This window comes from Rousettus aegyptiacus, unplaced genomic scaffold (genome assembly GCF_014176215.1).
Source record: "Rousettus aegyptiacus isolate mRouAeg1 unplaced genomic scaffold, mRouAeg1.p scaffold_m13_p_6, whole genome shotgun sequence".
Lineage (NCBI taxonomy): Eukaryota > Metazoa > Chordata > Mammalia > Chiroptera > Pteropodidae > Rousettus > Rousettus aegyptiacus.
In genome coordinates this window covers 95,917,330-96,039,225 of record NW_023416309.1, presented here as the reverse complement: position 1 = coordinate 96,039,225, position 121,896 = coordinate 95,917,330, and the positions used below count along the sequence as shown (strand labels likewise).

Here is a 121,896-nt window from a genome sequence, read left to right as displayed (position 1 = left end):
CAAAAATTTAATTAAACACTAAACTTAAAAGATCTGGGAAGGGGAGAAAAATAGGGAACCAAGTCTTTTCTTGTTTTCTAAGAGAGGAATCTGACATAAGGAACAGCTCAGCACATGACTACTGCAAAAGACATAAGAGCAAGAGTTTTATGTACTGATTAAATTAAATTCAAACCTAAGATCCTGCTTCCCTCACCCCCCAGAGATTTATACAAGAGAACTGAAGGAAAAGAAAGAGTAAAGCAAAATTAGCTTTCAAATTTTCCTAGTTTCCTATATCCCCTTAACTTAGGAATAATAAAGAGACAGAAGAGAGGCCCATATCTACTGCAGATGAACCTTCTTACTCAAAAAGAAAAAATTTTTAAACAGATTTTTCCCTAGTGAAACAGAAGGAGTTTTTCATAAAGGGAGGATTTTGAAAGATATTGAGATTATTTTTGATAGATTTCTTTAATACACATTTGAAAGAGTTTGAAATTTTAAAAAATAACTTAAGATGTTGAAGAACTCACTGTTAGGATTGGTATTGGATGCAAACGAGATGCTCTCTTTAAAAATGTTTGTATCTGTCTCTGTTCTACATTATTAAATTCTAGCGATACATACAAGCTCTTTTCCTTTTTTCCTACTCAAGGCAGGAAGATTCAGCTAAAATCTACTAAACTCTGGGTCTAAACACCCAAATGAAAACCAGGGAGAGGTGGGGACCGCTTTCCAGACTTTTGGTATTCTGTGAAGAAAATGTAGGAAATTAGTCATGTTTGAAATTGTTTGTTTGTTTTGCTTGGTCTTAATTTTTGCTTTCCGTGCGAGTGTTTGGCCACACACCACTGCTTATGGAGAGCTGACTAATTTCTCACCTCTTTTCCTTTCCATTACATTCTGGAAATTCTGTAGAAATAGAATTCGATTGAGAGATTTTTAGCAAAAAGCCCTCTTCCTTTTCGTGTCAATGCCAAGAATTCTTCTCTTTTTATTTCACAAGTCTCAGAAGTTTCATTTTGCACCACTTACAGTCAAAATATAAAACTCCAAAGAGTGGAAGAGAAAGATAACTTTTTCACCCAGGTAACAATGCTTGTATCCCTAGCTAGCTTTCTCTGGCTGTTGTAGCCACATCCTCAAAGCTGTGTTTCTGGTCAGAGGCACAAGTAACAATGCTCGTTTATAGATAAGTCCGCGAAGGTGTGAAGGAGGCCACAGTGTCTGTCTGCAGGAACGTGTCAAGTGTGGATTTCAATGGGTTTTGAAATGTTTGCGCTGTAGGTGGGAGCCTGCAGGCACATAGACCCTTTGAAAGGCATCTTTGCAATTCCCCATTTCCAATATGCATCCAAATTACTGAATTTAAACTTCTGAATAGAGACCTCATGCTGGATTTGGGACTTGCCCCTCCTCACCCCACCTCACTCATCTTCCAGAAAAGATGTTGGCTTCCTGCCTTCCTCTGACTCTTTCTAGCTTCAACTCCCCAAGCAGGGTCTTTCCTGTCAAGCCCCGAAGGTCAGGATTGAAAAATTGAGTTTGTGAAAATGACTGAATGTAAATAAGACAGTGAAGGAAATAAAGATGGTGGACAGGAGAAAGGAAGTTCAGGGCTGGAGAAGGGTAGCTCTTCCCACCACCTGCTAGCCTGTGTTTCTTTACATATACCTTAAAGGCTTTTCTCCTGCACAGGTTGTTGTCCAGATTTTGCTTCTTCAGACTCCCCATCTGGAAAAACGGCAGCACTGCGGAGACGGCCGGATAGATATGAGGAATCAGACAACTCTGGCCAAAATTATTAAAGCCATGCCCAAGACCCTGGAACCTTTGCTTTCCTTCAGGCCACTGCTGAAGAAATCCCTCCCCAACCCAACCTTGTTCTTGTGGGAGCAAGGGGGGGGCGGGGTGCTGATCAAGAGTGCTAAGCCCCCAGGGTGAAGGGTAGAGGAGGTGGGGGAATGTGACTTTTCCTTTTTCTTGACAATTTTTCTTTTCCTTTTTCTGTCTTAAGTTAGGTTCCTGCTTCCATGATCAGACTCCACTGTATAGATCTGTAATAAGCAACAAGATGTCATCAACTCCTAATCATTTCCCCTGACCGGGACAAACTGGGCAATCTTCCTCAGGTCTCTGAAACTTCCAACAGGTGGCCTTCCTGGCCCTCTCGTTCCATGAACATTGGAAGTAATGCTTCTCACCGTCCCCTTTCAGACCCAAACAAACTGAAACACTACCCTATGTGAATGTATTGGCCCTAGAAGGGGAAGACATCCCAAACATTTTTAGAAACAATAAAAGGAAACCTTGGTTCGTTGGTGTATAAAGGAGAGTAGACCTTGGGGGCCGGGAGAGGGGTGAGCAGGGAATGGAGAGGAGAAAGGAAGGCTTGTCTGTGCCTGGAACAACTTGCCAGACTCTCCCTGCAGGAAGAGGACTTCTCTGTCTCTTTTCTACCAACATTTCCACCGATCTGAACATCCAGCTGGGCCTTCAAATCCTATACGTTTCCAAATTTGAAAAATTGTTACAGTTTATACTTGCTAAAGTAAACAAAGCCTAAACAAAACAAAGAAAAACTCAGTAAGCAAACTTTAGAAGCAGACTTGCCCTGAAGCAATAAAGTGAATTCAGCTTAAGACAGATACCTTTAACTAAGGGAAGGTAAGGGAAAAAGAAAAGGCCTCCCAAATCCATCTCTATCCCCACTTTCTTGATCTTCCTGTTAATGCATTGATTAGGATAATACTCCTAGGCTAATCAAACATCTGAAAAATGTCATCATTTCCAAATACCATTTTGGGAGTGCCCGCCCTCTAGATAGGAGAATTCTGCTATAGTATTCACTTATCCAGCAAATATTTACTGACAACCTGTGATGTGATGGGCATTGTTCGAGGCACTAGAAATGGAACAATGAACAAAACAGACAAAATTCTCAGTCTTCATGGCCCCTTACACTCTAGAAAGTTAGGAGATGAGGCATTGTTTTCATAGATGGTTGTTGGGAACATGGATGTTACTTCCTTATTGTACTAGCTTTTTTAATGCCTTTGGAAAGAGTTCAAACTGTTACAAGTTTACTAACTTTCTCTACCATTAAAAATAGTCTATAATACAAATTACATGCAGACGGATACCGGCCTTTTGCAGTCCTGGATCATCTCCCCAATCCAACATCCATTTTAGCCAATCTCCGTGCACCTCTTCCTCAAAAAGGCAATCATTTGCTGAGTTGTCTCTCCTCTGAGAGGCCCAGGCTGCTGGTCTGGCAAGAGTGGAGAGACCAGGGCATGACCCCACAACCAGACCCTTCCCCCTCCCCTCTGGCCTCAACAATCCTCTGGACAGGCATCTCCGCCAAGGCTGGGAGGTGGGGGGCTGCAAGCCATTGCAGGGCTGAACTCTCCATGAACCAGGAAAGGAAAGGGGTGGGAAGACAGAGCAGAGCCAGCAAGAACAGGCTAGGGAGGAGGCAAGGCTTCTGGGCAAACCTCTCTGGCTGAGTAAATATTGAGCCGCCTCATCTCCAAGGTGGGGGTTGAAATGGAGCTGTCAGGCCAGAGTAAACTGAAGGGAGCTTTGGGCCTCTGAGGAGCACAGAGCGCATGCTTTGTGTGCCTCCCTCCCTCCTAGGTTTCCCTCCAGGCAGAAAGGGCTGCAGAACTCAGGAATGCCTGGACCCAGGCCAGTGATCTTGAAAGCTTGAAGAAAATGGACTGGTGGGGTTGGGGGCATCGGGCGGGGGGGGGAGAAGGTTGGAGGAATTATTTTAATTTTGGGGGTGGGGAAGCATCATGTTGGATATACTCTAACTAGCCCAATAGAGTATATCCAACATGATGCTTCCCCACCCCCATCATATTGGGTGGATGAAGTTTAACATTCCTTCTTACCTATGTCTTCTTTTATCAACTCAGAGGATAGGATGAGTCAAGTTGCAGTGGGATAATTGAACTTGTATTAAAACCTGGGAAAACAGGTCCAGAGAGGTTATGTGACTTATGGAAGACACACAAGAGATCTTTGGTAGAGGAAACTCTGGTCTCCCAACCTTCTTCTCTAAAGTATTCATTTCTTTCCCAGTGAAGAGAATGACAATGAACAAGGGCCTAGAGGTCTGTCTTTGAGCTAAACTTGACAGCTGCTTCAGCCTCTCAGTTCTCCCAGATATGAACATTAAATAGTTTGTATTTCTAACTCCTGTCCCACCCAGGATTCACTCTGATTACATAAAACATTTAGAGAGCCAGAGTAATAGCAAAAGCTGAAGCACCTGAAATACTGTGGTTGAGTCATTCAAAGAGGGTCATGCGAGGAAATCCTTAAAGCCAGGACTGAATCATCAGGAAAAAATCTGGCACAACTGCAGGGGGTGCCATTCTCAAGGACTACATGAGAATATGCTACAGAGTTATGCAGTGAGGCTGTCTTGTCAAGAGCATGTCTCATTGCGATACTGTACTTACCATAAACCAGTATTCTATGGAACTACCCTGAACCCTTTCATTCGTAATTATTTTATTTCCTAGCAACGGGTTCCATGGTTACGGTACCAGGTGGGTCTGTAGGTGCAGCGCAGGAGGACCAAGGCTGGACAATGTCTGGTTCCATCATACCAAGACCAAGAACAACAGCTCAGTATAAAAAAATTAATAGAAAAATGTCTTATGTGAATACATAAAACAGAAAATCTTTGCTGAACACTGCCAAGCAGTGTTCTCAGTATTTCTCATATATCTCATTTATTCTTCAATATCTTCCATTTTATATCTGAGAAGCAGAAGCACAGGGAAATTGAATAACTGACATAAGCTCACTCAGGTAATAAGAGAGGGTCACATTGAAAACTAAGTTATACTTCAGAACCCTTGCTCTCCATCGCTCTAAACCAAGACTTCTTATCCATGCTCCCAATGGAGAAGGGAGGGGAGTAGTATAGGAAGTCCAGAATAACTCTTCCACAGGTAAGCTGCTGAGACCTGAAGGTAAGAAAGGGGGTCTCAACCAGACCCATTCGAGGTGTTCTTAGCTGCTAAGAAAGGAATCCCTTCTACTTGTCCTTAGCCCCATAACCTGTCGCTGGTCCCATAAACCAATTAGGAGTCAAACAAGATACAAAACATGAGTGTGAGAAGTGAGAATGTGCACATACCTCAAAGGGTCAAGATGTGCCCCGGAATAGATTAGGAACTATAGAAAAGGGAGCGGACATGTCCCTCTTGATAATGATAATTATTATGTAGCTCACATTTATTTATTAGGGACTACCCCAAGCATTTTACACATATTATTTAATCGCAAACATCAACTCTATGAAATAAGTAGTTATGATCCCCATTTTGTAGATAATGAAACTGGGCGCAGGTAATTAGGGAACCTACTTGCCCAAGGCCACAAGGCTGTGAGAAACAGGGCTGGAAGGATACGAACCCAGGCATTCTGGACATCTCCCCAATTCCTCATCCTTCCTCTCAGGCTCATCTGGATGTCCCTCATCGAAGTCATTTAGAGGTGCCCCTGGCCTCCCCATCTGAATCCTCTTCCACTACCCATCCCACCAACTCCTTTCCAGCAGCCCAGTGGTATTGGTGCAAGGAATGTTCATAACAAAGAAACCCACTTTAAAAGTAAGGAGATCTCTCTTGTCCAGGAGATCAAAGGACCTCACATTGGGAGAACAAACGCTAAAGGAAAAAGCAAATGAAAGAGGAAAAGTTCACACTTGGGGCTGAGAAACAGATGGTGCAGAAGATTGGGTGGAGTGGAGGCTTGACTGCCACCCCGCCCCCAGGCCTTGGGGGAGGGGTCAGGAGATGCTCCTCAGAAACCCTGACAAACTTTCAACCAGCCCTGAGAAGATTTCTACCTCCCATGAAGAATCAGGAAAAGAAATTTCTCTTAAGATTTTTACTTTCAAACGCAGGAGATTTTCTAGAGATCTAGTATATCAAGGTATAGGAGTAGCAGGCTTTCAAATTTTGCAGAAAATGTACTTTCAGATCCCCCGGCAAAATCCCTCTCACTGCCTCAAGGGCTGGAAGAGTCTGTGAGTGCAGCAGCCGGCATCTATTCTGCAAAGTTTAACAAAGACCATCATCTACTTAGTTCAATCGCAGCAAATTGTTTTCGTTTGGTTGGTTGGTTGTTTAACCATCTTCTCCTTTGTTGTTTATGATAAAGAAATACATAGTGATCTTTTTTTTCTCCAAATAAATGCTTTCTGGGTAGACCAATCCGGGGCCTCAGATTCAAAGTGGAATTTTAGGAGAGAACAAAGTAGGAAAAGGGTCAGTAGCTTCACATCTGAAGTGGCAAGAGGCTCAGATTTATTGTTGATTATTTTGAGTATACTTCTCTGTTAACAGAGAATTGATTTGCCCCTCACCATTCCCTGGGGGAGTCTGATGGTTCCTTTTGCTATGACCAAAAATCAAATGGGCAGCCTTCCCCTTTTCTCCTGTTTCTTCTGTCATGTCTCCCTCCACCGGGACCCGTCAGCCCCAGTACGAGGCCCAGCTCCACCATCCTTGTGGTCCTCCGATAACCACTGCTCCTCCCTGCTTTCTTGACCCTGGTCCAAAGTTGCTGGGTCCACAAATGCTCCAACCAGAAGGCTCTACCGGTCGGCTTACATCGAATTACTCCAAGCAAGGGAGTTTCCACAGACACTTGCTCTGTCCCCTCTTGTCAAGGTGACCCTTTTGGGGAAGTCAACGTTGGTGGCAATTTCAATTAAATACAGAAAAGCAGTTAATAGATTTTTTTTTTTTTTTTTTAAGACAGAGGGCAAGACAGCAGCCTCTGGAAAAGCTAGGCTTCCTCTTGCAACACACTTTTCTTCTCCAGCTGGACTGTGCAATTATTGATAACGTTGCCTCTCCTATAATGGCACCAATTTCATTAGGAAGAAAATGCTCAGCATTTCCTACACGCACTCTTAGTCCTTTTCGCCGCCTCTCTTTCTTTGAAAGGTCAAGAATTAAATAGATGGGATGGATAAGCGCCCCCCTTGGTCCTGCTGCCCCCCCCCCCACCAGCTGTCTTGGCTCAGGGGCATTTGGGCTCCCCGGTAACCGGAATCAATAAAGCAGGGGCCGAGAGCCTGCAGGCCCATGTCATCTCGAGGGCTCTGAGGGGTGAGTGAGCGGGGTGAGTGAGCGATGGAGGTTTGTTGGCCATGGCGGAGCTTCCTAAGCTCTGGTCCCCTGCCTCCGCTGACCAAAGGTTTGTCAGTGGGATAGTCAGAGGACAATAGCTGCCCCTGCGGGTGTGCTGTTGGGTTGTTTGGAAAACCCAAGGGCACTGTGAGGTAAAAAGGTCAGCACAGGATTAGGATCTACCTCTGCCTTCTCTGCCCACCCCATAGACCCTCCCCCAACTGATCCTTCCCCCAACCAATCTATCCTCCAATTTCCCCTCCCTAGGGCCACCTTCTTCTTCTCCGCATCCACCCCTATGCTGCTCTCCCCTTTTGGGGCTGAGGTCCAGCACCTGAGGCCTGGGATGTTCACCTTGAGCCTGGGTGGATGTCACTGAGCCAGGTAGATGGCATTTTGGAGGTGGGCCGGCTGTGGCCTAGTGTCTCAGGCTCTCTGGCTTCCAACCTTTCTACATTCCAGGTGGGTGCAAGGGTGCCGTGTTATGAGTGACTCATCCTCTGACTTCCTCTGAACAAGAACTGGTTGGGACAGGGACATTTACACAGCCTCCCCACTCGCTTCACCCCTTCAGCAAATATTTACTGAGGGCCCACTTTATGCCAGGCCCTGCACTGGGTGGGGTGGGGAGGAGCTGGGGAAATGGCGTAGAGAATCCCTCACCTTCTTCCACACTTCCTACTCCTTTTACACCTTTTTCTGTTTCTTCCCAACAGATCCGTTTGTCTCCTTTCCTGCCTTCCTTTCAGGGCTCTCTCCCAATTGTTTCTTCCCCACCGCCTTTTTCCTCCAGTTCTGTCCTGGTTCCTCCAATGAGGGGAAAACTGACATCAGTCACACTTGGAGGCTTAGGGCCCAGTTCTGCTTTGGATCCACTCTCTTCTTTCCAGCCCAACCAGCCTTGGCCAACTCTGTCCTCACCTCTCCCCTGGGCTCTTAGAGTATGAAGCCTCCTCTACCCTGAGGTGGAGGAGCAGAAGCAGGCGGGAAGAAAAGAAAACACAGATTTTATTGAAATGAGGTAGTTGAAGGTACAGAAAAAAATCCCGGCTTGCTTGGGGTTCAGGTTTCCAGAAACTTGGGTGGTGCTTCCACCATCTCCAAGGTTCAGAGAAATGCTTACTGCTGTTCGGAGCATTCACAGAACCTGGCCCTCCCTGCCCTTCCCCCTCTCCCCTCCCCCCAGGGTAGAGATGGGAGGAGGGTCCCAGATTTTCCAAGAGCAATAAATAGGGGAGGAACTGGTGGGGACATGCCTGCACCTTCCTGGTAGAGGCTTTCTGGGGACAAGCCTCAGAGGACATTCCAGAAGTCTTTGTAGTACCAAGTTCCAAAACACTTTGGTGGCTTAGAAGTGAGGTCGCTGGTAGGAAGAGGCAGGTTTCGGAAAACAACCTCTGCTGGTGGTGATAGTGCAATACAAATGTGCGAGAAGGGATTAATAAGGTTAGATTGCGGAGGGAGCTTTTTGGTCTGTCACAAGGCACCTGGTGCTATTGTAAGGTCTGTGGTGACTGGAGAAATTAAGCATTGGTGATATGGCTGCACCCAAATACTTCCCACACAAGAAACTTCTTTCTAGTCCTTCTCTGTCACGGGCACACAAGCGGGGAGATAGGATACAAGTGAGTGCATGAGGAGCGTCCTCGCAGTTCAAAGGCACTGAACTGAACAAACCAAAGCTGAGAAGGGCAAGCAGAATCTAGGGGGATGCAGCTTGCGCACCCCTCCTCCCCGCCCCCGTGCTAATCCCCAGATCAAAGGCGGAAGGAAGCTCTTCCCTCCACATTTGACAGGTTCCCTGTCGCCCACACCTCTGGTGCGATAGGGTGCCCGGCCATCAGCACCTTGCCCGGACCGGAGAAAAGTGTTTCCCCATTTCTCCCCAAAGCAGCTAAACTGGCGTACCCAGCCGCGGTGAAGCAGTAAAAGCCCAGGCCGGGGATAGGAAGAGCGGAGGAGAGGGCTGGACTGAGGCGCTGCGGAGCCCAGGAGCCCAGTCGGTTGGGAGGTTGAGTTCAGGAGGTGACGGAGCTGGGCGAGGCCTCCGGGGAGGTGCCTGTCGAATGATCGGAGGTGTTTCCAGCCGCCTCTTTGGGACAGCCTGGAGGGGCTGCGGGCACCAGGCCTCCCTCCCGCTCACGCTTCTTCTGCTTCATGCGCCGGTTCTGGAACCAAATCTTGACCTGCGTCTCGTTGAGCTCCAGGGTGGCGGCGATCTCCACCCTCCGGGCCCGACTCAGGTACTTGTTGAAATGGAACTCCTTCTCCAGCTCGGTCAGCTGCCGGGTGGTGAAATTGGTGCGGAGGCCGCCGGGCGCCCCTAAGCCCAGTTCCGACACCTTCGCTAGGGGCGGGGCAGAGAAGGGCCACGTCAGTTCTCTCAGCTCTTTCTCCTTCTCCTCCCCTCCTCCCGGGCCAGCTCTGCAGCCCCATTCACCATTCTGTCCAACTTCAGCAATCAAAAGTTCCCATAGATCACCAGGCGCCCACCCCCACCCCCGCCCAGGTGATCTCCAAATCTAGAGCAACATCCCGCCCCGCAGGCACTTCGGGTCCTGGGCCTGTGGTGGGCACACAGATCAGGAAGTGGGGGATCAGTGTGGAGACTTACCCTTAAGGATAACTCAGCACTCACTGGGAGACCCCACCCAGCCTGAAACGGGGCAGAATGCTCTTCCCTGCCTCTACCAGGGCGTCTCAGAGAGAGGAAGCTAGCTTGGGCTCAGAACACCTCAGTGCAGGCGAAGCACATCCGCTTTGGGCCCCCGGAGAGGGGGTGGCCACGCCTGAGCCCTACCTGTCTTGGGCGGGTTCCTCTTAACCTTCATCCAGTCGAAGGTCCGGGCTGTGGGAGTGCTGGGTTCAGACGGGCAGGGCGATTCCTTATCCTCGGAGAGGAGATCAGCATAGGCCGGTGCAAAGCTTGCGGTCTGCTCGTTCCCGTAAGGGGGCTGCGGCGGAGGGTACGGCCCCGGGCCCGCTCCACCCGTTCCATAGCCGTCGGACAAGCCCCCTAGCTGAGCCCCATAACTCGAAGGAGGAAAATAGCCTCCATCTCCTTCTGATTGACCCAGAGGGTAGTACTGAGAAGGCCCATAGCTGGGGCTGCAGGCTGCCGGGGCGTACCCCGAAGTCGCAGAGCCGGGGAAGGGCATTCCCAGTGCGGAAGGCGGCTGCTGGACGGGATAGCCTGAGTTCTGCTGGAGCGCGGGGCTGGGTAGTCCCCCGCCATAGCGGGTCTCGCCTGCGTAGCTGTCAACAGCCGGAGCCGAGGTGGGGGAGAAGGAAGTAGGGGCGTTGTGGGCGCTGTGGGCGCTGTGGGCGCTGTAGGCGCTGGGTCCCCGGTTACAGAGTGGGTACTCTAGGAAAGAGTTCATCCTATTATAGTCCATGCGTGGAGGCCGCAGGAAGGTCGGCCCGTTTTGGGGAGACACCCTCTTGCCCTACAACCTTTCGGTAGTATGTCACAGCGCTGAAGCTTGCGTCCATGGCCTGGCCCAGATCGCCTGGGCCAGCGCTCCCCCAGGAAAGAGGTAGGGAGTAGGGGTGGAGGGGCGCATGTGATCTCTCCCAGGCCAATGGGCGCTGCGGGCCAGAGTTTGGCAGCCCTAGCGCCCATCCATCACCCCCCAAGCATTAGCATGACAAAGACACTTCAATCACCGGCAGCCCATCCATCTGAGAGCGACGTGGAAGCGTCAAAAACATCTTTCTTCAAAGACTTTTGCAAAGAAGGGACCAGAGAGGGGGGAAGTTAGAGGAATATTCAAGACTTTCCTCCCTTCCCAACCCCCAAGGCCTTCAATAGGCTCCTGGGTTATTAGATTTGGACAAATTCAACCCAGCTGCCCCTTCACTCTTCCCACCCCCCCAAAGGAGCCTTCCCCCCAAGGCTGTAGACAGGGATGTAGGAAATTCAGCCTCCTTGCTTTGCCCCAAACTCTCACTCTCAGTTTCTTTCTCCCAGTTTGTCTTGGGGTGATGGGTTAGGACAGCCTGGTGAGGTATGTTATCCTCCGCCAAATGGATGACTGTGAAGGTAGAGGGTGCAAAAACACCTAAGGGTGTGAGGCAGGGTCTAGAATTTAAAGGGTGAATTCATTAAATGAGTGGTGGGAAACTGGCATGTCAGAGAGAAAGACAGGACAGAAATGTGGAGGGAGGATGAGAAACGCCCCATTTCTCTCTCCAGCTATCCGCATAAACGCTCTCTTCTCATTCACACATCCATTTCTCTCCCTCAGCCTCTCTTTATATTCCCTCTGTCTCAATCCATCTCTCCATTCGTCCATCTCTCTATATATTTATATTTGTTCCCTACCTATCCATCAACTCATCTCTCTAGATGTATTTATCCTCTCTCTAGCCATCCATAGCTGTAGCCGGCTCGCTCACTCAGACTCAAATAACTCCCTGTATCTCTCCAGAGAGCCATAATGAGCACCGAGCTAGGAGATGTTTACAAGTGAAGAGGAGGGAATTTTTATTCCTTTCCTGAAGTGTTTAAAACTTGTGTAGATCCTGCATTCTTTAGTCCTCGCCTAGCCCTCTCTGCCTCACCACCCTTCATCTCTTCCTCCATCCTCCAAAAGAATTCCAAGCCTCAAATCCATAAACTCAATACCAATTACATCTTAAAGATTACACAAATTTTCGATTAATTTTCTAGAATAGATCAAGAGAGCTTGCTCAAAGAATGTGATATTCAGTGTGGAGGTCCTGAAGCTCAGGAGTGAATTCTCACCCCTTTCCTCTCTTGTGTGTTTGTTGGGTCAGGGTTAGAGGAGAAGAAAACAGGCGTGCCTCCGTCACTCTCTTCAGACTGGGATGGAACTGGGAGAGAGTAGAGCCCATTGATTCTCCTCCTCTAGACTCTGAGGACAAGAGCTTGGCGCAATCCAACACCCACACTCATTTGTAACCTGTCAGGGTGTCTGTCTGGCTGGAGGCCTGGGGCCGGGGCTAGGGCAAGTCCAGGAGGGCAAGAGTTCAGGAAGGGATCTCTGTAAACAGCTGAGCTCAGGAGAGGAAGAGAAGCAGGTGGGACAGGTTCAGAGGGAAACCTCAAAACTTCTCAGATTTCCCTACCCCAAAAAAAGCAGTGCGAATACTCATTCCTCTGCGAGGAATTCCAAAATTGTCTCTTAGTCTCTTGTGTCTTTCCATCTCTCTGTTTCCCATTCCTCCTCATTCTGCCTGTCTACTATAGTCACTAGTCACCTCTCTTGATTTCTGTCTTTAGCACCAAAATCACTCTGCCTTTCTCTTCTCTCAATTACTGTGAGCCTCACTTAGCCCCCAACGGAAAAAGAGCTCAGAGCATTTCACAGGGCCCCTGCCTGCCCTTTCCTCTTCTCAGATGTTACTCTGCTTCAGACCAGGACAGGGAGGAGGACCAACTGGTAACTTCTTTAAGAGAGATACAGTGGAGGAGGGTGAGAGAATGTTCACTGCCAAAGGAACAAGGGCAGACAAAGGAAAAAAGCTGAGATGGGAGGCAGAGGTGGCCTGCAGAGGGATTGGAGGAAAGAGTGTTGAGGTGAGAGCCAGCATATTTTTCTTTTGGACCTTTTGGGGTCTGTAGATGCCTCTCACTTTATGATTTTCTCCACAGAGGACTTCGGAAAAGAATAGTATAGGGAACTAGGACTTCTCTTGTAACCCCAAATCTGAGCTCGGCCTAAATCTGAGCTATGCCTGGCCGCCTGCTTCTGAGAGACCTGAGACTTCACTTTTCACCTTTCCCTCAACCCAGAGAGAACCTGTTCACCTCATCCCTTGCCCTCTTAATTATGAGAACACCTGAGGTCTAAAGGAGAAGGAAACTTCAAATTAGTTTAATGAAAGAGCAGAAATCTGTCTGAGAGTTGGAGAAATGCAGTCTCCCTAATAACAGTTGAAGTTACCAGTAATCCATTATTAATGACAAGAAGAAAAGGAGTAGGCAAAAGAGCTTCAAGTTATACTTTCAGTGTTTACTTTGACCTCAGCTCTCCAAAAGCACTATAATCTCCAATTCATCTGAGTCTTGTTACCTTTCCTTGTGTAGAGAAAGATTAAAACTTTTTCCAACAGAAACTTTTTCCAGCAGAAAGGTCCAGGAGAAAAAGCAACTTGGCTCCCTAGGTTCCCAAGTCTCTTCCTCCTTGAAAGAAGCTTCACCAGCCTCTGGCCTGAAGAGAAAGTTAATGGAGGCTGGATTCCTTGCTAAACCTACAGCCCAGTGCAAAACAAAGCAAAGGGAAGTAATCCACTTCTGGAGTAATCTATGGAATATAAAATTTTCTGGTCCACCAACTTAAATTCACCAGAGAAGGTCTAAATAGACCCAGTATCACAATGAAATAAAGTTGATTTCTTCTTTTATATAATCTACTTAGACATATAAGAGAACAAGAAGAACATAGGAATGTTTAGAACTGAAATTATCTTTGAGAGATACTAGTCCTTATCACACTGAGAATGTAGGCAGGGAAACCATTCTAATCAGAATGCAGATATGCTAGAAGTTTACACCTGATTCTGGCCTTTTCTGTGGAGGAATCTGCTTTAGGTGGGGGTTGGTAGTAGCAATCTGAACAGTTCTTTCCTTAGGCCTTAAAGTGTCTCTCTGCCTGTTCTCCCAGCCCAGATCTTGGAGGCCAGGCCCAAGATCAAAGATTGAAATTAAAAGGATATTCAAGGTTATAAATTATTTCTCTATAAGAGATAGTTACTTGTTGCTGTTTGTGAGGAGGGTAGAATTTGAATTTAGTGGTGTTTCTTTTAATGCAAGCTAATTAAATTGTCACAAATTTGTTTGAGAACCACAAACTGTGTTGTGGGTGGTGCATTTTGTAATGGGAAGACTACTAGTTGGGCAACCAAGACACCTGGGTTCAAATCCTTGCTTGACCATTTTTTTAGCATTATGACCTTGGATAAGTTTCCTGGTTTCTCTGAGGCTGAGACTCAGAGAAGAATGGGTTTCATACTACTGACTTCACTGCACTGTTAGTAGGATTAAAGGAAGCAAGAAAATATAAACCAAAGAGAATTCTATAAACGTTTAATATTAACATTACATGTACATTCTGAAATAGTATGAGTCAGTCTTCGGTTTTTTAATATAACTAGCATATTAAAATGTGGAAATATGTGATAGGAAAATAGCACATGTGCTATATTTTAATGTAATGTATCACCATATATTATACAATATGTACTTTATCATATGTAAATTTCACTGAGGTTGGCTTTGTTTAGGCAAAGGATTTTCTTCTAAGCTAAAGAATTTTTTGAAAACTAAAGCCTAATATTGCATAATCTATAAAGGACCCAAATGATTAAAATTGCACCAGAAAGTTTTGAGGTTGGATATTAGCATGAACTTCCTGGCCTTTTAAATATTTAGGAAAAGTTTTCTAGGAAAGATGTTGTCTCTCGTCCCATGAGGGATTTAACCTAGAAACTGTCCTTCCTGGGGAATTGGGGTTGAACCTGACTTCTATGATCTAGATAAAGCAACAGGATGTAAACCTTCATCTGGAGTTGGGATTCTTCTAAAAAGAAAGATTAGAATGACATAAAGAATGGAAATAGTTTCCTACTGAATTGGGTTTATCCAAGAGTGGTGGTTGTGGCCAAAATATCCACTCTGGAAACCTTGTATAACACCGATCAAGCTGAATTTGTATCTGAATAACTGTCCAGACTGTGATTTTTCTGTGGTGGTTGGAAATTAGAGATTTTAGTAGGATTCTTTCACTGTTGACCCGTCCTTTAGAGGAGGAAGCAGTTTGTTAGATCTCCTTTAGGCACTAAATACCTGCATCACCACAGTATGGAGAGAGGGTGTGTGTTTGTTTGTGTGTGGAGGGATATAGGACAGGACAGAAGAGCAGGACTGGTCTGGAGAGGTCAGTGGAGGACTGGGGTCACACCAGGCATGGCAGGTGGAGGGGGTGATGTGGGGCCCCAGAGGCCACTTTCTGCAAACTGATGACATGTATTTGACTAGAGCGTATTTCAGGAAGATGTACAAAGGGGCCATTTAGTGCTTGTTAGAGACTTGGGGAAAAGGTAAGCTGGGGAATTTAGCAGAGCTATTTAGGGAGACCCAGAATTTATATTAATGCTCTGATGCCCCATCAACCAGATAAAACTTGACTAAAGGGGACTTTTAAAGTCTAGTATGTCATGTCAAAGAAGTAGTTTGGTGCCTGGTTTGTATAAAATATCTTACTCTTTTTCAAACAAGAGTAAACATAATCAAATGTTGGGGGAAGTGGCAGAGGATAAAAGCCAGCGGAAAACGTGGCTAGGATACTTCTTAATCTTCATATTTATTGAATACCTGGCACCTGGCACACAGCATTGTATCTAATTACCTGGCTGTTGAAAAGATTTCTCTCCCTACTCATTTAAATAATGACTAAGGACACAATTTTGGTGTAAGGATACAAATTAAAACTTGTTGAAATGATTCTACCAGATACTTAGGAGGTGGGCAATTGTCAAACATCAAAAGTCACCACCTCTATTAAAAAGCACATGGTACCAGCCACAATAAATATTTAATACATTATTTGTGAAGACTAATGAATATACTTTTGACATTTCTTGATGCAGAGGACATTACAGACATATAGTTCTTCCATTTATTTTACAAATGGAGAAACTTAGGTTTGGAGAGGAGAAGAGACTTGCTTAGGCATGTTACATTTTTTTTAACGACTCAAGGTTATTGTGATTGCAAATAATTCTTCAATCTAATGGTCCTTTGCTTTCACCATAATATTAATGAGTCATTCTTCTTAAAAGAATGACTCACCAAGAGCAGGGCAGATTGACCAGCAGCTTTTGGGATGGCACTGAAATCTTCCCACTCCAACCACAGTCAATTTGTATCCATTCTGTGCTACAGACCACGTACAGTTGATCCTGACCCAATTGAGATGAGATAAGTGAGTCCTGCCACCGGGCACTGCCCTCTGATCTCCTTCCTTCTTCTCCTTCCTTCTCCATAGCCAGCCAGAAAAATCAGGCTAAAGAGGATGACCCCAGAGATGAAACAAGGAAAAAGAACTAATTTGGAACACAGGCATCCTGAATCCCAACTTTTTATGAATCCCAAATGGTGAGACATTCCTTTGAATTTGAAATTGGGTAAGGAGATTGAAAGCAGAAGTTATTTCCTTATGGAAATGCATTGCCTCTTTGTTCTGCTGTAGTAGCATCAGAGGTGGTGAGTTTTGTGAGTATAAGAAAGGAGAGTAAGTCTTGTGTGGTGTCTGTAAAGATTTTCAACTCCTCTCTAATAATCAACCAAGGGAAATGCTCAAACTCCTGATTCCATTGGATTAGTTGCTTCTCATCCCCAGGACACACAGAGTACCTAATATCTAAACAGGTAGCTTGAGCCTTTGGCTGGACTCTCCTGGCTCCCTACTCACTTTGGCAGGAAGGAATCAGAACTGATGCAGCCTCAGGCAGGAGCTGAGAATCCCTCCCTGCCCTTTGGGCCACTGATTAGTTTGGGGAGGATTCTTAAGCCTGGGAGGAAGGCAGGGAGCAAGGTGCACTATGATCTAGCCCGTACTTCTGAAACTTTAATGTGCATATAAATTACTTGGGGATCTAATAAATTGAAATTTTGATTTAGTTTGAGGTGGGGCCTAAGATGCTGCATTTCTAACTTGCTCACGGTAAGTGCTGATGCTACTGGGCCATAGAGCAGCAAAGCTTTTAGAGAACTGGAGCCTCAGAGGCCCTTCAGTATAGCAGACCAAGCTGTGATCCCAGGATGTGAATTCTCTCCAGCAGAGCAGATACTGCATTTTTGGCATTGATGAAGGGTGCTCTCCTTTTGACCAAAGAAAGCTGTAAGGTGGGCAATTAGCAAGATCCTTCTGGTATTCTTGATCTTTGTAACAACCTGCTATAGCTGAAAGAGCATTTTTAATTAGATCAAATTATCCAGTTTGGCTGTCCATAGAAATCAAAGCCCCAGTTGAAATGTCTTTTTCATTTTGTTAGTGTAAAGATGGCTATGTGCTGTGATTTTTAAGATGCTAAACACTGCCTATGGGCATATTTTATGGAGAAATAAACACACAGACCAATGAGATGTATAGTGTGATTTTAATGTATTGTACATCCACTAATTTATGGGGAAAATAAACACACAAGCCAATAAGCTGTGTATTATTACTTTAATATATTGAATTTATTTCATACCTATATATTTTGAGGAAAAATAAACTAATAAGAAACACAATATTATTATAACACATCTAATTGTTCTATATTAATTTATGAAAGAAATAAGTGCAATTTAACATGACATAAAATAATTTAATGCAGGAGATGAATTCTATATTAAGACAGTTTAAGGGATTAAATTTCAGCTGAATACGATGCCTGTATTTCTCACGCTGAGAGATCAGTTTAAAAAAATATGTGAAAGCCTATCTAGTCCTTTATGTCACAACCTATGTGGGCTCCTGGCTTTTCTTGACAGTTGTTGCCTTTCCGTGCTTGGTACTCCAAATCCCCGTCAGGCTGGTCCAGGAGAAAGTCTGGGAGGCCCAGGAAATAAACTACTTTTAGAGAACGGCAGCATCTGCTAGGGAGGTAGCCCTGCAGTGTCTGTTTCTGAGCCAGAGAAATATTAAATAAACCTAAAGAGGATGGATGGCTTTCCGGAGCCCCTTAAATCTCCACGTTCCCCGGAAGAAACCAGAAGGCAGATGGGGAAGATCGATCCTTGCTTCCCGCTTACCGGGTTTGCAAGTCGCCAGGCAGGGTGCACTGTGGGCGATAGGAGATAGTGTTGAGATGGCAGATGAAGTTGTTGGCAAAGACAGGTAGGTCTGCATTTGGAGAAAGCTCTGGCCGGGCTTCAGATCCCAGAGCGAAGGATCAAAAGCCTGAGTCGCCCAGGCCATCCGGGGCCTGCAGAGCCGCCGCGCCCCCTCCCCTTCCCACCCCCACGTGGAATCTCCGTCCATCTAGCGTCCTCAACATCTGCTGGGCGCATGTTTAAAATAAAACAAAAACTGAAAGGAGGCTCCCTGGCTCCCTTTCTTCACTGGCGTCTGGGCGCCCCGGAAAGGAGAAGGTGGGCTGCGGGACGGATGCCCTGCCAGGGACCCCGCACCTCCCGAAGCGGCTGTCATGGCGGCCACCGGCTCTTCCCTCGCGCTCCCTGCCGCCGGGTCCAGCGCCATTTTGAGCATCTTCCTTGCTCCCCTGTATCCCTCCCGCTCTCCTCGCTCCTCCTTTCCTCCCTGCAGGCCAAACGCCTGCCCACGCTGCCCGGGCCTCCCTGGGCGGTTCGCCTCGCGGCTCTCCGGATGCTCTACCGACCCCGGAGGTCCTAGAGTGACTGCGGGGACCGAAGAGCATTGACGTTCAGCCCCGCTGCATTTTTCACCCGGCCTCCTTTCTTGCCCACTTGCAGGCTCGTTACCATCCCGGGGGTCGGGGTCTTGCTTCCCTAGAAAAGTCCCGTCCCCGTTCCACTCCTTGGACCGGCCACGTCCCCAGGCCTCGCGTCCCCAGCTTTCCCGCGCTCCGGGGAAAAGATCCTCCACCCCACTTGGGGCACTGAAAGAAGCCTGGGAAACCCTAGGGACCCTCTCCCAATTCGGCTAAACCTCTGGGCCCCCGCCACGACTCCAAATCCTGTCCCGAAGACCTCTCCTCGCACGCTCTTCTGTGGGCAGCACACCCTCTCCCTGAACCCACCCGCCTTTATGTCTAAGCAGAAGCCCGGGAACACCCGCGCGGGGCCAAAGGCCATCTGTTAGAGGTTGGCGAGGTGACAGAGCGCCCAGCAAACCCCGACTTTTTGGAGCTGCAGGCAGGCGGAGAAGCGATGGCCAAATGGGGCCACTTTTGTAGCATCCGGGCTTAGCCGGCCTAGAGCCACAGAAACTCCCATCGGGACCTAACGGAGTGAAGCTGGCCTAGGGACTGTAGGGAAAAGGGCTGCGTCCCAACACAAACACTCATTTTCGTATTATAAAGACATTTATTTAATCTATGAAAATAATGTACAATAAATACTTTCCCCTTTTCCTATTATTAAAGAATTTTAATAAATAATCTAGTCTAAAACTTAAAAAAAGAAAACGAGGAAAATAGGTTCCTCTAGTTATTTTTTAAGAAAGCCCCTCTTAGAGTTTAATTATTCCTGAGATTTCGCTGGAAGGAGTTTAAGAAACGGAATTTTTTCTGTGTGATTTTAAAAAGACGCTCGAGTGCCCAATATTTTAGAGAAGAAAGGAAGTGAATTAAACACTAAATGAATAATACCTGAATTTTAGCAAAACAAAGAAGTATAAATGACTTGGGGGTGGAAGGTCCTGGGGGTTTCCATCAGACAACCGAGGGGGGCGGAAGGGCTGGGCGGAGGGGACAGGTTAGGGGAACTGCAGGTCGATGGCACAGAGGGTGCTGGTGAAGAAGTCCAGCTCTTCCTCAGAAAAGGGAACCGGGCTGTCCAGCGAGCCCTGCAGGCTTGGGGAGAGGCCTCCGGACAGCTGAAAACAGGAGTCGGCAGCGAAGAAGTTGAGGTCGGGCAGGAAAGGCGAATCCTGCCGCTCCGGGAAGGCGTCTTCGGGCAACGGCTCCGGCTCTAGCCTATCCGACCCTCTCAGGGCGCAGCCAGGGCTCAGCGCCCGCGCGCCGTTACCGCGAGCGGCCAGAGGCAGAGAGCCAGAGGCGCCCAGGGGGCCCGGCGCGACCTCAGGAGGGTAAGAGCAGGCTTCCCGCGCCGCCTGCGAGGCGGCGGGGCTGGCCATGGGCTCCAGAGCCGGCTCGCCGGTGTCCTCCAGGGCGCCTGGGCAGGCTGGCTCTCCGTCGTGCGGCTCTCGGTGCTGTGTCTGCCGTTTGTGTTTCATGCGCCGGTTCTGGAACCAGACTTTGACCTGCCTCTCGGTGAGGTCCAGCAAGGCCGCGATCTCGACGCGGCGCGGCCGGCACAGGTACTTATTAAAGTGGAATTCCTTCTCCAGCTCCAGCAGCTGTGTGTTGGTGTAAGCCGTGCGCAGCCTGCGCGCGCCGCCGCCGGCCGCCTCCGCCAGCCCCGAGCCATCTGTAGGGGAAAAGCAGCCTAGGCATCAGAGCGGGCCGTGTCCTCCTCCCAGCCACAGTTCCGCTGAAATAAAGACTACCCCATCCGCCAAAAACAGTTTTAGCAGTCCTCCCTCCCTCTTCTTTCCCTCTCACCAAAGCAAGCCGCTTTCACTGGTTTCCCCCCTTTTCCCCGACCCTCTCGCCCACACAGCCAGCCCAGGTTAGAACAAAGCATTCAGAGAGCCACCCACGGGCCACGCAGTGGGTAGCGAGTGGCTCCCCTTTGTCCCCAGAAGCTCAGAGTCCCCTCCCCAAGTCCTCCGAGTGGACCCCTCAGTTCGGCACTTTCCAAGTCCACTTGGGGAGAGGGTTCATAAATATTGTTCCTCACCCTCCTTCCTCCCTAGCTATGAGATTTCCCCGCTTGACTAAGAGCTGGGACCGAATCTTTTCCTGCCCCCAGATTCAACCCCAGCAACAACAACACAATCATTCCTCCACACAGATAAGGGTCAAGCAAATTCTTTTCTCCTAGCAGAGAAAAATCTCTTCCCCATTAGCTTCCAAATGTGCTGTAGAAAAAAAAGAAAAAAAAAAAGTCTGGCAACGGCCAGGCCTGCGCCCCAGCGGTCTATTTTGCTTCCTCGTCCCTGGAATCGACGGAGTCAGGAACCCCAACAGGCTCGCCACCTTTTCTACCTCCCCCATCGCTCTGTCCCCCCTCTCTTCTAGCTGCCCCTCACCCCACCCCTACCCCGCTTACCAACCTGCGGGCAAGCCGACCCCGGAGGCTGAGACCGAGGAGGCGGCCGGAGGAGACGTGGCGGATTGGCTGGGTTTCTTGGCGGATTTCTTCTCTTTCATCCAGGGGAACTCGGGGGCCAGGGGGGCGGCGGGTAGCGGCGGCGGCGGCGGCGGCAGAACGGGCCCATCTTCGGCTTGCTTTTGGCTCCCGGGTCTCTGAAGGGTGGAGGCGCCGGGCTGGAGGTTGGGGAAGGTTTGCTCGAAAGGAGGAGGAGGAGGAATTAATGTCGACTCCTTGATTGATGAAGTTTGAAATGTCTCCAAGACAGCGGGGAAGGAAGTCAGACACTCGGCGAGCGATGGCTGGCTGTTTATAAACCCAATCTCCCTCTCAAATTCAAAATTCATGGCTTTCAATGGTGGGGGAGGGGGCTTGTTGGGGGGGCGTCAGGAGGGAGGATCGGAAGGGACCCCCCCTCCTGCCCCCCCCAGGTTTATGTGATGGAATGATTTTGGGAGGGGGAGATTTCGCTCTTGATTTTTTTTTTTTAATTTTGGGCCTTTATAATTGTATATTGCTGATAAATACAAGCGTATGGGGACTCTCTCTATTAAACCCAGGACTCCGGCGAAATTGCAGGGAATTCGTGGTCACGGGACTGGCCTCGGCCAATCGCTCGTCTGGGCCTGGTGGAAAACAGAGCATTATTTGCTTTAATTGATTCAAAAACTCTAGAGGACCCCGACCTGGCTGCCATGAGCTCCCCAGTCCTTCACCCCCTCTCCCCAATACCTCCTTTTCTCCAGAAAAGCTAGAAAAGCTTTCTCTCATCCCCTTGAGAGGATGGAAGGTTCTGGAAGCCACAGAAACAACAGAATCTAAGGGAGACATTTTCCTTTTGAAATATTTTTAATAGAGTAAATCAATGCTTTTTTTTTTTTTTTTTTTTTGCATGGCCAGCAGCATTCCCCTCCCCGCACTAAAAAAAAAAAAAAAAAAAAAAAAAAAAAAAAAAAAAAAGATTGAATGAGGATCTCAGTGTGGGAGCAAGAGGTAGAAGCAGGAGCATCTCCCTTTGGGAAAGGTCAGTGTTAAGGTGCAATAAGGAAGAGAAGAGATTTACAATCATCAGCACCACTATCCCCATCTCACCCTCCAAAAGCAACAGATAAATCTTGGAAAATCGACAGGCACTCCCAGGCTGACACAGAAGAGTGAGATAGATGGTGAGGGGCCCTTTTGGGCCTCTGGCCTCCATAGCTGTGTGGTCTCAGTTTCCTTCTCTGCCCAGTGTTTGCAGCACTGCCCCTGCCCATATGTCCACCTACGTTCCTCACCTGGAGGCATCTGTACTCCTCTGACCACCCCCCCCCCCAAAAAAAATCAGGGTCTAAGATGCATTGCACCAACTCAAGCCTCAAGTCTGTATCTGTTTTTATATCTAGGGACATGAGCAAGAACCAAAGTAGCCAGAGGTTTAACTCAAAGCTCAGGTTCATTTTTCTGAGGGAGAGCAGCACCCCCCACACACACACACACATACACACACACGCAGGACAAACAGACCCCTCTCCCATTTTTGTTATTGTGCTAATAATGAAAAAAAAAAATCTCTTGCAGGAAAGAATTCCCTGAATATGGAGGGGGTAGAAATAATGACCACTGAGATGATATTCCACTTCTGACCCCTGGGGAAATATTTTTTTGTTTTGTTTTTTATTTATTTAAGGGGATTAAGATAGTCTGAACTTTAAGGAGTGCTGTAATTTACTGGAGGGAGGGGTCACAATACTCAGGGACCCAAGCAATTGGTGAGAAACTAGATCTCAAAGCAGAAAATGAAAAGTCGATCTAGGGGAAGATTTTTAAATAAGTGGGTCAGAGGGATGGAGAGGAGATGAGGCGATCAATCTTAGCCCCCTGACAGCTCCTCCGATGGCATCAAAGAATTTGGCTCTTTGGGAAAGCAGAAGGAACAGCCGAAATTCCGCATCCCTTTAAAAGGCCTGAGGGTGGGGGGTATTAGCACAAGGGAAAGGTGATTCTGCGAGAGCGGAGAAACAGATGGGAAATAGGGACAGAGGGAAGGGCGCTGAGTTGAGTGGAAAGTTTGGAGAACTCCCACGGCACTGGCCTCCCCTCCCCCTCCTTGCCCTGCTGCCCAGCGAGGAGAAGGCTGGTTAGCAGAGAAATCGGGACTCAGCCAGGAGCTGGAACTAGAAACTTTTTGTCAATGTAACGGCTGCGTGGGTGGTGGTAAGTATTCATCCGCGTGGGTGGTGGTGAGCGTTCAAAAAGGACAGAGAAGTCTGAGGAGAAGGGTGGGGCTGGAGGAGAGCCAGTTGGAGGCGGGGGCTGCAGGGACAAGGGGTAGTAGACTCTGGAGGACTCAGAGAGAACTACTCAAAACGAGGAAAACTGGCCAGAGATGGTTATGTCCAACGCAGCTCTAAAGAAAGAAGTTTTTCCCATTTGGAGGTGTGGGTGGCAGTCAGGCGGGAGTGGGGGTGGGCTCAGAAGGATCCGAGTAGTAGTTAGTTATCTGGAAGTTGCACATTAAGGCCTGAGAGTGGGTTCTCCCTCTGACCACCCCCTTGAGAAGCCCTGGAAGTTTTTTCACAGGCTCTCCAGCTGGCTGCGGGATCGAGCGCTTCCCTGGGTAACAGCCAGTAGGACTGTCCCTGCAGGAAATACAGCTCTCCCTAGCCAGCTGATAGATTGTACTGCCAGATTAGAGAAGAGCAGAAAAGTTGGGTGTGAAAAAGAGTCCAAGAGAGCCCTCTTTCCCAGAGACACCTCTTTCTGCCCCCCCCCCCCCCGTTGTGCTGTGAATCTTAGCACAGATATATTCCCCATGACTTTGGCTGCTGAGCTAGTGCCTGGAATCTCACAGAGAGAAGGGTGGGGGACACCAAGCCAAGTAGGCCCTTATTTTTATTCGCAGTTCTAGCCTCAAGCCAAAACTGTTTTTCAAACTCGAGCAAAATTCTCTCTATTGGCCTGCTTCTCTCCTGCTAGATAATCAATCCGCTGCACCCCAAGAGCCAAACATGGCGCTTCATCTAGTTACATCATTCAGAAAATGTTATTCAGGGAAGAGGAAAAGAGAAAGAAAAACCCTTGAGCGTTATTTGATACCAATCAAACTTTGCACGCTCTTATGCCTTTAAATTATAGCCTGACCCAATGCTAAATTGCTTGCTGCTTGGATGAGCCGAGTCCAGTTAAAATTGTATGGGGGGGGTTAGAATTCAGGTTGCTTTTTTATTGTTATTTATTGTTGCATAAAGACTGTAATTACTAACCTTGGACTGCCAGGATGCAACATAAAAATGAAAATCAACCCTCACTTTAAGGCTGAGGGCCTGCAACCATTCTCACCCACACTACCCCCCCCCATCACTTCCACCAAATATATGCTCCTAATTAAGCAATGCGGGAGCATCGCTTACAATTAGAATTATGCAACTCTTCAGCAAGCAGCCATCGCTTCTCTTTCAATGAATTAGCTCCATATTTCAGCCGCCCTGTCTCCTCGCTCTTATCGACTCCAGCGACGCGGTGGTGACATTTCATCTTTGACAGACCCTCTCTATCCTCGCTCCAGTGTGATAAAACTTTTATGGAAGCACGACTAAGAAATGAAGTTTTCCCAAGAATCGTACAAACAGCGGCACATTAGCCTGGGGACCATTTTATTTAAGCTTGGCTATAACAGCTTCTCCCACCCTCCTCCTTTCCCCTTTCCCTGGCAGGGGAAATCAAATGCGCCTCCTCTCCCTCCGCCCCCAGCTTTATTTAGTGATTTAATTTCACTTTAGGTTTTAAGACTTGACCTGAGTTGAGGCCTCAGATTTTTTTTTTTTTAGATTAATCATTTTCCTTTGTTTTCATTTTAGACCCAATGGTGGTTGGGCTTCAGGTCACGTGACCACTTCTTTGTAGCTCCGGAAGAAAACTGAAGTTTAGGTTGCGTGGAAGAAGCAGTAATCAGCCAGATTTTTGTTGTTGGTGGTGGTGGTGGTGGTGGGCAGGGGCGGGGCAAGGAAGTTGTGGCGGAAGGAGAGAAGACAAAAGGTTAATGAATGAGAAAAATAGAGAGGCTAAGAAGCCAAACTGAAAGACCTAGAGAGGGTACCTAAGAATCTTCCTTCCCCCTAACTTGTTATTCAGATTTTAGCTAAAGAATTTCGCAGGATGGTCCAGGCTCATTTGAGTAAAACTGTATAAACCTGAGACAGGCAAGAGGAGGTAGGGGCCTGAGCAGTGGATGAAAAGGCCAGGACAGGGGCTTCAATGTCCTTCCTCCCTTGGGGGGAATTTGGCAGTCAGCAGCCTTGCTCTGCTATCTAAATTGGACCACTAGGACAAGATAAAATTGATAACAGAAAGTTTATTCAAGAATTGTTTGACAGACAACCCTTTTAAGTAAGGAAAAAAGTAACTACTGAAGAACAAAGAAAGTTCCAATTAACTCTAATTCTACAAATTCAGGACTATACAGTGACAATTAGGAGCTGAGTTCATGCCTTTTAGAACTAATTACAATTGCTTATAAGTACGAGTTTAACATAAATCTACAGCTCTTTTCTAGAGTACAATAACTAAAATAGCTGGTTTTACATGACAGGAAACACATCCTTTATAACAAGTAAATACTAAAAAAGTACAGTTTTTTTCCTTTTTTTCTCATATAAATACATAATGTAAGGGGATAAATAATACAAAAAAGAAAATATTTTAACAGGCTATAACCAATAAATATATATGAAAATGTTCACTAGAACACACACTTTTTGAGCGATACTGGACTCTTGCAGGCCCAGACATCTCTCACAGTTGTTTTTATATCCATTAAAATGTAAACTCTAAGTGCAACAAAAGTGTCCTGTCAGGGGGTTGAGCAAGGCGCACAGACCTGGCTGCAGCCCCTGTCTGGGACAAACAGTTTGTTAAAATATACCCTGTTTTCACGTTAAGTCAAGAGAGCAACAGAAGAAAAGAAAAGTGTAGAACCACGTGTCACCGATTGCTTTCTGTGGAGAGAGGGGGATGTACTTGGAGCTGAGATGGGAGGCAGCAGAATGGGCAAACCTTGAGTCCTGACAACTTGCTTGTCCTCACCTCCCAGCTTTTCCATAAATGAAAAAAATATATATTTATAATATAGACAGCTCTCACTTTCAGGATCTCTTACCATCCCTGAGCCCTCTGAAAACTGTAATTGATGGGGGTGGGGTATAGATATTAATGGCCTAGAACAGAAAAATATGGGGCTAGAAAGGGAGTGCCCAATTAACCTCAAGTAGATGGGAGGAAATTTGAGGCTTCAGAGAAGGGGGAAGGGAGCGTGCTCTGTGCCTTGGTTTTGAAATGTGTTTTATAATTTCTTAAAAGGAGAATTGCAAGGAAAAAAAAAATCAAGATTTGGGGGAGTTACCCAGAGATGGAAGGTAAGTTGGTTGGTGATGGCCGAGCCATCCCATTTTTTAAATGTGCTTCTTCTCTGCCTTGTTTCCCTATCTCCTCTTCCTCTACCCCACACCCGAGAGCGGAGTTCCAACTGGATATTGCTGAAGGCCTCGGGTTGATGGGGTCATCTCCAGTCGGCTGTGGATTCCTTTCCAACGCGTTGGCAGGCAGATGGAAACAGGGCCAGAGGACTTAAAAAAGCAACCTCTCAGGCCAGGGGGAGGGGAAAGAGCTCCAGGCCCGTTCTTCCCAGGAAGGTTCACTACCACCTCCCTCCCGGGTTCCTTTCTCAGAACTCCAGGCTGCCTCTCCTGGCTCTTTCCTCCCCCATGACCTCGCTCCTCCGCCCTCCCTTTCCCATCACAGGTGTGTTAATTTGGGCGCTTCTTGGATTCTACCCTGAGGAGGAGGCGCATGATGAGAGAGGTCTGTGTAGGTGGGGTGGGGGTCGCAGGGTCCGTGGTGCTGGCTGGGAGCCATAGGGGGCGCCCCGTTGTAGTCCAGGTTCCCCGAGGGGTGGTGGGAAAGGTGGTTGAGGCCGTAGAGGGAGGGGCCGGCAGGGGGCGGCAGCGGATCCGCGTAGCCACCCCCGCCGACATACACCGGGCTGCCCTGCATGGTGGGCGTTCCGTAGGCGCCCCCGTTGGCTTGGAGGACGTGGGGCTCGTAATCGGGCGCCGGGGTCGGAGGATACTTCTGCGGGGCGCCGCAGCCTTTGAGTGGGGGCTGGTAGTTGGAGGACAGCGCGTAGGCGTTCTGGTGGGCTTTGCCGAAGGCGGGCGGGGACGGGCTCTCGTAGCTGGGGGTCATAGAATGTAAGGCGTTCATGAAGCCGGCAGTGGACTGCATGGGCTGCGGGGGGCTGCCGGCGGGGGAGGGGCCCCCTGATGATGAGGCCAAGCCCTTGGCCTTCTGGTCCTTCTTGTACTTCATGCGCCGGTTCTGGAACCAGATCTTGATCTGCCGCTCGCTGAGGTTCAGCAAGTTGGCCATCTCCACGCGGCGCGGCCGGCACAGGTAGCGATTGAAGTGGAACTCCTTCTCCAGCTCCACCAGCTGTGCGCTTGTGTACGCCGTCCGCGCCCGCTTGGACGCCGTTGACCCCGGGGGGCTCTTGTCCCCTCCCCCGCCGCCGCCCCCGCTGCCGCCGCCGCCACCGCTGCCTCCTCCGCCTCCTCCTCCTCCGCCGCCGCCGCCACAGCCCTCCGCTGGATCCAAAGGGGAGGGGTGGGAAGGGGAGAAAATGAAATAAAAGATAATTACTGAACACGCCGAAATTGAATGCATCGTTTCTTAATAAATCCAGGCCTGGACTCAGAGCCCCCGCCGCCTCCCCTTCCGTCCCCGCCTCCTCCTCGCCCCCCCCCCCACCGCCCGTCGCATTAGCGGACACTCTATAATAGTGGCATTTATTAAGAGACCTGTTCTCCTCTCGCTGCCCCAGCTTATGAAAATTTGATCATGTCACGCAGACAGAGCCGCATGGCCATTTATTTAGGTCTGAATTTTATCGCGCATCCTTTCACCCCCATGCCCAATTCCAGGTCTGGAAAGACACTCCCCCCACCTTCCTGCCAGGTCCGTGGACAGGGTGGGTGGCTGAGGAAGACCCTTGAGGGAATCTGCACATCCGTGTGCAAGGCACAAAAGTGTGACGCGAAGAGGCTGCCATGCCTGGAGGCCGGGACCCCGGGCCGCCGGAGCAATTGTGATTAATACCCACAGTAATCATACTTAATAATAATCAATCGTTGACGACTCTGCGTCTCCTGGCTCGGCGGCCTCGCAAAGGGCCGAGGCTGAGCGCGCGGCCTTACAGAACTCCCCGGGTGTTTGGGTGGAGGGTGGCTGGCAGGAGAGGGTGTTGGAGGGGTCAGGGGTCATTAGGTGGTAAGAGGAAGGTAAGGGAACTCCGCCGGTGCCGCCGCCACCTGGGCGCCTAGGGCCTGGGTGCTAGAATAACAGTGACATTCCTGGCCCGGACAAAAGCAGACGATGAGGAAGGCAGAGAGCTAGTACCTGCGCCGGGGGAGCTGTTTTTCAGCTTGGACGTTTGCCTCGACTCTTTCATCCAGGGGAATATCTGTTTGGTGAGGGCGGAGTTGGAGCCGGGACCACACTTGGGAGGGCCGCTTTTGCCCGGCCCGCCCCCATTGCTGCTGTTGCTAGTTGTACTGGTAGGTGCGGCGCTGGGCGGGGGTGAGCCGGGTGGGGCAGACAGGGGCTCGGGGGCCAGGCCAGGCCTCATGCAGCTGCCATTGAGCTCCTTGCTCTTGGCGTGCGGGGCGGCGTTGCCCAGGGACTGAAGCGAGCACGCTGAGCGCTGGTAGTCGCCCTCCAGGTGCGTGGCGGCCTGGAAGGCGGGTTGGGGAGCACTGTCGTAGCCGAAGCCATTGCTGCCAGGGTACGAGGAGTAGCCTCCGAAGAGTGCAGCAGCGGCGTTGTCGTAGTAGGTGGCTTTCTGCATCGCTGGGCGAAGCCCGGGCAGTGGATGGCAACTTGCAAGGGCCTGATACCCTCACAACCGGACATTGGCACCCCTGGGGGTCACGTGAGGCTCCGGACCCCCCCTCCCAGTTCTGCCCCCCTCCTCCCGGGGTCTTTTCGGAGCGGCTGACCTGCGGGGTGAGAGAAGAGACACAAGGGGGAGAAGAAGACTGGGGCTCGAATCCATCTTAGGAACTGAAAAGGGAACTGACATCAATAGGGTTTTTTCTTCTCCCCCACCCCAACATCTTCACAGCAGATGCTGAGGCCACTTCCTGACCTGAAATGGATTTCTCTTATTTCAACACTTTAATTTTAAAGAAAAAGCCCACTGGTTTTCATTTCCACTTAAAAATGAAGACTGTATTCCTTTAGGGACTGGTTAGGTATAGAAACGTACTCCTGCAAGAATCATTGCTTTCTCTCCTGCATGCACACTAGCCCCTGACCTCTCTCCTCTATCTCCCTACCTCCCCCTCCCAACTCTGGGATAGGGTGGCTCAAGAGGGGGGAGACTGGGAGACTCCAAAATAAAAGCGTCATCGACACCCTCCTCTGAGCTGAGAGTCCTCCTGCCTCTGCCTACCTCCATGTCCATTTAGGTCTCTCTCACCCAAGCACAGACTAGCCTGGAAGAAAAAACGAAGATCTCCAAAAGAGACAAAATGAAGAAATAAGTTGAGCAGAAAAGCTTATAGTGTAAAGGATAATCTCCCCTCCCATCTCTCGAAGACAACCACCAACAACGGCTTGACCTAGAAACTTCCTGAAGATTTTTAATCTCCAGAGCCAGCGGAACCGAGCCTCCCCCGTGTCCCTGCTTCAGGTACCACCACCTCTAGCCTGAGTCTACTAAGCAAAGTGGGACCTGGCAACTGGCAGTCCCGCAGGGGTCTCCAGTGGAGTAGAATTGTTTCCATTTCCCTGGCCAGGCTGGTTGATGCTGTGACCATTTGGCACATGTCTACCCCCTCCTTTATTTTTTTTCATCAGACTTAATTTTTTTCCCACCCTTTTCTTGAGTTTGTTTCCTTTGATTTCTTGAAAAGAAGAAAAAAAGAAAGTAGGTAACTGCTGAACTTTTTACCAAGAGATGGGAAAGTACTTTCTAAAAGAGAAATTTTTTTCCTTAGGGAAGAAGAAAGTAAACAAAGCAATCTGAACAATATTCTCTGGGTTGGAAACAGGGTACCCTGCTTACTGAAGTTCTCTGAGGCTTAAAAAATACATAGTCATTATTTTCATGCAGCCTCTTAAAAGTGTGCCAGAAAAATAAAGGTTCAAGCTGTAATAGGATTTTGTGTATTTCTTCTGAAACTTCTGACTTCATTTCTCCCCCAGTCCCCCATCTATCTTCCCCAATACCTCACCATCACTTTTCATAAAACCTCCAGACTGACCCTCTCTTCTAACATGTGCGTTTGGAACACTTAAATTTCATTCAGTCCAGTTGGCCAACTCCAAAGAAAAATAAAAATAGGAAAATAAAAGAAAAAGTGTGTAGGTGAAGGAAGTCCCTCCCACACATAAATCCCCTTCTTAGTGGCACAGATTTATACTCGAAAGCTGGGGTGGCCCTGAGTTCCGATTGGTTTCCAGGAAGAATTTGTTTCTGGGAAATACACATGGGTTTGCAAAGCAGCAGGTCCTTTCAGAAAGGAGAACTGGAGTTCGATTGACCAGGCTGACCCAATCCCTTTATTATTACTACCACTAGCCTCTGATGCTTTAACCAAAATTAACTTCGGAGAAGTCCTAGCTGAAGGGGAAATTAATTAACAGGCATCAGTTTAGTTTGTTATTAATAGAGAGGAGAATAAAATAAAAATGTTGGAGGGGTTGGCTGGCTGGGACCTGGCTTTATTTAGTCTAAATGATTGTTAAAGCAATAATGATGAGGAGGAGGATGAGGATGAGGATGAGGATGATGATAAAATGATAATTTGACTAGGTGCCTGGGGTCGAAATTTCTGTTGCTCCCCCTGCAATAAACCTGCAAACCATCTCAGCACCAAGGCCAGGCGAGTGTGGGAAGCAGAGGGGCCAGAGACGTGATAGGAAAGAATGGAGACTCTGCCGGCGGCAGCGAGGAAGGACCCAGAAGGTTTGCCGGCAGGCTTAGTCCCTGGCTGCCGCTGCCGGGTTCTCTCAGCCGCTCCTGCCGCGGTGGCTGGCGACTAGCTATGCTAGCCCAAGGAGGCGAAAAGAAAGCATTCAGGATGCCGTAATGGTTAGCAGTGGCAGGTTCCAAGAGCACAGGGCTGAGGGCCGAGCCATACGAGCAGCAGCAAGTTTGGGCGCTGGAGGTAACCGAATTAAAAGGCGCTTAAGCAACTCTGCTCCGATACTTTGCCGGGCTGGGCTGGAGGGCGCAGAGGCCTGGCTGACAGGACAGTGAGAAGGGAAAGGTGCCGAAGGGATCTGAGATCTGGGGATCCAGGAGAAGAGGGGGTGGGGAGCAGCTCTATCAAGCCAAACATGTCTATTTTCCTTGCCTCCATGTTGGAAAAATCCAGGCTCCATATGGTTTCTCAGGAGAGAGAGAGGGAGGGAGACAGTGGTTCTGGGCTTCCCCCTAGAATCTCACTGGAGTGAGCCACCCCAAGAGCCCCACCTTGTCAGACACACCGCCCCCCCCCCCAGAAGAGCCAGGGAGAGTAACAATAGCTGGAGAACCCCCGGGAGAGGAGACAGGCCACCTTCCAGCACTTAAAAATATATATCATAATAATGGAAGGAAGATAAAGAACAGGGAAGGAAGAGAAAGGTTAAGCTCTTCTTAGCAGCCGGGGGAGAATTCAACCCTGGATCTGGCTGCTGAAAGAAAAGAGGAGAAAAGGAGAGAAACAGGAAGAGAAAAGAGAGAGGGAGAGGGAGAGAGGGAGGGAGGGGGGAAGAGAGAGGGGGAGAGAGAGAGAGAGAGAGAGAGAGAGAGAGAGAGAGAGAGAGAGAGAGAGTCAGTCGCTGCGTGGAAGGAAGCTTAAAGCTTGTGAACTCTTCTTGAACCGAGATTGGAGTCATATGGGCCATAAATCATTGAGACATACTCTCCGCCATTCACAAACTGATAGCCTATTTCAGTCCAGCTTACCTTAGCCACCGACGAGGGGAGAACAGGCAGACATAATATATATTCACATCGAGCCCCAGCGCGAGCGGCAGGCGAGAAATCTCCCCTCCTTGAAGGCAAAGGAAAAAAAGACCACTGTTTAAAGCTGCGTCGCCCCCCCCCCCACCCCAATAGCCACCCCGGCTGGGGAGCCCGAGGGGCAGACCGGCCGGAGGAGCCGCGCGGCGTCCGCTTCAATTCACTCGGCTTAGGAGCGGGGGTGCGCAGGAGGGAGGGGTGGGGGAGCGGGGAAAAAAATAGAAGACCGAAAGGTGCTCGGGTGGCTGGGCTCGCCGAGAATCCAGCTCCAGGCTCGAGCGCGGCCAAGCCGCCACAGTGTGGTTGCCCTATAAGACTGGTACGCCCTACTCTCTGTAACAATGGCCTCTGCTTTTGCACAGGGAAAAAAAAACCACACCACACACACACACACACACACACACACTCACTCACAGACACTCACACACAAGCTCACACACACCCCCACCTCTCCCCCTTTAGCAAGCCTAGATGCCTGATAAGGAAGGAAGGCGATGGTGTTATTGGGGGAGGGGGAAATTTTTACAGCCCCCCCCCCAAAAAAAGGGTGAGAAAGGAAAGTAGAGAGGTGTTTGTTTGTTTGTTTGTTATTTTTTTAAAGAACAGGTAAATTTTTAAATAGAGATTTTGGCAGGGGAGACAGGAGGAGCGAATGCAAGGCAAAGCCAGTTGGAGTCCCCGGCTCCCCCCTTTCCACTAGTAAACCATTATGCTAATTGGAGAAGTCGCTTTTGGGAGGCCTAGTCAAAGGCGGTGGCTTCCCTGGGGGTGGGGGTGCTGGGTGCCCCTCTGCACTCATTTGCTGCAGAACACTAGGACTTTTTTTTTTTTTTTTTTTTTAAGTAGTTTCACTCCTCCAGGGACTGGTGGTGGCTGAGTCTTCCGCCCTCTCACTCTGGCTCCCTCCTTCTCAGTCTCCCAGTCTCTGTTTCTTCTCTCCCCCACACCCTCTCTATTCTTCTCTCCGCACAAATTTCCAGGCCCACTTTCCAACCGGTAGAGGGGAAAGCCAGACCTTTTTTTTTTTTTTAAACAGCCCCCCCACTTTGAGAACAGACAACAAGCGGTGAGTGATTATTTTAAAAATCCAGACCATCTTGCAGGGGGAGGGGAGATTGAGGAGAGGGTGACAAAAGGAGGACCTTGTGTTTAGCTTGAGCTTCAGACCGGCTGGCAATGGAGAGGCTGTAAGAACTTCATGGAGAAGTTTCTGTTACAGTTCTCACCTCTAGATAGACAGAATGGGCTAAGAGGTGATAAGGGCATTTGTACTTCTAAGAAGATGAGAAGAACTAGCAAAATGGCTTAATTTTAAATGCATTGGCAGAAGAGACATAAGATAGTTGTTATTGTTATTATTCGGAACAAATCTGTTCTCTTAACTGCAAGATGTATGATTCTTGGCACAGTGAGGAAAACTACAAAAGCTAAACTTTTCTCAGGGTGTGTTTGAGAAGGACGGGGAAAGGCAGGCAGTCCTGTAGGAGGAAGACAGGAGCCAGGAATGTAGGTATCTGCAGATTTGGATTGGGGGTGGGAAAGAGCCATTCTTGGTGTAGGAAAAAGACAAAAAGAGCACCAGGACATTTCCAAAAGCAGGAGAGTTTGCAACTCTGCCTAACTGCTGACTAGGGGTTTACGGGATAAAACAGAAGGCAGACAGCCTCTTTTCTACAAAGGCAGCTTGGAAAATTTGTTCTCTTAACTTCTCGTAGACAGAGCCAGCCATTACTCCGTGACCTCCTAGTTAGAGTATTTCTCCCATCTGGATGCACCAGGAGCAATGGGACTGGGAGAACAAAGGTGAGAGGTGATATCCAGCTATTGCCTCCCTCTCGGGAGAGGGTGATTGTGTCTGGCAAAACTTCCCTCATACTCTTTTGCTCCCCACTCACAGGCTCTGCTTTGGGCTGAGAAAGGGTCCTACTCTCACGGGAAGTGGTCCCCAGCCTCCTGTGTCCCCCATTTCTTCCAGGCCCTCTAAGTCAAGCTTCATGGGCTGGAGCAGCCAATTTCCTGGGGCCCTGCTGAATGGGAGGCAGGGATACCCATGGCCTCCCAACCCTCCAGCAACAGGAACTGTACTCAGAGTTCCCCACTGTGATGCCCTAAGGATCCTATGGCCTGCCTAGAGTTGGTGGCTGAGGGAAAGGAGGGGGGCGATGAGGATGGAGGGTGGGACCCATTTTTTCTGTTTGTTGGTACTATCAAGAAAAGAAAATGTCCAAAACAGACCCAGTGTTGAGGCTCAAGCCAGAACTCTCAAAGAGAGCCATTAGGGCTGCCTGAGCACGTAGCTGCAAGGAGTCTGTCCTGAGGTCTCTAGGCCCTGGTTAGAGACCTATGGAGTTGGACTCTTTGAGGCCGGTGGGCCAGGGACTGAGCCCAGAGAGGCTTCCAGAAGTTTAAGGAAACCAGCACCTTTGTGTCTTTTCTGTCACTCTTCAAAATTAAAAAGGGAAAAATGTACCTCAGATCCTCCAGCTCTCCTAGCTGTTGTTGCCACTGGCTAGAGAAGGTCAATTGTGAAATTGAAAGAGAAGAAAAGAAACTGGTCGCTTGTGGGGCTACACAGTTTTGCCTCAAGGAATGAAAAGACAGCCCAGAGGGCACCCAGCCAGTTGTGGGCCTGAAAGCCCGGGCTACAGGAGGATCCCACCTGGAGCTGAGCTGAGGGTGGAGGAGTCGTCCAGAGACAGCAGTGGACCCCTCCCCTCCCAGAGCCTCCTCAACTCCTTGTGGTCCCTTCTGGCTACATAAAGAAGTGGGGTGCAGTGGGGTGGAAGCATAAAGAAGAACTGGGGAGCAAGAAAGCCTACCTGGAGAAAATTTCAGAGGACATGCACCACCCCCCCCCCAAATGCAGTAGGAGATGGAGAGGGAACTTCTTAATTAATTCTAGAGAGCACAGCCCATTCGAAATGCTTGGGAGGCAATTAGATCCAAGTTTGGTTTATTTCTTGCCCTTTCCTTCCTTTCTCAGAGATTTCTGACGGGCTGGTTGCCCCTGTTTGAGGCTGGGAGCGTGGGGGTTGGAGGTAGAACAGGCAGGCCCGAGAGCATTTCGTTTGAGGTGTTGATGCAGTCTAGGGACCTTTCAAACTTCAGGGGACAAAGGTGGGGCAGTGAGGAGCTTGGGGCGGGAACTTGGCTTGGGCGGCAGCAGAAGGGTCTGAGGGAAGACTTTGGGGTCTTGAACAAGAGGAGTGGAGATGGCTTCACCCCTGTAGTGAAGTCATGATTTAGGAACAGACTAGAGAAAGGAGAGAGAACAATTTCTTCCTAGACTCAAGGAGGGAAACTTGGGTAACTGCGTGTGTGTGTGTGTGTGTGTGTGTGTGTGTGTGTGTGTGAGAGAGAGAGAGAGATTGAAAAAGAAAAAATGGAGAAAAAGATTAAAACACAGTGACCTAGTGTAATCTAATAAAGCAAAAATTAATAATAAAGGTAAGAATTAGAGAAAATGTTCCCCTTTATAGACATTCTTTTCTCTCTGATTCAGTTTCTGAAAAGCCGGAGCACTCCATCCGGCACTAGCTCTCCGCTCTCCCATCCTAATCCCTACCTAGTACCAGGGGACAAGGAGCACTTTAAATTCCCTTGAGAGATCACTGGCCACACAGCCTTGCAGGCCTTTGGGAGATCATATCTGTCCCCCCTCCTCCTTACCACCCTTCCTCCGCAAAAAAAAAAAAAAAAAAATCCATCAAAGAGCAAATGAAAATTCTCAATAAGCACAAATTGGCTAACTACTTTAAAATAGTAGTCGAATTGGCTGACTACTTCTGATTTCTGATATAAGCCTTGGGGCAACCAAGCTGCCCCTCCGCTTTGCCAGCCCCAAATCCAAAGCCTGCCCGGCTCTTGGAGAAGATGGGACCTGAGCCGGGTGGGGCATCTAATGATCTGTTTCTTTCTGGTCTTCTCTGGGTTCCCGGTCCTACACTCTGTTCCAGTTTTACTGCCTAACTTTGTGGCAGCGGCAGTCATGTAAAGTTCACACATGCACCCGAATCTCCATCTCTTCTTAAATATTAATAAAGATTTCAAAGCTGGGAGTTGTAAAATGAGAATTGTTACCGAAGACAGCTCTTGGTATTTAGATCCCCATCCCCCATCCTCTAAGATACGGGAGCAGGAGGGAACAAAGGGGCAGCGGCAAGAAGATTCGGCGCCTCGCGGAGGCTGATGCAGACCCGGATCAGCAGAAGCGGAGATCGAAAGAACGAAAAGGCTACGAAGGTTGGGGAAGAAAAACCCAAGCTATACTTTCCCCCATTCCAGGCAGCAGGGCGAGAGGGAGGCAGGGAAAAATAGACAGCCTCGAGGGTTTGCAAAGGCTACCCAGTGATCGTGGAGGCCGCCTGAACTTGCTGACCAGCGGCTGCTGGTGCCGAGAGCCAAGCTGAGAGTTACCTGCAGGCCGGCCTTTCCGAATCAAGGGTCCCCTCTCATCTAGAAGCTCAGTCCTAGCCTGACAAACTCCATCCCAGTGGATGTCAAGACAAAGGTGGGCAGAGTGGAGGCTTGAGGGAAAGGGGCAACTCTAGGACTGCTGGGTGAGGGGTGCTGGGGAAGGGAAGGAGAAGCAGGCAAGAGAGGGACAGGGGCCCAGCGGCTGCAAGTGACTGCGCAGGTCTTTCCTGACAGATTGGATGTTTCTCTCCCAGTGACCTCTGTTTAGCAGACAATAACTCACCGGATTAATGACCAATCAGCAGAAGGCCTTCTGAATTGCCTCCAAATATAAAACTCCAAAGTCAGAATGGGATAGGGCCAGAGACTGGACCTGTCAGACCTTTCTCTCTCTCCCTTTCTCTCTCCCTCCCTCCTTTCTCCCTCCTTCTCTCTCCTTCCCTCTCTCTCTCTCTCCTTTCTCCCTCCTTCTCTCTCCTTCTCTCTCTCTCTCTCTCTCTCTCTCTCTCTCTCTCTCTCTCTCTCTCTCCCCTCAAAATAGAGTTTGGGATGAGGCTTTAGGAAGTGAAGTTATCTGGCCAGAGACTCTGATTTCCAGAATCCCAAAGATAAAGTTGTTTGCCATCTCTTCCCACTTCCTCCAGCACGACTCCCTGACCACACCTCCTAAGGCAGTCTGGAAACCTGCCCCTCCTCTGCTGGCCTCTTCATAGCCCTGATCCTATAAGTAATCCTTCTTCTTACAACCCAGCAACTTCTGAGAAACATCCACCTCTTTGAATTTTATTTTCTCCTACTTTGGAGAAGAGATGGAAAATAACAAGAATTGGGGCGGGGGTGGGGAGGGTTATCAACCACCTCGCAGGCCCCCTGTCCTGGCTGCCCTGGGAAGAAACGTTGTATAGTGCCATGGCACACTGTGTGTGTGCCCTCTCCCAGGAAGAGAGGATCCAAAGGCCCAAGGGTCAGGGTGAGGGTGGGTGGGGAGCCTGTGGCCTGCCATCATGGAATCAAATTCTGAAATCACCATTCAGTCCCTGGCTAGAGTAGGAGGAACTTCAAGAATTACATTCTAAACAGCTCCAGCGTAGGCCCCAGCGCCTGGCAGGGAGAGTGCCTTGCTCTGTGCCACCGAGCCCTCCTTCCTTAACTCCCTCCAAATGCTCAATCACAGCCCAATCTAGCTAGCAAGCCCCTCTCTAGTGCCTTCTCTCTCCATTGCTCTTGGACGCCTGGGCTTCTCCTCCAACCTTCAGAGGGAGGAATGCCAGATTCCAGTGGATTTCCTAGAGCCAGTCTGTCACCATCCACTGCTCTGGGCAGGTACGAACTCCCTGTACATTGCAGATAAGCATGCAGTAACTTCTGTACCCAGATGCCCACAGAAGCCCAGGATATGCAAGAGAGCTGCATCCAAGCACTAGAAAGTTATTAAAGATTAGAACTCAGAGAACTCAGGGATTATCCTGTTGACCCCTGCCACTGTTATGGAAAGAGAAACTGAGGGCCAGAGCGGGAGAGTGATATGTTTAAAGTCATCCCTTGGATAGGCTTCGAAGTCAAGAAGGAGGCTTGGATTCTAGGAAGTCCAGACTTGCCATGTGAGCAGAGAACTGCTTGGTCCTCAGTGTCCACTTCTGTAAAGCCAGAGCATGTGTGTGGAGGTGAGGGGTTGGGTGATCTGAGGTCCCTTTTTGGACTGAGAGTCTGTGGTTCTCTATATGCTGATGTAAAAGGGGTGACACTAAGCGGTAATAATAAACTGAGTTCAGACAATAACTGGCACCAACGCAGCCACACGCAGGATATTTCCTTTTGAGATTTAAATGCTTATACCCCCACTACTGACCCTATTCCTGGTCCTTTTTGCCCCACAGAGGCTCTGTGGGGCAAAAAGGACCAGGCTTTTACTGCTCTTCTGTGTGTAGGGGTATGGGTGGGTAGGGGTTGTTCTCTACCTTCATCACCAAGTCAAAGTGCTGTTTTTGGATACAGAAACTGGGGCAGTAAATAATTAATTTGTATAATTAAAGGATGAAGGCTTCAACCTGACAATTTTTAACCAAGAGTCAATGCACCCATTGTACCAGCCTGGCCTTCTTACCCGACCCCCAGCTCTGCCCACACACCACCAGCTTCCTGGCTGCCTCCCCCCAGTTGGAGACCAGCATTCCCAAGATGGCCAGCAGGGTTCAGAGAGTCAGACTGCTCCCTCCCCGCAAAGTTTCCTTCTGTGCCTGCCTCCCCCCAACCAGAAGTCAGTCTGCCTGCAGCTGCCCCTCACAGCTTGCTTTCCCTAGCCCCTAAAGCTGTGCCAGGCTCCAGGTCCAGGCTCCCTGCTCTTAGGACACACGTAATCCACCTCCCCAGCTCAAGATGCCCCAACAATACAGCGAGTTTGCATTTCAAGAAACTCCCATTAATATCAATTTACTTCACTGAAACCTCGGGTTCTTCATCAAGTTGATGATTTATGATAAAATCAATTAAATTATGGCCACTTAGGGCCCAGCCGCTTCCTCTCAGATTTCATTGGTGTGGGGCCCAAGTGTCTGGTGGAAAAATGCAAGTTTAGCTGGAGGCGAGGAAAGATAATTCTGCGGCTGAGAAAATTTAATGCAAAACAATTTCCAGGCAACGCCAGGCGTCTGGACAGAAAGGCAAGAGTCACCAGTTGGCCTGAGGAAATAACTATCTGGGGGTCAAAATATTTTTCTCCTCAACCCATCATCCTGCATGGCTTCCTTGCTCTGTTCCTCTTTGTGCTCCCTTGCCCCCTCCCCCAAGCAAGGACATCAGGGGAATTTGAGCGGTAATGGTGGAACCCATGCCTGCCAAGGCCCAGCCTCAAACCGCCAATCTCCCCTACTATCCCAGGCCTTTTTCTCCTCTCTCACTCCCCCTCCCACACAGCTATGCTCACTAGTTCTTTACTTTCCCATAGTAAAGTTAAAGGTTCAAAGTGAAGATCAGGTGGCGTGGGTAGATGGAACAGAGGGGCCCAGGCTAAGCCAAGTGGACTCTACTGCATGTGGCCGTGGGAGGAAAGAAAATGCAGGCGGCGAGACAGAGCAGTACCCTGTTTCAAGAGCACAGGGCAGTGAAGTGTACCCAGAACTACCCCGACCCAGAGTACCAGGACCAGAGAACACCTAGTCTCCCTCCAGGGTCCCGTGCGCCCACTCACAAAGTCATGCTGCACCGGACGAACTTCGACCCAAGCACTTACGCCATACACAAACACACCTACACATGTGCTTACTTGAACACTCTTCTTATACCTCACACAGACCCACCACAGCCTGTGCCTGCAAAGAGACAGTTCCCACCATCTCCCCACATCTGGGAAAATAAATCCCGGCAAATCAACCTGGCATTGCCACTCAGTCCAAAGAAAGGAGCTTCTCCCACCTCTACTCTGTTTGGTTTTTGGTTTCCAGAGCAGGCAAGGAGTAAACACGGCTTCTCTGAAGCCATAAATCACCCCCTCTCCTACCTTCTCAGTTTAACACCCGGCCTCAGCGCAGCCCCTTGTACTTCTAGCTTCAAATAACCCGCCAGGTGCTAAAAAAAAAAAAAAAAAAAAAAAAAAAACTCGGCCATGGTGGCAGCTGGACTGTGGGAGCAGGGCCGGGCCCTGCGTGCCCCAATCCCAGCAGATCCCCCTCACAACCCGCAGCTCCTAACTCTCCTGGAAAATCCTCCATAACCTCCAACACCCTTCCTGAGGGAGAGAGCTCCCCCAGCCCCTAACCGTTCCTGTCCACACACCACACGCACGGCCCCACATTCCTCCACACTGTCCTGCATACCAGGATCCCTCTACTGCCTGCAGTCCGAACCGGCCTCTTAAGTTGCCCTCATCTTTATCTTCCATGAATCGGACGTAGCCTTTTTGCTGACCCAAAAGACAAGCCTGATGGCAGGGGTCTCAGCCACCCCGCTCTCCACCCCAAGCCTGTCCTCCGGGATTCCTGGATGAGCACCCACACTTACCTGTGCGTCTCCCGCTAGGGCGCAAGCCGCAGCGGGCGCGCGCGGGAGTCAACGGCCAGGCCCGGGTCCCTCAGCCGTAGCTGGGGCTTGGCCGGCCGCATCCCGGTGGTTATTCAGACCCAGGCAGCCCAGGGCGGCGGGCCAGCGCGGGGAGAGGCCGGGAAGGGCTGCCCGCACCCCGCCCCCGCCCCCGGCTTTGTTCGGCCTTCGAGGCCGCGGGGCTTTCGGGTGCGAGGGGGCTTCACTCAGGGCGCCCCTCTCCGGAGAAGCTGGGGATCCCCATCCGCTGGGCCAGCCAGGAACAGAGCTGGAGTCGGGGCTCTGAGAGATGGCCAAGTTGCCAGGCGAGGGAAGCCGCGACTGACGCGGGGCACAGAGAGGCGCGGGAGCGCCGGGGCGCCATGGCGGAAGGCGGGCGCACGGGCGGCTCTTCAATGTCACCAGCAAAATGGGTTCCATATGTCCGGCCCGGCGGAGAAGGGAGGGGAAAGGAGAGAGTTCTGGGCAGGACAGGACGGGAGGATGGGGGTTGGGGGTGCTCAGTGAAGGGAGCAGAGCAGTGGCGAGGGGGTAAGGAAGAGACTGGAGAGGCCAGAGAGGTTTGCATTTTTCAATTTTCCTGGAGTTTTTGTTTTTGTTTTTGTTTTTTAAAGCTCCTTAGGCTGGTAGGAACTTTCTTTCCCTTTTTCCTTTCTCCTTTTCTTTCCTGAAAGATGGGGGAGGGAGACGATTAGTGAGGGTCGCATCCATTTGTCCAGACCAGGAATTCAAGGGAAAGGTTGTAGATTGGAGGTGAAAGGAAAAGTTCTTGGGGGGCTAGAAGATCAACTTATCCCAGTCCCTAAAGAAGGAAGAAAGAGACTAAACCCACTAGAGGGAAGAGAGGCCAAAGAAAGGTCCCAGGATCCAGGTGTGAGAAACTGACCTCAACCCACTCGCCCACAGGCATTGTGGAGTTCTGTTTTGGGACAGTTCAACCATTAAATTACTACTTACTGCTGGTGGTAAGAGAGGAGATTCAAGTGCCGGAGACTCTTAACCGTTCCCTGGTTCCCTGACACTTGGTTCCCGCCCCAGCTCCCTCACACCTGATTTAGCAACCCCAGGGGCTACCCTAGAGGCAGTTGCTTCTGGGATGGCCCCAGATTTAGGCAGCTGCTTGTAAAGAAAGCATGGCCTCTGGAGGAGCTTCCAGACCCTGAAGCCCTCTCCCCACTATGCCTGCCCCCCACCCAAGGGCTTGGACTCTCTGTGTTTCTGTCTCTCTCGCTCTTTCTCTCCCTCTCTCTCTCCTAACCATCTCTGTTGTCTGTCCCTTTCTACAGCCCCTTTGTCTTCTCAGTACTACCTCACCCTGTGTCTTAAGTGACTTTGAATTGAATCTTTCCAAGGACTTAGGAGTGTCTCCAGAAGTCATTTCTGGGTTCCTTTACTAGGCTGTCCTGCTCCTTGGGACAATGTAGAGCCCTTGGCCTCAGGGCCCTCTGTGGGGAAGACTCACCCTTCTCTCATGGAGATATTTTCTTCTACAGAGAAGAAGGCAAAATGAGTGGTTTCCTTTCCACTTTTTCCACTTTCCTTCTTCTCACTTAACGTGTGTGTGTGTGTGTGTGTGTACATGCGTCCAAGTTGTGGGGTTCATTCTTCCAGGACAGCCTCCCTGCCTCTCTGGTTTTTGTCTCCACTCTCCCTGTCATCCTCTCCTTGGGTTCTGCCTTGACTCGCCACCTCAGGAAGGGTTCCTGCTGCTTGTTCTCCCTCTGGGGCCCTCTCTTTTTCCTTCATCCCCTCTCTCCTCATCTTTCTATCCAACTCCTCTGGTCATTAAAGCAGTGGCAGCCCAGCTTCTCAAAGGCACAAGGAAAACACTATAATTATATAGAGAAAGTGGACACCAGCAGAGTCTCGGGAGAAGACAGAGTCAGCAGTTTTCCTAGAGCCCCTTCCATAAAATGCTTTCTACCCCATCCCCTGAACAGCACGAAAGCAAATGGGGTGTGTGTGTGCAGAACTGGTAAGAGGCAGAGTGCTTCATGGTTAAATGAACAAAATATATCTATTTTTTTTTTAAGTCTTTTCAAACTTGCTGATTTGGGAGGTAGGCCTATATTCTGGATGGAGGGCATCAGGCCTCACATAGGAAGATTTAGTGAGGGGCCAGCGACTAAAAGATAATGGTGGAAAGGGATGGTCTCCCTGCTTTTGTCTCCTGGGGAAGAGTCTGTGTGTGAGTTGGGGAAAGGGAAGGAGGAGGGGGTAGCCCCAGGGCCAGAAGAGACAAAGACCTGAAGGGGGCTGAGAGAATAGACAGGAAAAGAGGGGATCAGACCTCCACGTCACAGCCACAGAAGAAGGCAGCAGTAGGAGGGGAGAAAGGGGAGGAGTTGGGAATACAGGGGCAAGGGGCTGTGGGACTGAATCCCAGCTCTCCCCATTAGCTATGGCCTGTCCCAAAGAGCAGATCCTTTAGACTTCACCTTTTGTTCCCTATCCTCCAAAACAGGCTGAATTCTAAAGCTAATAAACTCCATTCTACCTCTTCCTTCTTCATGTTCCTCCTCCTCTCCAAGGGAGAGGTAACCCTTCCACACTCTCAGGGACTCCAAGACTGGCCTAAATTCTGGAGCTCTAGATTGGGAGTGAAATCACCCTCTCTACATTTACACCCCCACTTCTCAGGTGAGGGTGAAGGCAATACTCACCTCCCATACTGTGTGTGAGGTGAGGGGTGAGGGGAGATGATCTAATACTGAAGGATGGAGGCCCTGAAGGGCTTGGAGCCCCCATCCCTCAGGTCTCTTTGCTGCCTCACCCAGCCTTTCACCCCTCCCCGAGATCTCTAGCCCTGTCAAAGCTGCCTGTGAATCCAGACTCCACCCAGTTCCTTTTTTCCAGTCCAGGTAATGCCCCCACCCATCCCAGCCTAAGATCTTATCCTTCTCTCTCTTTTTCCCTAAATTCTTTTCAACCCTGACTCCTCAATTGGAAGGCTTCACCCACCACCCACCCAACTCAGCGCCCACTTGGAGCAGAGCATGGGAGCCAGCTCCTGGGTGCTCCACCACTGGGGCCTAAGCTGCCACTCCATACCGTGACTAATTAACACCTGAGCACAGCGTCACTCTAATCTTCTTACTCAAAGGTTTACATTAGCAGGCAGAGTTAAATATCACAGATAATAGTGACTATAAAGTCATTTGGCCCAGCTCCAGCGAGGGAAGAAAAAGCCAACAGTTCGGATAGGATTTAGCAAAGGCTCTGGCCCTTTGGCCTTTATCCACCACAACTTTGGGTTTGCATTGTAACATGTCCCCAAAAGCCACCTCTGGCTTTGCTTTTGACCAGCAGACTTTTTCTTGATGGGGATAGACTGAGACTGCCATGGGAAACCCTGGGAGAAAGTTTCCAGCTCTCCCCCTCTCCATCTGCATCTTGTTTTCTTCATCTTTGGATGGGAGCTCAGAAAGAAGCATAATACTCCATGTCCTGGAATACTGTCCAACTTTCTGGGACCACCTGATTCCTAAAACATTTCTTTTCTAGAAAAACTTAGAGAACTTCTCCCAGCTTTCGCCCCAAACACACATAGTCCCCCACTGCTGAGGAAACTTTCTTTGTTTCAGGAGGTCGAAGGAAGGCTACTGGGGTGTGAATTCATTTCCGTGTTTTGTTAGCCAGGAGGGTGGGAAGCCAAGGCTTCCAGCTTCTCTCCCTGGCTTTTACCCTCTGCCTTCATTGTCTCCCCCAATTTGAGCAGCTCCTTCTCTATCCTAAAAACCCCGCCGTACACATCAGTCCTATAGGTTAAGCTTTAACGCTATAGCTGAATCTTTCCGGCCCCCTTCCAATTGCATAGGACTTCGATTCGATTATAAAATCTCTACCTTCACCTCCCGTAATTTCTTCCTCTGCCTCTACCTCTCTTGCCCTCAGACTCCTTCTGCCTTCAGAGTCAAGCTCTTTCCCCACAGGCTGGAGTCAGAGCAGCCAAACTCCTGGAGGGAAACCGCTGAAAAATGAAGCTGCTGCAGGAATGTTGGCTCTATCAGGCTCGCAAATATAATTTTTATATTAGGTCGTGGTCCTTGACTGGGTTTATATGCGAATGAGGCATTTCTGGTTTACCAAATTTATACAAATCTCGCCTTAATTGATAATCACGGATGCCATAATTTAAGACCTCCAGCTATAGAGCTTTCATATTAACTGCTGATATATTACTGTAAATCGTCTGAAATAACCAACTCCTGGGAGCAGAGCAGAGAGGGAGGAAGTGCCTCCGAGAGCCACTCTCTCCCGGCTGCAGAAATAGCCCAGCTTCCACATCATTTTCCATGAGAAATGATTTATCGAAGACATGGCCATAAACAACACAACTCACTCACAAACACACGCAGACGTGCGCACACACGCGCACGCACACACACACACACACAATGGCTGGCATGCTGGTCGAGAAGCTGACACCCATATTGCTATAAATCAAGAAAAAGGTTGGAGGAGAGGGAGAGGGAGAGAGAGAGAGAGAGAAGAGGAATATTCCTAAAATCTCTATGCAATGCCTCAATGGGTATAAACACACAGAGCACCGTGTGAAGAGAAATGGCAGGAAATGAAGATGGCTATTTGTCACAGTTTACGACAATAACATTAATAACAAACAATAAATTTACATGGACATATAAGACGCGGTAGGTAGTGAGAAATCCCTTCTACTTACAATACCCCAGCCCGCGGTGTGGCTCCGGCTGCGGGGCTGTTTTATTGCTGCCTCCCTCTCTTTTTCTCTCTCTCTCCCTCTCTCTCCCCCTCTCTCTTTTTTTTCTCGGGGTACAGGCTTGTTTTTCAAAGGACAGTTGAATTGCACGTCAGAAACAGGGAGACCGAGCCTGCGATTTTCCTGACGAATACATATCTATTCTGCAACCTCGGCATTAATTATTTAATGAATCACGTGACCAGGAGGGGGAAGGGGGTCTTTCGATTTCAGGCTCAAAGGACCACTATGACCTTCCCCTTCAGGAGGAGAAATTTTCTTGCAAAATAGTCCCCCCCCAACCCACCAACGAAATAGTAGTGAGTTGTCCTTCTTTCTCCCAGATTCATATCTATACCTACTATATCGACAGCTCCCTAAACACCCCACCACACGCACTTACCCACAGCCCACCTCTCCTCTCTCCCTTCTCCTCCTGCTTCTGCTTAGTTCGTGAAGGTGCAGAAATAGTCTGCAGGGGCGTCTGGGGGTGGGGGTGGGGTGGGCGCAAGCCCTTCTCCAAGCCCTTGGATTTCTCAGCTTCCAGTTCTCTCTGCATCCTTTAAGATTAAGATTTCCCCCCAACTCCATTCTCTCCCTCACTCCTAGGATACTGATTTTAGTGGGATCCACTCTCCCTTTTTGTAATAATAATCAACAAAATTTCTAAAGGGACCAGGTTTTTTTTAAAAAAAAAAAAAAAACACTTCATAAGTCCATGTTATGTGTATAAAGAATGGGGTTTCGGGCTTTCATTCTCTTTTTGATCTTTTGTGATACCTTTTAAAGAGGCAGAAAAGGGACAGAGCGAAGAAGCAACTCTGGGACTTTCAGAGTTGAGAATAACCGCAAGGGGGACTTTTCTCATTTTTTGGTGTTACTATTATAGGAAACCAGATTCTACTGACTCACTGAGAATACGCTCCAGAGACAAAGACCCAGACTACGGTTTCTACACAAAAGAAGTGGACACTCAGCCTCTCTCTACCTATGTTATGCCCTGATTCAGTCCTCCCACCCCCAGCTCCAGCGAAGACAGCTGGAGATTTGAACTGAGGGTAAAAGGAAGAAAGAGGCTTTGAAGTCGGCCTGGCAGCCCCGGGTCCCTATTTCCCAGGTGTTAGTACCCCGAGCTTCCAATCGACAGACAATGGAGACTGATCAATGGAAAAAAAGATGGGGGGAGGATGGGAATTAAAGGGTTGAACACAGGGATGACAGGAAAAATCCATTCCCTAGGCCTAGAGGGAGAAACATACACAGATGCCTTCATCTCAGATATAAACAAAATAAAACATCCCCCAAACCTTCACAGACAGCCCAGCCCCAGAAAGAGCAGCTCAGTTAAAATCAGAATCGGAGTTCTTGGCCATGTAGTGGGGTGGGGGTGCTAAGGGGAGCGGAAAAGACATTCCTGAAGAAGCCCCTCGCAGAACATTCCCAGTCTTATCTTCAGCAGCTCGGGGCAGCTTGGTCACAGCCGCTGGGGCAGGCAGGACGCGGGAACAACAAATACAGTTTAAGGTAGGGGAGCTTGGGTCTTAGGGCTGCTCTGTTGGTTTGTTTGGAGGGGTCTGAACCAAAATCAGCTCAATGAGTAAGAGACTGAGGACCCAGAGGCTTTCACAATTTCCAAGAAACAGCCACCCTTATGTCAGCCTCGGTAAAGTCCAGCTGTGGCGGCATCGCAGCCCCTGCCGAAGGCACTGGGCAGGCCTGGCCTCCTCAGAACCCTGCTCCTGACACATGGGTGGGGCTCCGGCAGGGCCCAGACCCTGTAGAGGGGTGGTCAGTTTTGATTGTCTAGATACAAAACACAGCTTGATGTCGAATTCAGCCTGTTCTCAACATGGGCCCCGCGCCTGGCTCCAGCAGCTCCCTCCAACTCCCTGCGAGGTCCTGACCACAAATCCATTAAAATGGTCTCCCAAAGAAAACTCTCCACTAAAGTCTAAAAGAAAAACATGAGAAAAGACATGATACGCTGGAGCATGAGGAGGCAGCAATCTCTAAAACCAAGAAATTATTTTGAAGGACAAGAAAAAGAACAGCAAAATGACTCGGAGGCGCGCCGGGCAGGTTCTGTTAAAATGCCCACACTCTTTTCAGAACCTGGGAATGTCTATGTTCAAATAAACAAGCGCCAAGCGCGAGCCGAGCACTTTCTTGCTGCCGATAAAGCGAACGTTTATACTATGAGAAAGGCCAGATTGATTTACGAATCCAAACGCGCCGGTTTTATGGCTGATCACAAATCCGTCAGCGCTCAACTCACACTGGGAAACTTCTCCACTCCGTTTTCCAACCAGACCCCCCTCCCTGGCTGCTTCCAAGGGAGACCCACCACAGGCAGGCGCTGGGGCTACCCCAGTCTGCCCAGGCAGGTGGAAGTAGGAGAGCTGGATGGAGAGAGCTGGGGACCTGGAGGGAAGAGAGGTCAAAGATGAGGAGGACTAAAGGTGGCTGCTGAAATTGTACGAGGTGAGCCCAATGGGCTGTGGAGCCTTAGGCAGAGCTCAACTCTGCGAAGGTTGGGGTCTAGGAGAGAAGGAAAGGAGAGATCTTGAAGTTTCCACTGAGGGGCTAAAATCCATGAGTGAACCCCAACCTTCCCTTTCCATTTTCCTCCTCTTTCCCACTGTCGAACCCCTAATTCTCATATTGCAGAAAGAAGCTTGTAAAGTCCCAGGTGACTAGATCTTTGTCATCGGGGTTTACAGAGAGCCCACAATTGGTTACCTGCCCTTATGAGTAATAGGTGCACATCTCCCCTGAGCCCCAAATATTTTCAGTCCAGGAGCAGCCCAGCTCACCTTTCCACTCACTTCCTTTCCTTCCTGAGGCCTCTAACCCCTGCATTTATTATGCCATCGAGGGACAAAAGAGAAGATACCAACCAGGGCCAGTTATTTCTTGCCTAAGACAGAGTTCCTAAGTTACAAGAGACAATTTACAAAATGCAAACCAACACCCCAAACATATTCTAGCAAGGTTCTGTCTCTCCTAGTCTTAAGTTCCTAGTCAAAGTTCCTCTCCCAACTAAACAGGCTCTCACTCGCGTTCTCTCTCTTTCTCTCTCTTTCTCTCTCTCTCTCTCTCTCTCTCTCTCTCTCTCTCTCTCTCTCTCTCTCCTCTCTCCTCATAGAGGATGGCTGCTAGTGTGGAATTTTAAAATACAGCAAACAGAATACAGATTTGGAAAGGCTCTATGTTTGGAGTTCACTTCTCCACAAAACCTCCACCCATCTCTGAAAATTAAAAGTTGCTGGAAACTCTGGTTGATGTGGCAGAGCTGTCCCTGGAAATGGTCAGAATAGCCTTCGCTGACCCTTCTCCCATTTTTCTCGCTTCTCTGGTAAGGAGGTACTCCATGAGCTCCGTGAGTAGCTTTGGTGGGATGGGGATTGGGGGAAGGAGGTGAAAGTGATTATAGGAATAGCTTCTCAAACAAAGGAACTCCAGAAAAATGGGTTGGGAGGCTTTGAATTTGGATATCAGACTCTGAGACATAGTAATCTCTAAGAGACCATTCATGGGGGGAGCTCTCTCTCTCCTCAGGACTGAGGGGCTTGTTTCCCTAGCCCTCTGAAGCCTGTGGACCTCTCCTATCATCTCTCTTTGTCTTTTTCCCTCAGCTCCCTCCAAGCGAAACAAGAAAGAAGGAGGGATAAACTGGACATGGTGGGGGATGGGGCTGGGGCCCGGCTGATGGACAGAGCTCTGTGCAGAGACAGACCAGTACCTTCTTCCCTCCCTTAGCCGTATCCAAGCTAAAAATACTAAAATGCCTCCCCAAGGTACAGTAATAGAAAAACAATCAAGAAATTCCAAAATAGCAAAAAAAAAAAAAAAAAAAGGTTGGGGGGCTACAGGGGGATGCAGAAGATGGGCACACAACAGCCCAAGGACCCCTCCCAGCGGAGGTGTGACTTTCCCTCCCAGGCAGTACTCAAGAGCCAGCATAATGTCCAGTCTCAGAGAGGTCAAGGGGCTTCCGAGGTCATTTTGTGGTTCTAATACTGAGCTAATCGCCTAGAAAACGTGGCCTCTCCATGAACTCTCTCTCCTGCCAGCCTTCTACCTCCAAACTCTCAGTGAGCCCCAGGGAAAAAGGGCCAGCACATTCAGATCTGAGGCAGAGTCCCCTGTCTCGCTTACCCTCAAGAGCAGGGCCACGGGGTCGGGGGAGGTCAGAGCCCCCAAACTGAGAGAGCAAAAGGAAACCAAACTGTACACTGAGCCTCCAGGAAGAAGGGAGGAGGGCAGAGTCAAAGAGAAAGATTCCTGTGTCAAGAAATGTTGCCTGTGAACGGAGCACTTTCCTGCTCTAGAGAATTATGAATATTTGTCTAGAATCACAAGCTAGACACAAAAAGAAACAACGAAAGACATCTACCTACACCCCGCTCCAAATCCAGGGCATTCCATCCAAGAACTTCATTCCATTTTTCTAGGAGGCATCTCACCAGTAAACAGACATATGGGACACAAGCCCCCAATATAGACAAACAGCGTCAGGAAACACATTGGCCACATGTGCACGTCTATACACACACACATGCTGGGGCTCCCAAGGCCCACCTGCATTTTCTACAACCGGGAAAGCACTTCGGAGCTGCCTCACAAACAACCTTCTCTGGGGTTCTTCAGGGGCCCTGACACCTCAGTCCCCAGCAGTTCAAACATTCTCCAGGTGTCCAGGCCTCTCTCTCTCCCTCTGACCTAAGCATCAGTCATCATAAAAGGCAGCAAATCTGACCAAGCTTCCACCATAAAAACCCCACGAAGATAGTTGAAAAAGAAAAAGGAAGCGAGAGAATGTTTCTTCTTTCCCTTGCATAAGAGCTCATAAAACGATTAAAAAAAAAATGCCAGCCCAGGCAGGGACTTTGTTACCTTTGCGCCTCTCGCCTCCTCTTGCCCGAACTCCTTGCATCCCATTCATGATGAAGGGCTTCTTCCAAACTGAGAGGAAAAAAGTTTTCAACTTTATGGTTCCAAATTTTTTCCCCCTCGCAGATCTGGAAGAGACGGCTAACACTTTTTTCCCCCAACAGCCGGTCTGCGGAGATTTGCTGTTGAATAATAACAAAGGAGAGAGGATACGTATTTAAAGAAAAGAAGTGATTAATGGTTTTCTGTATAATTCTCACATTTTTCTTAGCTCTTGTCTACACAGAATGGCTGTGAACTTTAAGCTCCATAGAAATCTTGTTTTATTCTATTCATACCTTCCAAGGAGAAGCTTTGATTTAGTTCTATAGGAGCATTCCTGGGGCAGGGGAGGGGGGCATATGCTTTTTAAGAAGTATTTTCCCCCTCTGCTAAGGGCGGCCACATCCCCTGGCAGTTAAACATCACATCGAGATTGACCAAAACAAAGCTGGCTGCTCTCATCCTCCAGGTCCGGGTGATTTTTTTATGAGTCTCCCAGCAGCATTTAAACGGGCATTTCATTGCCCTTTCCCGAGCTGTGGACAGCAGACCCGTCTGTTCCCGGGACCTGCCCAGCCTCAAACTCCTGGGCACTGCAAACTGGAAGAATACAAAAGAAGTAACAACAAAACATGAGGGTAGAATTAGCTATTTTTATTTTCTGAAGGGAAATGGAATTAAAAAAAACTTTTAATTGCATATGCACTCCTGAGTCCTGAGCTTTTTGGAGGCAGGTGGCTGTACCCTGGGCCATCACAGGACCAGAGACCCCAGGCTAGAGCCCCCAGACCTAGAACTTCTCTTGGGTACTGCACAAAAGCAGCCCAAGCCTGACAGAGCTTCTGAGAGTCACTTGCACCCCCTTCTCATTCCCCCACTTCATTCTAGGGGTGACTGGGACCTCTGAGACAGAAAGCTATTTGGTCCCCAGTCGTACTTTCGATACTTTCTATGAGAAAGAAAATGAAAATTAATACAGGAGCAGAGCTTCACAAAAGAGGCCATTTGTCTTCTTGATTATCTATTTGCTTGTCAGAGTTTGAGCTATGGCACTGGCTAGCTCCTTTGTAATATAAAAATACTCTGAAAACCAGCAAACACCCAGAAACATCTGTGCAAAAAATTAGACTCATTAAAGCCTTAAACACCTCAGAGGAAAACGATACCTTCTTACGCGGGAGGAAAGAGGCCGGCCTCTCGGAATCCTCTCTCGGAACTTTAATAAGCAAAGAGCCGTCTGTCTAGAAGGAGACAGCTTAACCGCATTTTATTTGCTTATGACAAATAAATCATGATATGAAAGGCTTTGCCATACTTAAGCCTCTTGTGTCCTACAATGAAACATTTTCCCCCCATTAGGGATTGGAGTCAACCCTTCTAGTCCTTTCAATCCATTTTTGGACTGGAGGAAACAAATTTAAAGCCCCAAACAGAACACACCCACCCCAAAAGGAAAACAAGCCAGCTACTACAATTTGGAATCCTCAGAGACAGAAATTCCCACTGGACCCTTTGAAAAAAAATCCTCTACCACATACAATGTGAGGCAGAATGAACTGGGGCGCTTAAAATAGAGACTTGGGTGGCCTTTATAGCTTTAGATCGAGGCTTCAACAAAAACACGCTGTGCTGGTCACAAGAAACCAAACATTTATTTCTATTGTCACTGTACAGGACACAAATTTTCACGCCAAGGAAGAATTCTAGACTCAGGCAGCCCCAGAACTAGGAAGGGGCCTGGTTTGGAATGTTAGGAAGAGAATAGGAGAGAGGACACACATGACATAAAATAATAATAATAATAATAATTAATAATAATAATAATAATCAATGCAACAATGATAAACTATGGGAGAGGTCTCTGTAACATCATCTCCCAAACCGGAGGGGCACAACATTTTATTTCCTAGTTTCACATTCAATTTCAGTCAAGGCGAGCAGGTCCCCACTGTACAAGTCTAGATTGGTGAAAGGGTTGTGCCCAGCTCTCAGAACTGAAGGCCCCTCACCCTGCCAGGAATGGCTTGACCTTCCAGAGGAAGGCCCTCCCAGGTCTCTGGGTCTTTCTTTTTTCTTGGACTCAATTTCCCTGCCCATTCCTGCGTTGTCAAGGCCGCCCGTGCCTCCACTTGTCCCCTTCCTGCTGTCCCCCACCCCAGTCCCACGGTTGAAGTGGGTGAGCAGTCAGTGTCCCCGCGAAGGGCACCGGAGGGGGAAGAGGTTGTATGTGCGTGTTTGTTACCGTGGCCCAAATATTGCGCTATCTGGCAGTCAGAGGGTGCTTTCGCTGGGTGTCAGGAATGGGGGACAAAGAAAGAAAATCCAGGCTGTCTTCCAGCAGCGGCAGCAGCAGAGGCGGTGGCGGCCCAGCCGGGCCTCATTTGTTAGCTGGGTGTCGAGGTAATGGTCGCCACCGAGGCCCGTCCTCTCCTCGGCAGAGTAAACAAGACAGATGGGCCTAGGCCTGGCGTGATTAAAGATGAAACGTGGATCCATCTTCGCCAAAGCTGAAAACGAGGAGTGCAGCCTCCTCCTATTTCTCTTTCTGTCTTTCCAATTCTTTCTTCTTCGTCTTTTTTTTTTCTTCTTTTTTTTTTAAGGAAGAAAGCAAGAGACTTGAGCCTTGCTTCTGGGGGGGGGGGGCTCGCCCAACTCCCTATTGTCATTTCTATAAATAAAGCTTCCCCTTCTCCCTTCTTTGCGTTTATTCGTGTAAAAGGACAAAGCGGGGGAGGGCAGGTGGGCTTTTCCCGGCCCAGGCCCCAGTGTCCCCTCCCGCATCTTTCCCCTATTCCCCTTCACTTGCCACCCACCCCGCCCCCAGGTTCACGGCTCCCACGCGGGGTGGGGGGCACTAGAGCGCTGGGGGCCCTCCGTTGGGCCGGCCTGGGGGCCCTCCAGGCGTGCCTGCGGTGCCACTCGAACGGATCTTGGTGTTGGGCAACTTGTGGTCTTTTTTCCACTTCATGCGCCGGTTTTGGAACCAGATCTTGATCTGGCGTTCTGAGAGGCAGAGCGCGTGGGCAATCTCCACCCTCCGGCGTCGCGTCAGGTAGCGGTTGTAGTGAAATTCCTTCTCCAGCTCCAAGACCTGCTGGCGGGTGTAGGCGGTCCGAGAGCGCTTGGGTTCCCCACCGGCGTAATTGGGGTTTACTGGACACACACAGAGAGAAGGAGAAAGAGAAAGTTTTATTGCCCCGAAAGGGAGGAGGGAGAGCCCTTTCTTCCAGCTAACACAGTATCTCCCTCCCTCCCTCTCTCTCCCGCCACCTCTTCTTTCTCTGGAGTGGGGCGGGGGGGGGGGGGACAAAAAGGGAAGAAAGAGGAACCCTAGGAAGATAAAGAGACCTCAAAGTTTTGGAGGGTTGTGTTATTTCAATGTTGTTGTTTGGGTGTCTAGAGGGGAGTGGGGAGAGGAGAGGGATTATCACAAGGTTTTAATCACTCCTCTACCCCCACCCTTGGCTTGGGGCCCGGGATGGAAGAACGAGGGGTGAAAGGGGAGGAGGGCTTCCCTAAACCTTTCTTCTGTTAGTTCCCACCCTCTCTGCTCAGATTCAAAGCAGCGCCTGCCCCCAGTAAAAACTTATGCCCACTTCTTGAGTCAAGCAGCCAGGCTAGAGGAAAGAAAGAGAAAAATAAATAGTGGGAGTTGACTCAACCCTCTGCTTAAATACAGATTACCTCCTCCTTCTCTCCCACCTCCCACCCCCTCCCCAACTTTCAATTTCACTGAGACTGCATCTCCCTGGCGAAAAAGTCGCTAGTGAGGATGGCAAAGAGGATGGGGAACCGACTTCAAAGGCGCGGGGCCCACTAGGCCATAAAAATTTATGGGGGATGTAATTATGTGGCTCTGAAAACAGGCAACCGTAAATCTCGGCAATGGCGAGTTTATAGCGGGGACAATTGGCTTCCCCAAGCTTCCCTCCCTCCACCCCCATGACTCCGAGGTCCCTTCAGTGTAAAGCGCCGGGGGTGGGAGGGGGAAGGGGTGCCCACGCACTCACCCGTGCTCACGTGAACTTTGCGCATCCAGGGGTAGACGACGGGCTCTTTGCACGAGGAGTGGGACGGGCTGGGGTGCAGGGGGTTCTGGGCGCAGGGAGGCGGCGGGGGGCTGCTGCTGACCGCCTCGCAGCGCTGGCCGGGCTCCGGGAGTAGGGCCCCCGAGGGTGGCGGCGCAGGAGCCCGAGGGGACAGCCCGGGCTGTGGCGGGGGCGGCGGGGGTGGTGGCGGAGGCGGCGGGGGCCCGGGGTCCCGGCAGGCCGCGTAGCGCTGCACGGTGCACGCCGCGCGCCGCCCGAAGCCCGCCTCCGGCTGGAAGCTGCTCTCTCGCCTCTGGCCGCCGGCGTAGTACCCCGGCGAGTGGTCGCTGGGTAGGTAATCGCTCTGTGAATATTCCTCGCACGGAGGGAACTTGGGGTCGACATAGTTTGAGTTGATCAAAAAAGAACTCATAGCCATTAATTTCTGGGAATTGCCCACAAAATATACTAAAATTTATTCCGACCCCTGACTCGTTTTCCTGTTTCCGAAAGCCCTCCTACTTACTGTCAAGTGAACAAAGTTAGGGCCCCACGTGATCCTGGGAGCCAATGGCCGCCCCGCCTGCGATTCCCGGATAAGGAAATCTGCTCACCCGGACCCTACTCCAGCCAAAGAGGTTTATTTCCCCTTCTTCTCTTCCCCCTCCCCACCCACCCATCCAATACCAGGATTTACATAGGGCTCCTGCGGGGCGACCGCCTCCTCGCCTTGCTCTCTCCAAGATCCGAGGGAGAGGAAAGAGAGCGAGCGAGAGAGCGAGCAGGTTGCCACTGTTGGGGCTCTGGGACGAGCACAATCCTGGATCCCCTCCGAAACTGGGGATCCCGGCGTAGCCCCTTCTCTATTGCCTCACTTCTGTCCAGCATTCTATGCCGTAGGCCCCTATCCCCTCCTCCCGACGGGAGGAAGCCCGTGCGCCCTACGTCTGCGTGGGGAGTGAAGAGAGGACGGACTGGGGGGCTCCGCCTAGAGAGGGGACCCTACTTCGGGGCGAGAGGCGCTGAACGTGGGGCTTTTCTCTGCAGCCGCATGGGGAGGGGTAGGGAGTGAGAGAGGAGGCGTATGGAGCAAGCAGGCGGGTGCACGGAGAGACTTGTCAGAGATGAATGGAACGGCGGGCGGATCGATAGGAAATTCATGCACTAATTCGGGGAGACCTCGCCTTCCAAATCGCATTTAGTTGCGCTATTAGTTTGGCTGTGTCAGTCAGTCCGTCTGTTCCCTTCTCCTATCCACCCTACATGGCCCAAGTCGGTAGAGACGACTTGGTTTCCCACACTGAATATGAACACTAGAGTAAAATACCTGCAACTTTTGAGAGCACATTGAATAGCAATTTGCTAATTCCAGAACTATCGGAGCAATACTAACCACGGGGTGGAGATGTTCTAATTGCCGCTAATGCCGCCGCCTCCGCAGCAAACAGAAATCTCACGTCCTTGTGATGCTGAGGATAGGAGCCCTGGAGGTGACCCTCCCCCCCCCCCCCCGCCGCCACACACACACAATAATACCCTTGGTAATCACGTATTTCCAGGGCATCTTGTTCTGAACCCAAACGGAAAGGCAACCTCAGCATCCGTTTGAAAGCGCATTTCCTTTGCCTTTGCACACTGAAAACAACAGTCATTTTTTCCAGATTTTCAGGAAAGTGGCCCCCTCCCAAACCCACCCCAGAATAAAGAATAAATAGGTAGGTTTGCAGGAGAGGATAAAGTAAAAACACAACCACAACCATTAACCTATTAAGAGAAGTGAAAAGGGACCAGGGCTCCCAGGGGGCAGTCATGGGGAGATTTCAGGTAGATGATTCCTCTATCTCTAACCAGTTGCAGGAGGAAAAGAAAGAGGAAGAAAGAAGGAAGAGGTCTTCGCTGGGTCAGTCACAGGATGGTCCTTATTTAGAAAAAAAAAAATTCTTCGGGGGAAAAAAACGAGCGGAGTGTTTATGTCAACTACATATTCCCCTAGATACGAATTTGTGACCACAAAATTCCTTACACAAATTCGGATCTACAGGGTATATACAGAAGACAGACAGATCTTCTTGGCCCAGAAAATTTCCGGTTCTCCTACTTTCCGCGTGTTCTTCGTTTGGGGTGTGGTTTGAATGCTTTGGTTTTATTTCGTTTTATTCTGATTTTGAGCTCTGGGTGCAGGAAAGGCACAGCGGGTCCATCTTTGGGATTAGAAGGTTTTCAATTCTCTTTCTCTTCTATTATAGAGAACTAGAAGCAGCCGGTCCCGCAAAGAGACACGAACCTTGCGGCCTCAGCGCAACTCTCGGCGGTGGCGCGTGAATTATGAGATGTAAACATTAGCTAAACAAAAGGAGGAAGGGTCATCTTGAGGCTGCAGCAAGTCAGAATCTGGCCCTTCTGGGTGCCCTCGCGCCCCTCCCCTCCCCACAGGACTTTTTTTTTTTTTTTAAAGAAAAACAAAACCCCAATCGGCTCCTCTAGTGCCCCTTGCAGCCTTTAGTTTGCGATCAAACGAATATCTAGATATTTTCCAAGGCGCCTCTCAGCAAAGGGAGGAGGTAGAGGCAGCTGGGTGTGAAGGGGGTATCATAAAAGTCCTTTTGGAAAAATCCAATGGTAAAAAGGAGAAACAGCTGTAAAGAAAAATGCTGGGAGACCAAGCAGATGGGGCCCCGGATATTTAATGATGGGCAATTCCGTTTACAACCTGAGAAAAAGATCAAAGGCATTTCATTTCCGAATGAAGGGCAATGAAGAACCATAAAAGATGCAGCCAGATGATATTCCAGGCCGGTCCCAACTTCCCATACCTCCTGGGGCCAGATAAGAAGGATAATCCCTGAAGGGTGAAGAGGAACCCATTTCCCCACCTCTCTAGCCTAGGCAGGCTCTCTTTCTAACCTTGCTCACTCGGTCACCTGCTAGGGTTGCTGGCAGTGGTACCAAAACGGGGAACTGTGAAATGTGGGAGATCTTGGGTTTCTGAATGAATTTTTGGAGGCTTCCAGTAACTGCTAAATTTACTTAAGTGGGAGACAGGGGGTTGAACTGGAGGGAACTGAATACTATACTATGAAAACTGGAAGGCCTTCCTAGGTTGAGGGAAAGCGTGCATAGAAGCAGCCTCTTCCCCACCCAGACTCCTTGCCCATCTCCCTAGATCTGATAGACTTGTATTCCTGGTGAGCAAAACATAATAATATAAATTTCATTAACAAATACAGCAACAATACAAAAAACAACCTTCTAACCACCATACTGTAGAAGTCTCTGCCTATCTCCAGTCCTGGGACAGGTGAATAGGAGGAGAGCTCCCACCTGCCAGCAACTAGGTCCAGAGACCCTCTTTTATATCCCAAATCTAGATTGCCAATGTTGGCCTCCAAGCCTGATTTCTAACACCAACATTCTCTCAGCCAGGCTGGCTTTATATACATTTGAAAAATCACACACACAATTATATTGTAGTTACCTCTGCCAAGAGAGGGTACAATAGGTAATCTCAGAACCCCATCTGAGCACCGAGGAATATTGGGCCAACAGACAACGAGCCGTACATAAGACCCCCACTAGTCCCCAGCGTCAGGCAAGGACCTTTCCATGTCTTGTCAAAGGCCACTTAGGGCTCCACGACCCATTCCAACTGGTCAAACCCCTCCCCCACCCCATACCTCCTCAACTCTCCCGCTCTCTGAAACATCCAACTCTTGGCTTTTCGAATTTTGGGAGGGCCGCTGAACTGGCCACCGGGCCTCTGCTGCTCTACACTTCACGAGGGATGAGGCCCAGGTGCCTGGAGCACGCCAAGAGAGAGGGATGGGAGGCAGAGCCACTGGGAGGCTAGGTATGGCTGATCCTAGGGACAGAGCGCGGAGATTTTCTCCTTTGCGCACTGGGATCCGCCACCTGCCAAGGCGCCGCACCCCCCACTCCAGTCGAGTGCAGCCGCAATGGGTGGAAGACGTTTATCCGCTACTCCCAAAACGGGTTTCACCAGAGCAGGAGGCTGTCTCTCCCCTCCACCCCCAGAAGAAAACTAACATCAATACTCATAATAACAAAAATAAGAGCAAGCGCTCCGCGCCGGTTCCAAGCCACCTCCCCGGCGCTCCCGGGTGGTTCGCAAGGTCTCGTCCGACTTCTCCCGGCAGCCACAGGTTGCTAAAATGACCTCTCGCTGCTCAGCGCCCCTCTGCCGTCCTGGGCGTGCCAGCCGGCGCCGAATCCTCTACCTTTTGTCCGCAGGGAGACAAGGACGGAGCGAAGGAAAGAAACCAAAGGGCCCAGGAGGCGAGCCCCTAGCCGGCCCGCGCGACGCACCCGCAGCTGCGCAGAGGAGTGGAAGGCCCAGAGGGGGAGCGGGCAGAGTACTCACCGGGAGGCTCCCCGCGCCTCCGGTCGCCGACCCGCCCGGGACCCGTTCGGCAACAGCTGAGCTCGCTCTTGTCCACTATTGTGTGTCTGGAAAACCGAACCGCGGCTGCGGGCAGAGGAGCTCCGGGCCTCCTTGGAGGCCGGAACAAGACTTTTTTTTTTTTTTCTTTTGGTGTGTTTTTGTTTTTGAAGAGCAAGTTTTCGTATTAATCTCATACTTTGGCAGTCTTTGTTAAACAGCTAGGCGCGTCACGAAGCTCTAGAACATTTTAATAATTTTTAGACGCCGTGACCTGCGGTTCACCCCTCTCCAGGCCTCCCCCACGAGCAGGCAGTTACTCTAATAGCTCGCGCAGTTCGCTCGGTCATATTGAATTTTGCGCAGGTAATTACTTAGGAGAAAAATGACAGCAGAATTTTGATTCAGCTCATCCTCTCCAGCTCACTTTTTGCCAGAACCTTCCCTTTCCCTTTAACCCAACCCCCAGACCCAAAAACGTCCTGGGATAGGACTCAGCCTGCCCTGCTTTTGATTTGCTATTCCATCATTCCTATATTTTTGTCAGCTCTGGTTCCGGGGCAAAGAGGGAGATGGAGAGGGTAGTATTTCATGGGGGTTCACTCTGTGGCCTGTGAAGGAGAAGTGGAAATGTGGCTTTGGGGACCTGGGTCCCAGAGAGCAGGCCTGAGAGAGAGCCCCCTTCCCTCCTGCCTCCCCCATAAATGGTTGCATTTGGCAGGGCCTGTATCCCAACCCCATTGCACACTCCATCTGCTTTATTCTCTCACCCAATGTCAGAAATGCCTCTCGTTTCTGCCAAAACTTTGGAGGGCCCACGGCCCAAGGAACAACCCCTCCACCTGGGGAGGGGGCGTGATGAGATTTGGTCTATAGGCCAGTAAGTTTGGGAAAGACAGAGAAAAATGCACTGGTCCAAGCTGGAAACTTGGCTTTCAGAGGCTTTAATTCTTCTTTAAAAACAAAATATTGCCCCACCGTTTTTGTTTAAAACCACTTCTCATCTATACAGTAACTCCTTTGCCTACCCCTATCACCACTACAAAGAGGTTCAGAGACAAATCAAGGGGGCATTAAAAACACTCAGAGATTTCCTTTGGTTTGTCCCTCCAGGATTAGGATTGGGCAGACTGCCAACAACGTATTTCCCTCTTTTCCTGCTTCCAAGGTACCTGCACAGGCAGGTCAGGTGACTCCCCTTCCATCCAGTTCAAGTCTAGCAGGTGTGTCTGTAGGGTGGTATCCCCCTAGTGCAGGGAGGTCGGGAGAGAGCATCCCAAGAAACCTAGCTTGGCCTGGAATGGCAGAGGATTCTCCTTTCCCATCCTGAGGTCCCTCCCATCCAAGACATTGGGCTGCTTCAGTTTATCTCACTGAATCATAAAATAGCTTTACATTCTGTCCTGGAACAAAGAGAAAATAGACTAAGGAAGAACAGGAGGAAATAGATTCTCCAGTCCAAGCTTTGACCTCTACCTCCTCTGGATCCCAGGAATTCCTTCCTGGCCTGACTCCCCAGAAAAACTTGTCTGAAGGATGAGTAGAAATGAGAACTCACCCACAGTTGGTGTAGTCAAAAGCTGGGGTCAAATCGATTTGACATTTGACATTAAACCGTTGTCTCTTCTGGCCTTATTTCAAAAGGTGTCTTTATGAAAACTCTCAGGTTATCTCTATTCCGGCAGGACAAACACCCACAGTGCACTACCTATATTAACTGCTTAGAAGAGAATATGATGATATCTCATAACACAACAAACAGTCATTTAAAGACCCAAAATAGGCATATACCCTGGTGTTCTAATTACAGTCTCTCTCAGCATTTTACTTATAAGCTATGCTCAATGCATGGATTCAAAGTTCATTTCAGGTCGCCTGTTTCAACTCCATTTTAAAAGCTCTCTGTGAGGCCATTCAGTATTTTTCCTTCTCATTTCCCCTCCCTCCTCTAAATAGGAAGAGAGGGATTCTGGATGAACATACAAGTTTGGGTTTGGGAGAGTGAGAGAATTAACAAGTTAATAAACTTTTTTGAATATCCAAGTTCTTAAAACAAAGCAATTTGGAAAGAAAGATGGGAGTTTAGAAATTCTCCAGTTCTGGCCTATGATCATGGACCGCAGCTGCCTGGACCCCAGAGGTCTGGGGATTAGGAATCCCTGAAAACCAGGCCTGTTTACGGAGTGAGGTGTTTGGGAAAGCCAGCTGTTTGGCCCCTTTAGGGGAAGTGGGTGGGACTCAGGCCTTCACCTTGGAAGAAGCCTTCCTTAGCCCCACAAAATGTCCTGCAAGAACGTATGGGTTGTTGGATATTTTAAATGTGTGCAGCTGAGTAGGTTTTAATTAAGTTTTATATGGTGACTCAAAGGTTATCTTTGAGAGATAAAATTGTGCAGAGGATTCACTACACCAGGAGCACTCTCTTCTGTACTGCTTTCCACCCCACCAGCGCCGTTTTTTTTTTTTTTTGGAGAAGAATTTCTTCCTACCTCAGTTTCTCCGCCCCCAGACATCTGCCTCCTCCTGTCCCCAGCCATGCTCCTCCACCTCGCCCCACCCCCAGCCCACAAGCCTTCCTTACCTCGAGCATCCCTTGCTCGCTCTCTTCTCTCTTCACACACAACCTCCTCCCCTCTCCCACCCTGCCCCGCCAGTAGACTCTGCTGCTGCCGCCGCCGCCAGTGCACGCACACGGTAAACTTTTGACCCTCCAACTTTGCGACCCCTCAGGCAATAACACTGGCCTCACTGCCCAGGGTCTCATTCTGCTGCTCAGGCTGCAGAAACCTAAGCACAAAAAAACAAAAAAACAAAAAACAAAAAAAAACCCCTTCCCTGCCCCGCCCCTCCCCAGGAGCCTTAAACCTGGGGAAGAGGAGTTTAGATTATTAAATCACTCCTTGGAAAAAAGATGCCAACTCCACTTCCTGCATTGACCCCACTTCCCACCTTTTCATCGGTCTCTCATGTTAAGATGCCTGGAAGAGCTTTTGATGACCCACTCCTCTCCATTCCTGTCCCCCAGAGGGGGGCCGGCTGCTGGCTAGAAGACCTACCGACCCATGGGGAGCGGTAGAATGGTCTGACCTGGAGAAGGGTGTTTCTAGGGTGAAGAATGAAGAGAGCTTCGAACAAAGTTTCCTTGGGAGCAGAGGGGGCGACTGTTCCCACAGGGAGGGAGACAGAACTCAGTATCCAGTGCAAAGGAGGCCCAGCAGGCTCAGGGCCACCTTATGCGGCCGCTCACTGGCGCCTTGGAGGCCCCAGCCTGGCTGTGAACTTGGTCTAAGGCGGACTCTACTGGCAGCTCGGAGACGTTACAGCCTCTGCCTCTCGGCGGGCGCAGTGGCCACAGGGGTGACCTGTGCTCTTTCAGTTTCCCTCGAGCCCAAATATTGCCTCCCAGTCCCTCTACATCGACACAAGGAATGGTTTCGTTCCTCCTTCCCCAGGGCCCTTGGGAGTTGGAAAACACAAAAGGGAGAGAGAGTTAGACACACCCAGAGAGAAAGAGAATGAAACAAGCCTGCAGAAGCTCCAGGAAATAGGGATTATTCTCCCCCCTGTCCCCAACCCCCAAGAGAAGATGTTCGTACATGCTGGGACTTTACTTCCAGTTCTTTCCTAAATGCCGCTTTCCAGGTTAATCCCCTCCTTTCTACCTGGCCGGGATCATCTCTTGGCTAGGCAAACTGGACTGGGGCCTGCAAGATCCCTTTCCTCCCTAGGCTCATTCATCTCTAACCCACAGGGCTCCGAGGTCAGGGACGGCTGCAACCAAAGCGGGCCCGCAATCCCACCGCAGCTGAGATTGCAGCTTTGGGGGCTAAACTCAAATCACCTCAGAGAGCAACCGGGCAGACTGGGAGCATTTCCAGGGGGGAGAAACTATAGAGGATGCTGAAGAGAGCGCATTTTCCTCTTTAAGAGGAAATTTAGGGCGAGAAGAGACAGGACAGAAGATGCCCAAAGCCGAGAAAAGGAGAATGAAGGGGAGGGGTAGAGATTAAAACTTGGGAAGGTGGTGATATTCCGGGTCCGACAGGTCCCGAATTGCCCGAAATCCAAACCTCTCCAGTCTCCTAAATCCTCCACTTCCTCTTGGAGCCCAAAACCTGGGTCTTATAGCACATTCGCCAAAGAAAAGGCAAAATCCACCTAAACCTGTCTGCAGGTCTCTGCGCCGCCGGAGCGGCGGAGGTAGCGGTGGCGGTGCGACCCGCGGTACGTAATGTATGCTGCAGCGGCTGGCAGCCCCAAGTAGGCCGGCGCTGCGGCCTCGTCTGCTGACCTCTGCGTGATCCCGGACTCTATGAATTATTGATGAGATATGAGCGTTGATTTCCCCTTTCAGGATGCAAACTCCATTATATTGTTAAAATGGCGATTTAATCGTTGAGAATAGCTTTAGTGTGGGTTTTTTTCCCCCAACTCATTTGCGCCTCCTTCCTTTTCATTTAACTCTCTTAATTAAATCTTTTAACAGATTTTAATCACTTTTTGTAGGGAGGGGTAGGGGAAGGGGAAAGCCATCACTAACACCACCACCAAACACTAAAACAAAACAAGCTCCCAAACCAAAAAAAAGCTTCTACTTTGGGAAGTTAAAAGAAAAGCAGGGAGCGGGCTTTAACCGCTCCAGAGGGGTTATGTTGGGAACAGCCACCAGAAGATCCATCGGAGGGCTGGGGCAATCGAACACTGACTTGGAAGGTGTTTAATTTCACCGCCCCCCCCCCCAGGAAGATTTGGTCTGAGGCCCAACTGTGGAGAATAAATCAGGTTTACGCCTGCTGAGAAGTGCGGGGACTTCGAGCTTGGGAAAGGCCACATGATTCTTGTGGGGAACGACTCTCCAAACTGGGCCCCAGAGATGCTTAGGGAGAAATGTCCCTACTCTTTAAGAGGCCCCCATTTCTCCCCTCCCCCTCCCCAAAGAGCTTGGTTTCCAGGCGGTGTCTGGGTTAATTAATATGGATGTGTAACAGCGCCACAGCAATCGATAAATCCCCGCTGTGGGCAGATCCCAGCCTGAAATCCATTACTCCCAAAATGGAAAGAGTGACCAGTGGGCTCTTCTCCAACAGAGGGGAGGAGTTCTTGCTAGCCCTGTCCTCCTTGGTTGGCCCTGGTGGTCCCCAGGATGGGAAGCCCAAAAGCCCGAAAAAGACTGAATTTGGGGGACTGTGCTGAGCAGGCTATCTCCTCCCTTGCTCCGTATCCTTGGCCTTCTGCCCCAGCATCCAGACCCCAGGGATAAAGGAACCTGGCCTGGAGAGGAGCTTCCACTTGGATCTGGTCCTCGCAGCCTGATCCACCAGCCCCCAGTGAATACGTTCTAACAGCCAGGGAAGGGTTAAGTGTCCCTGCTGCAGTTATGGAGAGGAAGCCGATGAAATACTGGCGCTGGGAACTCCAGGCCCGGCTGGCTTTCCTGTTTACACTTCTTTATACTTCCTCCCACCCTGTGGCTGCAGAGAAACAAAACAAAACAAAAAAAATAAGCAAATAAAACAAAAAATCAGATTGTCTACTGACTGGTGGTCAGGCCAGCCTCCAAAGGGAAAGGGAAACTGTAGCCTTAAAGTCCTGCTGGCACCTCCTTGGCCCTGCCCCAGGTCTAGGGTATACAGCTGGGCGGCCGGGCAGCTGAGCGCAAGGATCTGGCCAGATGATACCAGCCTGCAGCTCAGAAGGTTGAGGCCTGGACCCAGATGAAGGAGGAAGCGAGTGAGAGAGGAGGGAGAAAAAGGTCCTGGAGAGAGAGAAAGGAACAGCTTTCCCGAAGAATGATTTCGGATAGGCCGAAGGAGAAGGCGCAGGTCTGGGCAGAGGAGAGAGTACTTTTGCACCAGAAACCCCTTCTCACCTCTCACCCCCTGCCCCAACATGTCCCTGTTGGTTTTCAAAGGAGACCATTGTCCAGAGTGAAGTGGGGAAGAGGAAAGCCCAGCTACTGCATTTTCTCCAAATCTGCTTAGAGCCGGAGACCCTCTCAGGGTTTTGGCCTCTGCTTCAGAAGTGGCCACCCCTACCGCCCAGGGCTGTTCTTCACCGTTCTGGAAAAATCTCTCTAGATATGCCCAGTAGATGTCACTGGGTCATCGGCCCCGTACACTCGCACACTATTTATCGGAGCTTGCAGAACTGACATGGGAGAAGGCAAAAAAATCTTGTGGTTCGAGGTTTCTGTGGGAGAGACGCCTAGGGCACAATAGGATGGAGCTTTCCAGGAGGCCTGGAGTAGGATTCTACCCCTGCTGCACCTCAGTCAACTCACTTGCCTTGTCCAGAATGGAAGCCTATGGAAGCTATGCCTGAAAAATGTATTAGTATTTTATATGAGGCTGGGAATCCTTTGAGAGCTGAGCAGAATGCTCTTCCCAAGGGATACAAATGCCTCATCACTCTTGGGGAGATGTGCCTTCAAATCTGGGTGCAGACTCCAAGTTCTCTGTCCTCTTTGCTCTCAAAGCCTACGAAACAAGCGTCTCCTGTAAATCGGGCCTGGGCAGAGACTGAAGAGCTCAGGGACAGAGAACAGCTGCAGGAAGGAGAGGGAGTTAGTGGGGATGTCCTTCAATGGGAAATGGAGGGAATTTCGTGGCCCTTTCCTTGTCCCCAAAATCAGAAGCTCCTCGGAGTGCCACATGTCCAATTTCAGGTACTATCCATGGGAGTTGGTAAGCTAAATCAAGAGCTGGCAGGCTGGCAAAAGCATGAGTGACGAGGCGGTTAACTCCATAAGTCTTAAAATTGAGGAGTCAATTGGTGGAGAAGAGGCCTTTGGTTTTAAGATGACTTATCCTGAGAAAATAGGCCCCTGAAGATCAAATAATGAAATCTCTCTGGTTTGTAGTGCCACAAAACAAAGGCTTTTAAAGGTCTTGGGTGGGGGGGGGGGGGGGGCGGGGGGGGGGAGAGAAGAGGAAAGAGGCAATGGTTCCAATGTTCTCTCCAGCTCCTGAGTCTTTTTTCCCCTCCTGACAATTGAGGGTCTCTTTTCTTGAGCTAGTTTTATTAAGGGGGGATTTCCAGGGATCAACCTTAAACACCTAACTTCTCTAGGCAAGGGGAGAAGCTCTCCCCTTCCACCCACTCCAGCTCGGAGTTAGGTTTTGGATTTGAGGGGATTGCCTCCCTCTGTCCACTCCCCATCTGAGCTCAGGATTCTATTTAGAACCAAGCAGAAATGTTGGCTTGGGACCAACAGGCCGAAGTGGGGTGCAAAAGTGCCACGCTCCCCATCCTTGATAACCCTGATGAGGCCATGGAGAACTGAAGGTACTGCCTTTCATGGTGCTCAAAGATCTGAAAGCTAGAGAGTGTCCCAGTACAAGGCAGCCCACGGCAGCTGCTTAGCCTTCCCGGTGCTTTTTCTCAGCTCATATGTATCCAGATAAAAGTGCCCAGCGGCGCGCCCCCACACACCCCTGACAAATGCATGTCATAAAGTTTCTTTCCTGGGGGTGGAGAGATGTCTGTCTGAAGATATCCAGCAGTGAAGTGGCCCCCACAAGGGGCCCTTCTTTCAGCAGTACACACTCCTCCTTCTTACCCCCTAAATTTCCAAGGGCACTGAAGGAACCCACACAAGTGCTTTTCCCCACAGAGCCAGACATTACTGCAAATAAAAACCAGGCACCCCAACCACTGAGGCCTTATCACACTGAGTGCCCCCACTTCAGACATCCAGCTTGTCAGAACTTGGTGCGAAAAGCAGACTAAATTTCACCCTACAGCCCTGCCAGAGGCACGATTTCCTTCCCCAATCCCAAGCCCCAAAATTGAAAGGGGAAAAAGCGAAAGCTGGAAGCGACTTACTGCGGGAGTGCTGGGCCTCGGCTGCCGCCACTGCCTTCTGGGCTGCGAGAGCCCTCACCTACCTCTGCCCCCTTCCCCACCACAGCGAGCAGTTAAAGTGTCACTTAACATTCTGGAGAATGTGAAATATACCGCGCGGTGTCAACTCCCCAAAACCATAAAACTAACTTTATGGACCTCACGTGACTTTCTCGAGCCAGTGAGGGGTATCTGTCTGACTTCTCGGCGATTTTTACGATCTAACTTCAAGATAAAACCCCTATCCATTTGACATCTAAATGTCATAGCGACTTTTGGGATAGTTTGCTATGGACAAAGGGGGACAAAGTCAAGGGGTGAGGGGGAAGGAGGGCCCAGTAGAGCTTCCACGACCCTCGGCTGCCTCCTCACCAGCTTCCCCTCCCCCCAAGTCCTGTAAGAAGTTGGGCCAAGCTGGAAGGGATTGAACGGGTAAGTGTCCAGACTCGACTCTTGTGCTCAGGGTGGAGGCTGATTTGGATATAGGAGAACTGGGCCCTGGCCCTGGGCCAGTCTGGCCGTAAGAGGAACCAGGGGTCTTCCAGGAGGGACCCCAACTCCTAATCAAGAAGGAAGGTCAGTTAGGCCTCTGGAGAGAGTGCTCTTGATAAATGCAGAGAAGACTGAAGGTGAGAAGAAACCTTTGAAATCCAGTTGATTTATTTTTATTTTTATTTATTTTTTTTATTTTTTGTGCCTTAGTGGGTGGCAGAGCCGAACTGGGATTTGCAGCAGGGGCTAGAGAAGTTGGACTGGCCTGTACCGCTCCCATCTGGCCAAGACCTTCTACTCAGGACTTAGGACCGAATTACTTTCCCTGAAGAAGTTTCCAGAGGCTTTTCTGGCTAGCTGGTGGAAGACCAGGGTGGAGTCCATCTCAGCCTTTTCTTGGCCCAAGCCCCTCATAAGGTTTCTGGGCCTTTCAGTCACCCAGGTATGAAAGCCTGTCCTCTGGCTCGAACATTGCTGACCAAGCCAGGGACTTAGGTGGCTGAGAGGGGCTGCTGGTGAGCACCCTGCTTTCCCTTCTCTACACCCCAGATATATTAAGAATAGTGTAGGGTGTGCCCTGTGATGGGAGAGCTAGTCTCCCAGAGAAAAGACAAGTGGAAGGGCAGTGGAGTAGGGGAAACATTTATTGACTTCAAGGAAAGCTACAAACAAATACCAAAAGCGAATCACTGAGACAGGCCCGGCAAAGACAGATTTCACACGTAGCACAGCATCCACTCACTCACTACAAATGGTCTTGGAAGGGAAATGGGTAGGGGGGAAGGGGATGGGTCTGACCCAGACTACCCCCATATTTACAAGCTTTGGGCCCTCTATGCCAGACCCATGGATTCACAGAGAAATACACAAGACATTTTACACTGAGGATTATTTTTGTTACCCTACACGCCCAGACCAGGCCTTGTGGGGCCTACCCAGGCGGCAGGAACTCAAATCTCATTATTTACCTTCCCTCTTCTTAACATCACCCCTTTGGTCCACCTTGCCTTCCTCCCACCCCAGAACCAAGTCACTAAGAGACTTGGACCCAGGGAGTGGAGAGGGAGGAGGAAGAGGAGGGCGGAAAGACATAGTCATGGACTCCATCTCTGAGGCCAGCTCAGCTGGGCCCCAGCCGCTTAGGCACCACCCCACCTCAACTGCTGCCCTTTAGAGAAGTTTCAAGCCGAAACTCAAAATACAGCGATCATCTTTTTATAAATAAGTTAGAAGAACGAGATGGGGCGGGGAAAGTTCACATTAAACATGCGAGTTTCTTTTCTTCCTGGGGAAGGAGTGCAACCACAGACACGAACATTCAGAAACACTGGTGGATTTGGGGTGAGTGGAGGGGAGTGAGGATCATGGAGAGAAAATAATTATTATCATTATTATTAACAATAATAACAAGATTAACCAGTCCAGGCGAGAGGGAGCCACAGGCAGACCTAAGACCAAACGAAAAATCTTAACACAAGGCCAGGGCGAGGCAGGCTCGTGGGAAACGGTCCCCAGCGGACAGCGGCAGCGCGGCAAGGCTCGGAGGGGCCGGGGCTGGGGGCGGCACGAGCTCTTGGGCCGCCCAGGGCTCCTTTAGGAGGGCTTAGGGCTGGAAGGCGCTGCCGGCTGTAGCCAGGCTCATACTTTTCAGTTTGTTGTCTTTCTTCCACTTCATGCGCCGATTCTGGAACCAGATCTTGATCTGGCGCTCCGACAGGCAGAGCGCGTGGGCGATCTCGATGCGCCGCCGCCGAGTCAGGTAGCGGTTGAAGTGGAACTCCTTCTCCAGCTCCAGGGTCTGGTAGCGCGTGTAGGCGGTCCGGGCCCTTTTCCCGTCCGGCCCGGTCATATCTGCAGTAGACAGAGTAGAGCCCGCGAGGCAACGTTATTCCGGTTAAGGGAGGGGGCACTGGGTGGGAGGGGGGCGTGGAGCAGGACCCAGGCGTCCCCGGCCCCTGGCTCACCACAGCTCCAATCCTCCCCGCTCCAGATACCCCGCAACTAAGCTCGCTTTCTGAACCCCCTTCTCGCAGCCCCCACTTCTGCCGGCAGAGAAGGCGCCCGGCTTTGTCTCTGGCTCCCTCCCTATGCCTCACCCTTCGCTGGGCTCAGGCGGCCACTGGCCCCGGGAGGGAAGAGAGCGGCGGCAGTTTTGCCCCGGAAAGCTTGTTTGACTGCTCGCCCCTCCTTTGCTGGCGGCAGTCTCAAAATTTCCGGGGTAAGCAGGACCCTTCCCCACCTTACATTCGAAAGCTAATACAGCTGGACGAGTAAAACCACCGTTGAGTCTGGGGAAAAAATATTTAAAATATTCTTCTCTAACCCCCCAACTAAAGACCTTCTTTGGCTCTGTCCCCCAAGCTGTGAGGACCCTCTTAGAGACTTCTCCCCTCTGTAAAAAAAAAAAAACAACAAATCTATATTTGAGGAAAAGCCAAGCTGTCCTCACCCCCGCCCCCCCATCCAAACGCAGAGAAGGAACGCCGAGAAGACAAAAAAGGGAGCGAGAGCGACAATTACCATGGCTGATGTGAAGCTTCCTCATCCAGGGGAATATCTGCGGAGTCTGCCCCTCGGGCGCGGCTGTGGAGGTGGTCATGGGTTCTGGCTGCGCCCGAGCTAGGCTCGGGCTGCTTAGCTGGCTCGCGGCTTCCTCAGGCTCGGAGGACGCGCTGGCCTCGTCTATTTCGGTGAAATTGGCGCTGGAGCTGGCTGGGGTCGCCTGGTCGGAGGGGGACGAGGCAGAGGGCTTGGCGCCGTGGCTGTCGCCGTTGGTGCAGGGCAGGGACTCGGGCGAGGACAGGGAGCAGCTCGACGCCGCTGGCCTGAAGCGGGGCTCCGGGGCGGGCGCGGGGAAGGCGCGCGAGCTCTCGCCCACCGACCCAAAGTGGCTGGAGGTGGCCGAGGAGCGGTTGACGCTGAGGTCCATCCCATTGTAATTGTAGCCGTAAGAGCCGGTGTGCATGGCAGCGGGATCCCTGTAAGAGCCGCTCAGAGAGCTGCCACTGCCATAATTTAGCAACTGATAGTCCGGGCCATTTGGATAACGCCCCGAGAAGGAGTTTACAAAGTACGAGCTCATTTGGGTGATTTTGGAGGGCTTGATTTGTGGATCGTGGTCGTTATAACCCTGTGCTTCACGATTTATGATGTATTAATGAATTATAGCGATGCACTGTACTTCGTTTTGCTATGTATGCGGCCAAATATGGGGGGGGGGGGTAGAAGGGGGATGGGGGGGCGTTAGAGAATCACGTGCTTTTGTTGACCAGTCGTAAATTCTCGCTGATGACCTCAAGAGGTAATTCATGCTCTATGGTTACAAATAATGACGATCCGAGAATCGTTAGGGCCGATTCAATGCGAGCCTCCGAGAGGGGGAAAAAAGAAGGGGGAGAAACAGGGAGAAGGTTGGCGGCGGCCTCTGAGCAGAGCGCGCCACCTCCCGGTGATCGGCGGAAGCGCGCGCCTCAGACCGCCATGGCGGCGACGACTGCCTCCCTGCTGGCTCCCTGCAACCGCAGGGCGAGGAAGAAGCCTGGCGTAGGCTCACCCGCAGAGTTGAGTCTTTCGGAGGAGGGAACCGGTTGAGCCTTTACTCACTTTCTTGGGACTGGGGTTACTTCTTTCTATTTGTGTTCTTCTCCCTGTTTTTATTATTATTTTAACTCTTGATCAGATGATCAAATATTGAGTTGCTTTTCCCTTACTCTCCGAGTTGGGTTCGGAAATGAAGGAGAGGGTTGGAAGATGTGTGTGAAAAACAATGATTGCCACGGGCCCTCCTCCCCTTTCCGCGAGCTCAGCCTGGCCTGCTTCCTAATGGGGCTGTAGCGGCCCACTCAGAGCCGAGGCGGAGCTGGCAGAGCTGAGCCAAGGGTTGGAAAGAGAAACTTTCCCTTCTCCTAAGTCCCTTAACTTTTAGTTTGGAACCCTCTTCCTGACCTCCTCCCCATCCTTAGCCCAGCCTGGTGAATGGCAGAGCAAGACAGAGACCCCAGAGGATGAACACCGTTGGGGTTAAGCGGCCTACTTGTGGGATAAACGGTGGCGGCGGCGACCGCGAAGGCATCTGGGGTTAGAGTGGAAACATGGCTTTCAGAGTTTGGGATCAAGGCAGGAGCCTTCCACCTCCTCGCCAGATGCCCGCTGTTGCATCCGGAGGCCCCGCTCCAGGCCCCTCGCTGGCGTCTGGGTAGTTTCAGAATGTGCCCGGCGGCCCACGCTTTCCCCGGAAAGAGCTTTTGAGGACCAGCGGCGCCTTGCGGAGCGCGCTGGACGGCCAGAGATCGCCGCAGCTGGGCCCCTTCTGCTGGGCGGCTATTTTCTTTAAAAATAAAAAAGGGAGAGAGGGAGGAGGAAGAAAGGAAAACAGTGTCTGCAGCTTGCCGTCTGTGTGAGAATGGGGACGGGAAGAGAATGGGTCGTTTTCTGGTTGAGGAGATGAAACCAAACTGCCCCATCACAGGGTCTCCTGTCCTCAGGTCTCCAAGGAGCAGGGGGAAAGTCATGCCCGTCAATGGCTTCGAATTCCCCTACTTGTCGCCGAGGTCCTATTTGAGGCAGGAAGAGGAGCTAGAGCTTTTCAGGCAGAGAGAGACCCGGCGGCCCTGATTTGGCCTCGGGAGCCACAGGCGGAGACCAGGCCATGTGCACAGGCCAAAAACCACTGCCCCAGCAAGCAGGACAGAAAACGGCTGTTCAGGCACAAGACCCGCCTAGTTAAATCTCTGCAAGGGCTCCTGGCTAGGGGGCCTCGCTGGTGTCCCTCGTGCCACGGACAAACGAGGAACAGCTAGAGAATAGGAGGTAAATGGCCCTTCTCTGTCCCCCACATCTGCACCTGGAGAGGACATTACGAGCTTCATTCAGCACCCGCAAGCTCAGAGCTAGAGCCTGGGCAGGATGACTCCAGCCTTTATCTCAACTGTAACTTCCGAGTCATGTCGGGCCGCTGGGGCCAACCAGGCTCCTGCCTTTGCTGCAGAGTTTCCGGCACCAGGGACCAAGGAGTGGAGGTGGAAGGGTGGTGGGCGGTGGGAGGGTGGTGGCAGGGTAGGAGCAGAAGTGATTGAGCATGAGTTTTTATGTCTTTATTATTATTATTATTATTAATATTAATATTATTACCGAAGTATTTCACGTCCAGAGCTAAGACAAGACTACAAACACAACACATAGAAAATTAATAAAATAGAACTTTGTTTTCTTCTGAGGCTCTTCTTCTTACTTCTAGGTAGTATGTGCTCCTTCCAGTGGCTTTGGGGAGGGGGGAGGAGAGAGGTCTGGGGTCAGGAAGTCTTCGAGGTCCCCGCTGAGGGAACTGCGAAGCTACCATTGAACCGTGCACAGGGGACAGGGACGAAATGAGACGCGACACGAACAAGAGTATTTTGCTCTGCTTCCATGAAACATCAAGTGAGTCCGGTCCTCAGTTCTCACAGGGGAAGGCTGATCGGGCTGAGGCGGGTTCCACGGGGATGGAGGGGGCGCGCGGGGTGCTGGGTGGGCTCAGGCAGCCCGGCCTCCCAGAGCCCAGCGAGAGCTCTGCGGGTGGGGGCGTCCAGGAGAGCGCGGGGCCCCGCCCGTCGTGTGCTGGAGAGCAGGTCCCTGCGCTCCCCCCGCCCGCAGAGCCTTCACAGGGCTCTCTGCAGCCCTCGGCTCCCCACAGGCCTCTCACTTCGCGTCCCTCTCTCTCCCTCTCCGGCCCCTTCACTCGGCTGGTTTTTCTTCCTCCTCCTCCGCACTGAGCTGAGACGCGCTGAGCAGTTTGCTCTCCTTTTTCCACTTCATGCGCCGGTTCTGGAACCAGATCTTTATCTGACGCTCGGTCAGGCACAGGGCGTGCGCGATCTCGATGCGCCGCCGCCGGGTCAGGTAGCGATTGTAGTGAAACTCCTTCTCCAGTTCCAGGGTCTGGTAGCGCGTGTAGGTCTGGCGGCCGCGGCGGCCGCTGGGCCCAAAGGAGGAACCTGTTACACGGAGAAGAGATGCTGAGACCTGGGGTCACCAGGGCCAGAGCCCCCCTCCCCCCGCCCCTCGACTCTCAAACATGGACTCCAGCCTGTCCCGGGATGCCCTCCACTCCCCCGTTCCCTACCCCCACTTCCTCACCCTCCAGCGCCCCCTCCAGATTCCCTCCGGGTCTCCTAGGCCTGCGCCTCCAGTCTAGACTCTCGGTGGGGGATGGGAGGAGCAGCTTAAAATTCCACCTGAGCCTAGGGGGAGGGGCTGGGGAAGTACTGACCAGGTGTGTCTCTTCCCCCGGGCTGCATCCTTTCCCCCCCCATCCTTCCAGCTCCCCCACCACCGTGTGATAGATTCCCACCCTTAATCCGTAATGACGTGGATCGATCCATAGTCGGCATTAACGGCTCCTCACTTTCGTGTCCCGCTAATGGACATCAATTTGGGACTTCAGGCCGACAAATAATCCAACCTGAAACCCAGGCGCCTGCTTCTCCCTCTCTCCCCCTCCACCCGCTCCCCTTCTCTTTCTTCCCTTATTCTCCCTCCCTCCTCTGCCTATCGCCCCTTTCCTGGTGCCTCATCTTTCCCCAGCCCCCCACCCGCAGGGAAACAGTCCCGGACAGACTCCACTATCCCTCAACAGCATCACCCGCCCCCCTTCCCATGACGCACTCCATTTTCAATGTAAGTCTTTGGGTGGGGGACCCTACCAGGTCTGGGGGCGCAAAGGGCAAGCCAAGCGCGTGACTGCTGCTCCTGCCCGTGCCCTGACCCACAATCCCGGCTCTGGCCTGACGCCCCCGAGAGTCACTCGCTTCCCTGCCTCGGAGTGCGGCTGGGACTTTGCAAACTTTGTAACTCCTGAGGGTGAGAGGACAGAGCGGGAGATCCAATACAGGCTCCCCATCTTCTTTTCGCTTCTGAGATGCCCACCCCACACTCAGTGGGAGAATGGGGGTCTCGCCAATTCTGTCTCCCGGGGTGGGGGCCCGTGGGGGTTGCGGCAACCGCGGAGTCTTACTCACTGTTGCACGAATTCATCCGCTGCATCCACGGGTAAACTGGCGTGGAGCACTTCTGTTCCTCGGGCTCGCCGAACACGCTCTTGTCCTGCGCACAGTCGGACTTCCGCGGCTCCGGGTGGAAGGGGGGCGGCTCGTCGGCGCCCGAGAGCGCGCAGGCCGACTCCTTCTCGCGGTAGAAGGCCGGCGCCGGGCCATAGTCGCAGGGCGCCGCTCGGCCGTAGCCGCCGCCCGCCGGCGGGTAATAAGAGGAAGCGGCAAAGCCCTTGTCCTGGCCCGGCCCGGGCCCATAGGGCGCGGGGTAGTGCCTCAACGGGTCCGCATAGCCCGACGAGTAGAGCGGTAGCTGGCCCAGGAAGGACTCCTGCCCGCTGGCCAGAGTGACGGGGAAGGTGGAGTTCACGAAATAGGAACTCATTGGGAGGGAGGCGCGCACGGCCGCTGCTGCTCCGCCGGGTTTATGATTTGTTGTGTTTTATAGTCCGAGCGCCGCGCCTATTAGTAGTATATCTGAGATTGGGTTTTAGCTGAGGGGGGATGGCGAGGTGCCAGTGAGGGCCAGAAGGAAATACAACCATCTGATCCAACACTGACCAATGGCAGAGGCAGGAATTGTCAAATAGCACCCAGGAGGAGCGCAGACCGCACGAGGGACCCGCGCACAAACCTATCAACCTTTTTTTTTCTCCTTCTTCTCCTTCTCCTTTCTCTCTCTCTCCCCCCAACAACACGACGCGTCCTGTTCCACCTACGTAGGATCTGCGAAAGAGGCGTCTGTGCCTTTGAGGGAGGAGGTAGCGTTGGATTGAGACCACCCCATCCCCTAGTGATTAAATAAATATATCCCTCCCCTCCCCACGCAGGATAGGAAAAAGTTAATTGTGTTTCAGAAAAGTTAACCCCTGCCTTACTTCAGCCCCATTCCCTCAAAGGAAGGGTAATAGTCCCTGAATCTCGAATCTCAATCTGGCTAGGAGAGAACTAAAGAAGGTTTGTTTCTAGGGTTTTGTGTTGGTCCAAGGGGAGAAGAGTTCTCCACTAATTAGCATCATTTTCAGGAAAAAAACAGGTGAAGAAGAAATTATCTTTTCCCCAGGTTTTGAAAACCGTTCTCTTGTTTTTGTTTCTCAGATCTACTCTATCTCTTCCAAGCCCGGGGTTATTATTATTCCTACTTCTCTACAACTCCTATGGTCTGAGCGGCAGGCCAGAGCCTGCTGCCCAGGAGACCCAGGAAGGCTGGGGAATGGGAGGAGGATCTGAGCCCAAGCTTCTCCCTCTGGCTCTTCAGCTAGGCTAGGAGCTTTTTTGAAAGCTGTGGCTGCTGCTGCCCAAGACATCTCGCCTGGTTCTTGTATGCACTGCTTACTCCTGGCACAGGAAGGGGCACTGGTGAAAGGGACTAGTCCTCTCCTCACTTGGGGATATGGAGCGGAGTTGTGAGGGGCATCCCCCAGCCTAGGTTTATCTGATTCCTAATCTTCTTGCAACCCTCACTCCACCCCCACCTCCTACCCCCCAAAGACTTACTAGTATCCTGGGTTACATTTTCTTAGGAATCAAGGTTGTCTCAGAAAGTAGGGATAGGGAAGAAATTGGTCCTCCTTCAGTTTAGTGTCCTCAAACCCTCCTGATATTTGAGGCGATCAGAGACCACCAGGAAGAGAGGGGCCCTTGCTCCTTTTCCAAGTCTCTTCAGAAGCTGGCAGTTCTTTTTTAAATCAACTGTTTCCCAAGACTTGATTCTGGTTTAGTTTTATAAGGAGAGAGGGGTGTTTGAGTCCTCCTGAGGACTCAGCAAGCAGCTTACAACTATCAGCGGGCATCCCCTCTCCAGATGCTCACTACCCTTCTCAGCATCTCTACGATCTCCCGCACATCTCATGTTTAGATCACCAGCTTTACTGCTGTACAAAGCTTGAGTGGAAGAGAGTATACATCTCCGGCTCTCATCTAAGGAAAATAAGCATTGAAGCCAGGCCGGAAGACTGAGTTGCAATGTATTTTCAGTATTTTTATATGCATTTGGAGGCCAGGCAGTAAAGGGTGACCACCTTTGGATCAGGGTGTGGAACAAAATCTGATGATGAAAGGGCCAGGCTGAGTCTCCTCTCTAACTGCTCTTCGGACTCCTTTTTGTGGGCTAGCTCTGCCCACTGAAGATGGTATGAGATACTAGGGAAAATGGTAGAGGGCTGAGGTTGGTGACTAAGGGTGGGACTGAGTTGGTTACCAAGTGGCCTGCAAGGGCTTCCTGAACTCAGGACAACTTCTAAGCTGCACCTTCATGGCCAAGTGACAATTCCTCCTTAGCCTGACTCTACGACTGTTTAATCAAGATTTAAGAAAAATAAATTTAAGCCTCCTAATGATGGAGAATCATAAATACTCCAATCTAGCTGTGATTGGGCCCACTCCTACAGAGGAATGAGGGACATTTGGGCAGAAGAAGCAAGGTGGGATAGTGCCCGTATGCGCCTTCCTCCCTCTGCCACTGAAGCTGGGCCTTGGGCCTCAGTCTTCTCTGCCTCCTTTCCAGCCACAATGTCCCCATCCTAGGACTGGAAGGTGTGGGCTTGCCTATGAAGTCTGAATGAAGTAAGATTCCCCTGTGATAGAAGCAGGAAAACAACTTATCCTTAGAGTCACAGCCCCCAAATTAACCTCACTTCTGCAGGTTGCCTGTTGGGAGATGGAGCCACAAAGGCAAGGCCTGGGCGCCTGGAGTCCAGCATGAAAGGAAATAGCGCCTCATCGCTCTTATCTAAGCCCAGAGGTATTTATGAGCGTTTATTCCTCTGATCCGTTTGTTTGGGAGAAAGAGCAGGCAGGCATAGCTGGGCCAGAGACCTCCTGGTTTCTGGAGCCAGATCTCTACGAATCTGTCTGTGGTTCGGTCCACTGCCGCCTGTGTCTGTCTGTCTCCAAGGAGGAATATGTAAATACACAGCAAGCACAGCTGTCTGCTGGTCTGGGGTATCTCTCCCTGCCTGTACGAGGAAACATGTGTATGGAGAGGTGGATATAAATGTGTACCAAGTCTTGAATACATAACAGAAGGATTGTGCAGAATCCCCACAGGCAGGATTCATAATTGTAGTTTTCTGTGCTGCGAATCTGCCGTCCTGTGGACGAATACACATTCCAGCTCCCAGGGAAATGTCTCAGTTGTATTCAGCTCAGGGGTAAAATTCTCCTTTACCAGCAACCTCAGGGAGGGGTATTTGCCTGTGTGTGTGGAGGGGTCGGGGAATTGAGACATTGTCCAGGCTTCCCCTTTCCTCTCAACTACAAAGCTCTCCTACCCCCAGTCTTTTGGGTTGTGGGCACCTTGGCCCACCCCCCCTCCCAGGTCTGGCTGGGGTGGGGTGAATTAAAACATCTCAACCCAATTCTGTGATTCTCTGGATTTAGAGAACACAAACGTTCCCAGAGGGAGAAGTGTGGCCACTCCCAACCTTTGCGAGCTGCTTAGATAGGTCTTGGCCTTAAAATGGGCCAGTCCAGAGCGGTACAAAGACCTCATTTCCATTATGCAAATGAACGTGTGGTCTTCGATCTAGGGGTGGGAAGATGAGGAGGGCGGCGGCGCTCAGCTCGCTCTCTCGGTTTCTTCCCCACAGGCCCACCAACACCCTAAGAGCCCTGACGTGTTTCAATCCTCCGTACCAGCTTCCTTGCCTTCCCTACCTGTCCTTTGAATTGCCCACGGAAAAAAATTCCCAAGGGGCCCAAGACATTTACAGCATGCTCCCTCCGGGCCTCCCGCACTGGGCTGGGCTTTCTAGCCGAGGAAAAATCATTCTCGCTGCAGAAAAGCTGAAAAGGCTGCCCCTGTGGCCCAGACTCACCAGGCAACAAGGGCGGTAGCCAGCGTGTTTGCCCCCAGCACCGCCAGGCCCCTAGACCTCGGCAGCGCCAGACCCTAGTAACACCTCGGCCTGCCTGGCACTGCAGGCAACTTCCTGGAGCCCCCGCCCAGGAACTGGGGCCACAGCACCTTGAAAGAAGGAGCCAGAGCTTCCTCCTGCCGATTGAAAGCCCGAGCTAATCAGTAACCCGTGAGACAGGAGCCAATATTCAAACCCGAAGCAGAGGCATGGACCCCCGCCCTCATCACCCCTTCTGGGAAAATGGTCAGGTTAACCTGGTGTGAGGGGTCCGCAACCCGGAAATTACAAAGGTTTGGTTCCTTAGTAATTGATCTCCACTCTCACTCCTATTTTTTTCCCAAACCATATTTGTGTCTATTTCCCTTGAAACGATGACGAATGAGGGAGGGGGCCCTTGCTCACTTGCAGACTCCAACAGTTTCCAGAAAACTCGGCTCAATTACTTCATCACGGACTCACCGGCCAAGGAACTGACCAAGACCCATAAGCCAACCCGGAGAACACAGGCCTGGTTGTCTTTTGACAACCGAGTGGAACTGCCCGGCCGTCGCCTCCTCTGCTGGTACCTCCCTTGACGGAAAAGAAAACCAAATAAACCTTGAACAGCCTTGGCTTCGGATCTCTGGAGCGGCCAGGATGAACCCCTCTGGCGCTTGCAGTGGGGGGTGGTGGGCTCGCGACTGTGATCCTCCAACCCTTGGATGCAGGGCCTCCTGCCCGCGGGATGCAGTATTAGTCCTCTTTAAATATGCCCTAGCAAAAGCTGCTTTCCCCAGTCAGCCGCCAAGGTTTGGAGTCGGGATGGGGCGGGCGAGGGGAAGGAGACATTTGTTCCCTAATCCATACGCAAGCGGGCGTGAACCAAGATCTAGCGGAAAGCGACAATCTGGGCCCCAAGTCCCCCAAATTCCGCCGAACCTGAGCTGCGGGGCTCCGGGCGTTGGGCACGGTTCAGGCAGCGTGGCATGGCTTGCCGAAGTCGCATGTCTCCGAATGGACGGTAGATGGCAGCAAACCGCATAATTTGGGTCAGAGCAAACTGTCTAAGGGATGATTTATACTCACCGAGACTACGGGAGAAAAAGACCTTTAGTCTGGGTAGGTTTGGAGAATTTTCCCTTTGAGAATGCATTCCGAGTGCCATGGGTGCTGGCCGAGAACTACTCTGGCTGCGCAGCAAGGGGTCCCTCCAGGCACCCATTCCGCGCCTTCTGGGAAAGCATCCACCAGGGCCCCCTCCCACGCCACAAGTGGCTGCGTACGTCTGTTCCCAGCTCCGGATTGAGAAGGCTAATATCCCCCTCCAAAACCCCAGACCTAATATTCTCTGGGCAACCAGAGGCCCGAGGCTGAACGCTCTGGGTTGGGTATTTTACAAGAAAAAAGCAAATCACCTATTCCTGCAAACCTGCCCTCAGCGCCCAAAGTCTCTCTTTTCTCTTGGCTTAAGGCTCCCGCAGAAGACCTCTCTATTTTTAAGTCCTCAACTAGCTGCTTGCGCCTTCTTCTACCCCACCAGCTACTTTAGGAATCTCTGTCTCCCGCCCAAAGGTTCTCCCCTCCTCCCCAAGAGGCCTGGCTGGGTAATGAAATCAGGCGCCGGAGGGACCGGACTAGCTGTCTGAGCTCAGCACCAGGCAGCTTTCCAGTCCAGACACCATCAGGTCTCCAACTGGGTTTTCTTTTTTATTTTCGTCTTTTTTGTTTTTGTTTACAAGCCTAAAACAACAACGTGATAAACAGCTTCTTCACAATCACCAGGTTTGGATCCAGGAAAGTTTGAAATGTTTTCACTTCAGACATACACACATGGCAATTTTCTCCACCGAAATCCACACACCCCATACCAATAAAACACAAATAACAGAATCAATATTGCACCGAAACCAACACGCTATAACCTACCGCGTTAAAAACCACAAAATTGTCTCCCTGCAGAGCGAGGCTCCCTCCTGCTGGAGAGGCGAGAGAGAGACGGGGGCATTCTCAGGCAGGCTTCCTGGGGGGGGGGGGATCCCTGGATTTGGGTGCCTCCACTTACAGCCCTTTAATTTCGGAGATGTCTCCGAGGGAGATAATGAGCATTTCTCTGTAAATTGTTCTTTCTGGTTCTCTCTAGCCTCCTCCTTGCCCTTGCCGGCCTCTGCGGAGATTCCAGGCCCTCCAGAGACCAGGACGTCCCTCAGCGCCACCGCCCCTCGTGCCAATGCTGCCGGGAAACTGCCGATTCCCGAACCGGGCAAGAGAACAGAGCGGGGGGCAATTAGGGGAGGCCGAAACGAGGGAGGGAGAGTGGGAGGGGGAGGGGGGCGCAAACCGACAGAGGCCGTAGCCACGGGCTTTTGCCGGCGCCCGGAAGCCCAGACAACCCCATCCTCTTTCGCAAACCCCTCGCTTCAGCCTCTCCTCGCTTAAAAAGGCGACTAAGAGCTCTCCTCCGTGGCCCCTTTAGGTTCCTCCTCCCATCTCCCCTGCCTTGGGTCCCCCTCCAGGAAGCAGCCGCCCCTCTCTCGATCACCAAATTTCCTGGAAAGCCTCTCCCTGCAGCACCCAGAGGTGGGGTTCAGCCCGGTCTTGGACGGCGGAGGAGGGAGACAAACCCAAGCCCCACCCTCTACAAAATCGAGGCGAAAGAATAAGAAAATTGTAGAATCTCCCTTACCTTTGCAGACCGTGGTGTTTCTATCCTCGGATTGAAAGGGGTGGGGAGGAAGAAAAAAAAAGAGCGTTCGGTTTCTCCATCTTCCAGATAATATTGTCCCAACCTGAGAGCCGTCGCTTCCCCTTCTCTGACTTGGGAGGGTGTTTCTCTTTTCTGATATTTGCATAGAAAATGGACTAAGTTCTGGCTTTGAAAAATGGTATCAGGCTGCGGTCCTGGGCAGATAGTCCATTTACCCTCCATGATGACTAAAATCCCAGATCAACAAGCAAATTAACTTAGGAAATAAAATTATTTTTGGTTCTCTTTTGTGTAATTCCCACCCCCTCCTTCCCTCTCTCTTCTTTCCTCTCCCCCTCTCTCTTCCTCTCTCTCTTTTGCTTTATCGAGCTGATACTGAAGTATAAAAATATCAAGAGGCTGGAGCCCTGAAGGACGACAGTGCTCCGACCTAGGTGTGGTGTCCAAAAGAATGCTGCATTATAACCACCAGGGAAATGATAAAAAGTTCATGTTCACGATCGCCCGGCCACATGACCGGCGCCGGCCAATCGCTGGATTCAACCACTCATAAACTTCTATCACAAAGTTGTAAATTTTCATAAAACAACAAGGAATTTATTGCATTTCTTCATGGCTGCTCCACCAGCAACCCTTTTCTCAGTCGCCATCTTCTTTTCTTCTCCTTCTCCCTTTTTGGGGAAACCCCAATCTGAGAAGGGGTGAGAATTGGGGTGCAGGCAATCAGGCGGAGGAGCCACAAAGATCCAGCTGGGAAGGGTGTTCTTATTAGAACCTCCCTATTCTCACAGGAGCTCTGGCCCCGTCTTCTAGTAAAAATTCACCCTAAATTCTCCATACGGGTACCATTCTAAGGCAGCTGGGGGTAAGTCGGGAGCAGCAGCTGGTGTCCGGATTTGCCACTTGCATCAAGGCAAAATGAAAGCTCCAGTGCCCCCTCTCCTCCTCTTAAAGCCCCCCTTATTCCCAGCCCTATTTATGAGGGGATCCCCACCTGTGAGGCTTGCAGCATTGCGGCTGTGGGGGTCCCAGATCCCCTAGAGCCTAGTTTTCGCACCGGGAAGGAAAGGTGGCCCTGATGGAGGCCAAGGTAGACAGTGTAGCAACCAGATTCTTGCCTCTGCACCTCAGAGATTGGAAGAGGCTAAAGCCTGATGGACTCCTGCCTCTTCCACCCAAATGCCAGCATGCCCAGGTTCCCACTGACAACTCCACGTGCTCTCCAGGGGGTTCTTTGGTCATTCATGGAGAAACTGAAGGTTCAGGGGCCCTTTACTTACGAATTCAAGTTAAACAGATTCTAAAAAGTGCTTGCCTTCCAACCCTCTTCCCCTATTCTGTCCATATGCTGTTCTTGAAATTTAAATAATCCAAGATTTATAATGGAATAAATACTAAAAATCAGCCCCGCAGGTCTAGCTGCTTAGACGCCAACCTCCGAGCTTTTAATCTCTCAATCACGGGTTATTTTGGGAGCAAAAGCCACGGCACGAACAACAAAATTGACCCCGTGTTTCACAGGTCCCCCGAAACACTCCCGTATTTTGAATTAAGCTATTACGCCCAAATTCAGGAAACGAAATAAACTCTCCCAAAGTGTTTTTCTTTTTTCTTTCTTTCTCTGTGCTCAGGAGAAGACTCCAGGTTTCTGGCAGCGCCGAGAGCCGGCGGAAAGGCGCGGAGGAAGCAGGCAGAGCGGGGCTGGCGGTGCGGAAGGCTCACAACGCCGGGATGCGGACACACTAGCCGGTAAACTCGCCGCTCAGGCTTTCGGCCTTGGGGCGCAGTTTTCCCGCCCTCCCCATTTAAAAAGTTTTATTTGGGTCACTGTGTTAATTTAGAATAGATACATTAAAATAAATTAAAGTAAAATAAAAGGAAATAAAATAACCTAATAGCTCTTTCAATAATTGTTTGCCGAATAATCCAGGGGTAGTCTGGCATTGGAGGCCTCTCTCGGCCGCCGTGAGGTCTGTGCTGCCCGCCTGGCCTCTGCCCAACACCGCCCAGCTCCTCCTCGTAAGGGGCCCAGCACTTTGCATTTCAGCCCTGTTTGGGCCCCAGTGGCACCGCCAAGCCCTAGCTTGGCTTGAAAGTCAGGTTGAGGAAGTTTGTGGAACTGCGAGAGTTTGGTTTGGTTTTGTGAATGTGTGTGACTGAGCATGTGGACTCATGGATGTGTTTACTTGGGGGCAAATGTGAATGTGTGTGTTTATAGGCCGATGTGTGAATGTAATTGGTATGTATAAATGTGTCTGTAAGTGAGTGTGAAAGTGTGTTTACTTATGAGTGTATGTGAACATGAATGCATGTGTCTGGGTGAGGAGTTGGGATGTGTGAATGCCTAGATGTGTATTTGTGAACATATGAATATGGGCGTTTCTTTGTGACTGTATGTGACAATGTATATATTTATGTGTCATGTCAGCCTGTAAATATGTGTGATTGTATCTATTTGCCTATGTCAGCACGTATAAAAGAATGTAAAGGGAATGTGTGTATGACATCGGGTTCACTAGTCGGCTGCCCCCAGAGCCAGGACACCGGAAAAAAAAAAAAAAAGCAGACCCCAGCACAGAAAGAACTGGATGAACTGCAGAAATGTGAACAGAGGGGTGGTAAGATGCAGGGATAACCATGACCCCCCCTCAGCCTTAGATATAGAAACTAGAGCATCTATTTATATTTTAAATTGCGTTTTATTTCTCCATTATTCAGATACACATACAATGTAAAGAGGATCACAGGGGCTGGGGGGAACAAGAAGCATCAGGGCAGGCCAAGTGCACAAAGAGGACACTCAAGCTAGTCGGTGGGTCCTTGGGGCTACCTAAGGCCCCCTCAGTGGGACTACTGGGAAGGCGGGGACTCAGGAGGTGGGGTGGACAACACACATTAGTCTAGACCCACAGACCACAAAGACAGCGTCAAAGAGGGGTGCTTACAAAACAGCAAGATTTTTACAAAGACCTTACAATAGAGACATAGAAAAAGGGAGGCAAATTCCAGAAAGCTACAGAACAGGTAGATGACGTCCTTCCCATATTGTACAAAACAAACACGGCGGGCTTTTCTATAGGTAGTTTTTTTTTTTTCAGTGTTAAGAAACCAAAATTTCATCTTTTCTCCTATAAAAAATTACCTGCTTTCCATTTAAATAGGTCCCCTCCCCCATTTGATTTGAGTTTCCTAGTTCAGTTCTCAGCTGGGCTTCTCCCCCTCTCCCTTCTCGTCTTTCTCGTCCTCTTCCCTTTCTCCGTCCCTCACTCTTCCTCGTCCTCCTCCGCCTCGGCCTTGTCCTGGCCAATAACCCCGGGGCCCACATTCTTGTTCTCCTTTTTCCACTTCATGCGCCGATTCTGGAACCAGATCTTGATCTGTCTTTCTGTGAGGCAGAGCGCGTGCGCGATCTCGATGCGCCGCCGCCGAGTCAGGTAGCGATTGTAGTGAAACTCCTTCTCCAGCTCCAGGGTCTGGTAGCGCGTGTAGGTCTGGCGGCCTCGCTTGCGGTCGGTCCCTGAACACAGTATTTAGAGGATAAAAATCAGTGTGTGCGGAAAAAGCCACGAGAGTGCCCATATCTCTCCTCTTAGACCCTGTATGTGATTTGAAGTCAGCGGTTGGAAGAGCTCATTTCCCCACTAAACCAAATTCTCACTTTCCATACCCCAGCCTGTGCCTGCCCTCTTCCAGTGTGCGGACCTTTCTAGGGGCCTCCGGAGGCAAATATTCCGATTTTTCAGCCAACAAGTGTTCCAACCTAGGGCTTCTGAATCCAACATCTAACCCGCTGGCTGTTAGAGGCCCAGTGCCCAAGGAGGGTATACACAGTGAAGAGAGCTTAACCAGGGACCCCAAGCCTCCCTTTTTGGATGCTGACTCTGAGGGTCTTTGGGGTAGGGGGCAATGGAAACCATGCAAGTAACCCTGGAGTATGGCTCTAGGCCTGGTCTCAGTGTTTTTCCCCAAAGGAAAAGAAGATAAAGGACCTTCATAGGTCCACTTGTTCCTCTCCTTTCTTCCACAAGTTCTCCCTCTTCCCTCCCTGCCAGCCTGTTATGGAATGCGGAGCAGAAGAATTTGCAGATTTTCTTGGAACATGGAGTTGCTCTGAGAACAGCTGCCCTCTGATGACTGTCTTCCAGTGAGTGGCTGAGGTTCTGACAGGGCCAGGCTGTCCTGTCTGCCCACCTACTTAGACAACCCAGCTCTCCAAAGCAATCTTCAAGCATCCAGAGAGGAGAGACAGCAGCCTGGGTTAGGGTAGAACATGAAGTATCTGGGCGGTGGGGCTGAAGGGCAGAGGGGAGCTTCCCTGGTTAGGCCCTAAACCCTGAGGGAGGTGCTGGTTCTAACCCTGCAGGGAGAAGCAGGTAGGAGGAGGGACTAGGGGCCCCAATTTCAAGTCAGATAAAAGCCAAGCTAGAATGTTTAGAAGCAGAAAAATTTGGGCTTTGATAAATCAACCGGAAAGGCAGTTGAATTATGGAGTGGTAATGGGGACCGTGACCACCAATACTGACTGTGTAAAAGCTGCGCTTTTCCTGGCCACCAACCCTGGTTAGACTGGGAGCCTCTGACCACAAGTCTTGGATCTTCTAGACTTTGGGGTTGGACCCTGAGTCCAGGACAGCATTAAGAAAGATGTCTGGGACAGGCTTGTCAGGAGAGCCCATGGAGCCCTTGGTCTCTTGGGGTTCCTACAAGCATCCCCATAAACTGACTCAATGGCCTGTACTTTCTCTCGATTTGGCTTCATAAAGTCCTAGTGCATCTGCCAAGAGGATATTCACCCTTTTGGAATAATGCCTGCAAACGTGGTCAGTTCTCCAGGGATACTTAGGAGTCTTGGGAAGGGCACCTATGGAAGCCAGTTGTACTCCCATGAGGCCTCTGCCCCTTTCTCTAGTTCTGCTGCCCCTTCCCAAGTTCCAGGTTGGGATCCTCATCCCTCTTGGCCTCAGCCACCCCCCCCCCCCACCTGTCTCTGGCTGTGTCCCTGGCTGGATCCTAATCTTTCATACCCCCTCCTTCCTCCATGCCTCTAGAGCCCACCTCTAATTGTCCAGAAGGGAATAATGGGGGAGCAGGGTTGGCTGGGAAGGAAGGGGGAGGGGAGAATTGCTCAGAACTGCGGTCCCCTCCCCCAGATCTTATCCTAGCTGGGGCTGGGGGACACACCCAGAGCTGAGATTCCCAGCGGGGTGAAGGAGAAGGGAGGGGGGAGACCCTAATGGCTATTCTCTGCAAACCCCAACCTTCCTCCTCAAGACAAACGGCTTCATCTCCAGCCCGTGCTGGCGCGGCTGATAAATATTTAAAGCTAAAAGGCCGGGAGGAAGGGTGGGGGGCGAGCTGAGGGCTTAGAGCGCCGCGGCGTCAGCGGTGAGAGATCCACCGAGAAGCAGAGCGAACCTGAGAGCACCAAGCAAAAATGGGGTGGGGGCGGCGAGCCGGGTCGCGCAGCCAAGGGAGTGCCATGTCCCCAGGGCCAACCTTCTGCTGGGAGCATTGTGGACGCAAAAAGGGGCACTTGGCCGGGAAGGGGGCGCCTTCCGGGGAATGTGCCCGGGCCACAGTGGCTTCGGACGGCTCCGTGCGCGGCGTTACCTGAGCTTCGCATCCAGGGGTAGATCCGGAAGTTACTCTCGGCCGCCAAGTCCGAGTCCCTCTGCTCCTTGGCGCCCGCTGCCTTGGCGGGGTCGCCGGCACACACCCCGGAGAGAGTCTGCTCAAAGGGTGAGCAGTGCATGTTGAAGGAACTCGGCTCGAGCCCATAGCCGGCTGCGTAGACGCCAGCTGCACTCTGGCCTGCCATGCCCCCCCCGCCGGGGTACAAGCCCTGCATCGAGGCGGAGAAGGAAGCGCTCGACCCCGCTCCATAGCCCGGGCGCTGGGGGTTGGAAGCAAACGCACAAGAAGTTTGTTCGGGGAAGGCTCCGGTGGCGAAAACCGAACTTGCGGCTGGATATTTAGAAAATAAAGCATTCGCATAATACAATGAACTCATAATTTGGCCGGATGATTTGTAGGCAGGGACGTTTTAGTGTCGGTTTTACGAGATTCCTTGATATATTACAGAATTAGAGTCCAGATTTACACCAAAAAGGACCCCCTTTTTCCTCTCTGGACCACGTGACCCCGCCCTCGTGACGTCCCCTCCGCCAATGGCCGGGCAGCCTCCCCACGGCTCCCGGTAATGTGGAAAAAATTGTGTGGTGTTGGATTTATAAAATATGATCAATAATGAATGGGGAAGCCAAGCCCTGTGGATTGGGGCTGGGGGCTCAAGGGTTGCTGTCGACCTGCGTGGGCTGGAGGCAGCTTGCAGGCAAGATATGAGGAGGAAGAAACGGAATAAAAGGGAAAATAACCTCCGAGCGACCCGCGTTGTCGCCCCCCCACCCCACCTCCCCAGCCGGTTACCCAGCGAGAAACAAACGCAGAGATTGCACGCAACGGGGCGGGTGGGTGCGAGAAGGTCAGGTCTTTATTAATCCGGACCAGTTCGGCTTGGCTGGGCCTTTGGGGGAACTCGGCTCTGTTCTCTCGAGGTGAGAAACGAGGTGAGCCTTGCATCAGGCTCTCTCTCGGTGCCCCAAACATATGGGCAGGGAAGGAGCCAGGCTTCGTGGATGTTCCCAGAGGCATGGAATCCAGCTCACGGGCGTGGGATGCTGCGGCTTCTGGTGGCTAAAAAAAAAAAGGTTGAAAATAAAAAAGGAAGGGGGTGGGGTAGATGGTAAGAGAAAGGAAGGGAGGAGGGTGGACCGGTATGCTGCTCTCCTGGTTCCGGGAGGCGGATGCCTCCGTGGAGCGGCTGCCGGAGAAGGAGAGGGAGCGAAGGAAGGAAGGCGGCGAGCCACGACCTCGGAGCTGGCAAAAGTGATCAAGTTCCAGAGAGGGAGAGGCGGGGAAGAGCATCTCACCAGTCCTCCTACACCCCCCCACCCCACCAGAGTCCGGGAAATAAAAATATATAAGCTTAAGCTTATTCAGCAGCCCTACACTCCACCTTTACCCCACCCCTCTCCACACACACACACAGGAGAGGGCACACGGAAACAAAGAGGGAGGTTGCAGGGATATAGCCACCAGCCCAGGCGCATCTCTCCAGCGTGGCCTGGGCTCCGGGTCTCCAGGGCCAGGCAGCCTCGGAACGCGAAGGGAGGGGGTTTCTCTTGGCTCCCCGCCCCGCGCTCGTTCCTCTCTCCTCCAATCACGCGCAGCCGCCTCCCTCACCCCTTGCGCCCCTGGGCCAAGGGACTCGCACCACCTGCCTCCAGCCCCCGCCCCCTCCTCTCTGCCTCCTAGCCTGGCGGGTGCAGGAGCCGAGTGACCGGCCACCCCCAGCTCTGCAAGGCGCCAGGAGCAAATGAGGAGCGCGGGCCAGGCCAGTCTCGGGTTCTCGCTTGTAAACTTTATTGTAACTCTTCCGCCCTTTTCAGGCGCAGACAACAGAACAAAGTATAGAGGAACAACAAAATATATAATTAGCCCTCCCTCCCCCCCCAATAAAGCAATTCACGGATACAGGATACATTCTCTTCACAGTAAACCTAAGAACACTTTTTAACAATTGCCCACAGCGCGCATGCTAACTAAAGTAACCTCTTTTGAGAAACACTTAAGACAAAATTGTCAAACCAAAGGCGGGGCGTTGGGGAAGGAAAAGAGAGAAGCTAGAGAGAAAACCAGCGAGCTAGGGAGGGCAGCGGGGAGACAGGGGTGGGAGGAGGGAAATGAGTAAGCGGGAGAGGGGAGAGGGGAGAGGGGAGAGAGAGAGAGAGAGAGAGAGAGAGAGAGAGAGAGAGGCGCAGAGGGAGGGAGACAGAATTACGGCGTGAATAGGCAGTTTCATGTTGTTGGGAGAACTTAGCAGAAATCAGTACCTCGGTCATTACAAAGAAGCACGTTCAAAGGAAAAGAGACCATTGCACAAGGAGGCTTTTTACACGGGGCGAGGGCGTGGGGGAGGGGGGCTCAGCCAAGCCGCAGCCGCTCACCCTCGCTAGGCGAGGGAGTCCTTGCTTACAATCCTTGTCTTTCCCCCTGGCCCCCAAGAGAAGGGAAGGAGATCCACGGTAGCTCACACACAGAAGCTATTACGAGATACTACCACTAGCGGGGACCGGCGCGGCAGGGTCGCTGCGGTGGGAGGCCAGGCTCCGGGCCGGCTCCCGGGGCCAGAGCTCGCTCGGGCAGGCAACGGCGGCGAGGTCGAGGGACCCGCGGACGGAGGGTGGTCGCGGCCCTGACAGTCCCAGCTGGAGCCTATTTCTTGTCGCCCTTCTGCGCGTCGCCCTCGTCCGCCGCCTCCGGGGCCCGCTCCAGCTTCTGTTTCTCCAGCTCCTCCTGCTCGCATTTGCTGCTGGGGAACTTGTCTTTGTTGTTCTCTTTTTTCCACTTCATTCTCCGGTTCTGGAACCAGATTTTGACCTGTCTCTCTGTCAGTCCCAGCGCATGCGACACCTCGATCCGCCGCTTGCGAGTCAGATAGGGATTAAATAGGAACTCCTTCTCCAGCTCCAGGGTCTGGTAGCGGCTGTAGGTCTGTCGGCCTCGTCTGCGTCCAGCGGCTGCTGGGAATGGGGGAAAGGGCGAGACAGAGGGGAGGGGAGGGTGGGGGAGGGGGGTAGAGACGGAGAAGGTTGGAAGATTCGTGAACCAGCCTAGGAGACCAGTATAATAAGGGCAGGGGACCTTCTACCCCGCGCGGGGGCGGGGGCGCTAGGAGGCCGCGGTCGGTGTGTGTAGGGGGGGAGGTGTGAGGGGGATCATACACCACTGAATCTAACAGCCAGAAAGGGGGAGCCCCCTCCTCTGATAACCAGCACCAGAGAGTTGGGCGGGGGTGGTTCAAATCTATTAAAAGTGCCATAAACTTTAGAGGGAAGGATGTGACTGAGGGGGATAAATAAGAATAAAAAAGCCAGGATGGGGACGGATGGACCCACCTTGAAAAGCCCCCAGAGCCTCTGCCCCAGAAGAAAAGTTTCTTCAGGGTAATTAAACTATAAAGCAATTGAGAAGTGCGAAAGTTGAGCGCCCCCACTCCCACCCCCCTCTCTCTACTACCCCCCATAAAACAGTAAAAGAGGAAAAAGGGAGGGGGAGAAGAAGAAAAGTAAGGCAGGGTGAGGGGTTTATGGGTTCAGGAAATGTCGCTTAGCGACCCTCCTTCAAGGGAAACAAAAAAGAAAAAAAGAAGGAAGGAAAGAAAGAAGGAAGGAAGGAAGGAAAGAAGGAAAGAAGTGGGAGGCCATCTGAACAGAGCAGTCGCCTCTTCTAGGGGCTAAAGGAAACCTGCCCTGGCCTGCCCGGCCCCCTGCCCGGCCTCTGGCCCTCTGGTCTCCCTCCTGCCCCGCCGTCGCCGTCGCGAGCTCACCTTGAGGGCGCATCCAGGGGAAGAGTTGGGTGGGCGACGGGCTCTGCTCTGAACCCTCGGCCTCCTCGCCCAGGCCGCTGGCGGCAGCGAGCTTGCAGTCGGCGTACTGCACCAGGTCTGGATCTTGCGCACCAAACAGGCTCTGCCGCTGCAGCGGGTCGTAGCCGTAGAAGTTGCCCGGGTCCCCGTGGCACGCCACGGCGCACGGGTTCTGCTGGTAGGGAGCCGTGGACAGCGACGACGGCCCGTGGTAGAACTCCTGGATTTGCGACGGGTGCTGGAAGCTGCCGCCGCTGCTGGGACCGTACACCACGGTGGGTCGGCCGCCCAGGTCCTGGGCGAAGCCGCAGTCATAATAATTGGGGCGCAGGGACTCCCCGGTTTTGTATTTGGAGAACAGTGAGTTGACGAAATAAGAGCTCATTTTATTGAATTTTGAGGCGGCGGCGGCGGCGACGGCTGTAGTTGGGGGCTGTGGGGAGGGGGTGGGGAGGGGGAAAGGGAGGGAGAGAGAGAAAAAAACGCGGATTCGCCGGCTCCTAGTCACCCTCGCCAGGAAAGGAGAGGGAAAGGGAGGAGGGGGAAAAAAGAAAAGAAAGAAAAGGCGAAGAAGATCTCGAAGCCACCACACTTTTTGTGATTTCCAGGAATAGAAAAGGACAGCGAAGCCTCCAAAAGTCTAAGCTTGCATGGCAGCCGCGGCTCGCTCGCCCTCCCCCCCCACCCCCCACCCCCCAAACAAAAATATACCGCCACTTAAAGAGGTCCTCGCTTTACATTTCGAAGAAGGGATGCCAGTTCATAAACAGTTTTCGGTGATTTACTTCCCTGCAAATGAGTTGTTTCATATTTTGCACTGTCTTTTCATGATCATTTGCATCCATTAGAGACCCCGCATCCTATTGGCTTCTCCGTACTCCTCCCGGACAGAACGCAGAGCGAGGGTGAGAGCGAGAGAGAGCGAGCGAGAGAGAGAGCTAGAGCGAGAGAGCGCCTGGGAGTGAGAAGAGAGCGAGGGGGAAAAAAAAAAAAAGGAGGGGAAGAAAAAAAAAAACACCCAGGGAGAGAGAGAGGGGGAGAGAGAGGGGGAGAGGGAGAGGGGGTGAGAGAGAATGAATACGGATTAAATCTGTTTAACTACCTACATTAATGAGATATCTCTCGCCTCACAACAAATCAAATACCTTCCCAGACCACCCCCAAAGACTGATGTGGGGGAGTCACGGAAAAAACCACGCACACGCACAGACACAACGCGCCAGGCGTAGGCACGCTGTTAATTTTGCGATTTTAACGAGGCAGTTCGAGTCTTTTTAAATGTCAGGGTCGCTTCGGAAAAATGTAAAAGAACACGGTTTAATTGCGCCGAGTTTTAAAAGGTCCTATAAATGTAATTGGTATTTTAATACAAGTTATCAAATCATACAGCTTCCTCTCCTAAACATATTTTCAAACAAACGAGGTAGTCATATTTAAAGCTTTAATGATCAATTTCCTTATTATTGATAAAGGTTTAACTATCGTGTGGAGGGAATTGGCTGGGTAACCGGCCCCCCAAAAACGGCTGTAAACTCTTTAACAAACTATAAAACGCAATAAAGCCGGAGTCTGTTGTTGTTTATGCCGCAGCGCATAAAAGCTGTTAGCATTTTACGAGTTCTTTCCTCTACAGCTATAAAACTGCAGCTTCGATCGCCCCCGCCACCCGACTGCGGCACGGGTGGGGGTGACAAAGCTGAAATGAGAATGAATATAGTTTTTTTTTCGGCGCACACGGTGACTTTTCTGAGATTTTTGCCTCCTTCAGTTGTGGCGAGCACCTGCCCCCTTCCCCTCTCCAGAGCCCCCAAGCCATCCCCTCTCTGCCCCACCCAGACCACTCACCAGCTTTGCCTCATTAAACAAATATGCAAGGATTTTCTTTGCAGAAGGGGTCCAGAAGGGCATGAAGAGGGGCCGGGACGGGAGAAGTAACTTTCAGGTTAATGGTCAGTGGTGAATCACTGAGCAAAGTTTGCCCTGCAACTGAGCATTCTGCAGTTTTGCACAACCTGGTTTGGCCTGGGGGCAGTACTGGAGGCAGAAACGGTCTCTAGAAGGCACTTGGCCCAGTCAGCACTTAGGGAGACCAACTTTGTGTGTTGGGAGAGGGGTCTGATGCCACCAGCAGAAGGACACCCAGTCGGGTCACGCCACTCCTGGACTCAGGCCTCAGGACCCAGTGAGCAAGCCCAGTTGGCTCCTAACCTTCCCAGCCAGTCCCTAGAGTGATAGCGCACTGCAAAGCCCATCAGCACATCAAAGGGCTAGAAGGGCAATGGAGGCTGCTGCTGGGCACTGAGGCCCCGGTGCCTGGCCTTGGTGCCTGCTGTCCTGTATCCTCCTCTGCCCTAGGCAGTGGCTGCAGAGTGTATGTATGAAGGGGGCCCTTTTCAGCTTTCAGCATCCTTTGAAACACTATCATTGCCTAAACTGACTTTGAGGTAGTGGGGCTTTAGATGCAGCAAGGCCACTGTGTCCCCCATTTTCTCTCCTCCCCCTTGGGGAAACTCTAGTTAAGCCCCACACTCTCTCTAGACCTGAGGACATGGAGCCTGAAACAGATCAAAGGATGAAACTGACTGGGTGCCACACTCTCATGTTGGTGGCCTTTCCTGGCCTATCAGGCCTAGTGATGATGGTGGCCAGACTTGGAAGGCCCCAGCCTGAGGGTCCAAACCAATGGCCTCCTGAAGGGGCTCACTGGCTAAGGGAGAAGGAAGGGAGAGAAGAAATTTACAGCAACAAAGGTGGAGGCTTTTCGAATACATTCAATCCATTGTTTATTCAGGAGAGTGGTTTTCTATATATTTGGAGGGGCGCTTTTTGGGGATCCCATTCGCCTCGTCCTGTGTAAAAATGAAACCATCACTTTTCTAAGGGGAAGTTACCAGTGGCACCACTGGGTCCTTCAAAAGTGAATCTGGAGAATGAGAGAGGGGCTGAAAGAGAGAGAGAGAGAGAGAGAGAGAGAGAGAGAGAGAGAGAGAGAGAGCGCGCGCGCGCGAAGGGAAAAGTCTCGAATTTTCGGCCCAGGACTAAGAGGGCAGTGAGACAGCGGAAGCGAGAGTTAAGCTGTTGCCTGCCGAAGCGAATGTTTTTATCAAATGCGGGGGATTTTATGGTCATGATTTGAGGACTCACCGGTGAGGTAGAAATTCAATGGCTTGTTCTAAATCATCCCTACACCGTGCCAGAAATTCCTGATGGAAGGGAAATGTTTCTATTATAAGAGAAAACAAGAAAGAGCGAGGAGATAATTTATAAACACCCAACGGAGCGCACATTTATTAGAGAAACTCAAGTTGAGAAACTCCGCTCACCTCTTCGCACCCGCTCCTGGGGAAAGAGCAGAGGCTGCAGCCGGGCTAATTTTAAGGAGGGGGCGGAATCTATTTCTCGCGCAGGTTTGTCTGGATGGGGGGCACGGATTCGCCTGGGCCTGGAGGAAACAGGAGATTTGAAATCAAAGGGACTATGGGCAGATAGCGCGCGGGTTTCAGAACGAAAAACACCCGGAGTCCAGGCCTCCAGCTGCTAAATTGCGAAAGCACCCATGTCCTTCAGGTATGCGCGCAGAGTCGGAGCGCTCACCTGCAAACCGCTGTCCGCGGGGAGAACCGAGCTCCTGCTCCCCGCCGCCGCCTTGCCGGCCCCCACATCCGACCGCGAAACGCGCACATTTTTAGCGGCTCAACTTGGGGCGCGCAGAACAACCAGAGGAGATATTCGAGCCTTCTCCCACCTTATCTTTCCGGGGAACCCCTGCTCTGCGCCCGGGTTGCCCGGGCACGCCTAGCCCGGACCCTGACACTTACAAAAGCTCTTGGAGCCTTGGTCTGAGTGGAGCCGCCCCGCCGGCTATGAGCACCCTCAATCCCCACCAAAGCCACAATCAATTTCCCCAAAATTGTCCCCACCCCTACCCCATCCCCAGGCTATCTCACCCGGCTCCCTCTTCTGCTGATCCCAGCAGCAGGTTTCGGGCAGCTTCCTCTCCATCCGAGATCTTCTTCTGCCGTCTCTTCCCCTCTCACCTGACCTGCTCACCCGCATCCGCAGACATTCCTGTCGCTTCTAGCCCTGGAAAATCTTATTTTCCAGAACCATTTTTCCCCTTTTATTTACACCCATTATTTCTATGACTATGACTACTACTACGACTACTACTACTACTACTACTACTACTGCTGCTGCTGCTGCTACTGCTGGTACTATTACTACTTACTATTGCTGCTGTTGCTACTATTCACTGTTTTCATGCATTTGTTCCCCCACAGAACCCAGAAACTGGGTGAGAAGCACAGAGCCCTCCTCCTGGGGGAAATTCAGAAAATTGTCCATTTGAGGGGAGGGGAGCAACACCACTACATCTGAAATCTATAAAATGGGGGAAACGGCCATAATGAATCGTATATTTTTATTACGCGCAAATTATTCATGACTTTTTGGTAGCGCTCAGTTCGTAGATTGAGGGTCGACCAAGGTGCGCGGTGCAGCCGCCAGCGCCCGCAGCCGCCGCACAGGGGATTTTCACGTGGAGCAAGGGTGCCATCTAGCGGTCATTATAAGAAAAGGCGCCGTCGTCACCGGCTCGGCCAGTTTCTCCAGAGCCAGCTACCCAGGCGACAAGCTGGAGAAACTTTCATTATTGGCAGAAAAGGGAGAGGGAAACGAGAGCAGGCGAGAGAAAAGCCATCGGAAATCAGGAAATGGTTCATGAAATTGTGCAGATAAGCTTTAAAAAAAAAAAAGCAAGGTGAGGGGGTGGGAAGGAAAAAGGAAACCATAAGCTTTTTTTTTTTTCGTACTTACACCCGCTCCCCTTGCCCTCCCCCATTTCAAGCTCCTAGGTTCTGGCGAAGACCGCCAAGCAGTGTGCCGTTTATGGCCCGTAAAAGGGAGAGCCGAGCACTTTTCAAACTCAACGCGATTGTTTCAAATTCTGAGGGGAAACAATTGGGCTTTTTGTGGGGGGAGAGGAGGCCTGAGAGGGTAGAATGGGACTGTTAAAGGATCAAGAGGCTGCCCGCGCCCAGACGTCTGGCCCCGCCGGACCTCTCCCTCCCCCCCACCCCGTGTGTGTGTGTGTGTGTGTGTGTGTGTGTGTGTGTGTACGCGCGCGCGCGCGTGTGTGTGCGTGCGTGCGTGCAGGGGGCTTCTTTATGACGTCCGATTCTGAAGGGGGTATGAAGAACAAAGACAAGATTCCTAATTGCGTTCTCTAAAGCATTTGTGACAACAAAGTGTTCGCCCTCCCCCCTTTCCTCTTCTCCCTCTTTGCCCACCTGGGGCCTGGGAAACCCCAAGCCTCGTACTGGGCTGTGAGGGTGGGGGCTGCGGAGCCAGGCCCACCCATTCCCCCCACACACACACCCCTCGCCAGGCCCGAAGCCCAAGACCAGATGCTGCTCTCTCAGCTCCGGAAAGTTTCCTCTCACTGTTTGCTTTGCTGCTGTTTAGTTTCTTAACCTTCAGAAATTTATACGCTATAAACTTTTATAGCGGTCATATTCTTTTATTGCTGCGCACACGGCATTGAATTCCTCTCCCGGATTCTCTGTCTCGCACTCTCGCGGTCTCCCTCTCTGAATCTCTCGCTCTCTTTTATGACAACAGATTTCCCCATCTCCGGCTTCCCAGCATCCGCATCTTCGCCTTTGTTTGTCTTTAAAGAAGCCACCCGGCTAAGGACCAGACACCGCCGGAGGCTTCTCCTGGGGGCAATACCCCCTACCCCGCAGCACTCCCTCGGGTCCCAGCCTAGCCTTTGGCGTTTCCTCTGGGCGGAACCCAGCATTCTGGGCGCACTCTCAGCGCCGGTTGGCTCCAGGGAACCCAGGATGGGGAGGGAGCCTAGTCTACGCAAGCTCTAAAGCCAGATTCATTTTATATACCTAATAGAACCCTCTTTGGAGGATGCGGGTGCCCGGGCCTTGCCATACGCAGGAGCTTCTCTTTCTCTTGCCTCCTGCCATCTCTCAGATTAATACATTCTCCGTTCGCTGGAGAGGGGTAGGCCGGGCCTTTTCACTTCCAAGATCCTTTCACTCAGGTTATGCTTTGTCCCCACCTCTACTCCAACCATGCGGGTGCTTGCAGGCTGCAGTGCTCTGGGGCAGCTGGATGGGAGGCCCCAGCAGGAGGCTGGTTTGCAAGCACCAGCCAGGCAGAAGCCAAATCCCAAAGCTCGATGAGAACAGTGGTCTTCATATGGGACTTCGGTGGGGACACCACAGTCTGAGAGGGACAGAAAGGCGTCTCTCTGAACAGATTTTAGTTCTAGGGTCCAATTGGGAAGGGGATTTCTTATCTCCCGAGATATTTCTGTTCCACATTCAGTCCCTTTTCTCTGCCTTTGGGAGCCACGTCCCAGGCCTCCGCCCTTACCAACCTCCACCCACCAAGGCTGCTATTCTACGGCTCAAACTGGAGCCTCAAATTCCAGGTGCAGACCAAGAATCCTGAAGGATTCACTCCTTTTGAGTGGAAGAAAGGAGAGCCAGGCCTTCAGGAGGCCTCAGCCTACACCCAGTCACCCTGCTGCAAGCAATAGAAGGAAGTTACTGCCTTCCTCGCATGCATGATTTTAAAGCGGCCAAACCAAGTTGACAGTGTCAGCCGGCTGAGAGAGGAATTGCTTCCAGGGGCGGCAGGACCAGCCTTGCCTTCCCTCTGACTCTAGAGCTGGCAGGGAGGTCCCAGGTGCAGCTAGCTTTGGAGAAAGCAAGACCAAACCCCTCTCCAAACCTCTCACCTTTTCTTTCCTCCATGGAGTGTCCCAGCTCTTCTGTCGATAAGCCCTTGCTCAGTTTAAGCAGTGGTCTTGGGACTTTGGGTCCAGACCAGCTCCCAGCTCCACCAGGAAGCCTGCTCTGCAGGGTCTAAGGAGAAACTTCTTGGGCACAGGGGGTCTCTTTTTTTCCAAGGTGCTCTCTTGGAACTAGGATCTCTACCTCTGGCCAGGTGAAGAGAGCCAACACAGAATAAGACACAAGGAGAGACTGATTTTCTAGAGTGATATATATATTTTTGTTCTTTTTCTTGTTTTTTTTTTCCTTCCAAAACAAACAACCCAAGCTCTAGGCCCCTCACCCTACCCACTCCCACCCACCACCCTCCCATATAAGCAACAACTGAAAACAGGCGAGACAATCACCCCCAAAGAAATCACAAAACACAGCACAATTTCACGACAGCCACCAACAAAGCAAAAAATTCTACTGGAATGTCCCCTTGCAGGGACGGGAGAAGCAGGAGCAAGAGTCCATGGAATTGAAAGAGATTGGAGAGGTCCCAGAGCGGGGGGCAGAAGGAAATCAGAGTAAGCTTCAGCCTGATGCTTAGGTGCAAATCTGCCTCTTTCCTTTGCACGCGGGACTGTTCCCCAGAAGCGTGTGCGCAGCAGCCGCGCAGATCGCCTTCCAGGCCCAGGTCGAGGGAGGCAAAGCCCGGCGCTGGGGCCGGTCTTGCTCTGCGCTGGGGCGGGCAGCCGCTAAGCCCGTGGCTCTTCCGCATAGGTTGGGAGGTGAACAGGGTGGGCAGGACCGCGCCTAACGCCGCGTGCTGGAGCCTTTGCTCCTTCCTCTCTGTCCTCCACAGCTTAGCCGGAAGGGAGCTCAGGAATCGATTCTCAATAAATTCTCCATGGGACTTTCCTGCCCTGGCTTTCCTGCCTTTGGCGGGGTTGACCTAGCAGGGTATTGAGAGTGGAGGGATTTTCTACAAGGGGCGGCTTGGCTGGTGCAAGGTGGATTTGGCCGAACAGAGTTGATTTCAGAACTGGGAGGATGCAGAAGAATGCAGGGGCCAGTGGAGAGCAAGAGAAGCTACAGTCTCTGTCAAGCGGGGCACAGATGAACAGACGGACGACATTGTCAAGGCTTACGACCCACAATTTGACCTCCTTTTGTTGGAAGGAGAGGAAAACAACATGCAGAATTAAACATTTCCTGCAACAAAATGTGCGTGTGGAATGCCTTCATAAAACCCAAGACACCTTCATAAGACCACTGTGGCCTTTCCTTGCCCTTTCTAGCCCACCAGCTTGGGAGCTTTTACCCTTTGGCCCTTGAGTTGGGCAGAGTAGCTTTGGGGGTTTCTTAGGGGGTGGTATTGTGATGCTCAGCTCTTTGAATGAGCTGCAGTGCCTCATTCTGGAGTGTGTCTCTAGACACCTTGCTGTGTGTTTACGTCAGGAATGGAATCTTGCCTGACGTTCTGATGGCTGTTTTGCCAGATTTGGGGAGCGATGGTCTGCATTTGAGAGGTCACTTCATTTGAGTGTTGGCTGTGAGCTTTTCTCATTATTATTGTGGGCTCCAGGCTTTATGTATGCGGGGTCTGTTGGGTTGTGTGCAGTTAAAGTGTCCCTGGGTGACTTTGGGATAGACGTAGGCCAGAACAGGCAGGCTGGAAGTAAGGGGCTGGGGCTTCCCAGAAAAATTAGGGGGAAGTTGCTAGGGGCTCGACTAGGGTCTCTTTTTCCTTGTGGCCCATCCCCTCCTTAGGAACCAACTACATCTACCTTCTAAATTAACAAAACTTCCTCCTGAAACCCAGGGCAGAGAGGGCAGGTAAGGGCAAAGGAAAGGAGAGAAGCTCTAGATGCAGGAAAGGACCTTGAAAAGAAAGAGTCCCTTCCCCACTCACTTGAATACATCCCAGACAGCACTGGCTTTGCGGCAATCACTTATAAATAAGCGTGAGATGGGAAAGGGGCGGGGAGGATAGGGGGGATCTTTACTCTTTGCCCTGTTCCTTATTCATTTTCTTCATTTTCATCCGCCGGTTCTGAAACCAGATTTTGACTTGTCTCTCACTCAGATTGAGGAGTCTGGCCACTTCGTGCCTACGGTCCCTGGTGAGGTACATATTGAACAGAAACTCCTTCTCTAGCTCCAGCGTCTGGTATTTGGTGTAGGGACAGCGCTTTTTCCGGGAAGAGCGAGCGTGCAGCCAGTTGGCGGAAGGGTTGGCTGAAAGAGAAGCAGCGATAGAATCAAAGGAAGGAAGGGGGGATGAAGGGCCCTGGTGTTCTTCTTCCAAGACGGTACACTTTGGTGTCTGCTCCCCATGTTGCATTGGAGAAAGGGGCACCTGGGCCTTCAAGTTCCTGGAAAGGGTCCCAGAGATGGGCCAGGAGTTGTTATGGATACCTCCAGGTGAGAGGTTACTTGGACAGGAGGGTGCCTACCACGTGCTAGGCTGCTCAGCACTTCCGAAGCTTTGCCTGCCTCAGGTATTCTTTCTCCACTTGAGTCCAAAATGGATAGGACTCAGGTCAGAGCTCAGTATGGCGAAAGTCCCTGCCCCTCAACTCTCTGCACCACAAGTCTAACTAGGGATGGCTGACCTGAAGGGTCCTGGCTGTGGTCTGGGAGGTGAGAGTAGTATTGGGCTGGGGGAGAGCAGCTTCTATTGAGCTACAGCCAAGAGACCTCCGGACCCTCCAGTCCCATCCCAGGACACCCTGTCTTGGTCGCAAGTTTGCGTCTCTTGGCCACATGGTAGCAGGCATGTATGTGTGGGTAGATATCTGTCCCCCCCATCAAAGATCACCAATATGGGTCCACACTTAGAGACTGAAACATCCAGCACACTGCAATTCACAAGCAACCCAATTGCAACCATTTATCACCCCCAGCCTGTGGACAAGGGAGCACCAGGGGCTCACAGATAACTTATGGTTGCAATAGTCTCTCCTTTTCCACTCCTGCTCAGCCCACAGTTTGGTTAAAGCAAGTTCAGGGAAATTTGGAATCAAGACTGCTCCAGTGCCAAGGTGGAGAGCCATGGATGTTGTAGCGGTAACAGAAAGCTCTTCACAGCACACCTCACTCCAACTGACTTCATGTGGTGAAGGGGAACAGAGAAAAGGGTAATGGAGTGGAAGTGGGGGGGGGAGAAGAAACAAAAATGTATACAGGCTTTTCTTCTCCTTTCTCTCTCTCTCCCTACCCTGTAACACAGAAAAGTTGCCAAATAAAGGAGAGCCAATTAAAAATAACAAACACTCTCCCCCTAGATTCCTTCTCTCTCCCCCAAAAAAGTACTGAATATATATATATTTAAATAATCTGGTTCATCCTACACTAAGTACTGTGTCTTACCAGTTTGCAGCACTATTTCCTTAATGTGATTGCCTGTGATGGGACCTGCAGTTACATTAAATATGAAAGAGGAAAAAAACTGTTAATAATTGATCCTAACCAAATTGCTGCCTTGCAATAATGGGCTTTCCAGGAAGAGTTTGGGGGCTTGGGGTGGGGGAGGTCTGTTTGGGTGTGATCAGGGAGGGTTTGGGAAGAGCGGGTGTTGCTCAAAAGCTAGCTCTTGTGATTCAAACTGGCAGGTGGAACCCCACAGGGACTTCAGGAGAGTGTGGGGCAGTAAGGTCACCCCAAAGGGCAGGTGCGCCATTCTGCTGGTGAGAAATCTGGCAAGGCAAGCAGAGGCTAAAAAATCCAATCCCCACTCCCCCCAAAAAGTAAGGGGAGAGGACTTGTCCCCACCAGCTTGAAGGTTATTGGTTGGGGCTGCTAATTTGCCCTTCCTATCTTAAAAAAAAAAACGAAAGAAAGAAAAAGAAAAAGAAGAATACGAAACTCCCCACCACCACCACCCTTAGCCAGCAGCACCTCCTGGAAATTAGCCAGACTTGGGTTCCTGGCGGGGGTGCTCTTGGAGGAGTGGGAGGTGATAAGAAACTACCGTCGGAGGGTGAAGTTCTCCACCTCTCCGCACGCTTCTTCTCCCACCCTTCCTCTCCCCAGGGTCCCTTTGGGATCTTTTCTTCTCCGCTCTGTCTGTCCGCCGCGAAGTTTGGAAGCGATTTCCGACTCCCTGCGCGGCGGACAGCTCAGGCTGGGGCTAGGGAGCCCCGCGGAGAGCAGCGGGTGGCCGCAGAAAAGGAAGCCGCCACCCAGGAGAGGATACCAAGGAGGGGAGGGGGCGACCGGAGGGAAGGCTCCCGGGGAGGGGCCGGCGCATCCGGGGAGGGGGCTCAGTCACCGGGTCCTGGGCTTCCCCCGCCCCTCCCGGCGCCGGCTGCGGACCCTGAGCGGCTGCTGCGCGAGATCTGCTAGACTCAATCCTCCGCCAGGCTGTTGCATCGCAAATAAAATCCTAATGAGCCCCCTCCCACTTCCCCTTGGCCGGCTTTTACGGTCTGCGCGTGGCGCGGGGAGCTCTGCCAGCCGCGCGGGCCGGGGCAGCCCCGTGCGCTCCCGGCCCTGCCGGCGCGGGCTCTCGGCTCCGCCCGCGGCCGCCCAGGCCCCGCCAGCCCTCTCCCGGCAGACCGTCGTCAGCCTCCCCCCGGGCTTTCAGCCGCGCCTCCGGGACAGTGGGGAAGCGGGGCCGAGAGATCAGCGAGTTGGTCCCCGCGCCCCGCTTCCCTCCAGGACTGGCGCAGTTGGCGCGGCGCTCCTCCCGCGGCCTCGGGGCTCCCCTTCGGGCACCCAGCTTGCTTCCTTCCTTCCTCCCGGTTCCCTCCTCCCCCGCTCGCTCTCCGGCCACCGCCGCGGTTCCCCTTCACATTGTCCGCAGTTTATTGCCTCTCCCCTCCCCCGCGCCTGGCCTTCGGCCTGGGTATTTCCTAACTTTTTTATAACTTACTTTGATCCGGCCTCTCTTTGTCCTCGCTTCCTTCGCAAATTTTATTGTCCCCGAAGCCGGGTCTTTGATTAGACAGGACGGCCTCTCTGCCCGCCGAAGTTTCCAAACTGTACTCGGGCGTGCCCTGTTTGAGCAGCTCCCCCGGCGCGCCCAGCAGCGGCTCCGCCTTCACCGCCGCCGGGCCCTGCCCCGGGGCCGCTTCGCCGCGCTGCGCCGGCTCCAGCCAGGTGCGGAGGTACCTGCTCTCGGCCGGCGGGACGCCCTGGGGCTGGATGTAGGGGTGGTAGACGGACGGCAGGCTTCCGGACGCGTGCGGGCTCAGCGGCGCCCAGGAGGCGCCGAACACCGGCGCTTTGGGCTGGAAGCTGCACGAGGGGAACTCCAGGTGCTCCGCGTGGCCCGGCTGCCGGGGGCTCGCGTACTGGCCGGAAGGAAACTTGGCTGGAGGCGCGTCCTCGCTCTCGTGACTTATGATCGAGTCGACATAATAGCTGCTAAGCGTCCCAGAAATGGACATTCTCAGACATTATCCGGGCGCTCGCAGGGGGAAGGGAAGCGCTCGCGCGGCGGCGCCCAAGCAGGGAGAGGTGGCACCCAGAACGGTGTGAGGGCTTTCGGACGCGACCCCCCCAGCCCCCCACCCTCCCACCCCCACCCCCTGCTCAACTTCTCAGCCAACAAAGTACAGTGGAGCAGCCCGGCTCAGCGCTCCTTGCAAAATGATTGGTCAAAGTTTTTCCGACTGCCTGATAAAGCGTCAGCTCCGACATAAATCAATCCGGTGAGGGGGCTGCGCTCTCGCTGTCATCCGTCCGCACCGCATTCCATATCGAGGATGGATTGTTTTATGCTGATGCAATGTGCTATCACGTCAGGGCTCCGGCGGCCACGTAACCTCAGCCTGAGCTGCCCGCCGCCCGGTCCCCCCGCCTTTTGCAGGAAGGGGGGGCAGTTCTCGACATGGGGCGGCGGGGGCGGAGGAGAGGCGGAGGGAAAGCAGCAGGCTGCCTCGGGAGGGACGCGGGCTGTGGAGCCCTCTCCCCAGGCGGGACCGGGAGGGAGAGAGGGAGAGCAGGGCAGAGGGAGGGAGAGAGCCCCAGCCTGTGAGCAGCCACAGCATAATTAAAGAGGAAGTGGTTCTGTCCCCCCACCCCACACACAAACACACCTTCACTCCACCCTGCAGGCCCTCGTTTCCTCGTCTCTGTCCCCTTGACACAAGATGTTTATTAAACAACAGCGCAGCAGCAATCCACTGGAGATGATGGGGCGAGAAGTTGAGGGGTTTTACAACGTTATTCTCTTTTGAAGGGGCTCTTTGTGACTATTTGGGGAGGGTTTCCGGCCTGGAAGCTTCTCTTGACTCCTCAGTAGCTGAGAAAAGAGAAGGGGAATTTAAGGGGTGGGGGGGAGTACATGTCCAAAAATCCTGTCTTAAAATTTAGCTATCCTAACATTAGAATCTGCATGAAGTTAAAGGGATTTGTCAGGCCCTGGAAAGTTGAGTCTTTGAGAGTTTAATACAACTAGCCAAAGCTCCTTTAAATTTCTCAGGCCTCTCTCTGGCCCTGGCCAGAGGAAAGTGGGGTAGGGGGCACAGCCATTTCTCCTTTTCTTCACTAAATAGCTGGCCAGGCCCTTAAAATTGCCCAGATGAGGGAGCTGGATGTGATAAAGGGTTAAGAGAACTTCCTTAAAGTGTCAGCAGAACAGAGGTGTGGGAAGGGGTCCCAAGTAATCTTCCCTTCCACCCAATGAGGATGGAGACTTTCACCCCTCTTGTCCTGCTCCAAAAGATTTTCAAATACCGGTGTTGGACACCAGCATAGACAGAGAGCCTGCTGGGTCAGTCTCCCACCCACCGGTGCGGCCTTTCTTCCTGCACTCTCTCTTGCTGGAGCTTCCAAATCTCCTGTTTTATTGGTATCAACTCTGCTGGCCCTGTGCTGGGACTCCCCTGGGGCCACCGGCTGGCTTCCTGGCTCATCTCCCAGCCATTGCTCTTCCAGCTTCTGCCCTGTGTGCAGTCACTTCTTGTGCTGTGGGCTCACAGGGAGGGCGGGCGGCCCTTGGACAAACCGGATTCTCCTTGGATTCGGTTTAGGGTCAGGCTAGGGCTGATTTTCTCGTCATTCTCCGACCTTGGGCCCTTGTAAGACAGGCCGCCCCTGCCCCATTATTTTAACAAAAGCGGGGCCATTCTAATTTGAGATTTTATCTTTTTGTCCATGTACCCCTCTGCTGAGCAGAAAGCTGCAGATCACCTCTGCACACGCACATCCTCCTGCCGGGGTTATTTTTCCCCCCAAATGAAGCCATCTCATGTCATTATGTGTGAAATACGAGGACGAAGCACCATATTTCTTCACATTATGGCGATTTCAGAATGATTTTTTAAAGATCAATGCCAGTGCCCAGCCACCCCCCTCTTTTTCAAACCCAGCTCTCTGAGGGCGACAGCCTGGCAGATCCGGAACTGAACAGCGGGAAGATCTGCTTTTTCCTTAGGACCCAAGTGAGGAAACAAAAAACTGATGCAAATTCTTTTAAGTAGGGTTGGATGTGTGGGGAAGTCGAGAGAGCTACTTGGACTCAGCAAGAAAGCTGGGTGCAGAGTGAATGAATCAGTTAAGTCAAAGCACCTGTTCTTGATTTGCGAGCTGTAAGAAGCCTACTGTTGGCTTTACCTGTATTAAATATATTCTTCAGGGAAAAAAAAAATCTCTCCTGCCATAAATAGTGGTGTTATGAAGCATGACAGGCTGAGTATACAGCTTTCTGTAGTATATAAATTAGGGTCCAAAAGGACATGTGGACTATGGGCGGGGACTTTTTTATTCATGAAAAAGTCACAGCGCTGGGCTCTTTTTAAGGCCCAAGCACTGGACTCTGACTGCGGCCCTTCTGGTTGCCATTCCCCACCCTGGATTTGTCATTGCCTTTCTTTGCAACAACGGAGAATTCAAGAGGGTCATTTAGTTAGGGAAGTTAGAGGAAGAATAGCATCTGGGCTCCGGGCTTTTGCCCTACAAGGGTGGAGGGTCTCAGCGGGCAGATTTTGGGTTCGATGGTTGCTGTCGGTCTGGGGAGTTGCCCCTAACCTCTGTGGCTCCTGGGTGCTGAAGAAGAACACCTAGACCTCTTTTCTAAGACCAGAGCTTAGTCTTTGCTCACAAAGAAGCTGGAGGATGGGATCAATTTCAAAATGACAGGCTTTGAGGGTCTCAGTCTTCTCAGGAGAGGTGACTCTGAAACAAAAAGAAAGAACTAGCACCCAAGCCCTGGAGTTTGTACCCCAGTTCATCTCCCTCCAGGTGGAGATGGAGATGCACCAAGCAATGAGTCCCACCCCAGACGAGCTTTCCAGAAAGCATTGCTGCCCCTATTTGGAGCTCAATTTCAGCTCAGGCAAATGATTAAAGGGTTGGATGGGAGGGAGCCCCTTGTTTGGGTTCTCTGAGGGCCTGGGACCCTCTCCCCACCAAAAAAAAAAAAATCCTGTTTTCTCTCCCAGACAATGGTACCTCCTGCGATGGGAAGGAGGAGGGCAAACAGGTCTGCAGCCCTGGAACCCAGCTTCTACACATGCTTAATAGAGGGGTTGCTTGAGTGGAGGGGGGGGTCACTTTGTCCTGAGAGAGCAAACTGTTCCCCAACCCTCCCTCAATCTTAAAAAGAAAGAAGAAAAACCTTGTCTTCCCTTGAAGCCTCTTGCCATTCCCTGCACAGGAGCTGCTCCAGAACACAGCTGGGGCCAGTGTCCGGTAGCTCCGGGAAGAGAAGCAGTGTAAAGCTGCGGCCCTTGACCACACTGGGGCCCAGAGCATCAAAGGGCCAGGCTGAGGAGGAGAGTGCAGAGGCCAGCCCTGGCCAGGACCAGCCGGTGAGTGCCTGTGCTTTAGGGGCGGCTTGCAGAAAGGTTATTGTTAGTTAAAAGAGAGAGAAAATTCAGATGAGGAAAGAAAATGAAACAAATAAGAAAAAAGGAAAAAGAAAACAATATATGGGAGAAGGGGGTAAAGTTTGTTTTTAATCAATATGATAAGCTGAAATTTATGAATGTTGTATTTGAATAGATGTGTATATCCTGTACGTATATTTCAAATCAATATTGCTTCATGGAGAACCCAGTGTGCAAATGTGCTATACTCTATGTTGTGTATAGAATATGTAATAAATAAATTCACCCAACTATAATACTGGATGTGTTTGGGTGTCCGTACATAAGATTTAGTGGTGTATATGCAGATGCATGAATAACCCCTGTGAGTGATATGGGTTTACAATTCTACTTATATAAAAAGATCTATGACCCCAAATCTCGTGTGCAAATTTTTATAACCATCACACACCTGTGAAAGGACCAAAAACTTGAGTATCTGTGTACTTGAATTGTGGCTACAAAACAGAAGCTGATTTGGAAATTTCACTTGAAAATCTGCCTGTTGACTTGATATTTTAAGCAAAATATATACCGTATCACCAAACAAATGCATGCATCTTAAATCTGGATTCTTTTACAATTTTCTTTTAAAATATCTCTCTGGAAGGTGAAGGAAATGCCTCGAATTAGTCCAGGGAAAGTCATGAAAATTTGTGACTTTTTTGTCCAACCATGAAAATCATTTACTACGTATCTTACCCAAAGCTACAGGGATTGTGTGCATCGTGTGATCCTTATTTCAGGGTAGTGATGGGCACCAGATGAAGGCACCATTACTTGGGCATGAATGTGTCCTGCACAAGTGTGAATCTGACCAGTAGACAGAGAGGAGCTGAATATGGAAGCCATCAGGTAAATGTGGAGGTCATACAAAGGCGCTGCTGTGTACAACGAAATTAGAAAAGTCCCCAAGTCTATGTCCCCAAGCACCTGAAGATATTTCTTCTGAACCAGGATCAGAGTCCAGACCCACTATGGGAAAGAAAGAGGTATCGAGACACTTTCTCCAGGAGGGAAGAAATCAAGGTCCTCAGAACCTTCACCCTTTATACAAAACAGCCTCCAAAACAAATCACATCGAATCTGCACACATGAGTTCAAATCTCAGTGTTTGCACACCCTACAATTGGGGTTTTTAACCGTAAAGTAACGAAATCTTCTGCCCAACCTCCCTCCCAGGATGTCAGAGGTGAAAGGAAGGACTTAGAGGTCAGCGGCCGAGGCAGGCCTCGAAAACCTTTACCAACTCTCTGCCATCAGAGATCTGGAAGGTGGGGGGAGGCTGACTTTTTGGGAGGGAGCATCCAGGAGGCCAAACGGGGTGGGCGGCAGGCTGGGCGGAAAGGAGCTGAGCAGGTAGAAGGTTATTACGAAATTGCTTCCATAAAACCTGTGGCTGTTGTAAAACTCTCTGCTTTCCAAAGACTTTATTTCCTCCTTTCTCTCTAACATCTCCCTTTTTTCTTTTTACAGCACTGTTTCTGGGAGGGGGTGGAAGATAGGCTCCGCTGGGCAGGTTTGTGAGAGGCCCAGGGAGAAACAAGGTAAGGCAGCAACACACTCCAGACCATCTTCACCCAGACCAGAGGACAAGAAAATGTCAAGGGACAGCACTGGGGCCTTTGCGCACCAAGACAGTACTAGGTTGAAGGCTGCATTTCCCCTGGGCTGGGAGTAGGTCTCCCAAAGGCCCATCCACCCTAGCGGAGGCTCCTTGTTCAGAGACCCCCTCCTTGCTCTCTAAGTCAGCCTGGCGCCAACCCCCATCCGGTCAGGCCCCTTTCTACATTTCCTCTGCCTCAAGCAGGGGGAAAAGTTTGGGAACAAAAGTTAGCTTATGCTTTGGACCATTCCGCGCCTTCTGCCAGCACTTCTAGTTATTCCTTTCCTGGGCAGACAGCCAGCAGCCTAGAGAGGGCTGGGGTCAAAGAGGGTATCACAGCTTTGCCCCTGCCCCACCCCCCTGCTCCATCTCCTGTCACTCCATCAGTCGGAAGAAACTGCCCAACAGTCCCGGCTCCCCCATTAGCTTGCAGGTCAGGCCTCTCGTCCACGGTTGACCCTCAGGACCAAGGGTCTATGAGGAAGCGTTGGACACTGAGTGGGGAAGGAGCCAACTTTGGGACTGGCAAACGGAGGACTTTTTAGAACCTACCTCCGTCCCACTAGGGGGCCCTAGGAAGGACCCTGGAGGCCGAGACTGCAAGGGATCTTGATGTTTGCTTTTGAGAATGGAAGTACTGAGCCCTCTTCAAGGACTTGAAGCTTCCTTTTGAGGTAAAGCCCTATCCCCCAAAGGGCTACAATGACTTCAAGGACCCCCTGAGTCTCTTTAAATCAAGCATTTGCTAAGTTGGAGAGACTTTCTTTGGAAAGTCTGAATGCAGACAGAAGCCCCAGACCTATGGCAGGAAGCTTGAAGCCTCAACTACCATCCTTGGGCTCTGCAGAATAACCCAGTAAGGTGCCTTTGGAGAGTGAAGTACTCCCCAGTCCCCCTTTCCCTCCCAACACACACTAAAAAATACAGAAGTGGGGAGACACCCTAGAACCAGATCTCTTCTCTGGGTGCGCCAGGGTGAGGGATTTCACACATCTTCACCATTTCGCAAAAGTGACACACACTAGTCCTGACTCTGCTTCACCGCCCCCCCACCAAACTAAGCGAGGAGCAGTAACTGCCGTGAGTCGGGTGGTTTAATGTCGCTGTGTTCAGAAATTGAGGCCCAACAACAAGAAACTACCTAATTCACTCAGCAGTTCCAGTTCACGCTCCAGGTCAAGGGCTCGCTGGGGGCAGCCCCCTACAACCATTTTGCAGGCGAAAACAGCTGGCTGGCTAACTTCATTCATTTTCCTCCACCTCTTCCCCAACAGAACTCAGCTGCTAGTAAACAACATACCCAAAGAACCGGAGACAGGGCTCCAGGCAAAACCATTCTGGAGCTGGTCCTGGAAGCTCAGATTCTGGGAACTTTCGCTGTTTAACAGGAGCCCTGGCCGAGGGGACTCTAGGCCCAGCCCCAGACCTGGGCAGAACCTTGTGGATATACCTGCTTGGTCACCACCCCTCAGTCTCTGTTTTGGCAGCTGGAAATCACCACCACAGATAAAAAAATTTCTCAGCTTCAAACTGTCATCAAGGTGCATCTACATTCACTGTCTAGCTAGTGCCTATATTCCAGGTCACCCAGAGTAGTCTGAGAGACCAAATCTTCAAGCCCTGCATGAAACTCCAGCTTCGAGTCTGGGGTACAAGCAGGAGAGTGGAGAGGAAGGCTGAGAAGGTGACAGGCGGAAAAGCAGAGTGTGGGAAAGTACCAGGTAGGTGGAGGGAGCAAACAGCAGGACATGACTAGGAGGGAAAGCGGGTTGACCTGAACAGTCGCTGTGAAGTCACCCTGACCCCAATGTCCCGGTGGCCCTGGCTCCGCAGAGGTGGAGCTGTCGCAGGTAAGAAGGAGAACCCATTCGGAATGGAATTAACGAATGAAACCGGGAGGCTGAACTGAAGGCCCTGATTGGGACGCAAGTAACTAATTTGCCTCTTCCTTCCTGACCTCCAGCCTGGGCCCTGTGCTCCCCGGCCCCTACTGCCACCTCTACGCATCCAGACACCCGCGTCGTCACAGGTGCTCACACACACACACACACACACACACGCACCCGGTCGGAGGCCCCGCGGTGGACTTACCTGGACGACTGCGGCGGCGCTGGGCGGGAGCGGCCGTCGGAAGGTGCAGAAGGGGCAGGACTATCGGGTCGGTAAGGCCCGGCTCCCTCCGGTCCTCGCCCCGGTGGCGAGTGTCCGAGTGGCCACGTGTCCGGCCGGGAAGCCCGAGGGAGCGAAGGAATTTGCCTGGCCGCCCGCTCCCCCTCCCGGGTATAAATCTTGGGGACCGGAAATACAATAAAACTTCACCGTGTTGATGAACTTCAAACGGTTTACATCCCCTCATGTCCTGAAAAGAAAGACGGCCGGGGGGGCGGGTTACAAGGAAGAGGAAAACAAATTTATGAGCCGCAGAAGCCCCCGCCTCGGCCCCTTTCTTTTGCCGGAGCAGACTTTGTCCGGGTGTAGAGAAACGTCCCCGGGCCCCGGGCTTGGCCCGGGCCGTCCCCGCCGCCAGGCGTGCGCTTCTCTGCAAGGAGCCGCCGTGCTGCCCCGGCCCCGCCTAGTGGCCCGCGCGGCCGTGCGGCCAGGACTGGAAGCCGCCGTCTAAACGACAGTCCCAAGCCCCGCGCCCATCACCGGCTCGGCTCACCGGCCGGGACGAGGCGCCCGACGCTTCGCCAAAGCAGAGTCAGGCTCCGTGGTCCTTCCTGGCTAACTGTCTCTGCCAGCCACGCCCTGGGCTTCCATTCTTTGCATCTTTCCGTTGAAAGCGGGTTTTCTTTCTTTTTTTTTTTTTCTGTTTTCATCTCCAGCAGCCAGACCTTTGCCCTGCCCCGCCCGTTTATTGCCAGGTACTTGCAAGAAGGGGAGAGGGCGTCAGGAGGCCTGAGGGGTGGGGGGCGGGTAGGGGCTCCCAAAGCAGTAACCGAGGGGCCGTTCTTCGGAGGATTGGGAGTGACAGCTAGCGCTAAGCAGTGTCCAAATTGGTCTCTGCCGAGCTCTGCCGCCATCTCCCCTCCGCCTCTCAAAATCAAACAAAAACAACGATCAACTGAACCATTGAACCTCCACGACCCTCTCCATAGTTCTTGCCTGCCCTGGACCGTTTGTTGTTTTTTTTTTTTTTACAAAACTTAGTGGAATCCGGATTCAGAATAGCTATTAGGCCATTGTGAACCCAAACTAGAAAAAACTCCTTTGCGTCCTGGGCTTCAGATAACTGAAAGCAAAATTATTGGCTTCCTGCTCATTTTGTCTGCTGAAAGGGCCTGGTTAGGTAGGTACTCTTCTGCATGGGAGAGCGAAGGAATTCTATCATGCCTCACAGTTATTCACCAAAAAAATAACAAGCAGTCAGGTCTAAGAGGTGCTGGAGGAACTCCAGCTCAGGTTGGGCTTGGATACAAGACTGAGGCCCAGTTGCAGACTCAAGTGGGTGTCTGGTGCCCTGAGGGCAACTTCCTCCTACAGACCTATACAAGTGACCCTGTGAGACCTGCTAACACAAATCTCCTCCCCTCCCCGTTCCAAAAAAAAAAAGGTGTTAAAGCATTGTCAGGGATTTTTGAAAAATGGGATGGGCAGGAGAAATACTAGGCAGTGGTCTACAGTCCCTGAATGTTCCGAAAGGCTAACTTTGATTTAGGCAGTTTCACTCTGCCCCAGCCAGTGGGGGTGGGGGGTGCCCTCTGGCCTCTTCCTTGCACCAAGAAGCAGGAGGAGGGGAGCTCATTAACAGCTGGAGGACAAGAAGTAGCTTGTTTTCATTCCAACATTCATATTCCGGGATATGCATGGGGAGGTTCCTCCTGCTCCCCTCCTCGTTATGTGCCCGAATTCCCTCATTTTGCACTTTATCATGTTATATTTTTATTAAAAGTACTGTGATGACAGCCGCTGGCAGTCACCCCTCCTATCAGGATTTGTCTCGGAGCTGTTAGTGATGGGCATAGAGGGCATGACTGAGGGGCCAGAAGTTTCTACACCTTTCAAGACTGTTATTACCTACCCCCTGCCCAACCCCAGGGGCCTGCAGTGGGGGCAGTTCAGTATGCTGGTTCCCTGGACTGGGACCCTAAGGCTCCTTGGGCCAAGGAAAGAGGATTGAACCATTTTAGTCTTAGACTAGAAAATCTGAAGAGGTCTTACGAGTGGCATACCTGTGCACACACAAGTTTTGCATACACTTTTCAGGGGGCATTTTGGCTTCCCCCTAACCTCATCCCCAGAACCCAGGCCAGAGATTCCAGTTTTTAAAAAGAAACCTCTCTGCATGGGGCTGAATGACACCTCAAATCCATTCCCATAGACACAAGCCAGCCTTCTTATTCAGAGGTCGCCTGGCCCTAAAGACATCAATTTTCAAATGATCATCACAGACACCCACCAACAGGGGTGCTAGTGCCAAGAAGCACCTTCTCGAATGCCACTCAAACATTAATTGAGCTGATGGTCACTCAGTGAGTAAAGGCCATTTAGACAATGTCACTTTTCAGTCTCAAAAGTTTTCTGAATATTTTTCCAAAAGTACTTTGATCTCCACATTATTCAGAGAATTGCAAATGTAGGTGACCACGCTGTAAGATTTAAGGTCAACTTTTCCCTACTCCCTTTTTTCCTCGAACATAAAGCAGAGTTCTAGCATAATTGGAGGAGGCTGGATAATGTGGATGGAGAGGAGGCAGTACAGAGACATTGCAGAACACAGGATCTTCAAGGCAGCCGAAACTTACACACCCTTCCATTTTCTGAGAGTCACAAGAATAAATATTCCTGGGATTTCCTGATGCCTTCCTAAGGTTCGTTGGTGGGGGCCGGAGTGTCTCACAGAAGTCAGAAGTGCCAGATGCCATGAGACCGGAGCTGGATTCCCCATCTTCCCTCCCCAATTTCTGGCGTGGCTGGGCAAGCTGCTCTGTCACGCTGGCGGGTGAGGCTGAGGCCGCTGCCGACCTCTAGGCGGCACCCTAGCTTCTTGCGCAGCTCCGTGTTCCGCGCTGGGTGCAAGGACTGGTTGGTTCCTGCAGACTCATTGGGCTTTGCCTGGAGCTGACCGCCGGCGCGTCGCCTTTGGCGCCCTCTGCCAAGCGAGAGAAACACGATTAAAGAGTGAAGGCTGGGAAAGGAATCCACAGCTACTCACCGCTCCATCCGCTCCCCACCCCCTCTCCCTATTCCGACTCCAGGGAGCTTTCCACAGCCCAGATTTCCTTTGATCTCCCCAGTAGCCAGCTCAAGGGCAGAGCCTGAGTCTTCAATACCCTCCCCCAACTTGCAAAGGAAGACACTGAGGCCGGAAGAAATTAAGTATTTCGCCAAGATCAGAGCAGCTATTTAAAGTGGTAAAGCAGGGCTGAAGCATCCTTCAACTTCCAATGGAATATTCTTACCCCTCAATTGTGAGGACCCCAAAAACAATGTCTTTCTTGTAAGCAAAATTCATTTCTGGAAAGGCAGCCTTTGGGGGTTTTCTACTTTGGAAGTTTGGGGGTTTAAGATTTGGGGGAGCGCATAAGGGAATTGGAGGCAGATATAGGAGCAGCTCAGCTAGGACTGGGAGCCTAGACAAGTCTGCCCTCCTCCTTTCCATGACTTGGCCAGCTCAACTCTTATAACCTCCCTAGCCGTGTGTGATCATGGACAAGTGCCTTAAGACCTTAAAGGCCTGGATGAAAATGACCTACTAGGTGGGGATGTTGTGAGGCCCTAATGAAGAAGAAAAGGTGTCAGATACATGACCATCCCATAAACCAAACTGAGAAGGTGGCTTAGGGTAAGCAATAGGGTCACTCCTTTTGTTCAAATGGGGCCTGTCAAGTTATAGGGTGAGGTAAGGACAAAGAAACCTCGTTCCACATCCAGCCCCTCTGAGTCTGAGCTCAGAGACATCCAGAACCTGAGAAGTGTAAGGTAGGAGAAACTGGAGTGGCCGTTTCCCTCTCCCAAGGCAGAGAAGCCTTTTTATACCTCACAGTTCTCTGAGGTGGTTCTCCAAAGATATTCTTGGGACAGTGGTCCTGGAGAATACCCTGCAGGGAAGGAAGGGAAGAAAAGGGGCTAGAGGGCCACTAGGGCCAGGCAACAAAGAGCACGTGTGTACCATGGTAGACTAGAATGCAGTGCCTGCCCAGGTCTGTGGCCTGGGAGAGGCGCCTTTCCCAGCTGGGCAGGGGCTTTCCTGGGTGCCTAATTACTGAGTGCACATCTGGAGCATCTGTGCCCTACCCAGCCTCGGGCATGTTATTCCACTCCAAATGCTATTTTCATTCCCAGGGCTGAGTCATAAAAGACTCTGGAGGCAGAATAAAGTCAGGTCTGTGTGTATCAGCATTCTTGTGTGTGTGAGTGTGTGTCTGTGTGTTTCACTATGATTGCTCAATCGATTCACAAAAGTTAGGAGGGGAAATGGAACAACATCAGGCGAATTCAATTGTGAACATACTGTCAGCCTAATTATCTGCCTATTTCAAGGGAAAGCATTTGGGGCTTGGAATTAGCCAATTAATTGCATCACTTCTTTGTTCACTTTAGGGCAGGAGAAACTGTTCTACTCAAAGATTCCATATTTCAGGAACTTTTAAGAGTCATTGTCAATTTTCTTGATTTTCATCTCTATTATATATACCTCTTGAGCTTTCAGATCTGCCGCTATCATATCAACATCATTACACACACACACACACACACACACACACACACACACACACACAGAGGCTTTTACACCTGAAAAAGTAACTCAATTTCTGCATCTGCAGAATCTGGAGGTCTTAACTTTTAGGATCTTGGGATTGTTGAAAGGATTGATTAATGTAGTGTACCTAGGGTTTAACACAATGCCCTATGAACAGGGAGCATTTAGTAAATAGTAACTATCAATAACAAGGAGGAGGAGGAGTGAAGAGGGTGGAGGAGGAAGAGAAGGGGAGAGAGGAGGAGGAAGCCTGCTTTGTTCTCAGAGAACCAGTCTATGTTGGAGGGTGTGCCCCTCAGCCTGTATATGTGTAATGAATTCTTTTGACTTAGAGCAATGTCCATAAAAGTGAGGCCCCTTGAACCCCTTGGCCTGTAACTCCCTCTTCAATGAGAAACAGAGAATTGGGGCAATTATCTGGCTCATTTCAGGTTCAAACTCCCTTTAGCCTGAAATATCTGGATCTGGCGGGGGGAAAAATCTGGGGAATGGTGGCATATTCTCATCGCACTTCTCAATGAAGCTTTTCCTTTTGCCAGAGTGAGCAAGATCCTGCCGTATTAGAGAAAGAGCAAAAAAGAAATAGGGGGCCCAGAAAGCTAGAATTAAAACAATGGCTGAGGTCTTATTTCCTGGGCAGTCAGGAGGCCTTGGAGCTCTCCATACACTCACCTTAAAGACTCTCAAAAAAAGTTCCAGAGTTTTATTTCACATTCAAACATTTCCTGAGCTCCTTCTGTGTGCCCAGCCCTGGGTTGAGCTCAGGGGCTCCAAAGGGAGCTATACCCCACCAGTTGGCAGAGTGCTAACTTGCAGCCTGTGAAAAATCTCTGCTCCCAGAACCAAGTCCAGGACCTGGGAAGGGGGATGACCCTGCTGAGCAAGAACTTCTGGCCAATGGTAGCATTGCCTTTTCAGGGCCATAGTCCGGATGCAGGGGTGGAGCCAGAGGGTCTGAGGGCATCCCCCTGCCATTGTCTGTCAGAATGAGGCCAAATCCATGGTGGGGATGGCCTTGTGGAAGGAGGGGCAAAGAGCTGACTAGAGGCTTCTGATCCGGAGAACACCAATTAGCTTTCTTTAATTAGTAAAGTGGGGGAACAAATAGGCATATATTTCTTCTGCTCTGATTAAAAGCATTTAGGTCAGGTGTTCACAGCCAGAATTTTTCAGTTTAAGTTGTTCTAAGCAGAAAATCATTTATTTTTTTCTTTTTCTTTTCAGGCAGAGGTCTGAATACTATTAGCCAACCATTGGCTTCTTGTTACAGCCCCAAATTGCTGGGCTGGTAGGTGGTGTTTGTGCTGGCTCACAGAGAGGCAGCCAGGACTGGATTGGGGTCTTTCGTGCCCAAATCTCATTTGCTTAAAATGTGTAGGCAGTTGAGGACTAACCAAGCAGGCTTGGGTTTGTAGTAGTAGTAGTAGTAGTATGTGTGCGTGTGTGTGTGTGTGTGTGTAACAAGACAGATAATTTCCAATTCTCCTAATTTGTTCAAGTTGCAGCCTCCAAAGAAACCTGAATTTTCTTTGGGAAGATCTAGCTCAATTCATAGGAGTGGGGAGAAGGCAAGGGAGAATTTACTGTCTGGAGGGGAAGAGCTAAGTCTTAATAAGCCACAACACATGAGGCTCCGTGAAACTAGGAGGTCCCTAACCCCCTCACCCCCACTCCATTTCTATCCTTTCACCCTGGATTGTCAGGGGGCACTTGCTGTTTGGCTCCTATAGACAAGATTTCAAAAATGTTTAGGAGAAAATCTTTCCCTTTTCAGCCCCGAGTTCGGTATCCCCCAACCTCTAAACTTGGCTAAGCCCTTAGCCCCAGGAAGATTTGGAGTCTCTGAGAAAACTGAATAGGTAGATTAATAAGGGACACAAAAGAACATTCTATTGCCTAATTCCCACTTGTTTGGCTCACAGACAGAATTATCTAGGGTGTCATCACTGGACAGCCTTCCCTTCCCAGGAGTTCCACTGTTTTTTATTCCCTGGGAGGATGCCCAAGTCTGACTTTCCTCTGGCACCTGTCCCATCCCTGGCCAGTCCAAAATCAGCTTTCCCCAGCAAAGCTCTTTCCACTGGCTTGAGCCCCCTGGTCCTGAGGAAGGAAGAAAGACTGACCCCACTGGGAACCCAGCTCCCACCAGTAGTGGTGGGAAGAGGAAAATTGCTGCATGGATGTTTTTAAAGGTGAAAGTTGACCTAGCAAACACCGAGATACCAGCCACAGGATGAAAAGTGAAGACCTATATTAACTGACCATATTTGGCCTCTGCATTTTCCAGACACCAGCTTCTTTGAACAACTGAAAAGGAGTTCATAACCTAGGGTTCAAGGAGTCTGAAACCCTCTGAAATTGTGGGATTTGGCTAGCACTACATAAGCATATTTTTTTCCTAGAGGGGTGGGAATCAATAGCTTTCATCAGATTTTAAAGTATCAGTGAGCGAACCCCAAAATGTTAAGGACCTTTTATTCACCATTCACATACAAATATCACAAATATGATGCAAAGGGAGGCAACAAAACAGACTTGGGTATCCAACAAGATGAAATAAAAGAAGACTGATAATTGTGTGTCACAAGGTTAGGTAAATGCTGTCACCCGGCCTTTCCGGGAGCAAAGGCACCTGCTCACAGGTGCTAAAGGGTTCCAGGACTGAGACGAGGTGACCCACAACGCCCAGTCCCTACCTCATGCACCCTTGCCTGGGTAGAGAAGGAGTGTACAAGGTCTCTGTGTCTAATCAAAATGACATGGAGCTTTTTTTCCCCCGGGGCCTGGATCACTCCTGCCGTTTGCCACCTTGTCCTGAGTTGGTCCATACCGAAAAAGACCTGAAAGTTTCAGGATCAGTTTTCTCCTCGCGAATGCCCTTGCTCTTTCAGGAAAGGTATGTTTCCTCGGCCTTCCAGCTGCCTCAACTCCAGCAAAGGCTGCGGTGCGGGGTCTGAGACCTGGGAGCCAGACCGCCAGCCAAGGCTGCTGCTCGCCATGACCTTAAAGCTCTCTTGGCCCAGTTTGGGCACGGAAAAGGGCCCAAGAGACAGCTGGACAGGTAGACAGAAATAGACACAAAGAAAGAGACCCTCGAAGGTAGCTGGAGAGAAAAAAAAGAGAAGGACAAAGAGCAAAGCGAAACAGCCCAACAGGAAACGGGAGCCGGAGCGCAACGGGCAGATAGAGCGACCCAGACCCGCGTGCTGAGAAGAGCCACAGGGGCCGCGGAGGCGGCCTGGCGTGCATTGGTTTCCCATCTTTATCCCGAGCTTAATGGCTTCGTCTGCACCCCCTCATTCTAAACCTCCCATTTACAGCTCCTCGGTCTCCTTAAGGCTCTCTGATTAATTAGCCGGTATGGAAGGATGAGGGTGCCCGTCCGTGAGGAATTTAGCTGGGTTTCCATAGATCATTTGTTAATTGTGGGTAGGAAGGGTGAGTGGGGAGGGGCATCCAGAGCCGGGAAATGAGGGCAAGTGGTGCTGGCGCCAGCGGCGGCCTGGAAGGAGCTCTGAGGCCCAGAGGCTCGGACCCAGTCCCCCTTGGAGCACGGCCGCGGGGAGAAGCTGCTCACTTGGAAAGGGCGCCTCGCCCCAAGCTCTGCGGTCCTGGCTCGCCGAGGTCCGCTTGGGGCGAGGTTAGCGTTCACGGACGCCCCCCGCGCTGGGGGCTAGATCGAGCCCCACAACCCACGCGGTCTCCGACGTTAGCAGCGTCCGAGCAGAGACGCCTGTGTACTTGCGACCCCCTTTGAGCGCTTAATTGCCGCTTCTGGACGCCTTGGCCGGATTTGAAAACCTCCTTTCTAATCTTTCTGCCAGGTTCGGGCCTCCGAAGAGGCCGGGCTCGGAGCTACACCCTCCCAGGCTTCCAGGGTCCACCCCTGAGGCTGGCTGTCGGCCGGTGAGGCTGGAGGCGCGCGGAGTCCCGAGGCGCCCTGACCCTTCTCCGGGCGCCAACTCTGCGGCTCCGGCTCAGCCGCCTCCCTGCCAAGTGACCTTCCTGCCCTCCCGCCGCAACGGAGAAGGCCTGCGGCTGACTTGGAGATCCTCACTCCGTACCCAGCCGGAGGCGAAGATGCTGATCCCCAGCGGGGCACTGCAGGTGCGCGCGGTCAGGCACTGCCGCGCTGACCTAGCGCCAAGAGAACCTTAGATATGACTTGGGGACGTTCCGCGCAGTCCCAAGTACGGTCTGAGTCGGAGACTAAGGGGCGCAGCGGTCTCAAAACACTGGCCTCGATTTCTCCGACCTTCCCAATCCCCAGGCGACCTGGTCCCACGGCAGCGACGCAGTCCCTCCAGGGAGCCGAGGCGGGAGGCGCCAAGCGACTCAGGCCCCCCGGGTGGAGCCTCATTCCCTCCGGTTCACTTCAGAGCCCAGGAGCCCAGGCCCCGGGCCAAAGAGCGAATGAACTGAGGAAGAGGTAAGATCCGCTCTTTCATTGCGTGAAAGGACAAGGTCTCTCTGGTATTTTCTCTCTCCACAAGAGTTTGGAGCATTCGGATCCATCCTTGCAGTCTGGGTCCCAGCACAGTCTCAGCTATAGTTTAAAGAGGAGCTTTCCTGGATGGCAGAGGTCCCGGGGGTTCATAGTTATTTTTCTCATTATTATGACTTTATATCCAGTCTATTCCGAATTAAGCCTTCCTTTCCACTCCAGCCGAGATTCGGCCTTGAACACTCTCTCGGGAGTACTTCAAAAGTGAAGGCTCAGAAGGAGATGACTTGGCCGCCCCAAGATAGGCGATAGGATGGGGGTGGGGGCGCTTTGACCTTAATGATCCCGGTGAGATAAAGGCTGTTATTTCTGTAACTGGGGCTTGGAGGGGGTAGGTCAAGGATGAAAAGTGGGCTGATGGTGGCCACTCACGCATCTTCCTGTGGGAAAAGGCATTGAAATTTGGGTCCAACTTTCAGTCCTGGGTGGCTTTCACCCTTTGCTTTGGGGGGCAGGGCGAACGCCACCCCTGGGTTCTTTCATATGTGGAGATGGACCTGACAAGTGCCTCACATCAGCTAAAGCGAATAAAGTGTAGACTTATATTAACGACCATATTTGGTCTCAGCGTTTTCCAGACACAAACTCTCTGATCAATCCAAATAGGAGTTCTTAACCTGACTGATGTTCAAGCAGTCTGAAATCCTCTGAAATTGTGGGATTTTTTAGCTCTACAAGAAAAACCTAGTTACCTTCCAAGCTCTGGAAAGGGAAGGAATCAAGGGGGGATGGGAGAAAGGAGGTGAGAAGCCCCAAGCCCTGCAGTCTGGTTCCCTAGACACTGAGCTCTGGACTCCAAGATCTGAACCTCAAGCTGACCCCATCCGCACACTGCCAAAGTGAAGAGTGGAAAGTTGCTAATCGGTCAAGGAGACAGTTTCTCCACTGCTTTCAGAATGGCTCTGGTATCTAAGCAGATTACAAATCTGGATGTTTTCAAGGTTTTAAAAATTATTTTCTTTTAGCTATTCCTGCTTTTTGGCCCAGAGTAAGTTCTGGGACCAATGGGGCATCCAGGCAGAAGAGGGACCTGTACCTTCAGTCCCCTGACCTCACCTCCACCTGGTGAATAGCCTAGGGTCCCCTGCCCACTGGGTCAGGGTCAAGTCCACCCCTCACCCAAGCTCAGCAGGGCTTACCCCTTCTCCCTCATTCCTGCTTGCCAAACTGTGAACTTCCTCTATATCTGGCCACCGCAATAACTTTTCTTTTTCCCATTTTTGAAAACTGCAGAAGCCCCAAATCCTTAGTTTCTCTTACAGAAGATGGTGCCATTGGATCTTGGGAGTGAAGATCGGGATTGTGGAATCAAATGACCTCTCAGCCTTGGAGAACAGGGTCTATTACATGACTTGGTGCTTCCAGTCATGGGTGTTGCTTGGATGGGTCAAATAGTCCCCTCCTATATCTTTCCATCTCTTCCCTCCAAGCCTAAAAAAGTTAGATTTTCTCTCATCCTATGTTTGGGGAGAAAGAGAAGACAAAACCCGAGAGCAAGAGAGTGATAAGGAAGGAGAAAATGAGGGAGAGAATTCCAATAGATTAAAATAATCAAACTTTCTTTCTAATCCAATGCCACTTGAAGCCTGATGTTTGTTTTAATCAGGTCAGGAAGAGAAGAAGTCAGAGGCAGCGTGGGTGGGAGACTAAGTTCCCAGCCTAACAGATGCTCCAATCATGGGGTCGGTGCCTTCTGAGCAGTGAGAAGACAAAACTGACAACTGTCTCCTGGGAGTGGGAGAGGGTCTGGGTCTCCCAAATTGCAGTGTAGAAGAGTGAAGGGCTCTTCTTAAGGGCTTCTGAGGTCTCCCACAGTGCCTTGCCTGGAGCTAGGAAAGACTTTCCTTGCATTTCTGTTGGGGTAGTGTGCACGTATTGGGGGTATGGGGGGATGCTGCTGTAGTGTTGGAGAGGTGGTTCTAAACCATAGCAGAGGGTGGGCAACTCACTTCCTGACGAGCCCAGGAGATATGGTTGGAAGTGGAAGAAAGCTTCACCTCTCCTGGGCTGAGGGATTGAGAAGGCCGCTCTGGACTTGGAGCCCAGTGCTCCAGACTCCAGGAAAGGGAGGAGCTGTGGCTCCAAAGGGAGATTTGGAGGGAAGATCATATCAGGATAAAGCCCTGACTCTCTTCCTCTAAGGATCAAGGAAGGACACTGAGAAATTTGAATCTTCACTCAGGAACACCTCCTCCTCATTACGGACCTTTGTGCTTCTATTGATACTGGCAAGTACAGTTCTGTGCTGTATATTTTCGTATTTAGCATATGGGGAATATGGGAAACTATTGTGCACTGTTCTGCATTAGAAAGGGCGGTGTGTAGGTAAAAATATGAATTTCTTATCTGCTACCTTTATTATTGAACACAATTGGGAACACATAATTTCACGCCTCCTTTGCATGTTTGTACAAATCCTCAGTCTTTACATGGTGCTTAATACTCTGAGAGGCACAGCTGCTTGGACACAGGATTCTTCACTGACTCTCAAGGGCTACTAATTCCTAAGAGACTCCACAATATCCACCACACAGCCCCTTCAAGCCTGCTTCTCTCTACATGCCTTTTTAAAGGCGAGTAATTTTTATATCGACTCAGGCCATATAGATTGATATCCTTTCCCTGCTTTCTTCCCCCTTCCATAAACAACAGACTACCCCCCCACACACACACACAAACACACGCACAAAAGCACACACACACGATTTTTGTGAGTTTGAGTTTCAAGCAAGATGGCGGCATCTGGCATCCTTTCAGATTCAGATACCGCTCTCTAAAGGCACCATCGGAGGGTAAGGAGACTTAAGTCCCCTCGCCTGACAGAAAGGTGGTCCCAAGCAAGAGACTTCCCCCAGTATTCCCACCCCCTATCCCTTCCAGGGAGGCTGCTAGAGAGAGGGTTGATTCTGCACTTTAGGGGCCCGAAGGCTGCGTTTGAAGCCAGAGTCCCACACCAATTTCTAATTTCCATGGAGAAAAAATAACCGTTATTCCTTTCTAAGCAACCCCTACCCACAAGGCCTCTCAGGGCAGCCGGCTTCTGTCTCTCTGGCTACATGGCTTGGAATTCCAGGTTATGTGTGGAGACTGGGCTGAGAGGGCCTGGGGATCCCGAGTTTCAAGGGAAAGATGAGAGGCGACCCTTTGGCTCCTTACAGACCCTCAACCTTATGCCTCTCTTACACACCGTTGCCTGGGGAGGGAGAAGAGACGAGTGGGGGCGGGCTGGGAGACCAAGGCGTAGCGAGGGCGCCCCAGGCCCCATACGGGGGAGGTTGGATCGCTCCGGAGCGCCAGGTTAGCTGGTGGCCCCAGGGTAGCCCACTCCCGCCACCTCCATTAGTCCGCAGCGAGCGGCCCCAGATTGCCCAGACCCAGAGGGGTTTTTCACGCCGCCGCTCGGATCTGCGTGGTCGCGGCCCCCAGCGGCGAGAGGAAGGGCGGGGAATGTCCTACCTACCTCTCCGAACCAAACCGTCCTCCGCGCGTCTTCATAGGTTGCGGGAACCTGGGCCTTAGGGCGCGACACAGCCTAGGGACCGAGGTGACGGCCCTGGGTTCCGGGGGCTTGGCGGCTCCGGGCTCCTACTCCTCTTCCCCGCACCTGTG

At 51.2% G+C, this 121,896-nt stretch overlaps 9 protein-coding genes and 2 long non-coding RNA genes across 25 annotated transcripts; 2 read left to right on the top strand and 9 right to left on the bottom strand.

Moving 5' to 3' along the window:
* Positions 1 to 9,040: 9,040 nt before the first annotated feature.
* HOXB1 (homeobox B1) lies at positions 9,041 to 10,544 on the bottom strand. The gene is made up of 2 exons (XM_016164618.2): positions 9,946 to 10,544; positions 9,041 to 9,492 (listed from the first exon to the last, which is right to left on the bottom strand). The coding sequence occupies exons 1-2, from the start codon at positions 10,538 to 10,540 to the stop codon at positions 9,164 to 9,166; spliced, it is 924 nt and encodes a 307-aa protein (XP_016020104.2). The 5' UTR covers positions 10,541 to 10,544; the 3' UTR covers positions 9,041 to 9,163.
* Positions 10,545 to 19,144: 8,600 nt separating this feature from the next.
* HOXB2 (homeobox B2) lies at positions 19,145 to 21,596 on the bottom strand. Its single transcript, XM_016164603.2, has 2 exons — positions 20,978 to 21,596; positions 19,145 to 20,229 (listed from the first exon to the last, which is right to left on the bottom strand). Exons 1-2 carry the CDS (start codon positions 21,360 to 21,362, stop codon positions 19,556 to 19,558), a joined length of 1,059 nt encoding a protein of 352 aa, XP_016020089.1. The 5' UTR covers positions 21,363 to 21,596; the 3' UTR covers positions 19,145 to 19,555.
* A 370-nt stretch (positions 21,597 to 21,966) lies between these two features.
* On the top strand, positions 21,967 to 27,515 carry LOC107520685. Of its 3 annotated transcripts, none has more exons than XR_001599379.2 (5): positions 21,967 to 23,211; positions 24,855 to 24,941; positions 26,353 to 26,408; positions 26,794 to 26,853; positions 27,380 to 27,515. It is a non-coding gene; the product is annotated as an uncharacterized LOC107520685 (long non-coding RNA). The 3 variants fall into 3 exon arrangements; XR_004951652.1 differs by having other exon boundaries at positions 24,855 to 24,959; XR_004951651.1 differs by lacking the exon at positions 24,855 to 24,941 and having other exon boundaries at positions 21,974 to 23,211.
* HOXB3 (homeobox B3) lies at positions 25,329 to 80,536 on the bottom strand. 7 transcript variants are annotated; one of them, XM_036223830.1, is made up of 6 exons: positions 66,414 to 66,540; positions 58,572 to 61,376; positions 50,127 to 50,305; positions 32,006 to 32,093; positions 28,447 to 29,045; positions 25,329 to 27,635 (listed from the first exon to the last, which is right to left on the bottom strand). In XM_036223830.1, the coding sequence occupies exons 5-6, from the start codon at positions 28,892 to 28,894 to the stop codon at positions 26,788 to 26,790; spliced, it is 1,296 nt and encodes a 431-aa protein (XP_036079723.1). In that variant the 5' UTR covers positions 28,895 to 29,045; positions 32,006 to 32,093; positions 50,127 to 50,305; positions 58,572 to 61,376; positions 66,414 to 66,540; the 3' UTR covers positions 25,329 to 26,787. The 7 variants fall into 7 exon arrangements, with proteins under 7 accessions (XP_036079723.1, XP_036079724.1, XP_036079726.1 ...); XM_036223831.1 differs by lacking the exon at positions 58,572 to 61,376 and adding an exon at positions 50,462 to 50,765; XM_036223833.1 differs by lacking the exons at positions 58,572 to 61,376; positions 66,414 to 66,540 and adding exons at positions 39,975 to 40,042; positions 50,462 to 51,670.
* HOXB4 (homeobox B4) lies at positions 51,793 to 54,850 on the bottom strand. The gene is made up of 2 exons (XM_016164734.2): positions 54,176 to 54,850; positions 51,793 to 53,318 (listed from the first exon to the last, which is right to left on the bottom strand). The coding sequence occupies exons 1-2, from the start codon at positions 54,630 to 54,632 to the stop codon at positions 53,020 to 53,022; spliced, it is 756 nt and encodes a 251-aa protein (XP_016020220.2). The 5' UTR covers positions 54,633 to 54,850; the 3' UTR covers positions 51,793 to 53,019.
* On the top strand, positions 66,626 to 78,658 carry LOC118604041. The gene is made up of 2 exons (XR_004951653.1): positions 66,626 to 66,863; positions 76,593 to 78,658. It is a non-coding gene; the product is annotated as an uncharacterized LOC118604041 (long non-coding RNA).
* Positions 67,550 to 70,291, bottom strand: HOXB5 (homeobox B5). Its single transcript, XM_016164735.2, has 2 exons — positions 69,444 to 70,291; positions 67,550 to 68,774 (listed from the first exon to the last, which is right to left on the bottom strand). The coding sequence occupies exons 1-2, from the start codon at positions 70,003 to 70,005 to the stop codon at positions 68,527 to 68,529; spliced, it is 810 nt and encodes a 269-aa protein (XP_016020221.1). The 5' UTR covers positions 70,006 to 70,291; the 3' UTR covers positions 67,550 to 68,526.
* Positions 71,995 to 76,593, bottom strand: HOXB6 (homeobox B6). The gene is made up of 2 exons (XM_016164736.2): positions 73,919 to 76,593; positions 71,995 to 72,895 (listed from the first exon to the last, which is right to left on the bottom strand). Exons 1-2 carry the CDS (start codon positions 74,331 to 74,333, stop codon positions 72,636 to 72,638), a joined length of 675 nt encoding a protein of 224 aa, XP_016020222.1. The 5' UTR covers positions 74,334 to 76,593; the 3' UTR covers positions 71,995 to 72,635.
* A 2,634-nt stretch (positions 80,537 to 83,170) lies between the features above and the next one.
* On the bottom strand, positions 83,171 to 86,841 carry HOXB7 (homeobox B7). Its single transcript, XM_016164828.2, has 2 exons — positions 86,102 to 86,841; positions 83,171 to 84,008 (listed from the first exon to the last, which is right to left on the bottom strand). The coding sequence occupies exons 1-2, from the start codon at positions 86,499 to 86,501 to the stop codon at positions 83,755 to 83,757; spliced, it is 654 nt and encodes a 217-aa protein (XP_016020314.1). The 5' UTR covers positions 86,502 to 86,841; the 3' UTR covers positions 83,171 to 83,754.
* A 122-nt stretch (positions 86,842 to 86,963) lies between these two features.
* On the bottom strand, positions 86,964 to 101,667 carry HOXB8 (homeobox B8). Of its 7 annotated transcripts, XR_004951650.1 has the most exons (5): positions 93,866 to 94,944; positions 93,063 to 93,360; positions 89,880 to 90,873; positions 87,587 to 89,073; positions 86,964 to 87,184 (listed from the first exon to the last, which is right to left on the bottom strand). XR_004951650.1 is itself a non-coding variant. In XM_036223835.1 (4 exons), the coding sequence occupies exons 3-4, from the start codon at positions 90,301 to 90,303 to the stop codon at positions 88,766 to 88,768; spliced, it is 732 nt and encodes a 243-aa protein (XP_036079728.1). In that variant the 5' UTR covers positions 90,304 to 90,873; positions 93,063 to 93,360; positions 101,535 to 101,651; the 3' UTR covers positions 87,753 to 88,765. The 7 variants fall into 7 exon arrangements, 6 of the variants coding, with proteins under 6 accessions (XP_036079728.1, XP_036079731.1, XP_036079732.1 ...); XM_036223835.1 differs by lacking the exons at positions 86,964 to 87,184; positions 93,866 to 94,944 and adding an exon at positions 101,535 to 101,651 and having other exon boundaries at positions 87,753 to 89,073; XM_036223838.1 differs by lacking the exon at positions 86,964 to 87,184 and having other exon boundaries at positions 87,753 to 89,073; positions 89,880 to 90,351; positions 93,866 to 94,945.
* Positions 97,107 to 102,165, bottom strand: HOXB9 (homeobox B9). Its single transcript, XM_016164826.2, has 2 exons — positions 101,535 to 102,165; positions 97,107 to 98,896 (listed from the first exon to the last, which is right to left on the bottom strand). The coding sequence occupies exons 1-2, from the start codon at positions 102,049 to 102,051 to the stop codon at positions 98,661 to 98,663; spliced, it is 753 nt and encodes a 250-aa protein (XP_016020312.1). The 5' UTR covers positions 102,052 to 102,165; the 3' UTR covers positions 97,107 to 98,660.
* Positions 102,166 to 121,896: the final 19,731 nt, after the last annotated feature.

Coding starts and splice junctions, on each gene's coding strand:
- HOXB6 (XM_016164736.2), bottom strand. CDS start 74,333: ATGAGTTCCTATTTCGTGAACTCCACCTTCCCCGTCACTCTGGCCAGC. Junction 72,896..73,918: donor GCGGATGAATTCGTGCAACA/GTGAGTAAGACT, acceptor TCCGTGTAACAG/GTTCCTCCTTTGGGCCCAGC.
- HOXB8 (XM_036223837.1), bottom strand. CDS start 90,303: ATGAGCTCTTATTTCGTCAACTCACTGTTCTCCAAATACAAAACCGGG. Junction 89,074..89,879: donor CCCCTGGATGCGCCCTCAAG/GTGAGCTCGCGA, acceptor CCCCATTCCCAG/CAGCCGCTGGACGCAGACGA.
- HOXB3 (XM_036223832.1), bottom strand. CDS start 28,894: ATGCAGAAAGCCACCTACTACGACAACGCCGCTGCTGCACTCTTCGGA. Junction 27,636..28,446: donor AAACAGCTCCCCCGGCGCAG/GTACTAGCTCTC, acceptor CTTTGGATCCAG/CGGAGGGCTGTGGCGGCGGC.
- HOXB9 (XM_016164826.2), bottom strand. CDS start 102,051: ATGTCCATTTCTGGGACGCTTAGCAGCTATTATGTCGACTCGATCATA. Junction 98,897..101,534: donor CAAAGAGAGGCCGGATCAAA/GTAAGTTATAAA, acceptor CTTCTCTTTCAG/CCAACCCTTCCGCCAACTGG.
- HOXB2 (XM_016164603.2), bottom strand. CDS start 21,362: ATGAATTTTGAATTTGAGAGGGAGATTGGGTTTATAAACAGCCAGCCA. Junction 20,230..20,977: donor CGGGGTCGGCTTGCCCGCAG/GTTGGTAAGCGG, acceptor TTTCCCCTACAG/ATGGCTCGGGGCTGGCGGAG.
- HOXB5 (XM_016164735.2), bottom strand. CDS start 70,005: ATGAGCTCGTACTTTGTAAACTCCTTCTCGGGGCGTTATCCAAATGGC. Junction 68,775..69,443: donor GAAGCTTCACATCAGCCATG/GTAATTGTCGCT, acceptor TGTCTACTGCAG/ATATGACCGGGCCGGACGGG.
- HOXB7 (XM_016164828.2), bottom strand. CDS start 86,501: ATGAGTTCATTGTATTATGCGAATGCTTTATTTTCTAAATATCCAGCC. Junction 84,009..86,101: donor CCCCTGGATGCGAAGCTCAG/GTAACGCCGCGC, acceptor TACTGTGTTCAG/GGACCGACCGCAAGCGAGGC.
- HOXB4 (XM_016164734.2), bottom strand. CDS start 54,632: ATGGCTATGAGTTCTTTTTTGATCAACTCAAACTATGTCGACCCCAAG. Junction 53,319..54,175: donor CAAAGTTCACGTGAGCACGG/GTGAGTGCGTGG, acceptor GTGTGTGTCCAG/TAAACCCCAATTACGCCGGT.
- HOXB1 (XM_016164618.2), bottom strand. CDS start 10,540: ATGGACTATAATAGGATGAACTCTTTCCTAGAGTACCCACTCTGTAAC. Junction 9,493..9,945: donor GAGGAACCCGCCCAAGACAG/GTAGGGCTCAGG, acceptor CCCCGCCCCTAG/CGAAGGTGTCGGAACTGGGC.